The following is a 144,179-nucleotide window of genomic DNA, read 5'->3' on the forward strand; positions in this document are numbered from 1 at the left end:
GGATGTGTTCACATTCATATTTTGATGATAACTGTGGATATGTGTGCATCTCTTGGCTGTGCTATAGGGGTGCATTGTTAAGTCATTCAGTGGAAATATACCTCTTTGCTAATACTTTAATAGTTTAGATCAGATAATGAATCCTCTTAGAAGCACTATTTTCTATACTCTGTTGCTTTATGTCTCATTTTTAATTGAACATTAAAGGAATTTAGTATTTTCATCATAACTCTGCCAGTATCTTTATCTAGAGGGCCTATTGCCATTTTTGTGCTTTTATGAAATTTTTGTTGCCAAGAAAGGCAGTATTACATATTTTTCCTTCCAGATTGAATTGGTGTAGTGTATTCTTGGTTATCAAAATATTCATAATTTGGGGACTTTGAAATGGTAAATACTCATGATGTGTGAAATAGCATGATACATAACTGTGTGATCTGACTTACATGAAAATAGATGCTTAGTTTTGAAAATACACAAATGAGACATAGAAATGAGATATATCAATGGTAAACTGCTTATGATTATGAATGACTGTTTTTTGCCTCTTGTGTTTTTTAGTTTCCTCTTATGCACATGTTAACTTTTAAGAAATAAATGTTATTTTAAAAAGCTTAAAAAAGAAGATGTAGTATGTATACAATATTTCATTCATTTCATGAAGTATTTCCCTTTGCAACAACATGGATAGACCTAGACAATAAACTTAGTGTAGTAAGTCAGATAGAGAAACACAAATGCTACATGATACAATTTATATGTAGAACTTTCTTTCCTGGCAGTTCAGCTGGTAAAGAATCTGCCTGCAATGCAAGAGACCCTGGTTTGATTCCTAGGTTGGGAAGATCTGCTGGAGAAGGGACACCCACTCTAGTATTCTTGGGCTTCCCTGGTGGCTCAACTGGTAAAGAATCTACCTGCAATGAGGGAGACCTGGGTTCAGTTCCTGGGTTGGGAAGTTCCCCTGGAGAAGGGAAAGCCTACCCATTCCAGCATTCTGACCTGGAGAATTCCATGGACTGCACAGTCCAGGGGGTTGCAAAAAGTGGGACACAACTGAGCAACTTTCAGTTTCACTTTTCATAAGTAGAACTTAAAACATAAAACAAATACACACACACAAACATATACATATATAAAACAAACTCACAGACAGAAAACAAACAGATGATTACCAAAAAGGAAAAGTAGGAGGATAAATTAGTGGTATATGATTAAAAGATACAAACTACTATACATACAATAGATAAGTAACATGGATTTATTGTATAGAATAGTAAATTATATTTGATATGTTGTAATGACCTATAATGAAATCCAACCAAGAAAAAAAAATAACTGAATCACTGTGTTATGCACCTGTAATACTATAAATCAGCTATTCTTCAATTAAAAAAAAAAAAAAAACCTCAGATATATGAATTTCAATAGGTAATATCTTGTGAAACCCATATAATCTAAGTTATTTTATACTTTGGACTATTTTTAATTGTAAGCTTGTTTTACAGAACTTCTTAGTGGTTTCAAGTTTTCCTTTACATAGAGTGCAGTGGCTCTGTGCATGGGCTCTTATCCTTTGCTTCCACCTGGTGGTTACTGAAAAAATGAACTGAAGTGAAGTGAAGTGAAGTGAAGTTGCTCAGTTCTCTTTGCGACCCCGTGGACTGTAGCCTACCAGGATCCTCCGTCCGTGGGGTTTTCCAGGCAAGAGTACTGTCCTGGGTTGCCATTTCCTTCTCCAGGGGATCTTCCTGACCAAGGGATCTAACCCCAGGTCTCCCGCATTGTAGGCGGACACTACCATCTGAGCCACCAGGGAAGTCCATAGAAAAAATAATCTAGACAATTTCACTTCCCTAATTTTTTTTAGGTTAACCATCTAAGGGAATTTAGAAAATCAGACTTCTTTTAAAAATTAAATATTAGGTCACAATCTTAAGAAATAATTTTTAGAGCAAATAAAATAATGAGACATACTTTCTTGTGCTAAAAGATGCATACATGCAGATATGTATACATATATATGGTTTTTCCTGTGTTCATGTATGGATGTCAGAGTTGGACTGTGAAGAAGGCTGAGCGCCAAAGAATTGATGCTTTTGAACTGTGGTGTTGGAGAAGACTCTTGAGAGTCCCTTGGACTGCAAGGAAATCCAACCAGTCCATTCTGAAGGAGATCAGCCCTGGGATTTCTTTGAAAGGAATGATGCTAAAGCTGAAACTCCAGTACTTTGGCCACCTCATGTGAAGAGTTGACTCATTGGAAAAGACTCTGATGCTGGGAGGGAATGGGGACAAGAGGAGAAGGGGACGACAGAGGATGAGATGGCTGGATGGCATCACTGACTAAATGGATGTGAGTCTGGGTGAACTCCGGGAGTTGGTGATGAACAGGGAGGCCTGGCGTGCTGCGATTTATGGGGTCGCAAAGAGTCGGACACGACTGAGCGACTGAACTGAACTGAATATGGTGGACACATACACAAATAATATATCTCTGTCTATATATTATATATATATATATATATATAAATATACAACCTATATATATATTATATGATATAGCTTATATGTAGAACTTGCTACATATAATACACAAACTATCCAAAGCTATACATATCTATAATGTACATATAAAATGTATTTTATACATCTATATATTTACTTATAATAGAAATATAGATGTGATATATGGATATATAATACCTTTTTTTATATAGCTGTATGTATATGACTCAGCAGGTAAAGAATCCATCTGCAATGCAGGAGATGCAGGAGACACAGGTTTGATCCCTGGGTCGGGAATATCCCCTGGAGGAGGGCATGGCAATCTGCTCCAGTATTCTTGCAGGAAAAATCCCATGGACAGAGGATCCTGGTGGGCTAGGGTGTATGGGGTCACAAAGAGTTGGACACAACTGTAGCAACTGAGCACACCTAGAGAGAGAGAGACAAAGCTATTTGCGATTCACAATTTGTCGAAATTTTCAATCTCTCTTGGTTTATGAGAAAAAAAATTAGGAGCAGGAAAATGAAGACAGCATTACAGTCTTTACAATGGAAATCATCGATGCTCCTTTTCCCATCCTCCAGAGTGAGCTATGGCTGTAACCCAGGAATTCTCCTTCTAACTCTCTGCTCCCTCTCTTCCTTCTCAGCTGTATTCCTACATATAAGACTCATTAAGAGAGCAAAAAGTTCTTACTATTCTGTATTGTTGTTGTTTAGTGGCTATGTCATGTCTGGCTCTTTTGAGACCCCATGAGCTGCAACCCACCAGGCTCCTCTGTCCATGGGATTTTCCCTGTAAGAATACTGGAATATGTTACCATTTCCTTCTCAAGGGGATCTTTCCAATCCAGGGATCAAACCTGTGTCTCCTGCATTGGCAGGCGAAATCTTTTCCATTGAGCCACCTGGGAAGTCCATTATTCTGTATAACAGTATACAGAATACTGATGAACCATCAATATCAATATTGGTTATTTTAAAAAATATAAACCATTATTTCAAGAGTGTGCTGGCTTTAGCCAACTTATAATCAGAGTGACTATAGAATTTAGAATCTAAATTGGACAGATTTGAGTCTGAAAAGTTGAAGTATAAATAATCACACCAAAACAACCAGTTTACTTCGGGGTGTCCAACTAACTAAAAGTATACCAACATGCTACCTAACAATATGCTAACTTAAATTGTTACATGCAAAGTGGGCCACTTGGGCATGTAATCTGTAGTCTCACGTATCACCATACTCAGAAGGAGCATATGTTTTTTTAATTCTTTTCTGTTGCTGTTTTGAAATTCTTAATAACTTTTGAACATAGGGTCCAAACTTTCATTTTGTACTGCTGCTGCTGCTGCTGCTAAGTCGCTTTAGTCGTGTCTGACTCTGTGCGACTCCATAGATGGCAGCCCACCAGGCTCCGCCATCCCTGGGATTCTCCAGGCAAGAACACTGGAGTGGGTTGCCATTTCCTTCTCCAATACATGAAAGTGAAAAGTGAAAGTGAAGTCGCTAAGTCGTGTCCAACTCTTAGCGACCCCATGGACTGCAGCCTACCAGGCTCCTCCGTCCATGGGATTTTCCAGGCAAGAGTACTGGAGTGGGGTGCCATTGCCTTCTCCGTCATTTTGTACTGCATCTTGCCAATTATGAAGACAATCTTGGATACAGAATTTTAAAATTACCTCACTCTATTTCATAAGAAAATTTGGCTATCTGTATCATATTTCCTCCATCATCAAAAAAGTCACACCATTCAAAAAAACTTCAACACTTTGTTTAATTCATAAACATACATTTAAAAAAAGTTGTGATTTCCTCCACAAGTAAATTACGTAGAGTAAATATTCCCTTTCTTCTTTTATTGTATGTAGTTTTGTTCTATGTACTATGTTTTTTACTCTATGTTTCCCCATTATTAACTTAAAACAAATTTTAAAAATATTCTTTTTTGTTAGGATGTGTACATTTTTAATCCTTGATATATATTACCAGATCAACCTCATCAAAGCTGTGACAGTTTACAGTCCAGTGACAACATAAATCAGTTTCCTATATCCTGACCAATACTAGAATCTGTATTTTTTATATTAGTAAGGCTGAATTTCTCCATTGTTTTTTACTTGGCACTTTACTGTAGTGGCATAATCTTTTTTCCCATTTATTTGTAGTTTTTTTTTTTTTTTTTTTGAATTTAGAAAGATGGCAACGATAACCCTGTATGCGAGACAGCGAAAGAGACACAGATATATAGAACAGTCTTTTGGACTCTGTGGGAAAGGGAGAAGGTGGGATGATTGGGGAGAATGGCATTGAAACATGTATAATATCATATAAGAAACGAATCACCAGTCCAGGGTTGATGCAGGATGCAAGATGATTGGGGCTGGTGCACTGGGATGACCCAGAGGGGTGGTATGGGGAGGCAGGTGGGAGGGGGTTCAGGATGGGGAACATGTGTACACCCGTGGGGGATTCATGTTGATGTATGGCAAAATCAATACAATATTGTAAAGGAAAAAATAATAATAAAATAAAATTAAGGGGAAAAAAAAGAAAAGAAAACCATAGGCTTAAAAAAATAAATAATAAAAATATTCTTTAAGTTTAAAAACTTTTAATATACTAGCACTTCTCATGTTGTACCATTCTGATAAGCACAGATTTTAGTTACTGTGGTTTAGTTAAATAATGCCAGTTCCTCAATAATGCTGTTCAAATTTAACTTACCATGGTCTGTTCACTGTGAAAAGTAACACAGATTCCTATGCAAAAATCAGATATGCCTAGGCAGGATCAAGATGGTGGAAGAGGAAAACCCTTAGCTCATTACCTTTCATAAACACACCAAAACTACACATAGAACAGTTCCCTTTAAGAATGACCTGAAAACTACCAGAGGACTCTTCAACAACCAAAGATATAAAGAAAAAGACACAGCGACAGTAGTAAAAGGGAAGAGACTGATCTAATCAGGACCCACTCATGCCCCATCCTCCTCAGGAAGCAACTCAGAGGAAGGAGGGAGTACTGCAAACTCAGGGATTTTCCCTAAGGAGCAAAGATTCATGCCCCACATTGGGTACCCCAGCACCAGGAAGGTGACTCCATTACCTGGCTTGTAAATCAGTAGAGCTTACAGAAGGGCTGTGGGAAACCAAGACTCTTCTCTTAAAGCATGCCTCCACAGACTTGCTCCCCAGTCCCAGGGTGAAGGCAGCAGACTGTAATGTACCTGCTGTTCTGGCCAGCCTGCCGAGAGACCAGGTCAGTGCACTCTCCAGACTATACCAGGCCATGGCCCCTGCCTTCTGCTAACGTCCTGTCAGCACCCTGGGAGACACTGCAGCTAGAGTCATGCTCTCTTTACCCTTCCTGGGTCCAGTCCACTTCTACCAAGCCAGTGGCCCCACAAACACCCTGCAAGAAATCCTGGCCTGTGCAGGGCTCCAGTTCCTATTCCCACCCACAACCCTGCCTGCCAAGGTAATGGCCCCAGCTCTTTCAGAAACAAAAAAAGCCCCAGCCTGCACTTACTTCAGATCCAACCCTCTCACTGTGCCCCTATATGCAGATAAACAGTTACCATGTAAGGCTATGCCTTCAGGACCAAGATAGACCATTGTTTTGCCTCATTTCATAGAAACAGATAAATATTCAAACATAATAAGATGAGAAATAAGTTCTAAATGAAATAGCAAGTTTAAATTTCAGAAAATAAAAACCTTAATAAAGCAAACATAAACCACTGACTTGAAAAAGAGTTCAAAGCAATGACCATAAAAACATTAAATGAACTTGGGAAAAAGCACAGAGGAACACAGAGCTGTAATAAAGAATTTTAAAATATATAGATATAGATAGAAAAGCAATCAGGGCTGAAAATAGAATACACAAAGTAAAAAATACACTAGAAGGAATCAGCAGAAGTTTAGCTATACAGAAGAAAGAATAAACAACCTTGAAGACAGAAGAGGAAAAGTCACCCTATAAAAACAGCAAAAACAAACAAAAAAGCTAACAGTATAGTTTAAGGGACCTGTGGAACATTAGACATACTAACACTCACATTAGAGTGGTCCTAAATGGAGGAGAGAGAGAGAGAAAGGGCCAGAAAACATATTTGGTGAAAAGAATGGTGGAAAACTCCCCTAACTGCAAGAAGGAAACAGATATCCTGGTCAGGAATCACAGAGTCTCAAACAAGATGACCCCAATGAGACCTGCACCAATACATATCATAATTTAAATGGAAAAAAGTTAAAGATATGGAATTTTAAAGATAGCAAGATGAAAACAAAGAGTCACATACAAGAGAATCCTCATAAGACAGGATTATTAAGCTGATATTTCAGCAGAAGCTTTGCAGGCCCAAAGGGAGTGGCATGATGTATTAACAGCCATGAAAGTAAAAAAAAAAAAAAAAAAAAAAAAAACTGCTACTCAGCAGGGAATAATTCACAATTGAAGGAAAGATAAAGACTTCTTCAGACAAACAGAAACTAAGATTTCATCACCACCGAACTAGCCTACAAAATACATTAAAATGTCTTTAAAGAAATTTTTTAAAGGCCATAAAAATAAGAAAATATGTTAAGGAAAAAATTTCACTGGTAAAGGCAAATACATAGTATGCTGCTGCTGCTAAGTCACTTCATTCGTGTCCAACTCTGTGTGACCCCGTAGATGGCAGCCCGCCAGGCTCCCCTGTCCCTGGGATTCTCCAGGCAAGAACATTGGAGTGGGTAGCCATTTCTTTCTCCAATGCATGAAAGTGAAAACTGAAAGTGAAGCCGCTCGGTCGTGTCCGACTCTTAGCGACCCCATGGACTGTAGCCCACCAGGCTCCTCCGTCCATGGGATTTTCCAGGCAAGAGTACCGGAGTGGGGTGCCATTGCCTTAGGTAGTGGACAAACCACTGCAAAAAGCTAGATCGGTTCAGTTCAGTTCAGTCGCTCAGTCGTGTCCAACTCCTTGTGACCCCATGAATCGCAACAGGCCAGGCCTCCCCATCCATCACCAACTCCCCGGAGTTCACAAAGACTCACGTCCATCGAGTCAGTGATGTCATCCAGCCATCTCGTCCTATGTTGTTCCCTTCTCCTCTTGCCCGCAATCCCTCCCAGCATCAGAGTCTTTTCCAATGAGTCAGCTCTTCATATGAGGTGGCCAAAGTACTAGAGTTTCAGCTTTAGCATCATTCCTTCCAAAGAAATCCCAGGGCTGATCTCCTTTAGAATGGACTGGTTGGATCTCCTTGCAGTCCAAGGGACTCTCAAGAGACTTCTCCAACACTACAGTTCAAAGGCATCAATTCTTTGGCGCTCAGCCTTCTTCACAGTCCAATTCTCACATCTATACATGACCACAGGAAAAACCATAGCCTTGACTAGACGAACCTTTGTTGGCAAAGTAATATCTCTGCTTTTGAATATGCTATCTAGGTTGGTCATAACTTTCCTTCCAAGAAGTAAGCATCTTTAAATTTCATGGCTGCAGTCACCATCTGCAGTGATTTTGGAGCCCAGAAAATTACAGTCTGACACTGTTTCCACTGTTTCCCCATCTATTTCCCATGAAGTGATGGGACCAGATACCATGATCTTTGTATTCTGAATGTTGAGCGTTAAGCCAACTTTTTCACTCTCCTCTTTCACTTTCCTCAAGAAGCTTTTTAGTTCCTCTTCACTTTCTGCCTTAAGGGTGGTATCATCTGAATATCTGAGGTTATTGATATTTCTCCCAGCAATCTTGATTCCAGCTTGTGTTTCTTCCAGTCCAGCCTTTCTCATGACGTACTCTGCATATAAGTTAAAAAAGTAGGGTGACAATATACAGCCTTGACCTACTCCTTTTCCTATTTGGAACCAGTGTGTTGTTCCATGTCCAGTTTTAACTGTTGCTTCCTGACTTGCACATAGATTTCTCAAGAGGCAGATCAGGTGGTCTGGTATTCCCATCTCTTTCAGAATTTTTCAGTTTCTTGTGATCCACATAGTCAAAGGCTTTGGCATAGTCAATAAAGCAGAAATAGATGTTTTTCTGAAACTCTCTTGCTTTTTCCATGATCCAGTGGATATTGGCAATTTGATCTCTGGTTCCTCTGCCTTTTCTAAAACCAGCTTGAACATCAGGAAGTTCATGGTTCACATATTGCTGAAGTCTGGCTTGGAGAATTTTGAGCATCACTTTACTAGCGTGTGAGATGAGTGCAATTGTGTGGTAGTTTGAGCATTCTTTGGCATTGCCTTTCTTTGGGATTAGAATGAAAACTGCCCTTTTCCAGTCCTGTGGCCACTGCTGAGTTTTTCAAATTTGCTGGCATATTGACTGCAGCACTTTCACAACATCATCTTTCAGGATTTGAAATAGCTCAGCTGGAATTCCATCACCTCCACTAGCTTTGTTCATAGTGATGCTTTCTAAGGCCCACTTGACTTCACATTCCAGGATGTCTGGCTCTAGGTCAGTGATCACACCATCGTGATTATCTGGGTCATGAAGATCTTTTTTGTACAGTTCTTCTGTGTATTCTTGCCATCTCTTCTTAATATCTTCTGCTTCTCTTAGGTCCATACCATTTCTGTCCTTTATTGTGCCCACCTTTGCATGAAATGTTCCTTTGGTATCTCTGATTTTCTTGAAGAGATCTCTAGTCTTTCCCATTTTGTTGTTTTCCTCCATTTCTTTGCATTGATCGCTGAAGAGGCTTTCTTATCTCTTCTTGCTATTCTTTGGAACTCTGCATTCAGATGCTTATATCTTTCCTTTCTCCTTTGCTTTTCACTTCTCTTCTTTTCACAGCTATTAGTAAGGCCTCCCCAGACAGCCATTTTGCTTTTTGCATTTCTTTTCCACGGGGATGATCTTGATCCCTGTCTCCTCTACAATGTCATGAACCTCATTCCATAGTTCATCAGGCACTCTATCTATCAGATCTAGGCCCTTAAATCTATTTCTCACTTCCACTGTATAATCATAAGGGATTTGATTTAGGTCATACCTGTATGGTCTAGAGGTTTTCCCTACTTTCTTCAATTTAAGTCTGAATTTGGCAATAAGGAGTTCATGATCTGAGCCACAGTCAGCTTCTGGTCTTGTTTTTGCTGACTGTATAGAGCTTCTCCATCTTTGGCTGCAAAGAATATAATCAATCTGATTTCGGTGTTGACCATCTGGTGATGTCCATGTATAGAGTCTTCTCTTGTGTTGTTGGAAGAGGGTGTTTGTTATGATCAGTGCATTTTCTTGGCAAAACTCTATTAGTCTTTGCCCTGCTTCATTCCGTATACCAAGGCCAAATTTGCCTGTTACTCCAGGTGTTTCTTGACTTCCTACTTTTGCATTCCAGTCCCCTACAATGAAAAGGACATCTTTTTTGGGTGTTAGTTCTAAAAGGTCTTGTAGGTCTTTATAGAACCGTTCAACTTCAGCATCTTCAGCATTACTGGTTGGGGCATAGACTTGGATTACTGTGATATTGAATGGTTTGCCTTGGAAACGAACAGAGATCATTCTGTCGTTTTTGAGATTGCATCCAAGTACTGCATTTTGGACTCTTTTGTTGACCATGATGGCTTCTCCATTTCTTCTGAGGGATTCCTGCCCACACTAGTAGATATAATGGTCATCTGAGTTAAATTCACCCATTCCAGTCCATTTGAGTTTGCTGATTCCTAGAATGTCGACATTCACTCTTGCCATCTCTTGTTTGACCACTTCCAATTTGCCTTGATTCATGGACCTGACATTCCAGGTTCCTATGCAATATTGCTCTTTACAGCATCGTACCTTGCTTCTATCACCAGTCACATCCATTGCTGGGTACTGTTTTTGCTTTGGCTCCATCCCTTCATTCTTTCTGGAGTTATTTCTCCACTGATCTCCAGTAGCATATTGGGCACCTACTGACCTGGGGAGTTCCTCTTTCAGTATCCTATCATTTTGCCTTTTCATACTGTTCATTCCCCACGCCCAAGGTAAGAAAAACCCAAGTAAGACGGTAGGTGTTGCAAGAGGGCATCAGAGGGCAGACACACTGAAACCATAATCACAGAAAACTAGTCAATCTAATCTCACTAGGACCACAGCCTTGTCTAACTCAATGAAACTAAGCCATGCATGGGGCAACCCAAGATGTGCGGGTCATGGTGGAGAAATCTGACAGAATTTGGTCCGCTGGAGAAGGGAATGGCAAACCACTTCAGTATTCTTGCCTTGAGAACCCCATGAACAGTATGAAAAGGCAAAAAGCTAGAACAAAGGATGAAAGATAAAAGTTATAAAAATAAACTATTACCACAATAAGTAGTTAAAGAGTTACAGATAAAGATTCAATATATTACATCAAAAATATAAAATGTGGGGTGGTTTATATTATGATAAACATGTAGAGCTTTTAGAATGTGTTTGAATTTAATTTCAATCACTGTAAGATAAATGTAGTTAAATATTAGATATATCTGTATGGAGCTTCCCGGGTGGCTCAAGTGGTAAAAAATCTGCCTGCAATGCAGAAGACCCAGGTTCCATCCCTAGGTCAGGAAGATCCCATGGAGAAGGAAATGGCAACCCACTCCAGTATTCTTGCCTGGAGAATCCCAGGGACAGAGGAGCCTGGCAGGCTACAGTCCATGGGGATCATAAAGAGTCAGACAGGACTAAGCAACTAACATACACACACACACACACATAAACACTATGGTAACTTAAAAAAAAAAAAATAATGTACTATAGAACAAAAAACAAAAAACATAGGAGCACAAATATAACACTAAAGAAAATCATCAAGCCACAGTGGAAAAGACTAAAAGGAGAAGAAAAAGAATAGAAAACAACTATAGTAACAAGAAGAAAGCAAGTAACAAAATAGCAATAAATGCATAATTATCAATAATCACTTTAAATGTAGATGGACTAAATACTCAAATCAAAAGACTTATAGTGGCTGATTGGATAAAAATCAAGACCCACCCATATGCTGCCTATGAGAGATTCACTTAACTAAAGAAACACACAAGCTGAAAATGAGGGGATACAAAAAGATATTCTATGCAAGTGAAAATAAAGTTGGGGTAGCAATGTTCATATCAGACAAAATGGACTTTAAAGTAAAGTCCATAACAAAAGACAAGAAGGGCATTATATAATGAAAATGGGTTCAATCCGAGAGGACTGGGTTCAATTCAAATGGAATGGAAGGGCAGCACACAGATGGAGGGGAAAGGAAGAAAGAAAAAAGTAGGCGTCCCTTCACACAGCCCTGGGATATGGCTCCCTAGTATAGATGAGATGTAAATAAAATGGTATGGGGACCCAGGGAAATGCAGAGGAGGTGAAAGCTGATCAAGTAGAAGAATAAGCAAGCAAACCTGTTCTCTGTTTCGCCAAAGAACAAAACTTGGACCAGTAGTTAAGAAAGTACAATGAAGCAGACTTTGGGCTCAATACAAAGGGATTTTTTAACAGCTACCATTGTCCCAAAATAGACTAAACCAGCTGTCTGGAAAAAGTAGCAGGGTCTGAATCACAGACCTGTGATTTACTCAGAGGCTGCACAATGGAGATCTGTCAGAGTACATCACAATAAGTGGTATGAAAAATGAAAAACACATGATTTACAAGGTCTCTTCCCTCCCCCAATTTCTGCTTTCTACTTCTAAGTTCTGTGTGCTTGTCCAAATCTGTCTTGTTACTTTATATTCATACTTTATAGATAGCTAAAATTCAGAGTATAGAACCTGCTGATGTTGATCAATTTTGGCTTCTATGTAGAAGTAAATGAGATCAGATCAGATCAGTCGCTCAGTCGTGTCGGACTCTTTGCGACCCCATGAATCGCAGCACGCCAGACCTCCTTGTTCATCACCAACTCCCCGGAGTTCACTCAGACTCATGTCCATCGAGTCAGTGATGCCATCCAGCCATCTCATCCTCTGTCGTCCCCTTCTCCTCTTGCCCCCAATCCCTCCCAGCATCAGAGTCTTTTCCAATGAGTCAAGTCTTCGCATGAGGTGGCCAAAGTACTGGAGTTTCAGCTTCAGCATCATTCCTTCCAAAGAAATCCCAGAACTGATCTCCTTTAGAATGGACTGGTTGGATTTCCTTGCAGTCCAAGGGACTCTCAAGAGTCTTCTCCAACACCACAGTTCAAAAGCATCAATTCTTCGGTGCTCAGCCTTCTTCACAGTCCAACTCTCACATCTATACATGACCACAGGAAAAACCATAGCCTTGACTAGATGAACCTTTGTTGGCAAAATAATGTCTCTGCTTTTCAATATGCTATCTAGGTTGGTCATAACCTTCCTTCCAAGGAGTAAGCGTCTTTTAATTTCATGGCTGCAGTCACCATCTGTAGTGATTTTGGAGCCCCAAAAAATAAAGTCTGACACTGTTTCCACTGTTTCCCCATCTATTTCCCATGAAGTGATGGGACCGGATGCCATGATCTTCATTTTCTGAATGCTGAGCTTTAAGCCAACTTTTTCACTCTCCACTTTTACCTTCCTCAAGAGGCTTTTGAGTTCCTCTTCACTTTCTGCCTTAAGGGTGGTGTCATCTGCATATCTGAGGTTATTGATATTTCTCCCAGCAATCTTGATTCCAGCTTGTGTTTCTTCCAGTCCAGCATTTCTCATGATGTACTCTGCATATAAGTTAAATAAACAGGGTGACAATATACAGCCTTGACGTACTCCTTTTCCTATTTGGAACCAGTGTGTTGTTCCATGTCCAGTTCTAACTGTTGCTTCCTGACCTGCACATAGATTTCTCAAGAGGCAGATCAGGTGGTCTGGTATTCCCATCTCTTTCAGAATTTTCCACAGTTTATTGTGATCCACACAGTCAAAGGCTTTGGTATAGTCAATAAAGCAGAAATAGATGTTTTTCTGGAACTCTCTTGCTTTTTCCATGCAGAGTTCCAAAGAATAGCAAGAAGAGATAAGAAAGCCTTCTTCAGCGATCAATGCAAAGAAATAGAGGAAAACAACAGAAGGGGAAAGACTAGAAATCTCTTCAAGAAAATCAGAGATACCAAAGGAACATTTCATGCAAAGATGGGCTCGATAAAGGACAGAAATGGTATGGACCTAAGAGAAGCAGAAGATATTAAGAAGAGACGGCAAGAATACACAGAAGAAATGTACAAAAAGATCTTCACGACTCAGATAATCACAATGGTGTGATCACTGACCTAGAGCCAGACATCCTGAAATGTGAAGTCAAGTGGGCCTTGGAAAGCATCACTACGAACAAAGCTAGTGGAGGTGATGGAATTCCAGTTGAGCTATTCCAAATCCTAAAGATGATGCTGTGAAAGTGCTGCACTCAGTATGCCAGCAAATTTGGAAAACTCAGCAGTGGTCACAGGACTGGAAAAGGATTGGATTTTCATTCCAATCCCAAAGAAAGGCAATGCCAAAGAATGCTCAAAGTACTGCACAGTTGCACTCATCTCACACGCTAGTAAAGTAATGCTCAAAATTCTCCAAGCCAGACTTCAGCAATATGTGAACCGTGAACTTCCTGATGTTCAAGCTGGTTTTAGAAAAGGCAGAGGAACCAGAGATCAAATTGCCAACATCCGCTGGATCATGGAAGTAAATGAGATGAACATAAAAATGTCTGATAGAGCACTCAACAATTGTTCGTTGAATTTTATAACATTTACTTATTTATTTGGCTGCATCAGGTCTCAGTTTCAGCATGCGGGATCGTTCGTTGCGGCACAGGGACTCTCTTGCTGTGGTGCACAGGCTCAGTAGCTGCCGCACGTGGACTTGGTTGCTCTGAGGCTGATGCATGTGGGATCTTAGTTCCCCAACCAGGGATCAGACCTGTGTCCCGGTATTGCAAGGTGATTCTTAAACACTGGACCCACAGGGAAGTCCCACCAATTGTTAATTGAACTTGAATCAGTAAAAAATAAGCAAGGAAAAAGAAAAGCTTTGATGCCTTTTGGAAAGGCAGGGCATAGCAAATATCCGACCATCCAAATCTCATTCCTGTTTCCAGGCTTAATGGAGGGCTGAGAAATGAACTTAAATTTGTTTGCAAGAGATACTGTTTGAGGTGACTACCACCAAGCTTTCCATACCCTGGGCAGAGAAAATCCATAGTCCACTCAATAAAGTTACAATGTCTCCCTTAAAGAGTGATCACAGGCTCATTCAGAGAAATATGGGTAATTCAAGGAGGCCTGTGGAATGTGAAAGTTAATTTATAGACTTCCCTTGCGTTAGTTAGCAATTTGACCAAGAGGGAAAGAAGATGATTCTGTTATTGACCAATTTAATTTTTGATACTGGCTTTGATTAAAGAATCCACTGGAAATCTAGGTAGAGATATTATTTTAAATGATACTTTTACTTATTACTCAGAAGTTTCATGATCCTTGCCTGCAGTCGCAGCATTATTTATTGGTTAATAAAGACTTTGCTTTATAAAAGAAGTATAAGTGCTAATAAGGAATAAAACTAAGGAATAATAGTTATATTAATTAAGCACCTTCTATGTAATTTACTTATATTGTCTTTAACAAGATAGATTCTAACATTTCCACTACGCAGATTATCACCAAGATTCCATAGTTTGTAAATAACTCAAAACACATTTAAATCCAGGCAAGTTGGTAGGTTCAGAACTGGTCTAGAGATTCTCAGTGAGCTCTGAGGGGAGGTGGCTGGCTCCAACTGCAGGTGGCAACATGGTCTTAGACCATGGGGTACTTACCATCCTTTGTCATCAGTTTTGGGTTTATCTACAATTCTAGGAAGAAAGGAAAAATCTCGTTTGACATAAGATTACACGTTGTCTGACATCCTTCCTTATATGAAAGTTTTAAACTGTCTTAATATGGTTAGCTTCATCAACCTTTTCCTTATGGCTTATCCTTTTAACTTCCCTGTAAGGATGATCCATTGTCCCAGAGTTATTTGTTGAGTAGTCTTTTCTTTCCCACTGATTTGTATTACTGCCTTTCAAGCTGCTTTTGACTGATAAACATTTGTTTTTTCTTTTTATAAGAATATACGTACATTGTCCCCTAAACTTAATTACATACCTGATATGTTGACGCGTCATAGTGAATTGTTCTGGTGAAGTTTCTTTGGAGCAGTGATTGTGTTCAGTGTTGCATGCTCAGTGTCTAGTATGGCACCTGGCACAGAGCTAACTATTTGGTGAATGAATGAATGAGTCCTGGATAAGATCTACCCAGCCATGAGTCTGTCCTGAGGTTCCGACTCCACACAACTCAACACAGTTTTTAATATATTTTATTATGACTGACAATATGGGTTTTTCTTTCTTGATAGCATGGGCTCCCTCTCGACTTACCTGAGGCAGACATTTCGAATTATCCTGCATCTCTCCTTTTTACTTGACCTTGGCATCTAGTGGGTCACTTCAGTTCATAATTTTTACTTTCTTAAAACTGAGGTATATTTTTCACCCTCACTATATCTGCATTTCAATTCAGACTTTTTTACTTCATTATCTTCTTAATGTCATGTATGGCATATGCACAAGAATGTGTGCAACACATGATCAATTATGACGTGATCAATTACACACATACCTAGGAATCCACCACCTCCCACGAGAGAAAACCGAGTCTGTCTGTTGCCTCTGCTTGGCTGCTGCTCCTGAAGCCACACTCTTGCCGCCACCTAAGGGGTAATCCCTATCCTGAAATTTGGGTTTCTTACCCTCTTGCTTTGGTTTTCTTTTCAAATATAGGTTTATTAAATATATGTTGTTTAGTTACTAAGTTGTGTCTGATTCTTTGCACCTGCCAGGCTCCTCTGTCCTTGGAATTCTCCAGGCAAGAACACTGGCGTGGGTTGCCATTTCCTTCTCCAGGGGATTTTCGCAACCCAGGGATCAAACCCTAGTCTCTGGCATTAGCAGGTGGATTCTTTACCTCTTTAACACTGAGCCACCAGGGAAACCCTAATACATATGTATACAGTCCGAAAAATGCACCATGTAGATTTACTTGTTATTGGGTAAGCTTTATGAGAATATAATTTCATATATAGTGAAGTCTGCAACTTCAATTTTTTATTCAACATTTATGCTTCTAAGACTCATCCATACTGTTGTGTGTGGCTCTGGTTCATTACATTCACTAATTAAGTTCATTGGTGAGCACAATGACATTACACTGTGTGATATGCCATGATTCGTCTATTTGGTATTTGTTTGGATTGTTTCCAGGTTTTCTGTGTCTCAGACAAGGTTTCTATAAACCTTGTCTATGTCTGTCTTGGTCCACACATGCAGTTTCTCTAGGCCTTGTACTAAAGAGTGGACTTTCTGGGTGACAGGATATGTAAGTGTTTTGCTTTAAAAGATAATGCCAAATCGATAAGGGATTAAGAGGTACAAACTACTATGTATAAAATAAGCTCAAAGATATATTGTATGGCACAGGGAAAGAGAGCCATTTCTTAATAACCAATTTTAAGTCACTGCATTGTACACCTGAAGCCAGTAGAATATTGTAAATTGACTGTATTTCAGGAAAAAAGAGAATGCCAAATTGCTTTTCAAAATGATCTTATACCCATGCCAGTAAAGTACAAAAGTTCCACTGATTCACATCCTTTCCAACACTGGGCATTGTAAGATCTATTAATTTTCCCCTTTTTAGATATAAAATTATATCACTTTTTGTATTTTTTCCAGTTTCAGGTTGCGAAAATCCCTTGAAGAAGGAAATGGCAACCCACGTCAGTGTTCTTGCCTGGAGATAATCATCATGAAGTGATTATAGTAAGTTCAATGAACATCCATGATCTCATACAGATATAAAATTAAAGAAATAGAAAAAAAATTTTTTTTCTTGGGATAAGAACTCTTCAGATTTACTCCTTTACCAACTTTCATATATAATGTACTGGAGCATTAATCATATTTATTGTGTTGTATATCACATCTGTTGTACTTACTTATCTTATAACTGGAAGTTTGTACCATTTGACTGCCGTCATCCAAGTCTCCTTTCCACCACCCCCCTGTATCTCTTTTAATTGTATTTTGATTTCCCCAAGAAAGCATTTTGAGACTGTTTCCTATGCTTGTTGACCATTCACAATTCCATTTCAGTGACGTGCCTGTTTGTTTTTCTCCCATTTTCCTGTTGGAGTTTTTCTCAATAAAGCTCTTCGAATATCTTGGATCCAAATTCTTTACAGGTTATAAGTATCATCAATATTTTCTCCCAGTGTGTAGCTTGCTTTCTTTCTGGTATCTTTATAAACAGAAGTTTTAATTGTAATGAAGCTGTGTTTATCAATCTTTTCTACTATATTAGAATTTTTAATATTGTTTGAAAAACATCCAGTTATATCAGTTGTATACTGACTTTATATTATTCTGTATTTTCTTTAAATGATTTAAAAGCTCTGTCTTTCATCTTTAAGATGCACATGGGATTCACTCTTGTGTGCTTCTATGAAATAAGGCTCCAATTTAATATTTTCTGTATGGATAAACAATTATCTTATAACAGCAATTATTTAATTTGAAATATATTCAGTATATATTGCTGTGAGAGGAAAACATAATATAACAATATGTGGTATTTAGAAAACATAATGCATACAGTGATTAGTATATATACAAAATTTTATAAAGATGTTGGAAAAGCATACACCTAAATAACAACGATAATTATCCTTGGCTGCTGGAATAATTGATAAGTTTTATTTATTTTTTGTTCTCATTATTCTCCAAATTCTTTCTCTGTATTGAGCATAAGTTCACAGATTTTTTAAACAGTGAGAAATATAGTAGTATCTATAGACAATAAGTTTCTATAGATGACCTAACAGAAGCAGAAGATATTAAGAAGAGGTGGCAAGAATACACAGAAGAACTGTACAAAAAAGATCTTCACGACCAAGATAATCACTATGGTGTGATCACTCACCTAGAGCCAGACATCCTGGAACGTGAAGTCAAGTGGGCCTTAGGAAGCATCACTACAAACAAAGCTACTGGAGGTGATGGAATTCCAGTTGAGCTATTTCACATCCTAAAAGATGATGCTGTGAAAGTGCTGCAGTCAATATGCCAGCAAATTTGGAAAACTCAGCAGTGGCCACAGGACTGGAAAATATCAGTTTTCATTCCAATCCCAAAGAAAGGCAATGCCAAATAATGCTCCAACTATCACACTATTGCACTCATCACACATGCTAACAAAGTAATGCTCAAAATTCTCCAAGCCAGGCTTTAGCAATATGTGAACCGTGAACTTCCAGGTTCACGGAAGGAAAGGAACCAGAGATTAAATTGCCAACATCCGCTGGATCATAGAAAAAGCAAGAGAGTTCCAGAAAAACATCTATTTCTGCTTTATTGACTATGCCAAAGCCTTTGACTGTGTGGATCACAAAAAACTGTGGGAAATTCTGAAAGAGATGGGAATACCAGACCACCTGACCTGCCTCTTGAGAAATCTGTGTGCAGGTCAGGAAGCAAAAGTTAAAACTGGACATGAAACAACAGACTGGTTCCAAATAGGAAAAGGAGTACGTCAAGGCTGTATATTGTCACCTTGCTTATTTAACGTATATGCAGAGTACATCATGAGAAATGCTGGGCTGGAGGAAGCACAAGCTGGAATCAAGATAGCTGGGAGAAATATCAATAACCTCAGATAATATGCAGATGACACCACCCTTATGGCAGAAAGTGAAGAACTAAAGAGCCTCTTGATGAAAGTGAAAGAGGAGAATGAAAAAGTTGGCCTAAACCTCAACATTCAGAAAACTAAGATCATGGCATCTGGTCCCATCACTTCATGGGAAATAGATGGGGAAACAGTGGAAAGAGTGACAGACTATCTTTTTGGGCTCCAAAATCACTGCAGATGGTGACTGCAGCCATGAAATTAAAAGATGCTTACTCCTTGGAAGGAAAGTTATGACCAACCTAGACAGCATATTAAAAAGCAGAGACATTACTTTGCCAACAAAAGTCTGTCTAGTCAAGGCTATGGTTTTTCCAGCAGTCATGCATGTATGTGAGAGTTGTACTATAAAGAAAGCTGAGTGCCAAAGAATTGATGCTTTTGAACTGTGGTGTTGGAGAAGACTCTTGGGAGTCCCTTTGACTGCAAGGAGATCCAACCAGTCCATCCTAAAAGAGATTAGTCCTGAATGTTCATTTAAAGGACTGATGCTGAAGCTGAGACTCCATACTTTGGCCACCTGATGCGAAGAGCTGACTCATTTGAAAAGACCCTGATGCTGGGAAAGATTGAGAGCAGGAGAAGAAGGGGACGACAGAGAATGATTGTTAGATGGCATCACCGACTCAATGGACATGAGTTTGGGTAAACTCCGGGAGTTGGTGATGGACAGGGAGGCCTGGCGTGCTGCAGTCCATGCAGTCGCAAAGAGTCAGACACGACTTAGCAACTGAACTGAACTGAACTGTAAAATGACAACTGCAGGGATTCCCTGTCAGTTCAGTGGGTGGGACTTCTTGCTTGCACTGCAGGGAGCGAGGGTTCCAATCCTTTTTGAGAAACTAAAATCCTGCATGTCTTGTAGCAGAGCCAAAAATCTTTTTTTTACTTGTTTTTAATGAAAGCTACAGCTTTCAACACCAATGAGTTACTATTAGATCTATCTACACTAATAAGAAAGAGCTTAACTAAACTGTTGATGAGCTTTAAAGCCATTACTTGATTAATGCATGGAATCCCAAATCTGAGTCAACACAAAGGTATGTGTTTGTAGCACCGAAATCCAACAATGTGTATTTGGGAACCAGCAAAAAATCCAATCATGGTGATCTATAAACAGTCTCAAAGACAGGACTGTAACTGAGTTTTAGTTTAGAAAGCAGAAACCTTATCAGTTGTGCCATAACCTCCCTGAAAGCAAAAAAATTAAGTGAAGTGGGGAACTGGGCCACCATGACAGCTTCAGAAAAAAGGAGCTGTCTTCTAAATCCTTTTACACGAAAGAGGAAAATGAATTAATGAGAATTAATGAATTAAAGAGAATTTACAGTTTTGGACAAAGTTCTAACTAAAAAAATGTATCATACAACGTAACTGACTCATTTAATAAATATGTTTCCCATATTGATAAACACAACACTTGGTGTGTATGCTTTCCATAACTCAAAAACAAGGAAGAAGGATATGGTAGTAGGGAGGCAAGAGGAAGCTCTCTGGTTTATGGTCCAAATATGATACTAAATGGTGTGAGAATCCATTTCTTCCATGGAAGCCTTGTGATTTCAAAATTGATCAGTTTATTTCCTATTGCCATATGTGAAAGGAAAATCACCTCCATTTTTTTTTCTTTGCCATGAAAAGATGAGAAGAGTCAATAAGTGTTTTGTATGTATTCTTGAATAAGAGTTAGGATTCCTTAAAATAAAAGGTTTTGTCTTTTATATAATAAAAGAACACGGATTATACTTTAAAACATCATAAAGATAGCAGGAAGTATCATAAAAGATATGTTTTGCATGTGATTCTATCACAAAATACTGTTAAAGTACCAATGATTTGAAGAATTATTTCTTAGACTCGAGATAAATTCCTACCCCAAAGGTTACCTTTCAAGGTCAGTGACATCTACATTTCAGTTCTGTGTAGGAGAATCCAGTTTTTAATTGAAATCTACACATTCTCAAAATATTGCCAAGCTAAATTATGAGAATAGTTGTGTTTTAATACCCAGAAGTTTCCTATAGCCTTGTGTGTGTGTAAATCTTGTGTGGTATCACATCCAAGCTTCTTAATTTCACCATTGCTGTTGTTTCCTTCTATTAAATACATCATTGCCTGTGCCACACAAACTGATCTGTTTGTCCCTTGACTCCATAGTCATTACCATTGGCTTCCCTAATAAAAACCTTTCCTCTTTTTCCTTGCTTTTCCTTCCTTCAGCCTTAACCTCAAATATACTGCTTCCATGTGAGTATTTGCCTATTGAATAGGTTGACTCCTTTATAGTAATATTTCCTTGACTAGGATTCCCTTCTAGCCCAGCAATGGGAGATGATCTATATAGGTGTCAACCCTTATGGCTCAGGGAACCAGAGGAACTCCCTGAAGACAGAAAGGAGATACCCTGATTATAGATTACTAGTTAACAGATAAATCTGCCACCTGGGAAGCCCCAGCAGATAAAACACCCTGTGTTAAAAATTGGCTGAGCCAGGACAACACTTTAGTTGATGTTTACTTTTAAAACACAGCTGGACTACTGTTATAGCTTTTTCCAAAGTTAGTGCATTTTTAAAAGCAAAGCATTTCTTAAACATTTTAAATGAAAAAATCCAAAATAACTATGTTGGAGACATTATGAGATGAATGTATTCATGTTGTATGAATTTCATTCTTTTTTTTTTTTCTAAATCCAAAGAGAAAATTACCAATTATATGTTTTTAATACAAACATTACAAGTGAATTAAAAGAAATTGAGCAAGATATCTCCAGCCTTCGTTATGAACTTTTGGAGGACAAGAGCCAGGCAACTGAGGAATTAGCCATTCTAATTCATAAGCTCAGTGGGAAACTGAACCCAGCACGCTGAGATGTGAATGAGTCAGTAACCTGGAATTACGGCTTTGACTAGAGCACAACTGTGGGCAATAATACTTCTAAGTATAAAGTACTTGAAAAACTGGTGTAAACTTTTAGTATTAACTACCTTTATCATGTGAATCTTTAAAAGTTAGGTCTTAATGATTTTATTGTTTTATCACATGCAATGGTCTTCATTTTAATGGCTTGCCTTGACATTACAAATAATGACATGCCATTGCATGTAAAGGCCCAATATTAATTACATTACTGACTTTTTTTGTCCATTTTAGAATAAACACTATGTCTCTGTACTACCTGTTTGCCTACAAGCGACTGTAAGCTCCTTGGGGACAGGAACCATGTCTTATTCATCTTTATGTCTCCAGGATGCCTGGCACACAGTAGGTGCTCAATAAATGTTGTCAAAACCAACCAAACTGCCAACAAAATATAAATAAAAATTCAAAGGCCATCACTATGTAGCATACCTTTGCTTGTGCAAATGCTGAAGACTTTTTTTTTTTTTATAGAAACAAAAAATTTATAAACAGCTATGACTTGGTCAGATTTTCTTAGACTTTTGGCATCACTGATACTTCTAGAACCTTTGAACCCTGAATGAAGAATTTCACAATGAAATGGGTTAACAGAAAATATAATTACATTACATATTTGTTTCATAGAATTGTTCAAAGCAACACATTAAAGGTTTTTCTAAAGTATATGCTGTTTGCTTACTGTCTTAGATTTTCATTTGTTGTTTTTCAGTAATATGAATTTAGTCAGCAGGGTGGTGAATTTTTTTTGAAGCTGGGGGTTATGCAGGGTTGTTAGTTATGACCTCTTAATTTCTGCATCTGATGACTTAATGCTAATAAGTCATCAACAACTGGCTTCATATTTTGGCTGTTAGCTCCATTCTGAGTTTTGGAGGGCACACTATGGGAAGCAATGGAGCAATGGCCGTGTGCCTGCAAAGGCATGGCCAAGCATCACCAGGTATATTTCATTTCCCTTTGAGGCATCTCTTGCCGTTACTGCTCACGCTGAGTAACATCTTTTTTTTTTTAATCAAGGCATTTCAGTTACACGGAATAGATTGTGATATGTCTGTATCTGACTTACCATATAAGTGGGCTGAATAGTGGTAATATTGAGGCTTCTTGACTACTAGGAAAGGGGATACAGGCTGGTAAGCTCCCTCATCTCTTCATAGACAATAAAATATGCAAAGCATTTGTTTTTTGGCCAGCTAGGTTTAAATCTTTCATTATCATCCTGATTCTCTCCCATCTGTTCCTACCAAATCTATACCAGAATACAAATTATGGTCGTAGCTCAAAGATCGTTTTATAGGTTCTAAAAGTCAATTAAATATATAATATTTTAACAGTCACTACATCACACAGGAAGGCTTTCTAGATATGAAGACAAACATGAACATTAAAGGAACTATGTAAAGCCCTTTAAAGATTATTTCTTAATTTCTACTTTGGAGACTTAATTAAATTAAGAAAAGAACTTTATACATTTTTGCTACCATTGTAGGATATTTCATTAATTTTTGTGCTATGCTAGCAGTATTTTGTCTTAAACATTTTTAAAACTTTATGTATTTTATGTTATGCCTCAGAACTGAATAAAATACTGAATTTTTTCATTGCTATATGTTACCATATTTTATATGAAAACAGTAAAGATATGAAGTTTCCATGATAGACAACACTTTGTCTTACATATAGTATTGTTTAGGCTTCCAAGTGTGAATATTTTTTATTACAGTTATGGAGCAGAATATTAAGTAATAGTTTTAACTGGGGGTGGAAAAATGGTGAATGTAAAAGTGTCAAATTCATCTAGTTTAGGATTCTTAGAGTCTTGAGTGAAAATGAAATTCATGTGAGTCTATACATCTTATATTTTAGTCCATACGTTTTGCAATTCTAGAACTCTCAACATAGGTTGTTTTTCCATTATTTATTATGTTTGTGTAAAACTAGCATTTTTTTCAGTGTTTACGAATTAATTTATTCAATCAATATTTATTGCATGTTAATAGGTGTTTAATAATGTTCAAGGGAAAAATCAGTGTAAATAGCAGACAAAAGTCCCCAGTCTCCTGGAGCTTATATTATAGATTAATCACAGTCTAACATGAAAATAATATATAACAAACATTTATGTCACACAGAAGCAAAAGTTTCCGTGCTGTGGTCTTTGAGTCTCTTCTTGGGTCATCTCCCCAGGGGCTCCGATCTCAGCATCGTGTGTAAAATAAGTATGTTATGATACTTCACATTTTTCCTCTCTCTACACTTTCTGGGTGAGCTTCAAGAGAAGGACGTGACACCAAGGCATGGTAGATGCTGCTGCTGCTACTATGGATGCCCCCCACCCGGATCCCTTTTAATGGACCAGTGCATGTGCCTCTGAGATCCCAAATGTCCTGTTCCCCAGGGAATTGCCATCAGATGAAAGAAAGCAGCCTTGTCCCGGTCTGGTAGTCAACAACCAATTTCTGTGAAGACATGAAAAGCTGTTTTCTTGTGTCAAGGTGGGGCCAACTCTTTTGGTCCAAGTCATGCTTCAGAACTCTGGAAAGGATTTAGGCCATGGCTAGATTCTAGCCAGGCTTCCATGGTGGCTCGGATGGTCAAGAATCCACCCACAATGAGGGAGACCTGGGTTTGATCCCTGGATTGGGAAGATCGTCTGGAGGAGAGCATGGCAACCCATTCCAGTTTTCTTGTCTGGAGAATCCCATGGACAGAGGGCCCTTGCAGGCTATAGTCCATGGGGTCTCAAAGAGCACAGCACTCAGCACAGCACAGACTCTAGCTGAGACCAACTCTGTTTAGCTTCTTCCCTGTTATCACTTTCAATGGCTGCATAATGACCCACAAAGTGGATGCACTATTTCCCTATTTAGTGGATAGTTAGGTCTCTGTTTTAAATAATGTCTTGAGTATGGCTTCTAACCTATTTTTTGTGGTTTTCATAGACTAAATACCCAAAATTGGGGTTCTGAGTTAAAAATATAGCCACATAATTTTATTTTTTTAATATAAACTTATTTATTTTAATTGGAGGTTAATTACTTTACAATATTGTATTGGTTTTGCCATACATCAACATGAATCCGCCACAGGTATACACGTGTTCCCCATCCTGAACCCCCCCTCCCTCCTCCCTCATAATTTGTAGATTTGGATACATATTACTAAGTTGCTTTTGAAAATGGTTTTATTAGTAGTTTAAACTATCATGGTTGAGCTCATGTTCTCTCTACAGCATATATAGTGATATCGTTTAAATGTTTTTCTCATTTGAAAGGCAAAAAAAATGTATCTTACTTTAGTATTATTGATTACAAGTGAAGGTAACACATTTTTACGTGGTTGTGCAGAAGCCATCTTCTTTGTGAATTGTCTGTTCATGTTTTTTTAATTGGAATAATTGTATTTCTTTTTAAAATATTTGTAAGAATTATTTATAAGAATACTAACTGCACACATTTATCCCATTTGTTTTTATATTTTAAAATTCTGTGACATATGAAATGTCTAATCTTTTTCATATTGTTTTCTCCTTTGTGGCTTCTTCTATTCCTTTTGTTGTTGTTGTTATAAAAATTTTGTTTTCTTTGACATCCGGTGGTCGCTTTCCAACTGCCAGAGCCCCTGCTTCCCCTCCCAACCCCTTCTCCCACATGTCCCCTGAGAGAGAGCCATTGAACTCCTGCAGACCACCCTCCTTGGGCTTGGGGTCGTTCTATTTCTTTTAAGATGAGACAGATATCTTTCTGTTATAGGCTGAATTATGTCCCCCCTGCTCCCCTCCTCATCTCCAAATTCATCTGTTAAAGTCCTAACCCCTAGTACTTCAGAATGTGACTGTTTTTGGAGAAAGGACCTTTAAAGAGATAATTAAGTTGAAATTAGGTCACTAGGGTGATTCTTTATCCTTCATGACTGGTGTCCTTATTAGAGGAGATTAGAACATGGAAGGACACAGAGGGAAGACCACGTGATGACACAGCAAGAAGACGCCAGCGTGTGCACCAAGGAGAAAAATGCCTTTGAGAACTGGTTTGGCTCCCTGCTAACACCTTGATTTGTACTCCTAGCCTGTGAGGCCTTACAGGAAAATAAGTTTCTGTTCTGTAAGCCACTCAGTTTGTGGTACTTTATTATGGAGGCCCTATTTAATATAACTTCCAACTCCCTACATTCCATAAAATTCTATAACTATTCTATTTCATCTTCTTCATGGCTTTATTTTTCTATTTACTTCTATAATGTATGTGTATTTTTATTGAGTCTAAATTGATATTTTCTCCAAATTGATACACAGCTAAACCATCTTCAAGCATTGTTGTATATTTCCATACAGTTATTTTAGCCTCAGAAAAAAAGTTGTCCATAATACCCTGGGACCGAGGTAGAACCTTCTCAGATCTCTGTGTAGTAAATCATTTTTTTTTTCTTAAGAAACTCTTCTCAAGGGATTAATTCCTGTTTCACAAACATTTCTGAACTCTCCCTTAGTAAGCCACAGAAATCATTTGTGAACCCTCTCCTCATAGACCACAGAGACCACTTATTCGTTTGCAGTATTTCTGCAGGCAGAGTATGATAGGCACAAAGGACAGACTGATGAAAGTCAGTCAAGGAAGGTCAGTGCTCAGATCCTGGGTCACCACTGTAGGCCAGCAGCAGTGTGAGGATCCCTTAGGCCTTTTTGGAGATCTGTAGTTTGAAGGTATTTTCATAATACTAAGATTCTATTTGCCTTTTCCACTGTGTTGACATTTGTACTGACTGTACAAAAACAAGGGTTAATACTGCTGGTACTTAAGCACGGATCAAGGCAAGGGCTTTAAACTGTTGTAGTCATTTTATTCTTCATCCCTTTGTTACCAACAGGAAACAATGTTTCATGTATTAATAAAAATGTCATTTATGAAGCAGTGGAAATAGTTAATTTTAAGTCTCTATGCTGGATTATCTTTTTTAATATTCTGTGGGGTGACATGTGAAGTATGCACAAAGCATTTCTAGTGAATATAGAAGTACATTAGTTGTTTCAAGGGAAAACACTTGTAAGATTATTTGAGTTGCTGGCTGAATTCACTGATTTTTTTCATGGTACATTTTTTTTTTGAAAGCATGACTGACAGGCAAATTATGATTATTTAGACTTGGGTACTTGGCATATACTTCCTTGTTAATTAAAGAAGGGAAACTATCATTTAAAGGAAAATAATTGACATTTGTTGCCAATGCTTAAAATTCAAACTTTTAAGCACAAATTAGAATTTGCAAAAATTTGTGCCCATCATCTGAGGCTGACAACTTTCCAACACTTCAAATTTTTTCTGATGGAATCTTTGATAACATATACAACATCCTCAAAAATCTGTTTGTTAAATGAAGCCACATTCCACATTGCAACTAACTTTTCAAAAACTACCACTTGTTGAGTTTGGGCCTCATTTTCTTCATATAGTTACAGTAACAACAACAACAGAAACTACATATACCAATAGATTGTATGCAGAAGTAGATCCGGGACTTCCTTGCTTATTCTTCAGGTGGGCAGTCAATAGATTTGCAAACAAAGCCAGTCTTTTTACTTTTATTTTGGAAAAGAATGATTTTTCATTAAAATATATACATAATGAGTTCATTATTTTTTCAACATTATTTTTAGAAATTTAGTTCTATTTGGTAAGTATCAACAGATAATTCATATAAACAAAGGTCTTTAGGGTCCTCAACAGTTTATAAGAGTTTTGTAAAGGGGTCCTTTACAAAATAGGAGAAGGAGTACATCAAAGTTGTATATTGTCACCCTACTTATTTAACTTATATGCAGAGTACATCATGGGAAACGCTGGGCTGGAAGAAACAGAAGCTGGAATCAAGATTGCTGGGAAAAATATCAATAACCTCCGATATGCAGATGACACCACCCTTATGGCAGAAAGCCATCGAAGAACTAAAGAGCCTCTTGATGAAAGTGAAAGTGGAGAGTGAAAAAGTTGGCTTAAACCTCAACATTCAGAAAACTAAGATCATGGCATCCAGTCCCATCACTTCTTGGGAAATAGATGGGGAAACAGTGGAAACAGTGTCAGACTTTACTTTTCTGGGCTCCAAAATCACTGCAGATGGTGATTGCAGCCATGAAATCAAAAGACCCTTACTCCTTGGAAGGAAAGTTATGACCAACCTAGACAGCATATTAAAAAGCAGAGACATTACTTTGCCAACAAAGGTCTGTCTAGTCAAGGCTATGGTTTTTCCTGTGGTCATGTATGGATGTGAGAGTTGGACTATAAAGAAGCTGAGCACTGAAGAATCAATGCTTTTGAACTGTGGTGTTGGAGAAGACTCTTGAGAGTCCCTTGGACTGCAAGGAGACCAACCAGTCCATCCTAAAGGAGATCAGTCCCGGGTGTTCATTGGAAGGACTGATGTTGAAGCTGAAACTCCAATACTTCGGCCACCTCATGCGAAGAGCTGACTCATTTGAAAAGACCCTGATGCTGGGAGGGATTGGGGGCAGGAGAAGGGGACGACAGAGGATGAGATGGTTGGATGGCATCACTGACTCGATGGACATGGGTTTGGGTGAACTCCGGGAATTGGTGATGGACAGGGAGGCCTGGCGAGCTGCGGTTCATGGGGTCGCAAAGAGTCGGACACGACTGAGCGACTGAACTGAACTGAACTGAACTGAAAGGCGTCCTAGGGCCAAAAGTTTGAGAACTGCTGCTTGTAAACTGACTCTTACGGCGGTGAAACATATTTCTTTGAGGGAGCCTTTCCAGTGGCGGTGAAAGAGGTCAGTGGCGGTAAAAGAGGTCAGAATCTACCCTGGCTTCAAGTCCGTGCTCCACACACAAAGACAAAGACTTGGGGCTCAGGGTAGTAGTGGCATCGTAGCTCTTCTGCGTCTTGGTCTCCCTGGAAACCACTCCTCTCAGGGCTCCTGAACCCCGCCCTCCTTCCCTCTCCGCCTCTCATTGGAGCGGGTTCAGTCAGTGGGCGGGGCTTCACGCCCTCCAGAGCCCACTCGCAGGAACGTCCTGACGTCACTCAGGACGCCGCTGCCCTGACGCTTCGCCTTTGCATCCCCCACTGAACCCACAGTAGCTGGCGTTACCCCTCAAAGGCGTCGCTAGCAGTTTCCCCTGAGGCCTGGGATACCACACTCTTTGACCCACCTAGCCTGGCCTGGCGCTGTCCGCCGCCTCCGTGCCGCTGTTATGGATCTGAATCTAAACCGAGCGGATTATTTGCAGGTAAACCTGAGGGGTTGGGGCGGACGCTGCGCGAGATGAGCCCCGCTCTAAGAGAGGATTCGATCCTTCCACTGCCGTTTGTTGGGGTCTGTGGGAGCCGAGCGGCGAAGGAGTGGGTGTGAGTGGAGCCCTCCAGACGCCTTCCGCACAGGCTTGCCATCGGGGCTGGTCCGCCGGCATTTGGGAAGAAGGAGAACCGCCCCCCCCCCCCCCCGGAGTGCCGGCGTCCTGAAGATGCTCCGAGTGTCCTGACGCGATCCGGGATTCCTCCCCAAGGCCCTTCTCCTCCCCTCTGGCTGCAGCTACCTGTGGGCTTCAAACTCCTGACTCTCCTTCTCTACTCAGTCTCGTGTCCCTCGGGCCAGACACTTATTTCGTACTGTGAGCTGGACCTGGCTACCAGGATCGTAATAAAAGCAATGGTAGCCGTTTTCGAGGTCTGGTTTATTCTCAGTTTCCCTTTTGTGCATATATTGTATTGTTGTTCGTCGCTCAGTCGTGTCAGATTCTTTGGGACCCCATGGACTGCATGCAACACGCCAGGCTTCCCTGTCCTTCACTGTCTCCTAGAGCTTACTCAAACCCATGTCCAACCATTTCATCCTCAGTCATCCCCTTCTCCTGCCCTCAGTTTTTCCCAGCATTAGGGTCTTTTCCAGTGAGTCAGCTCTTAGCATCAGGTGGCCAAAGTATTGGAACTTCAGATATATTTTCCTTCACAAAAATTCTCAAAGTCGGTACGTGACGATCAAAGGGATTCAAAGAAGGTAGTTTTCATAATAGCCAAACTGATGCAGTTGCTATTTGAAACAAAGTCTCTTAGCACTTAGCAGCAGCAGTAGCAGCTCTTTCTGTTACACCACCCTGCCTCTCAGTATTTCAGCCCTAGACTTTCCCTCTTCTCCATCCCCTTTCCCAGTAATCCTCTTTTGGCTAATGGTACAAATGTTTATCCTGCCACTTTACTTGAGACTTATGCCAGATACTTCCCGTTCAGTTCAGCTCAGTCGTGTCTGACTCTTTGCGACCCCATGAATCGCAGCATGCCAGGCCTCCCTGTCCATCACCAACTCCTGGAGTTCACACAAACTCACGTGCATCCAGTCGGTGATGCCATCCAGCCATCTCATCCTCTGTCGTCCCCTTCTCCTGCTGCCCCCAATCCCTCCCGGCATCAGGGTCTTTTCCAATGAGTCAACTCTTCACATGAGGTGGCCAAAGTATTGGAGTTTCAGCTTCAACATCAGTCCTTCCAATGAACGCCCAGGACTGGTCTCCTTTAGGATGGACTGGTTGGATCTCCTTGCAGTCCAAGGGACTCTCAAGAGTCTTCTCCAACACCACAGTTCAAAAACATCAATTCTTCAGCGCTCAGGTTTCTTCACAGTCCAACTCTCACATCCATACATGACCACAGGAAAAACCATAGCCTTGACTAGATGGACTTTTGTTGGCCAAGTAGTATTTCTGCTTTTTAATATGCTATCTAGGTTGGTCATAACTTTCCTTCCAAGGAGTGTCTTTTAATTTCATGGCTGCAATCACCATCTGCAGTGATTTTGGAGCCCCAAAAATAAAGTCTGACACTGTTTCCACTGTTTCCCCATCTATTTCCCATGAAGTGATGGGACCAGATGCCATGATCTTAGGTTTCTGAATGTTGAGCTTTAAGCCAACTTTTTCGCTCTCATCTTTCACTTTCATCAAGAGGCTTTTTAGTTCCTCTTCACTTTCTGCTGTAAGGGTGGTGTCATCTGCATATCGGAGGTTATTGATATTTCTCCCAGCAATCTTGATTCCAGCTTGTGTGTCTTCCATCCCAGCGTTTCTCATGATCCCACCTTAATATCTTCCATATCCATCTGGTCATCACATTTTGCTGTTTCTGTCTCTGAAGTATCTGTTGAATCTGTCACGTTTTCTCCCTCCATCTCTGTTATCCCCAGTTCAGTCCTCATCTCTTGGATAATAGCCTCCATCCTCCTCTCCCTCCAACCCATACTTCACAACACTGGCTAGACTGATGTTTCAAAAATACAAATCTAAGTAGATTAGTTTAAACTTTAACACTATTCCATAGAATACAGAATAACAGGATAGATCTGTATGTACAATATGTAAATTCTTTCATGGTCTATTGTCTCAATTTCTCTCCCTTTGGTCTCATTCTCTTCCCCCAACCATGCCTAACTACTGACATTTCTCTGCTGGGCAAACCATGCTGTTTTCATCTTCTGTACCTTTTGTAAAAAATCTTCATCATCAGTTAGATTGGATGTCATTGTCATCAGCATGTTGGTGTCTTAGCAAAAATCTTCTCTGTTCCATTTTCAATAATAATCGATTTCTAAAGATTTTTCATTACAAACTCTTCTTTAACAGCCGTATAAAGTTGTAAGAAAAGGCCTCTAGATATAATTTTTTTGTGTAAAGTACCTTGCCAGTAATGTCACATAATTATATTTGACTTGACAACTTTATAGCATGAATTTTACTGTTTTTGATTGTTTCCTATATTCTGACTTTTGTGGCATATTTCATTAGAAAATAAATTCACTGCTGATAACAATTATTTCATATCACTAATTGCAATTACAAAACTAAGGCTTACTATGATTAGAATCTGCTGGTCCTTTTAATCTTTGAGGTATAACTTCAAATTAGTGTATTAGAAAACATTAACTAGGCAGCTGATGTGTTTCCTTAGGTGGGAGTGACCTCTCAGAAGACTATGAAGCTACTTCCTGCCTCAAAACATAGAGCCACACAAAAGGTAATGTAGAGATACTGATGCCTCCATATCTCTAGCTCTTACAGAGGAGAGGTTTATATGCCCTTCTTTATTAATAAGTTTTTTTTTTTTTTTTGGACTTCAGATTTTAATTCAAACTAACCAACTTATAAAGACATTTTTTTTTAAAAATCATAGAAATTTGAACACAGATTTATGATTAGACCATTTAAGAAATTATTACTTGTGATAATATATTGTGATTATGGTTTTCTTCAGGGGTACACATCTGAAATATTTAGAGGTGAAATGATCTGATGTCTGGGATTTGCTTTGGTCTAGTAGCTAAGACTCTGTGCTCCCAACGCAGGGGGCCTGTGTTCGATCCCTAGCTGGGGAACTGGATCGCACATGCTGCAACAAAGAGTCTTATGTCCCAATGAAGATTGAAGATCTTGTGTGCTGCAACTAAGACCTGGAGCAGCCAAATAAATAAATAAGTTTTTAAAATACTCCATGGGATATGACAAATCAAACACTATTGGGAAAACACTTGATAATTGGAAAACTGGGTGATGGGTTTTTATTTTAATTTCAAAGCTAAAGTGGAAATGGATTTCTGTTAATTTGAACAGAGGTTGGAATACCAAGGGACACTTATATACAGTAATTTTCTTGTACATTATAAGTATCATGTACAATCAGTAAATAGTATTAGCAAACTAGTTGAAAACTATGTTCCATTTTTCTGGGAATAATTTTCCCTGAGTGTACTTGTGCATACCATATTGTATATATGAAAAAAGAAATATAAAACACAATATGCTGTAGAGAAAATACTTTTTAAAAACTTTGTCATATTTTAAGAGTAATTTTTATTTTAAACTTTATATTTAACAAACAATATTGATTATTTTTATAGAAATATTAATCCTGCAATTTCTGTAAGACAATATAATTTCTTAGTATACTAATGGGGTTCTTTAATAGCTGCAAAATAAATACAGTATTATCATATAATACATTTTATCAAGATAAATCAACAGATTTTTGATAATCATTTATTGTATTCAGTCTACTAAAGCAACACTTTTCAAACTTTTTGGTCTTAGGACTCATTTATAATATTTTTAAGATCATTTTGTTTATTTTTTATTGAAATATAGTTGGTGTATAATATTATGTAAGTCACAGGTATGCAATATAGTGATTAATAATTTTTAAACATTATATTCCATTTATAGTTATTATAACATATTGGCTCTGTTCTCTGTGTTGTACAGTATATCCTTGTACCTAATTTTATACATACTGGTTTGTATCTCTTAATCCCTACTCCTGTGTTGCCCCTTCTCCTTCCCTCTCCCAACTGGCAACCCCTGGCAATTTGTTTTCTATATTTGTGACTCTGCTACTTTTTGTTATATTCACTAATTTGTTGTGTTTTCTAGATTCCACATACAAATGATATATGGTTTGTTTTTCTCTGTCTGACTTATTTCACTTAACATCATGCCCTCTAAGTCCATCCATGTTATTTGCAAATGGGAAATTTCATTCTTTTTTATGACCGAGTAGTATTCTTTATCCATTCATCTGTTAATGGGCACTTATGTTGTTTCTATATCTTGGCAATTATAAACAGTGCCATGAACATTGGGGTGCATATATCTTTTTGAATTCATGTTTTTGGCTTTTTCAGATATATGCCCAGGAGTGGCATTTCTGGGTCATATAGTAGTTTTATTTTTAGTTTTTTGAGAAACCTCAATATTATTTTCTACAGTGACTGCACCAATTTATATTCCCACCAACAGAGTACAAGAGTTCCTTTTCTCCACATCTTTGTCAGCATTTGTTATTTATGTTATTTTTGATGATTGCCATTCTGACAGGTGTGAGGTGATATCTCATTGTGGTTTTGATTTCTATTTCTCTGATGATTAGGGATGTTAAGCATCTTTTCATGTCCCTGTTGGCTATTTGCATTTCCTCTTTGGAAAAATGTTTATTCAGGTCTTCTGCCCATTTTTCCATCAGGTTGTGTTTCTAATATTAAGCTGTATGAGCTGTTTATATATTAACCCCTTATTGCTCATATTATTTGCAAATACTTTCTCCCATTTGATAGATTTTCTTTTCTATTTTTCTATGATTCCCTTTGCTATGCAAAAGTTTTTGTTTAGGTAAATCAACTATATTCAATAAAAATTAAAAAACAAAGCTTTTAAATATATCAAATAGGTCTGTCACAAACTTACTTTCGTAATGCTTTAAAAATTAATCTTACAACATTCTTATGCCCTGGTGACGGGGAAAAAGTCACCTCCTTGCCATATCCATCTGTATTCTTTTGTTCTCTTTACCTTGTAGGAAACCAGCTACTTTTGTTAACAACTCCCACAGGCTTCTCTTTTTCCCTTTCCTATAATTCTTTAGTGAATATTTTTTTGTAGGGCTGTCTTTACTAGGTTTTCTGATCTCTGTTTTTTAAAATTATAATTTCTATATTGTGGATCTTGTTTCCCCATATAAGTTAATAAGGTGTAATAACAGTAATTTTAGATTCTCTTCAATCTGTTACAGGTGGTTGTTGGAGATCATGATGGCATAGTTATGTGCTTTGGCATGAAGAAGGGAGAAGCAGTGGTATGTGTATGTTTTGAATACTCCCAGGTTAAGCTTTTTCTAAAGCACAATGAAAAATGGGTTAAAGGAAGTAGTGATATGAAGTATGAGACTTCAGGCAGCATAAGAGTCATTTGTTAGCTGTTTGTAAAACATCTTTGACATTCTAAGGTGATATATTAGTTTTTTCTGCTTTGTAACAAATTACCTCAAATTTAGGGGCTAACAATGAAACACATTTATTATCTCGCAGAGGCAGGAATCCAGCTTTGAGGCCTCATGTGGCTGCAACATAGATGTTAGCCAGGCTCAATTTCTTTCTGGAGCTCAGAGTCCTATTCCATGAGGCCAAAACTTGGCTGTTTGAAGAATTCAATTCTTTATTATTATTGAACTGAGATCCCCACTTTATTGCTGTCTATAAGCCCAGGCCTGCTTTCATCATTTGAGGCCCCCACACTTCCTTGCTGTGTGGTCTTCTCACAGGCCCTCTCACAACATGGCAACCTGCTTCTTCAGGCCAATGGAAAAATCTGTCCAGTCTGCTAAGATAGAGTCTTACATAACAGAGTGCAACCTGGAAATGACCATCGCATCACCTTTACCACTTAATATAGCCTATCAAGGAAGTGATTATTATATTATCATATTCATAGACTATAATTTAAAAGTGATAAGTCTGAGATGTGAACTCTTATCTTCATTATACCTTATATGGAATTTGCAAAAAGATGAAGCAGGTAAAAACTATCAGAAACTCAGTGTTTCCATTATTCATATATTCTTCCAGATATTTTGTTCTCTGTGTATAAAGTCATTGAGGGTGAAGGAAGAAACTGATGCCAATAATAAAATAGAAAGTAAGGAAAAAGAAATTAATAATGCAAATACTTCCAATTAAATAAAGAGAGATATGAAGTTATACACTCAGGTTTTCAGTAGATTCTGTAGTCCTTTGTTTATACTACTAAAATTTCTAAAATTGTAAGGGAACCATGAGAAATTACTTTTAAAAAGATGATTAAAATACTGGGGGAGGTAGCCATTGTTTTCTCCAGGGGATCTTCCCAACCCAGGGATCAAACCCAGGTCTCCTGCATTGCAGACAGATTCTTAGCCAGCTGAGTCACAGGGAAGCCCATAAAAAGATGATTAAAGTGTAAAAACATGTCCATTGGAACCAGATGGGGAGTCTTGGTAAAGTGCAGATTCTCATTCAGTAGATCTACAGTTGAGCCTGAGGGTCTGAATTTCTAATAAGGAAAGTGATGCTGTTTTGCTGCTTAGTGAGCCATACTTTGAGTTGCAAGAATTTAGATTTTAATGATGTTATTGAAATATGTGGGGGAATAAACATAAAGTTTGAAGATATTTAGCAAAAAAATCCACAAGACTGTTGAAGTAAGCACATTTGTATCTACAGGTGTTCCTATATAGTAAAACTATAAACTTTTGTAAATTTAAAAGCACCACATTTTGTATGGTAAAGGAATATATTTGTAGTAAGTTTGTGTACTTAATTTTTCCCTTAACAATTTTTGCAGACAGTGTTCAAGACTTTACCTGGGCAGAAGATTGCAAGATTGGAACTAGGAGGGGCTCTTAATACACCCCAGGAGAAAATTTTTATTGCTGCAGGATCTGAAATTAGAGGCTTCACAAAGAGAGGAAAACAGTTCCTCTCTTTTGAAACAAACCTCACTGAAAGCATTAAAGCTATGTATGTTTATTCTCTCTTTTTATTTTTACATGTCCATTTACAATATTTTGGATAGGTAACAAACATCTGATTAAGTATCATATCTTAATAGGTTATCTAGGAAACAACTAAAAATACTTTATGAGTCAGAAATTGAATTTGACCTGGAATCAATATATAATCAATTGGTTATTGAAATCTTTTCAAGACATTTATAGTATTTATATTCAGTTATGATTCATAACCAAAGTATAAAAGAAGTGAAAGAACTCCCCAGATATTTACATTCAAATAAATACCCTCTTTATGATCACAAGTGATGATAGCTATCTAGTGAAAATAATATATTAGTATATAATTTTTGTCAAATATTTTACCTCCCCCAATGAAAACTTGATTCATTCTAAGAATTAGAATATAATTATGATTATTTTCTAAATTTTATTAAATATAATTTTAAATGAACTTATTATTTCTTTTTTCAAGTTAAAATTCTAATGAAATCATTTTTTTCCACTATTTATTATTTAGTTTCAGGTAGATTCAATTTAGATAGCCTTATTCTATGTAGTGTGGTAGTAAGAAAGATATGGAGTAGGAAATGGCAACTCACTCACTCATTCCAGTATTCTTGCCTGGAAAGTTCCATGGACAGAGTAGTCTAGTGGGCTACAGTCCATGGGATTGCAAAGAGTCAGACACAACCGAATGGCTGAGCATGCAAGAAAGGTAACTGGAGAGTTAAAGCTACCTGAGTTGCAATCCAGTCTACTGTCTACTGTGCATTTAGGCAAGTTACTTAACATTTTATTAATATTATTCCCCTTAAAAAGGGATAATTGTATAAACTAAGAATAATTGTTCCTAGTTTATAGAGTTATGAGGATTGAGCTAATATATTTAAGTCACTTAGGACAGTGCTTGGCACATAGTACACATTAAAAAAAAAACCCTACTTTTTGATATATTAATTGTCCAGGTGTAGACAGGTGAATTACCGTTATCCTATCTTTGTTTATAGTTTTTCTGAACTCAATTTTTGAGAAGCCCGAGGCCTTAAGAACCTCATTTTCAGCTTTCAAAATCATGGCTATACCAAAAGGCTAGAATAAGTATGGGAAATGAAAACAAACAGTGTTCTCTGAGTCTATGATAAAATGATAGTAAACTGTAAATAAATAAACTTTTCATCTCTGAAAATAATTCAGGAGTTTCCTATGCTTATTTTTAAAAATGTGGATGTCTTAAATTACTTTTCATACTCTCAGGCACATATCTGGCTCAGACCTTTTTCTCAGTGCAAGTTACATCTATAACCATTATTGTGACTGCAAAGACCAACATTATTACCTTTCTGGGGACAAAATCAATGACGTCATCTGCCTTCCAGTGGAAAGACTACTTCGTGAAGTACCGGTGTTGGCCTGCCAGGACAGAGTACTCCGAGTTTTACAGGTTACTGTTATTTGCATTTTTATAGTTTTTCATAATTTAGGTATGTAAATATTGATGAAGAATGTATAATTGAGATAAATTACTTTAGTGACCACTACCACTTTAAATATCTTAAAATTATATCTGAAAATTTTTTAGTGTTTTACTTGACTAACCTTTTTTTTTTTTTTTTTTTTTAACTTGAGGCAAATGTGTTGAAATCTTTAGCAAGTTTTTAGAGAGGCATATATGGAAAAAAGGACACTTTTCTCCCCTTCACCCCATACATGATATCTGACGTAGTTTAATTAGAATGTAGTACTTTTGCTACATTTACTTCCCCACTTTTATTTTTTTTTTCCTGTCTATCACCCTCAGTTCAGGTCAGTCTCTCAGTCGTCTTTGCGACCCCATGGACTGCAGCACACCAGGCTTCCCTGTCCATCACCAACTCCTGGAGCTTGCTCAAACTCATGTCCATCAAATCAGTGACGTCTTCTGTCATTCCCTTCTCCTCCTGCCTTCAATCTTGCCCAGTGTCAGAGTTTTTTCTAATGAGTCAGTTCTTTGCATCAGGTGGTCAAAGTATTGGAGTTTCAATTTCAGCATCAGTCCTTCTAGTGAATATTTAGGACTGATTTCCTTTAGGATGGACTACCTTGATCTCCTTGCAGTCCAAGGGACTCCCAAGAGTCTTCTCCAACACCACAGTTTGAAAGCATCAATTCTTTGGCACTCACCTTTCTTTATAGTTTGACTCTCACATCCATACATGACTACTAGAAAAACGATAGCTTTGACTATACAGACCTTTGTCGACAAAGTAATGTCTCTGCTTTTCAATATGTTGTCTAGGTTGTTCATAGCTTTTCTTCCAGGGAGCAAGCATCTTTTAATTTCATAGCTGCAGTCACCATCTGCAGTGATTTTGGAGCCCCAAAAAAATAAAGTCAGCCACTGTTTCACCATCTGTTTGCCATGAAGTGATGGGACCGGATGCCATGATCTTAATTTTCTGAATGTTTCTATCACCCTTCCCTCTCCCCAAAAATCAAACTAAAAGAGGAAGTTGGGTTGGGGAGAAGGTGTTAGGCTTTAACAAGGGAGAGTTGAGATCAAGATTGTATCATTTGAGTTTATCCAGCATTTATGACAATATGTTGAACAGAATAAGCACTCAGTAAATATTTGAAAAATTTATTATCTTTATATTTCTATTAAAAACTGTGATTGGCTAAAGCAACTACTTAAGGCCATTGTTATTAATAATACTAGTTACAACTGTCTTCTTGAAGGTGACTTTTTTTTTTGACCCTGCTGTGCAGCTTGTGGGATGTTAGTTCCCCGACCAAGGATTGAACTCAGACCCTTGGCAGTGAAAGTGCAATGTCCTAACCACTGGAGCACCAAAGAATTCCGAAAGTGACTTTCACACTCTCTCTCACACACACATACACACACACCCAGGACCCATAAAATAAAGTTCAAATGTAAATGACAAAAATATAATATAAGTTTAAATGTAAATGGATGAATTATTGTATCAAAATTTAGGATGATGATAGTGCAATTGAACAAAAAGTATAGCTATTTATTCTGTACTACCAGATGGCCATTTCTTAGCATCAGCCCCCCTTTTTTAAAATTAATTTTTATTGATGTTTATTTGCTTTATGATGTTGTGCTAGTTTCTGCTGTACAGCAAAATGAATCAGCTGTATGTTTAGACATCAGTTCTTTTTTTTCCCCTATGGGTGACTAAGGTAATGTTCGAGATTCTCTCTAGGAGCATGAATGATTGATCTCTCCCCTAGCCTGTGCTCCCCAGTATGAGTTGTTTGAGTAAGGCTTTTAATAGGAGCTGACTCACATCCATTTAGAAGTTGACCTGACTGAATTCTAGGACCCTGCTTTGTTTAACCAGTGACACGTGTGCTTACTGTGGAAAGTAAAAACTTGAAGTCTTTCCTCTGACCTGCACACTTCTTACCTACTTCCCCTCTGCTTCTGTATGCAATCCATTACCCCAAAGGTAGCCTTTTTAAAACAGTTTGTGTTTATATAGTTATAGTTTTGTGTTTGTATAGTTAGATACAGATACCTGTGAATACTTAATGTTATTCTAAATAAAGTATAAAGCATATGACTCATATATTCTATATGTATTTAAAATTTTTAAACAAAATGGTATATCAGGTTTACTGTAATTTTGCAAATGTTTCTTCATTGAGAGATTTATCGTATTTTTTCTATGTGAATTTAATACTTCTGTCTCATTCTTTAACAGCTTCACAAATACTATGCACCAAATTAAAGCATTATAAGTGACAAAATTGAAAAAAAGACAGAATTTAACTTGTTTTCTTATCTAAATAGCAGGGAATTCTGCGTCTTACTAGAGTGGGTTTTGGAGATACAGAATTTTCCTTAGGAAGTAGCTTTGAGTCTGTTTGAATGTGCCCCAAGTTAGGACAGAAGAAAAAGCTTGTTCCTAGAAAGTTTTGATAGGGAAATTTACCAGTGTCAAGTTTTCATGCAAAGTACCTAAAATGAAAATTATTCAAAGTGGAGAATATTTGAAATACTTATTTCCTTGCTCTTTTATATATATATATATATATATATATATATATATATATATATATATATATATATTGGAGAAGGCAATGGCACCCCACTCTAGTACTCTTGCCTGGAAAATCCCATGGATGGAGGAACCTGGTAGGCTGCAGTCCATGGGGTCACTAAGTCGGACATGCCTGAGCGACTTCACTTTCACCTTTTGCTTTCATGCATTGGAGAAGAAAATGGCAACCCAGTCCAGTGTTCTTTCCTGGAGAATCCCAGGAATGGGGGAGCCTGGTGGGCTGCCATCTATGGGGTCGCAGAAAGTCGGACATGACTGAAGTGACTTGGCAATATATATATATATATATATATATGTATGTATGTATGTATGTATATATATGTAAAATGAGTCAACGTGCAAGTTTGCTAACAAAAGTTAATATTCACAATCTGTTTTTTTCCCAATAGTTCTATTCTAGAGTTCTTTATATGAATATTGATGTTATCTATGAATCCTTTTATTATCAGTATTTCAATTTGTATTCTGTTTTAGTTTTAAAATACTTGTTATCCTTCAGGGATCTGATGTGACGTATGAAATTGAAGTTCCTGGCCCACCTTCTGTTTTAGCCCTACACAATGGAAATGGCGGTAATGAGGATTTAATTTTTGACAATCAAATAATGTTATGTTATTTAAGTTTAGATGTTTCAGGGTTTTAATCATTTAACTATATATTAAGTGAAAATGGGAAACTGTAAAAAGAACTTGAACTGAAATAGAGAAAGTTGTCTTCTAACTTGCCAGTAGCTAACAGTAATGAGTCACTGAACTTGACTTTTCAGTTTCCTCATCTCAAGATTACTTGATGAGGAAACCATCTCTTATGGTTATAAAATTCTGTGAATGTATAACCATCTTTCTAAAATAAGTAAATTAATTAAAATCTGTCTTTTCATAATATTTTAAATGAGATTTTATATGAAAGCCAATATATAGGAAAGTATTTTAATTTTAAAGGGATAGTGTGAGCTGTGAGATAACTATAATATGTTGACTTTAACTGTAACTAGGTGACTCTGGAGAAGACCTTTTGTTTGGAACGTCAGATGGAAAACTTGGGCTTATTCAGATCACTACATCCAAACCAATACACAAGTGGGAAATTCGAAATGAGAAAAAGAGGGGAGGTATGTTTTTTATGTAACTCAGATTCTGAATTTTAGCGATTATTGAATAAAATAACCTGGGAATTCCGTGGCAGTCCAGTGGTTAGGACTCCATGCTTTCACTTCCAAGAGCATGAATTTGATCCTGGTCGGAGAACTAAGACCCTGCCTGCTGCATGGTGCTTGGCCACAGAGACAGATAGATAAATAGACCAACCTGCATTGTATAGTTCATCCTGTTTCCTTTATCCGTAAGGCAGAGCAGACCTAGCAATTTACAGAGCCACCTCATGTGTATTTACTATTTGTTTATTTAGCAGGTCCATCAGTTTTGCTGTAACTTTTTAAGGTAAGATGTACTAACGGGGCTTCCCAGGTGGCTCAGTGGTAAAGGATCCACCTGTGAATGCAGGAAACATAAGAGATACTGATTCAATCTGTGGATCAGGATGATCCCCTGGAGTAGGATGTGGCAACCCACTCTAGTATTCTTGCCTGGAAAATCCCATGGACAGAAGAGACTGGTGGGCTACAGTCCAAGGGGTCAGAAAGAGTCAGACACGACTACTGAGAACACACAGGATATACTAATAGTAATTTGGGATGGATAGGCTTTTATGGGCTAACGTTTATCTATAACATCAATCTCGGCTCAAATCCAGTTTTCATTGTTTGCTGTAGGGAATTAATTGGAATTTGGGAGTACTTGGTATGAGTCAAAGAAGTACAGTGAGATCAAAGAATATTCCTTTTTTGTAAGAAATTTATACCTTTCTAAGGGGAATTTTTATCTGACTTGGTAAATTTGGATGGCTCTTTATAAGTACAGCATGAAATCTGATTTATGAGAAAATATGTTAACAATGCAAAACATTTAAGGGAAAAAAATGTCTGGGAAGAGGAAAAAATAAAGGCAGAGAACTTGAGGCAGAGGTAAATTCTATTTGTTTGAGGAGCAGAAGGAAGACCAGTGTGGCTAAATATGGCATGAAATGAAGTCAGAGGTAGGCTATGGCCAAGTCATGTAGGTCCTTGGGAGCCTTGGTAAAGGGTTTGAATTTTAGTCTAGGTGCAGTGGGGAGTCATTGGAAAACTGTAAGTGGTAATATGATGTGATCTAATTTACCAAAACTAAAACAAAAACACTCCATAGAGAGTGGATTTGCCAGGAAACAGGTTGAAATTAAGGACAGGCAATTGAATTAGGAAGTTACTGCCATAGTTGTAATTTACTGTTTGTTTTTTTTTTTTTTCTCTACTCTGATATATAGATTTTTTTTCATTCATAGTATATTTGACTGCAATATCAGTATTATTGCTAATTTATCACTTACCTTTTTTTAAAGGTATTTTGTGTGTTGACAGCTTTGACATTGTGGGTGATGGGGTTAAAGATTTACTTGTTGGAAGAGATGATGGAATGGTGGAAGTATATGGTTTTGATAATGCCAATGAGCCTGTTCTACGATTTGATCATGTAAGTTCATTTTTAAGAAGACTATATATGTTTATCATTCATCAGACAATTATAGAAATGGCTGACAGTCTGTGTTTTATTAAATGATTATGTTAAAATCTTGTGTTTGGCTTAAAATATTGCTGCTTTGATATTATCAAAATCTTGTCTAGACTGCTCTTATGTTTGAATAATAGATATTGCCCTCAAGCTGAACAATGAATTACTTTTTCATTTGATTTCTAAATATTCTATATCTAAATTATTAAATATTTTACCTTAGTTTCTATAATGCATAATATATTATAGGAGTAACATTTATATGTTTGGGTAACATAAATGAGATTGTGTTGTTTTAAAGTAATAAGATTTGGAGAATAAACTTCATATTGTTGAGATGATATAAAAAATATCCTTAAACAGAGAGAGCAAAGTAGCAATTTCACTTTTAGTCACCCAAGGTCTACTGTATAAGAAATACTAGATAAGAGTAATTTTTAGCTCACAAATTTTAAGCATAATTAGGCTTCTTTATCCCAAGGTATAGAGTCACATGGAGAAGCATTCTCGCATAAACTGAATCTTTCATTTTCATGAAGTGGTATTCTCCTGTCCAGGGTTTCCCTCTTCTGCCTCATGCATGATGTGTTGAGGCTGTTTAAAAACAACAAAAAGTCACAACTCGGTATCAACTTTTCTTTCGTTGTCTGGTTTCTCTAATTGTGGTAGAAGTTCTCCCAGTACCTACTTTAATTGCATGTCAGTAAATACAGATGTTTTGACGCACAGATAAAGTATAGTATTATATAGATAATATGGGGATAAAAACATTGTACAACATATTTTCTAGATATATTTCATATTCATCTTATATAAAAAGTCACCTTGTTAATGATGCAAATAACAGTTTAGGCTTAAACATACATAATTGTCCTATGTTGGAGATCTCTTAGTTTTTCTCATTAACCCCTGGGAAACTTTCCTATTTAGACCTCAAATCTCCTCTTTGACTTCTTTTCCAAATGCCAGTAATGACATAACATGTGTCCCCTCTGCCAGGTGTGGCACTAAGGATTCCTGTCTTTCAAGTCTTTCTTCTGTTTGTTTGATGACAGAGGTACTGCTTTCACATTATGTTAAAGCTGCAGATTTGTTATCTCGTCTTCATTCCTGATGTCACTCACTTTGTTGTCTTTCTAATCAGGAGAAGTCGTCTTATTTGACACAGTCTGGATTGACAGTTGGTTAATCAAAAAAGTTAAGGAGCAGATCATAAAAAGATAATATACGTATACCTTAAACATTGCATTTAAAAATATTTTTTAGTTAATTTATTTTTGGCTGCACTGGGTCTTCGTCGCCATATGCAGGCTTTCTCCAGTTGCAGCGAGTGGGGGCTACTCTCTAGTTGGGGTGTGTGGGCTTCTCACTGTGGTGGCTTCCCTTGTTGCAGAACGTGGGTCTAAGTGTGCAGGCTTCAGTAGTTGTGGGGTGTGGGCTCAGGGATTGTGGCGCAAGGGCTTAGATGCTCCATAGCATGTGGAGTCCTCCTGGGGCAGGAATCAAACCTGTGTCCCCTGCATTGGCAGGTAGACTCACAACCACTGGACCACCTGGGGAATCCTAAACATCACATTTTAACTTAAATTTATGTATTTACTCACCAACATTTTGAACCATGACCAAGGTCTTTTTTTGTGAATTCCCCTAATTAGTATTCTATGTTGTTACTTACATAAAATATGTCTATACTGTATTGCCTAGGATCTCTTGTTTTATGGTTTGTGACTGGTTTTACAAAATATAAGTTGAATTAACTAATTCTACAACTCTAGGTCTTTTATAAAAAGATACTTGAATTACATAAAGTAAATGAATTTCATTAAAATGTTGTATTGGCAAAAAAATGTAGAAATTACAGTTTTTTTTAATTTTCTAACTGTTCCTGAGTACAGTAGGTTAAATAAGGTACTTCTAAGTGAGGAGAGAGTAAGTTATAATTAATAATCACTTGAGGTGGTTTCCCTGTTGCTCCAGTGGTTAACAATCCGCCTGCTAATGCGGGGGACATGTGTTCGATCCCTGCTCCAGGAAGACCTCATATGCCTCGGAGCAGCTCAGCCCATGAACCGCAACCGCCAAAGCCGGTGTGCCTCCAGCCTGTGTGCCTCCAGCCTGTGCTCCGCAACAAGGGAAGCCCCTCCCCGCAGGGATAGCCCCCGCCCACCAACAAAGGGCAGCCCCCATTCTCCACAATTAGAGGAAGCCCACAAGCAGCAGCAGAGACCCAGCTGCCACCAAAAATAGACAGATAAAAGAAGAGAAGGGAGGGACGGCGGGAAGGTGGAAGGCAGAGAAGAAAGGAAGATGGCTGAAAACAGTAACATAATGAAATAATAAAAATATAATCCTTATAATATCGGTGATAAGAGAATTTCCTAAGCAAGATAAAAAAACTTCAGAAGTCAGAAAGCAAAGACTAAAAGTTAAATAATTTAAATATAGTAATGATGAAAATCTGAAAGTTGAAAAATGTACACAGGAATGGATGCAGTTTTTTTTTTTTTTTCAGAATTAACTTTAGCAGGAACATGAACAAAAAAGTTCAAAGAGTTCTAGTGTATATATTAAGTACACTGGGACACTCATTAAAAATGCACTTAGACTTCCCTGGCAGTCCAGTGGTTAGGACTCTATGCTTCTATTGTGGGGGGCATGGGTTCAATCTCTGGTAAGCGAAGTAAGATCCTACAAGCCATACAGCATGCCCAAAGGAAAAGAAAAATGCACTTATGAACCTAACTGTATGCAGATATTTAATCAAACCTCTGTTACTTGAATCCCTCAGGTAATTAGCTCAGGAACAGCTAAGATAGTCTGATTTGCGGAATAGCTCAGTGATTTGCCTTCTACAGGGAGGGTGAAGACGGCTAGCATTTTTAATGCTAGTGTCCATTCCCTCTACCTTCTCCTTTAGAACAATGGTTTTGGGGTTTGCCTAGTAAGAGTTACCTAGCAGAGCTCCTGGGTTGCCAGCCCATTTTTTTTCTTAATGAAAGAGAATAGATTAGAATATATCAGAGTACAATACTTAAGCCTTTTAAGTTATTCCTGTTGTTGTATATGTTCATATGTGAAGTATACCAGATTGCAGTATAAAACTTATTGATTACTTTTCAAATAGCTTGAAAGCCACTGACCTAGAGTATTTGTTAAAAACAGATTCCTGGTTGACTCATCCAAGTAATTATTGTCAGACAAGTTTGGGAAGTATTTCTTTAAAGAGATATAAACTCCTGAAAAACAGGGTTTCTCTCCATAATAGCAAATTCCCTAGAGGTCCCATGTTAGCTATCATTTTCTTTATTCTTCTAAGAAGCTGCTTGGAGAAAACACATGAGAGGTGGTCTGTGGAATTCAGATAATAAACTAAATGTGTTAAGAGTTTTGCTTATGTAATGTTTTTCTAAAAAGAACTTACTTCTTTATATAAATAAATGATCTTTGCTTATTAATAACTACTGCAGCTGAGTGGTACACACAGATACATGAGTCATTTTCAGTCTCCTTTCCTCATATTGAAAAACACTGGAATTTCTGGCCACTTGTGCAGGATTTTCACCTTTCCAATCTCAGAAGTATTCAATAAAAATATATTGAATGTTGGGAGATAGGAAAATAAGTTTTGTAGCTTATTTAACTTTGTGAAATTTTATTGATGAAGTGCTTGATTTAAATTCATTGTAGACGTTGTCTGAGAGTGTCACATCAATCCAGGGTGGTTGTGTAGGGAAAGATGGCTATGATGAAATCGTGGTATCCACATACTCAGGTAAGGTAAATGAAAATTGTAATAGCTAGTTGAAAGAATCAATCTAAAAAATATAAATTTGATAAATTGCTTTTAAAAATATATAAATTTGATAAAGTGCTTTTGATTTTTTTTTAAGTTTATTAGTAAGTAACCCTTACCTATAGCATTAAAAGCTTTATTGGTTAAAAATAAGAAAGAAAGGAGTGTTATTGATTTATAAAATAATTTCTTTATTAATGCTTTTTAAAAGTGTTTAGTATATCTCTAGTATCTTTGAAAATTAAATGATATCCTTTGACTTAAAAATTATTATTTACTGAAATTTAGTTTGTTTTGTTACTATGTACATTTCTTATAAAACTTACTTTCTTTTGAGTTGGTCATTTTTGTATTTTTGCAATAGTTATATGAGATTTTAACTTTCCATGAAAGTAATTTTTGAAAGACAACTCTTACTCATCAGTTCTTTTTTGCATTTGCTAGACTATGTTGACTTATTTCATCCCTGAAAACTAAAGTTATAAATTAAGAAGTAAAGGATTTCTTTAATTGCAGTATTACAGTATTTCAAGCAAAGCAAAAATGGTATCTGAAGTAATTTCCTTATAGTTTGAATATCTTCCAGCTTGATTTCTTTTGTTTTGTTTTGCTTATGCTTTTTTGAAAAAGAATAAGTCCAAAACTAAATGAGGTTGATGTTGGTGGACAAAGGGGCATGCATTTTGGGTTTAACACTGGCAGCACTTAATGGTGTACGATTTAATTCATCTCTACAGGCTGGATTACAGGTCTGACCACAGAGCCTGTTCATAAGGAAAGTGGACCAGGAGAAGAACTAAAATTTAATCAGGAGATGCAGAATAAAATTTCTTCTTTACGGTAATTTTGGATTTTGGTTTGCCTTTTTTTTTTTTTTTTTCATTTCATGAAGTATGTGATTGTTGTTTTTTTTTCTTACTTACTGGTACCGTATATTTTACTGGAAGAAATTATATAATTAATTAGTTTATCACCTTTTTAAGTGAAAGTTTATCAGTTTGAGAACATTAGCAGTAAGTGCTGATTAATATTTGGAGTTAGAAATATACTTTTTATGTGTTTTTTTCTATGTTGATTTTTTCTTAGATCAAAAATCTAAGAAAAATCTAAGAATATGTTTTTGCATTTGTCTATTATAGTGTTTTTTTTAATAGACATTAGAAAGTAGCCAATATAGATGGCTCTATTCCTCATTAATTCTAATATTCACTGCTATTGTGGACCTTTCTGAATCTATAGCTTTGGCTTATAAGTTTTCTTACTGGAAATGAGTAATGTTAACTCCTTTAGACACAAGGATCACTTTCACGGCCTGTTCAGTTTGACAAGTCCTATGACAAGGGCCTCAAGGAAAATTGCTTCATACAGTGAAGAAGTAGGAGTTGCTGAAACTTTTTTTTTTAACTTTTTTACTTTACAATATTGTATTGGTTTTGCCATACATTGACATGAATCCACCACGGGTGTACATATGTTCCCCATCCTGAACCCCCCTCCCACCTCCCTCCCCATCCCATCCCTCTGGGTCATCCCAGTGCACCAGCCCCGAGCACCCTATATCATCAAACCTGGACTGGTGATTCGTTTCACATGTGATAATTTACATGTTTCAATGCCATTCTCCCGTATCATCCCACCCTCGCCTTCTCCCAGAGTCCAAAAGACTGTTCTATACATCTGTGTCTCTTTTGCTGTCTCGCATACAGGGTTATCATTACCATCTTTCTAAATTCCATATATATGCGTTAGTATACTGTATTGGTGTTTTTCTTTCTGGCTTACTTCACTCTGTATAATAGGCTCCAGTTTCATCCACCTCATTAGAACTGATTCAAATGTATTCTTTTTAATGGCTGAGTAATACTCCATTGTGTATATGTATGACAGCTTTCTTATCCATTCATCTGCTGATGGACATCTAGGTTGCTTCCATGTCCTGGCCATTATAAACAGTGCTGTGATGAACATTGGGGTACACGTGTCTCTTTCAGTTCTGGTTTCCTCAGTGTGTATGCCCAGCAGTGGGATCGCTGGGTCATATAGCAGTTCTATTTCCAGTTTTTTAAGGAATCTCCACACTGTTCTCCATAGTGGCTGTACTAGTTTGCATTCCCACCAACAGTGTAAGAGGGTTCCCTTTTCTCCACACCCTCTCCAGCATTTATTGCTTGTAGACTTTTGGATAGCAGCCATTCTGACTGGTGTGAGATGGTACCTCATCATGGTTTTGATTTGCATTTCTCTGGTAATAAGTGATGTTGAGCATCTTTTTCATGTGTTTGTTAGCCATCTGTATGTCGTCTTTGGAGAAATGTCTGTTTAGTTCTTTGGCCCACTTTTTGATTGGGTCATTTATTTTACTGGAATTGAGCTGCAGGAGTTGCTTGTATATTTTTGAGATTAATTTTTTGTCCGTTGCTTCATTTGCTATTATTTTCTCCTATTCTGAAGGCTGTCTTTTCACCTTGCTTATAGTTTCCTTTGTTGTGCAAGAAGCTTTTAATTTTAATTACGTCCCATTTGTTTATTTTTGCTTTTATTTCCAATATTCTGGGAGGTGGGTCATAGAGGATCCTGCTGTGATTTATGTTGGAGCGTGTTTTACCTGGGTTTTCCTCTAGGAGTTTTATAGTTTCTGGTCTTACCTTTAGATCATTAATCCATTTTGAGTTTATTTTTGTGTATGGTGTTAGAAAGTGATCTAGTTTCATTCTTTTACAAGTAGTTGACCAGTTTTCCCAGCACCGCTTGTTAAAGAGATTGTCTTTTCTCCATTGTATATTCTTGCCTCCTTTGTCAAAGATAAGGTGTCCATAGGTGGTGCAACTTTTAATGATTATTCTCCTTACTTCAGCCCTTGCCAACTTCTTGGGGGAGTGAAAATCAATTTTTTTTGGTGGTAGTTGCTACAGAAGTTTTGAGGCAACAAATTGCCACAAGTACTAGTTCACTAAAGCCACACCACCAGTTCACCACAAACCAGTTCACCAGAGTCACTAGGAGAGAAAGCTCTAATGTTCTTCAGTAAGGATACCAAGTAGAGTTAATGAATTGCTATCTTATGCCCTCAGTACTATACCTTATATTTATAACTAAGTCAACCCCTTCCTGATTTCGCTGGAATGTATGCTTATGAGAAGGTTATGTCTGTTTTGTTCATAGAGTCACTCAGTAAATATTTCTTGAGTGAATGAATCTTTTCCTTGGTTAATTGCACAAATCTCTTTCAAGATTCTTCCCAGACTTTCCCTCTAAACTTGAGGTAGCTAAACCTCATATTGTGCTCTCCCAGTTACTGTTTCCTTCGTTTGCATTTGGCCTTTCCCTTTAACTGGAGCAACTCAAAGCAGTGCCTGCACAGTTCAGTCTCCAGCACTTGGTGGAACTCAGCTGGCTTATGATTATCGTTGATACTCTGCAGTCTTTGTTGTCTGTCTACTCTAATGTTTTTCTGAAAGGTACATGTTTATTGATTTCACACATTTTGTTCCTTCTCATTAAATCTAAGTTATTCTACCCCAGAACAATCAGTTTGTCTTCTGATTAGTACTACATGTAACTGAAGCCAGACTCATGTGTATTTGCAGCTTGCCTTGATTCTTACAACTCTTTATTAATATTGCTGGTATGGGGCTGAGAAGATATTTTAGTTTTTAGATTATAGATAGATAATATGGAACCAGTTGGTCAGTGATAGAAGCAAAAATTTTGTTTCTATTTCTGTTACAGTTCAAATGCAACCAATTAAAAAATCCATTTTGCAGAAGTAAATGTCTGTCAAATTTTTGTAAACATTCTGAGGACCTCAAATGGTTATAGGTGACGAAGTTCTATATTTTCCTCTAGGAGTGAATTGGAACAGCTGCAGTATAAAGTGCTACAGGAGAGAGAGAAATATCAACAGTCTTCTCAGTCAAGCAAAGCAAAATCAGCAGTACCTTCATTTAGTGTAAATGACAAGTTTACATTAAATAAAGATGATGCAAGCTACAGCCTTATCTTAGAGGTGCAGACAGCGATAGATAATGTCTTAATACAGGTAAGTAAAATGCATAATTTCTTTGTTTTATGACTGGATCTATTTTAGTGTCCACTATTTATTTTGGACACTTTTAGTTTTAGACAGTGATTTTAAACATTTATCTTAATCTTCCATTAGATAATCAGTTTGCTTATAGATTATTTAAATTATATCTTTACTTTCACCCTATACATATTAAACAAAAGGCTGGTGAACTTACGTTTCAGAAAGATTGAGGAAGGACATTTAGGATTTTGTTCTTTGGATAGCCTTTAGGAAAATTTTAACAGAGATGTGATTTGTAAAACTTCAGTATTTAATATCCTGAATAGGATCTTTAAGTTCCAAATACTAAAGTAAGAGTTTACAGTACATGTAAACTGTACAGTAAACTGTACTGTACTGTACAGTTTACAGTAACTGACTGCTCATTAGCCATCAGTTTCTAGATAGGTCAATAGGCAAAGCAGATGATTCCGAAGGGTAAAACCTAGAGATAATAATGTATAGCACCCTTTTTCAATTTATTTAATTATTTTTTTCTTATACTAGAAGATAGAGAGTGGAAAAAGATGATAGAAAGATGAATGGAAAATAAGAGTAAAGAGGAAGAAGAAGACAAAGTTTGAAAAGATATGGGGGAGGGGGAGGATTATTAATTAAAACTGAAGGGCAGAAATTTCTCTTAGGTAGTGTTAGCTCAGGGACTGCTGCACTGAACAACTCTAGGTGCATCATTTATGTAGAGCACAGTGCAAACTCATTGTTCTAGAAGCTACTTCTCCAGAGTAGATTAAGAATTACCCTCTTTCTGTGTTACAGGTGGAATAAAAAATTATAAAAATGAACTGATATAAATAAACATGGGCTTCCCAGATGGCACTAGTGGTAAAGAACCTGACTGCCAGTACAAGAGATATAAGATACCCAGGTTCGATCCCTGGCTCGAAAAATCCTCTGAAGAAGGGCATGGCAACCCACTCCAGTATTCTTGCCTGGAGAATCCCAGGGACAGAGGAGCCTGGCAGGATATAGTCCATGGGGTCACAAAGATAAACATGACCATATGTAGCCCATGGTAGCATTTTTAGTACTGACAGAAAAGTCTAAGAAGACTATATTTTAAAAAGAGCAGTGAGAGATTAAAATCTGTAATCTCTGATTAATCCAAATTAGAAAATAAGTCATAATATGACATTTATTCATATTATATTTATTTTCTAGAAGTAGGTATTATCAAATATAAGTTAAGAGAGTTCATACTCTCATATTTAGAAATTAACATAAACTAGAACCAAAGAAAACCCTAAGAGAAAATATGTGTTGGAAAATTTCTAGTTTTCTACCTGAACCTTTCTTTTCCTTTTAATATTGATTGTAGAGTGATGTTCCAATAGATTTACTTGATGTGGATAAAAATTCTGCTGTTGTCAGCTTTAGCAGCTGTGATTCTGAGGTGAGTAAAAAATATAAAGAATTCTTTAGGTGCTTCCATTTTCATTATGCCATTTTGTATGAAACCTGTAAATGCTATTAGGGTCAATGTTCCTTCAATATTTCCTTCCATAACCTTTCCTTCAAAATCTGTTTGTATTCTCTTTCTCTGTATTCAGATAATCTAGAAACTGGAGTGTTGTCTTAAATTCTTTCCTTTTTTCTTATTTGTTTAATCCAATTATAGTGGATCCCTCCCTCTTATCTGCTGGAGATACTGTGCATTCTAAAAGCCCCAGTGGATGCCTAAAATTATAAATACTACGGAACCCTTGAATAATACTGTGTTTTTTTTCAGTATCATTACTTTTGCACTTTGGAGCTATCATTAAGTAAAACATGGGTTACCTGAACACAACATGTCATCTGATAACAGAGATGGTTACTAAGTGACTAACGGGCAGGTAGCATATATGACATGAATATGCAGGATAAAGGACTGATTCACGTCCCAGATGAGATGGAGTGGGATGTTACAAGTTCTCATCACACTACTCAGAATGGTGTGTGATTCTGTAAGCAAAACATGAGTTGCTTATTTCTGGCATTTTCTATTTAATATCTTCAGACCACAGTTGAGCATGGGTAACTGAAACCCCAAAAAGCAAAACCACAGATAAAGGGGAAACTACTGTAGTCACTGATTTCTGTCAGTTCTCGCTCCCTTGCTCTTAGCTGTCTACTTTGCTTCATTTCCACTTCTGTTAACCTTCCAGCTCTCACCATGCTTGCTTCAGCTACTCATTCACCAGTTTCTCTGCCTTCAGTATTGCCTGTCAATCACAGGAGATGCTGTGCACTTCCATCCAAGAGACCTTCCTAAAGTACAAACATCACTGTGTCATTTCTCTTCTCACAACCTTTTAAAACCTTTCCTGAGCTGCATGTAAGTCTAGACCTCTCACTGTAGCATAAAAGCTTTCCATAATTCAGCTCTGATTACAACTCCAACTTAATCTCTCACCAGCTGCTACCTTCCCTCCCAGGCACATGATTTCTGCCAAACTGAAGTTCTTAAAATTTCTTCAAAATGCTATATAGTTTCACACATTCCTACAGTTAAACACGATCTGTTCCATCTGCCTGCCTTTCCGCACTTTTTCTTGCTGACTCTTGCTTACCCTCATTCAGTAGACATTTATCGAACACCTACTCTGTGCAGAGTACCCAGGATGAGCCCATATCTGAGCTTTCGGATGCATTTGCCGTTCACTTCCCTCTACGTGGTACTAGCCGGCTAGAAGTCTTGGTGCTAGGTGCAGCTCCTGAGGAGAAGTTAGGGTACAGAAAAGGTCTAGGGAAGGCAAGCCAGAGAAGAAAGTCTGACTGGAACTGGCATTAAAAAGAGAAGGATAAAAAGAATAGATAAAGAACAAAGTTGATAGTTATATTAGGGAATAATTTTCAAAATAATTTCAGAGTAAAACTTTTTTTTGATAAGAGATTTATCAAAAAGCAGTTGTATTGTTATCATATATGCCTTGCCATCTCTGTTTGAGAATAAGATACAAATGATTAAGACCTACGTTTTTATGATCATTAAAAAAAATCAAGTTAGTATGAACTTCAGATCTTTAATTCCTAAGTTACAGTGAAAAATTAGCCTGTTTATATCAATGCAGGATTCGAGTATTTTATACTAATTTAAAACCTGTTTTCTAGAATGATGACTTAAAAAATCTTATAGAGATTTCAAACATACACGAAAGGAGAAAGAATAGCACAACCTCCATGAACTCCTCACTAACTTTAACATATGGTCAGTCTTGTTTTCTGCTCTTTACCCTCTTCTCCCCATCCCAAACCTAACTCCAGACATTTTATCTCTTTTAATTAGTCATTTTATCTATAAGCACTGAGATGCATAACATTTGTTTTTAATTACACAAAAGCATATTTATTTTTAAGTTGACTTATCCTCTGTGCTTGCTGAGTTTAAAACATTTGAATTTTCTTTTAATAGTAGCGTTCCTTTTATTTCTTCAGGTATTTATTAAAAATAGGGAAATATCAGTACATGAAAATTGCATATCAAATAGTTCATGTTGTTTTGTCTGATTTTGCAATTCATGCACCCAGAAATACTTTTTTTTTGTTTTTAGTAGTTTATTATTCTATTTCAAGAAGTTATATTATATGAAGTAACCTCTGCAATTTTATTCAACAAACATTTATTGAATGCCTATGGTCTACTTGACACTGTGCTATTTGCTGGAAATACATAGATGAGATATTTCTAAGTTGTCTGTATGTATGTGTGAAAATCAAATACGTTCAACACTGAACATTTATGTTTTTTGCCTTTATAATATAAACATAAGGGATTTGCACTATCAGTTAAATTTTTGGAAGGACAATTAATATTTTTAAATGTTATGGGAGAGATTCAAGATGGAAAGAGCACTGAGCTATAGATATGAATTTGAATTCCAGTGTTATTACTTACTGGCTTTTAGGAAAGTTACCTAACTCTTCATGACCCCTTTTCTTCATCTGTTAAAGCTTCCCACATAGGGTTGTTTATAGGAATAAGCATAAAGCTCATAGCACAGTGCCACCCAAATGATAGGTGCTCAGTAAAATGATAACAGTTATTATTATTGATGCTGTTGTTATTCTTAAAGACATGGATTCATTCTTCTCCTCAACTTCTGAATTATTCCTAGTCAAATGACAATTTTCTCCTCGCCACTTACCGGTGCCAGGCAAATACCACAAGACTAGAGCTCAAGGTAAAAATGTTTGAAATTACCTTTACTTGAAAGTTCGAACTTTCTTTTTCCTTGGTAAATCTTGCAACATGTGATATCATTTATTTGCATTAAATTTCTCCCTGAAACAAGCATTTTGAATAATGTCTTTTGAATGACCTGTTTTTGAGAATCTGAGGTTTCTGTGCTGTGCTGTGCTTAGTTGCTCAGATGTATCCAACTCCTTGCAACCCCATGAACCGTAGTCTGCCAGGCTCTCTGACCATGGAATTCTCCGGGCAAGAATCTTGGAGTCTGTTGCCATTCCCTTCTCCAGGGGCATCTTTCCAACCCAGGGATTGAATCCAGGTCTCCTGCATTGCACGTGGATTCTTTACCTATTTGATTTTAATTCAGCCCAAACCACTGTCTCTTCTATTAACACTCAACTAATTACATTCACTAAAATTTTTACCAATCCTAAATTTCCTCTAGCTGGAAATATTTTTTTCTAATTTTCTATTATGGAAAGTTTCAAACATACATAAGAGTAATGATTCCTGCTTAAGCAATGATCAGTTCATAACAATCTTATTTATGCTGTCACTCTCTGTTCCAAATTATTTTGAAGCAGATACAGGATGTAATTTTTTTTGTAAGTATTTCAGGATATATGTTTAAAAGATAAGAACTCTTTTTAACCCTAATCACAATACTGTTATCAAACCAAATAAAAATTAATAATTCCTTAGTATCATCAAATGTTTAGTGTAGTGGTTTTTGCTTTTAATTTAACATTTGATTCAGCCATAGTCCAAATAAGGTAATTTGGTTACTGAAGTATCTGAGCATTTGCCCTGTATTTTCCTATTATTTGGATTTTTCTGACTGCATTCAGTGATGGCATTACTATCTATCTATTCCAGGGAAAATCTTTGAAGTTTCCTTTTGCAATGTACTAGGATAATCATTTTTATAATTAAATACTCTTTTTAGCACACATATATTTTAGTTTTTAGTGTGAGATTTAAAAAAAAAAAATTGGTACATTTATAATCCCAAAATTAAGGACTATATAACTTTTTACTGGTGTTGCTGATGTTCTGAGACTCAAAGTAAGATTTTTTTTCAAGAGAGATGCTATTACACAATAACTCTTTCACATCTGGTTAAGGAACTTCCAGTTTATGCTTGTCTAACAAATTGGCAAAAATTTAGAGAAAGCATCATCATTAGTGACAGGATGAGGAAAAGGACACTGTCAATCATAGCTGACGTAAATAATTGTTAAAGCCACTTTGGTAAAATAGGCTATAGTCCTACTTGTTGGAATCTATTTCATAGCAATAAAGTCATAGTAGTGTACCCACAGATATATGTATAATTAACTGCAGCATTGTTTGTAGAAGCAGAAAGGTGGAATCAAAGTGAACACTCAGTATTTAATGTTTGAATAAGTAGCTGTTTATCCATTTCATAGAATATTGCACAGCTGCAATAAAGAATGAGCTGATCTATTCCTTTTTTTTTTTTTTTTAAATTCGGCCGCCAACGTCTGCTGCTGCCGCCGCGGCCGCTGAGCGCAAGGAGCCGACCAGACTGAGTCACCTATTCCTTTTAATGTAGAGCAATTCCATGAAAAACGCAAAATGCAGATAAAAGTTCTATATATGTATATACATATTATCTATAATATGAAGAAATATGTAAAAAGAATCATAGCTGTCTGATATGATAGGTCATACAATAGGGGGAAGGTTTGGGTGGGATGTGAAGGGGAGGGAGATGATAGTATTAGGAGAGGCAGAGATAAGGGAAGACATTAGAAATAAAAACAAAGCTGTCTATGATATAAATAGAATTTATTTATGTAAAATTATGCATTTATTTTTGTACATCTGCATAGAGAGATGTATGAAAGGTTGACTATCAAAATAGCAATAATGATCATCTCTAGGTGGTAGAATTTCAGATGACTCATATGTTAATCCTAATTTTTCTTCATTGTTTGGATTTTTAAAATAATGAATATGAAGTATATAATGAGAAAACATTATGACTTTTTAAAAACGTGAACAATTGTGTTCTTTTTTAAAAATTATACTGTTTATAGTTATTATAAAATATTGGCTATATTCCCTGTGTTATACTAATTACAACATTCAGAAAACAGATCATGGCATCTGGTCCCATCACTTCATGGCAAATAGATGGAGAAACAGTGGAAACATGGCTGACTTTATTTTTCTGGGCTCCAAAATCACTGCAGATGGTGACTGCAGCCATGAAATTAAAAGACGCTTACTCTTTGGAAGGGAAGTTATGACCAACCTAGACAGCATATTAAAAAGCAGAGACATTACTTTGTCAACAAGGGTCCATCTAGTCAAGGCTATGGTTTTTCCAGTGGTCATGTATGGATGTGAGTTGGACTATAAAGAAAGATGAGCACCAAAGAATTGATGCTTTTGAACTGTGGTGTTGGAGAAGACTATTGAGAGTCCCTTGGACTGCAAGGAGATCCAACCAGTCCATTCTAAAGGAGGTCATCCCTGAATATTCATTGGAAGGACTGATGCTGAAGCTGAAACTCCAATACTTTGGCCACCTCATGTGAAGAGCTGACTCATTTGAAAAGACTCTGATACTGGGAAAGATTGAGGGCAGGAGGAGAAGGGGACGACAGAGGATGAGATGGTTGGATGGCACCACTGACTCAATGAACATGAGTTTGGGTAAACTCCGGGAGTTGGTGATGGACAGGGAGGCCTGGTGTGCTGCAGTTCATGGGGTCACAAAGAGTCGGACAAAACTGAGTGACTGAACTGAACTGATGCTAATTATGAATTTATGTGGAAAAATTTATGTACCAGTTTAAGCTTACCCCTTAAAAAGAAGCCCTAAAGATATAGCTTTATCAGATGGATTTTTTATTTTCCTTCTGTATTTTTATTCTTTATCCTTTCCTTATGTTTTCTGTCTTTGCATTCAGAGAAATATTTTTAGTGTAACATTTGCAAAAAATTCTTGCTTTAAATTTTTATTTATGTTTCCCATTTAGGTAAAACATTGATTTGTTTTCCCCTCCTCACATGCCAGGGAAAGTATGAGTTGATATGTCAGTTAGATTAGAGAAGCTGCCTTTGTAATATAAGAGGTTCTGCAGTCCATTTCATGAACTAGAGCAGGGAGGAGTTGAAAGGGGTGGCAGGAGAGAGAAGTTGGCTGCTGCTGCTGCTAAGTCACTTCAGTCGTGTCCAACTCTGTGCAACCCCATAGATGGCAGCCCACAAGACTCCGCCATCCCTGGGATTCTCCAGGCAAGAACACTGGAGTGGGTTGCCATTTCCTTCCCCAATGCATGAAGCTGGACTGCTTTCTAATTCCTCTAAAATTATGTCTTCACAGTTATATGAATTAGAGTTTTCTATAAGTGTTTTAAATTCTCAGGATATCCAACTAAAAAGGTACAAAGAATTTCCTAATCCACATATGTCATAATTAGATTATGAGTATGCTTTTCTGTTTTCATAGAAAGTTAAGAATTAAGTTATTGGAAACATTTTTTTTTTCTGGCAATAGATTTTTTAAAAAATTTTTGGCTGCACAAGCTCCTCATTGCAGCATGAAGGTTTCTCTAGCTGCAGAGCGAGGGTTTCACTTGTTATGGCACACAGGCTCTAGAGAGCTTGGACTCAGTAGCTGCAGCTCACAGGCTTAGTCCCTTTGTGGCATATGATATCTTAGTTCCCTGACTAGGATCAAACCCGTATCTCCTTCATTGGAAGGCAGACTCTTAACCACTGGACCGTCAGGGAAGGTCCCTTGCAATAGATTTTTATAATAGCCATATGCTGTAATGCCCCCATTTCTGAGAGAATGAAGTGTTTAGTTATTGACTCACTTATCCTTTCAACAAAAATGTCTAAATTTTTACCATTTTTTAATGTGACTCTTATACAGTGTATTATACACCTATGTTTTTAGATGTGATAAGGTGGTGTATGAGAATGTTGATCTTTTGGAATGACAAATCTATAAATTCTGTGGTAGGGATGACTTCAGCTCAGTTCAGTCACTCAGTCGGGTCCAACTCTTTGTGACCCCATGGACTGCAGCACACCAGCCTTCCCTGTCCATCACCAACTCCCAGAGTTTACTCAAACTCATGTCCATCGAGTCAGTAACACCATCCAACCATCTCATCTTCTGTCGTCCCCTTCTCCTCCTGCCTTCAGTCTTTCCCAGCATCAAGGTCTTTCCCAGTCAGTTCTTCACATCAGGTGGCCAAAGTATTGGAGTTTCAGCTTCAGCATCAGTCCTTCCACTGAATGTTCAGGACTGATTTTCTTTAGGATGGACTGGTTTGATCTCCTTGTAGTCCAAGGGACTCTCAAGTGTCTTCTCCAACACCAGTTTGAAAGCATCAATTCTTCGGCGCTCAGCTTTCTTTATAGTCCAACTCTCACATCCATACATGACCACTGAAAAAACAACAGCCTTGACTATATGGACCTTTGTTCACAAAGTAATGTCTCTGCTTTTTAATATGCTGTCTAGGTTGGTCATAGCTTTTCTTCCAAGGAGCAAGCATACCTCCTTGGAGTGTTTGAGTGTCTCCTGTGGAGGTCCAGGTCAGAGGGATGACTTACAGATGGATTAATTTTGCTTTTGATTGCTGAAATCTTTTAAAATCTTCTTTGACTATAGTGGTAAAAAGTTCCTGTTGAATAGAATGTCATTATTTCCATCAGTGTGTTACAGAAGAAATTAAAGCCTAAGTACTTGATTACTTGTGTTGAACATTTTAAAGATGGCATTATGTTGCTAGATTATTCTTATTTTCTTTCCTCTTTTGTGTTGAATCAGATTCGCTCAATTGAAGGCCAGTATGGCACACTTCAAGCATATGTGACTCCAAGAATTCAACCCAAAACATGTCAGGTCCGCCAGTACCATATCAAACCCCTTTCACTCCATCAAAGAACTCACTTTATTGATCATGACAGGTAGGACAAAGGGAGAGTTTATTTTCAGGATATTACATGATGCATATAAACTTGTTATTTTATTCTGGTAGCAAATTTGTACTTAAAAAAAATATTAAATGCTATGTATAGATTTCCCCCGCTATCTGAAAGTAGGGCATTTTAATGAAACCTTTCATATGCCAAAATAGCATAAAGCAGAGAAGCAGTTACCTTAGGACACATCTTGCTAATGGATGCTTAGACTCAATTGCGATAAAGCACAGATGCTCACAGAGTTCAGAGCTCTGCCGCCTGGTGCTCAGAGCTGAGTGTAGCTCCTGGAGGAGGAGCTTGGTGGGCCTTTCTCGGTGCTGCTGGGGTGCGGGCTACTTCTCTAACAGCTCGCTGCAGAACAGATGCTGAGGCTATTTTTGCTTTGTACCTTTTTTTGTAAAAGCAAAAATCCTCTTTGGATTTTTTTTTGGCTACTGAAAATAGGTACTCATGTAGGCCTTACATAAAATCAAAGTGGCATAAAGTGAGCTTTCAAAAAGCGGGGGATAGCTGTGTTAATATTTCTAATAGAGATGAGTCTTTGTCTTCTTTTAGAGGCTGATTTGAGCTGGGCTGTCCTTGGATTATAGTCTTATATATGTTCCTACATGACATTATGGAAATAATTTAACTCTGTGGGTTTTGGTTGTTTTTTTTTTAATCTGAAAATAAGGTTGGTGTGGAGATCTCAAAAGTTTCTTCTATTCTGTATTCTCTTAAAATTCTTTCTGTACCTTTAATTCGATAAACTTGTATTTTCTTAACTATCCATTTGATTCATTTTACATTTAATTTTCTTTACAACCTTTTATGTATATGTGTGATTTGCAGGATAGAAATTTAATTCCATATCCTTGCAAAATAGAAGGTATCATTCCTTAACTTTCCTAGTGGCATGCAGCTAGTGTTTCAAACCTACATCTATCTGTCTTTAAAAAGCCCAGTTCTTTGCTGTCACATTATGCTGATTTTTTTCCTTACCTTGTGTAAGTATGTTTTGTAGTTTGTATAGTAAAAATACTAGATGAACTTATTAAAAATGGAATTGACCTAAATAAACTGAATTTTTATTTGTAAAGGCATGTTATAATGAAAACAAGCTATTTATGCCATTTAACTGTTAAAGTACAGGTATAGCAAAATGTTTATCTGATGGGTAAGATTAACCTGAGAAATTAATTTTTCAATTAAATGGCTGCTTTTATGTTTGTAACTACTATTGCAAAATCCTATTTTTTAATGTATTAAGTACATATAATACCTCTATGTATTCCCACACAAATATGTGCACTTCTATTAAATTGCAGACCCATGAATACATTGACTTTGACAGGCCAGTTCAGTTTTTCTGAACTTCACTCCTGGGTGGTTTTTTGCATGCCTGAAGTTCCTGAAAAACCTCCAGCAGGAGAATGTGTGACATTTTATTTTCAGAACACCTTCCTGGATACACAACTTGAAAGTACCTACAGGTAAATAAAACTTATTTGTGTTTCACACGTGTTTTTACATAAATGGAACTTCTAAATTTTCATATGTTTTAAGACAGTAATTTGCAAATAATATAATTTGAAAACTATACTGTTCAAGAGAATCTACTGAAAAGCAAGTGGGATTAAGAGAATAAAATGGCAACTCACTCCAGTGTTCTTGCCTGGAGAATCCCAGGGACGGGGAGCCTGGTGTGCTGCTGTCTATGGGGTCGCACAGAGTCAGACACGACTGAAGCGACTTAGCAGCAGCAGCAGCAGCAATAAATATGAAAGATCAATATGTTTCCCATTCTCAACCCTAACCAGTTAGAAAATAAATTATTTTTTAAAAATGTTTCAAAGAAACAATAACAAAATATTCATAAAAATATGTGGGAATGCTTTTTTTAGAAATACATAGAACTTCATGAAGAAAACTTTAACATTTTATTGACATCAAAGATTTGATTAATGTGAAGACATTGTAAACATGCAAGTCCTTCCCAAACTGAAATGAACATTTATCCTAATTCCATTTTGAATTACAAGAAGAATGATCATTGAGTTTCTTTATGCAAAAATAAGAAATGGCTCAGAATTTGAAATCTTAGAACATGCAGGCTTTTGAAGCTACCACATTATGAAGTGAAGGTCATCATTCTCTAACACTCTTCCTCCAGCTCACAGTTGCCCTCCTGCCCTGTTCACTGTCACTCCCTCCCATAGGCCTCCCTACTTTCTGTTTCTGAATATAGTGGAGGCCAGAATTTTCTTCTCCTCTGTTCTTTTTCAGAATGTGTTGGATAAGGCTGATTTCTCTGTAATCTGCTTTGACTTTGTACCCTTATAATTTTTCTCATTCTCTCACAGCTATAGGTTGGTATTGTCTGTTTGATCTTTTGTTTTTATTTTAATTTTGTTGTTTGGAGGGGAGAGGGCTTCTTATCTTCCCTCTGTTTCTGTCTCTTGATTGTTTCCCTGAGCAGTTTACTGAGGTTTTCTACTTCCTGCTTTCTAGCTGAGACTTTACCACACTAAGTTCAGCAAACAGCAGTGAACACATAATTTTACCTTTGAATATAGCCTTTGGGACCAAGAACTCTACAGAAATCTAATTGGTTTTATTTTTTATATATATTTATTTCCCCAAATCTTGCTTATATAATTGGTTTTAGCATCAGTTCTGAGGGACCATTTCACTGTACCCTCCAGGGGATCTTATCTGTGTCTAAGCCTAGAATCATGACTTCTGTTTTGGAGTATGACAGCGAACCTCACACTTTAATCATAGTAGACAATTTGAGAGGCCCCTTGCATGTTATATATTTTTACAGTAGCACATCTTTGCTTTTTATCATTCTGTATCCTTAAATATTCTTTTCTTAACAGTCAAAACTCTGCTTATCTTTGAAGGTCCAACTCAGTAGCTACAGTTTTGAAGTTTTCCTAGATGCTCTTTGTTCCTGTAGCATTTTATTCTTACCTGTCTTAGATTTTTATTGTTACTTGTTTGAAGTATGTAATAATTTTTATGCAAGCTAGCCTCTAAACCAGATTGTAAGCTTCTGGGCAGAGTTTATTTCTTTATTATTTTTGTTTGTATCCTCATGTGTCTAACACATGGCTTTGAGCAGAGTGTTGTTTAGTCGCTAAGTCATGTTCAACTCCTTTGCGACCCCATGGACTGCACTTGGCCAGCCTCCTCTGTCCATGGGGATTCTCCAGGCAAGAATACTGGAGTGGGCAGCCATGTCCTCCAGGGAATCATCCCAACCCAAGGATCTAACCCAGGTCTCCTGCATTGCAGGCGGATTCTTTACCACTGAGCCAGCTGGGAAGCCCCTTGGACATAGTGGTACACTCAATAAATGTTTTTTGGGTACCTGATTAAGAAATATATATTGAAGAAGTATAGAAGTATATACTTTGGAGACAGACATACTTAGGTTTGAATCTGAGTCTGTGACTCGCCAGCTATTCGACCTTAGCTATATTACTTTGTGAGTTTCAGTTTCTTTTCTGAGGAATGGAAATAATAGCACTTACTTCACTGAATTGTAATGCTTAAAGGAAGATAAACTGTGTAAGTCATTCTACAGTGCCAGGTACCGTATATGTATTTAATGTGAAATTTCATTAAAGTTGAAGACTAGTGGGGAAAAAAATCTCATGATTTCTAAAATATAATTGGGATCAAAATAAGTGTGTATTATTAATCTTTCTAGAAAAAAAGAATTCGCATTTGTCTACAGTTAGTCAATATGAAACCAAATAAAAAGGCCACATTGAATACGTAAAGATAGTATATATTAGGAAAATTTTGGTCATCATAAAAAGGAACCAAATGTAAGCAGGATTAACCAAATAAAAGGAATTTATCAGCTTGCATAACTAAGTAGTCTGCTTCAGACACAACTGGATCAGAAGCTTAACTGATCCCTTTAACCCTCTCCATTCTAAGACTTCATCACTTTTCATTGCTCAACTCTGATTCTGTCTGCTCTTGGTTTTCCTGTGTGGTGCCATGGGGGCCAACAACACCTCCATCCAGCCTTATGTCTTTTCAGCTACCATAGCCTTGCTTTGCCACTAGTTCCAATAAAAGTCCCACGATTGATTATCATGGTTAAAACATGAACCACTGTGGTCATGAAGCACACTGGTAAAAGCTTCTTCCTGAAGTCCCAGAAATAGGGTTGAGGCCAATGAAACTATGAGGAGGGGAGAGAGAAAAAGAGAGAGAGAGGACAAAGGGGTTCCCTAAAGAAAAAGAAGGGTCCTGTGATTATAGATGTTACTCTTAGGTTTGATATTTAAGGATGAAGCATGGAGTCATGCTGTTAATCTAGGTGTTACATAAGAACTTACATGAAAGTAAGCAGTTCTAAATGTATTTTATATATATAAGGTATTAGCTATTAGAAATTTTATTAGTGAAAATGAATAAAAAAGTTTTAAGTGAAGGACTTAAATTGTCATATCTTTAGGAGGCATATGTCTAACATCTTGTACTCAGTTTTACAAGTATGTTTAGAACTTGAATTACTACAACAGTAGTAGTTTATATGTTTAAATATGCTTTACATTAATAGTGAGATGTGTATATAAAGAAATTTAAAATTAAATGAAGTCTAAACACAAGGTTCTAGTCACAAAATATGTGTTTACGGGACATATTTATTGGATGTACTTCCTTCTAAAACTGTTTCTTTAAAAATATTAATTTTACAGAAAAGGCGAAGGAGTTTTTAAGTCTGACAACATTTCTACTATATCCATCCTAAAAGATGTGCTCTCTAAAGAAGCTACAAAAAGGAAAATTAACCTCAACATATCTTATGGTAAAAGAAAAGCATAAAAAGAATCATTCTTTCTGTTTTGGGGGGGTTGTTGTTACAATAAGAATGTTCCTGATCAAAGTGACTTATCTAATTGTCCCTGCCTCAACTTCTTCTAGAGATAAATGAAGTATCAGTCAAACACACATTAAAGCTAATCCACCCAAAGCTGGAGTACCAGTTGCTTTTGGCTAAGAAAGTGCAGTTAATTGATGCTTTAAAAGTAAGTATGTCTGCCATGGATTCATGATTATTATTTTATTGTGATCAGATTTCTAAAATGGTAAAGAACTTAAATTTTTATACTTTAAGTCCACTTTACACTGGACTGAATTTTGAAATTAAGGTACTTTTATTTTTTATTTTAAATAAGGAATTGCAGGTTCATGAGGGAAACACAAACTTTCTGATACCAGAATATCGCTGTATTCTAGAAGAGGCAGATCACCTACAGGAAGAATACAAAAAGCAACCTGCACATCTTGAAAGACTCTATGGTTAGTGCACTATTCTACCATACCTTGTCATATTCTTTTCTATTGGCTGTTTGCAAAGGATCACATGAGGGAAGCTAGGCGGAAGGAGATAGGCAAAGATTACAGCAGTCATGACTGAAACAGTAACAGCCAGTGTACTGCACAGTGTATTTTGTCGAGTTGGTTTTAATGTTTAATATTTTTACTTGATAATATACAAGTAAACATTAACAAATGAAGTAAATGTAATGCAATTAATTTATATATATGAAGAAACCTGGTATGATACCTTATGAAACATTATAATTTAGGCTATATTACATACACATAATTTTCAGTTTTCATTGCTATTTTGAAATATCAAAATACAGCATTTAATATTTTTATGCAAAATTGAATAAGGGTTATATATGTGTTGTGTCAATTTATAGTCTAAAATTCATTTTGCTTTGGTGGCAAGAAGTTGAGTGTTTCACAGTATATTGAAAAAGCAAGAGCAAGAGGGAGATGTGAGGAGGCAGAGAGAGAGGAAGGAAAGAACAGCTTAAGGAAATTTTTTTTTCAATCTTTACAGAAGACCTGATATGCATAGTATACCTATTTATTTATACATCTTTATAATCAGGTGGGATATTTAATCCTTACAACAGTGCTGTGAGATAGATGGTGCTGTCTCTGTTTTTCACATTTTTTAAAACTGAAATCTGAACTTAAGAATTTGCCACATAAGTAGCTAGTAGCAAAGCCTTCATTAGGACCTCCTTGCCCCAAGATGCATGCTTTTTGCACTGTGCCAAGTCTTCTATGGAGTCAATTGGTTTTATTTTATGCCCAAAGACTTGCTCACAAGCTATAACAATAATATCCGATATCTTAATATTTACCATGTGGCAAGCACATGATCTTTTATCCTCATAATAACCTAGAAGAAGGGTGGTACAGAACTGCCATCTCTTATCACCAATTTTGCAGTCCAGAAAGCTTCGAAATCAAAAGCATTTTTTGATAAATCATTTGGCAATAAATCTAACTTGATCTGAATTAATAACAGAACCTCACATAAACTGCTATGAGGTTTTTTTAAATTCCACCTAGTGTGAATATTCATACATTTTGTTGCAGAAATGTTGTTTTGTTGTCAGATGCTGCCACTTACTTTCCATGAGTATTATGCCATACATATGGTATATTCCTTTTATTATCTTACTAAAATATGAAAAACTATGAAACACAACTTAGAGGCTTTAGATAAAGGCTTTGACAGCTTGAATTATTTCTACTGTACATATGTCCATATCTTTGAATCTAGAAATATTTGTCTTCAAGTCAAATCCTAAGAATTTTACTTCAAATAAAGCTGTAAGGAACAAAATCTGTCTACACTATGTCAAAATGGTCAAACTGGTGGGGAAAAAAAGAAAACCACTTGTAATTTTATATATACTGATAGGAATTCAAAACTGGCCAGCAGTTGATTGTCTGAACTAATAGCTTGTAACCAGTTGTTAAGAGAGTTATTAGCCAAATGATTTATATTTTGAAATTTGCTGTAAAATCCCCCCCAAATAAATGTTTTTTAATGCACCAATCCTTTTAGTTGTGTATGTTAAACAATAGAAATTACAGGTGCTAAGAAATTCTCAAGCAATCACTTTCATTAAATAATGTGTGGTTAATAGAATTAATCAATGACAGAAAATTATCCTTTTTTCTTTGTAGGCATGATCACCGATCTTTTCATAGATAAGTTCAAGTTTAAAGGCACCAATGTAAAAACCAAAGTGCCTCTTTTACTGGAAATTCTGGACAGTTATGACCAAAATGCACTGATTGCTTTCTTTGATGCTGCATGAAATATAAACAAGGTAAAGTTCCATAGAAGTTGTCCATTTAAATAAAAATTGTTAAAATAGAATTACAAGCTAACTGTACATACTTTTATTTCAAGTGCTTTTTAATACTGTCTAAATATAAATGAAGTATGACTTGTTTTTTGTAGCGTTTTTTTTTTTTGACAAATGTAATTTTTTTAAAGTAAAGAGAATTTTTATTTTTTTAAAAAATGGAATATTATAACAGATTTTAATGAATTTTTTTTTTTCAAGAGGCTGTTTTAACTTTCAAATCAAAAAATATTGTTTGGAAAATAGACACATTTAAATTTTTAACAAGCTAACACATATGTATAAACTGCTTTACAGTTTTCAAAATGTATGTACATATGTGACCTCAAGTGATCTTCACAGTATGTTGATTATTTTGTCAAATCATAGAAGAAAACTGATTCTCAGTGAGATTGTGTTTAAGAGGACATGCTGTTATTCCGTGAATGTGGGACCCAAGTTCTGGTGCCTCAATTACGTTTTGGTTACTGTGTGTGTTGTCAACTAGGTGATATAACCTATAAAATTTTTTTCTAGGAATTGAGATTGATTTACAACTGATTTTGCTGTTGCTTGGTAATGTTTTGTGGCTCGTACTCAGTTTGTTAAATACTTGGGTTGGCTCAGTGCTTTAAATTGTGGCCAGGGAAATCAGACCTTGCACAGACTGGGGGGATTTTGTACTACATATGAATAGTACAGAAATAGTGATGGCTTCTTAGATTTTCCTGCACTAATAAATACTAATTTCCTTTTTTATCATATATGGAGGGAAATATAACTTTAAGACTATGGAAGTCATCAATCTTAATTCATATTTATTCTTATTCAGGTGAATATTGTACTTAAGATTGTGCTATTTAAAGTGGCATAAGGATTATAATAGAAAATAAACTATTCTCTGTGTTTTCAAGAAGGGCACACTTATTAATTTGTTGGAAAACAACAATGCTCCTCAATTATATACCATTATATTTATTAGTTATGTGCAAGCCTTGTTGTATATTAAATGTGAAAATTTGTTAAAGGCACGTATTTCTGTTTTATTTTAATAAGGTCATATTGTTTTTACTATATTTAAACAACCTTCATTTCTACATGGAACACAATTATATCTGCTGCTGCTGCTGCTAAGTCGCTTCAGTCGTGTCCGACTCTGTGCGACCCCATAGACGGCAGCCCACCAGGCTCCCCTGTCCCTGGGATTCTCCAGGCAAGAATACTGGAGTGGGTTGCCATTTCCTTCCCCAATGCATGAAAGTGAAAAGTCAAAGTGAAGTCGCTCAGTTGTGTTCAACTCTTAGCGACCTCATGGACTGCAGCCTACCAGGCTCCTCCGTCCATGGGATTTTCCAGGCAAGAGTACTGGAGTGGGGTGCCATTGCCTTCGCAATTATATCTAGGTCACTGGAATTTCACTACGTGCTTTTTGTTGGCTGCCATACCTTGGGGGAAAAAAAAGAGATAAAAGTTAATGGCTGTCTAGTTGAATTTCTTGTATATTAGTTTGTTACGTATATCAACAGTAATTCAAGGTGGCAGTTTAATTGCATCTTCATGAAGAAAAAAAGGATAAGACTGAAGAAGCGCGAAAATGGTAAGCGGACACTATAAGTCATCCACTTGAGTATCAATTACATAAGCAGAGTGTGAAATGATTAATGCACGTTAATACTACTGAGAACTTATGACGTGTAGATATTATCACCCCAGTTAACCGATAGGAAAACTGAGAATCAGAACATTGAGTAACTTGAACAAGACCACCAGGCCAATATGGCCGGATCCGATTTTAGACCTTGAGAAACTTCAGTCAAGCTAACTGGAGGTCCTAAGGCTAAAGGCCGGGTGGTGATGGTGTGATCTTTAAGTGATGTTTGACTCTGGGACCCCATGGACTAACCCCATGGTCAGGCTCTATGTACGGCCCACTAATAATTGCTAAAGTGTAATTCACTTTGTACTAGCGGCCGCCCCTACCCTAAGACAGGAACCGCTTAGCGGCGGTATTTAAAGCCACCATAAGCCTAGGCCCCGCCTCCCCGCCCGGCGCAGGCGTCCTTCCTTCTGCCGCCGTTCGCTGTTTCTTCGTCCCGCTCCGCCCCTGTTCGGGTGCCTTCGCAGCCGCCTTCATTCGCCTGCGACCGCGGCGCCCCGAGTGACGTCACAAGGACTGGCCCCTTTCATTGGTTCATTTCAATAGTCGCGGGATACTTGAACTGCGGGAACAGCCGCAGCTCCGGCGGGCTGCTCGCTTCATTTCGGGGGCGTCCTTGTCCCTCCACGCCCGGCAGTTCCTGCCTCCGCCTTTCTCAGTCTTCTCGGTCCTACAAGGTCCCGAGCGGACGGGCAGGCTGGCTCGGGCTGCGGCGGGCGGGTACGGCTGGAGTGTTCCTCGGCTGGTCGGCGGGACGCAGTGCACGCTGCTTGGCGCCGGGCTGATCCCGCCGCGCCCCCGGGAGCAGTGATGTTGGGCAGCTCCGCGCACGGGCCTGCGGCCCGCGAGGCGGGTTCGGCGGTAACATTGCAGCAGACGGCGTTCCAGGAGGACCAGGAGAACGTCAATCCCGAGAAGGCGGCGCCCGCCCAGCAGCCCCGGACCCGGGCTGGACTGGCGGTACTGAGGGCCGGAAACTCGCGGGGTCCAGCTCCCCAGAGGCCTAAGACGCGACGGGTAAAGCAATGAACGATATCCTCAGGAGGGAGGGCCGAGCCGGGGTTTTGCACGGGTTTAGCCGGCAGAGGAGAGTGGCGAGAAAGCATTCCCTGGGCTTTTCGCGGGAGGCTAGGATCTGGAGTCCCTTGATCCCTGGGTTTCTAGAGTGTAGGACGCCACATTACTCCCATTAGTTACTCTCCCATACTGTCCCTGACAGCGCTATGCGTTCATGCTGCCTCTCAGCTTTCCATTGGGAGTATTTTTCCATTGATAATGGGATCAAACCAAGCCCCACAACGTTGAGTATGATCTTTGCCCGCCTCCGCGCCTTTCTGCTTTAAACCCCAGGCGCTATTCCGACCTTATTTGTCTTCCCCATATGGGTAAAGAAACTACCTCTACTTTGGGCAAAGGTATAAAAAATACTTTGCTTTTGGTCAATTCCGCCATCTTACTGAATTTGCTCTGTTGCTCCACCCTGGGGTGAAAAAGGAAAACCACTTTTGTTTTTTGCCATCTCTGTTAAATTTGGCATCTTTCGGCCTGCCACTCCAGCCATCTCTGGCCTAGTTTTGCATAATTCCATTTGGTGTGACTCTGAAATCTTTGGTGTCACAGGAATGCCTATGACAAATTGAAGCATCTCTTTTTTCTCCAGCTACTCAAATTTCCTTGCCTGAACTTTGCCCCCAAAAGTTTTAATTTTCCTGATAGAGGATTTGGGACTATACTCAGCAGTATAAGGGGATGAAAGTAAAATTCCACTTAATAGGCTCAAAGCAGTTAATTATTTCATTGTAGGTTGCACCTCTTAAGGATCTTCCTATAAATGATGAGTATGTCCCTGTTCCTCCCTGGAAAGCAAACAATAAACAGCCTGCATTTACCATACATGTGGATGAAGCAGAAGAAGAAATTCAAAAGAGGCCAACTGAATCTAAAAAATCAGAAAGTGAAGATGTCTTGGCCTTTAATTCAGCTGTTACTTTACCAGGACCAAGAAAGCCACTGGCACCTCTTGATTACCCAATGGATGGTAGTTTTGGTAAGTTTTAAAGAAAACTTGAACAAATATAATTATTAAATAGGTTGGATTAATATTTTCCTTCTAAGACATTTTACCTGAGCCTTACTACATTATGAGTTAGGCATAATATAACAAGTTTAGAAAGGGTGTGACTTATCTCAGGACTCACAGCTAATCCGTGACCTGGTGACCTCCAAAAAGATTCTAATCCCATGCTCCTTCTGGTACACTGCTAGTCACATCAATTTCATTAGATCCCAAAGACTTAATTCAGAGAAGGCAATGGCACCCCACTCCAGTACTCTTGCCTGGAAAATCCCATGGATGGAGGAGTCTGGTAGGCTGCAGTCCATGGGGTCGAGAAGAGTCGGACACAACTGAGCGACTTCACTTTAACTTTTCACTTTCATGCATTGGAGAAGGAAATGGCAACCCACTCCAGTGTTCTTGCCTGGAGAATCCCAGGGATGGGGAGCCTGGTAGGCTGCCATCTATGGGGTCTCACAGAGTCAAACACGACTGAAGCGACTTAGCAAAAAAAAAAAAAAAAAAGACTTAATTGACCCTTGAAATATTTGCTTGGTTGGGAGAATATATTTCAGTTAAGACTAACTTTGTTCATACCATTTCAGAGAATGCCATCTGAGGATGCAGCTTTAAATATTGAGATAGCCAACATCCCTTCCAGCTCTAAAATTTGTTTCTGTAAAACCTGAGTGATTGTCTGATATCAGAAAGACAATTGTCTTCCTGTGAGTCAGAGTAACTGCTATGGACAGCTCTGTCTGCAGTTTGTGCTGCTTTACCATCAGGCTATGGGTTCACTGGACAGCTCACTGAATTCAATATCAGTTTTAGTTGTATAAATGAGAGGTATAGCAGAGAAGTACTTTGGATATACAGTAATTTGTGTATTATTTAAAATTTACAGCAAATTTTAACCTCAAAGTAAACTTTGAGCTGAAATAATAATGGATGACATTCATTGCCTCCAAAGATGAATTTACCAATCACCCATTGATTGTACCGTTAATATGTTTGAACTGCCCATGACAAATCTGATTTCCTCTTTAGCACACTTGTTAGCCCTGCTTCTAATTGTTGCCTGGATTATGCTTTGCAAATGTTAGACTTTGGGGTCTGCAAACTCTCTTGTGACAAATCCTAGATATTATCTCAAGAGTTTGGATTTTAACCTTGTTCTAACAGAACCAGTCTTCTATCATGCGAGGTGAATGATGGTTTAACTTAATAACCTGCTCCTCAAATTCATTTTCCTGTTAATGGTCTAATGATATTTTAATTAAAATCATTCCAAAACTAAGTAGACAGAGGTACTAAAATGAGAGTTAAATCTTCTATGTATTTTGTTATAAAAAGCTCTTTTAGTCGGATGAAATAAGCTCATTGGTAGTATGGGACTCCTTACAAGGACAATCATTTTTAGCTCTTAAGTCAAAACCTAAGTGAACTTAACTGTACTTTTGATTTGTCACAGAGTCTCCACATACTATGGAAATGTCAGTTGTATTGGAAGATGAAAAGCCAGTGAGTGTTAATGAAGTACCAGACTACCATGAGGACATTCACACATACCTTAGGGAAATGGAGGTAACTGCTCCCTGAATCTACTCTTTACACTGCTGTTTATTTACTGTGGGGAAATGAAATTAAGATGATGTTTTTAAATTCTTTAACTGCCAGTTAATTACTGTAATTATAAGTTTCTAGCATGTAGCTAGTATCTGTTAATGATAGAATTTCTAACTGCAATTTTAACACTCAACAGGTTAAATGTAAGCCTAAAGTGGGTTACATGAAGAAACAGCCAGACATTACTAACAGTATGAGGGCTATCCTCGTGGACTGGTTAGTTGAAGTAGGAGAAGAATATAAACTGCAGAACGAGACCCTGCATTTGGCTGTGAACTACATTGATAGGTTTCTTTCATCCATGTCTGTGTTAAGAGGAAAACTTCAACTTGTGGGCACTGCTGCTATGCTTTTAGCCTCGTAAGTCCAACTTGGTTCACTGGGTTAAAAGTGATTAGTATTTTTCTGTGTAGGGAAGAAATTGTGATTTAAAATACATATATTTGGCAAGTGTGATGTTTTAACATATAACACAAACCAGGACTCACAACTACTTGAGGGGTGATAGTGTAGATGAAACTATAAATTTAGGACATTAATTTGCCTAAATCGGTCTTTCAGGGCACTTGAACCTACAGACTGGCAAGATTTTAATACACTAGGACTAGGTTACAAAGTATGGTTCCTTCCACAGAAAAGTACCTTCTGTTAAATAAGCAAAAGCTTACCTTTTCCCCATTAAGATATGAAAACTAAAATATAAACCATTTTTAAAGAAATTTCCTACATTTTCAATTATTTGATGACCTTGCTCCCATCTTGGGAAGTCAGTCTCTCATTTCCTTGGACTTCAGTGGAAGACATATATATATGGGGCTTTTAATTAGCATTTATCCAATTTCAGCTAAAAATGGTCACGTATCAGTGGAAACAAGCAACTGGTTTCAGATTCATTCCATTGATTCTGCTTAAGGGATTTCAAGTTGGGATAAACAAGCTTGCTTTTCTTTTAGAAGGACTAATTACTTCTTTCATTGTAGAAAGTTTGAAGAGATATACCCGCCAGAAGTAGCAGAGTTTGTATACATTACAGATGACACTTATACCAAGAAACAAGTTCTAAGGATGGAGCACCTAGTCTTGAAAGTCCTGGCTTTTGACTTAGCTGCACCAACAATAAATCAGTTTCTTACCCAGTACTTTCTGCATCAGCAGCCTGCAAACTGCAAAGTTGAAAGTTTAGCAATGGTAAGTTCTTTTCATTCTGTTGAATGAAGATTCTGAGGTCACAAATGGGGCAAGCTCTAGTTTCATTATACAGTCTTGGCCAAGGAATATAGTATTCTAGGACAGATGAGTGCTGCAGCACATGAGAGCAAGCCCATCACTCGCAAAGGATAATGTAAACTGGGAAAGCACTGGGGACATGAGAATGGAAAATAAGTGGTAGCCAGAAGGGTTGTTCTAAAGGCTAGAGGAAAAATACAGGATGAGAATGAAGCAAAACAATGCAGTAGTGGATGTATTTAAAGATGTGACTGTGAAAATTTTTATATGGTTGCTATACAGCAGTCTTAAAAGACAGGAAAAAATTAGGTCAGAAAGGGAGGATTTGAGGTTTGAATTCCAGAGCTCTTATGATCATAAAGTTATTTACTTTTTCATTCCAGTTTTTGGGAGAGTTAAGTTTGATAGATGCTGACCCATATCTAAAGTATTTGCCGTCAGTTATCGCTGCAGCAGCCTTTCATTTAGCACTCTACACAGTCACAGGACAAAGCTGGGTATGTATTACAACATCTTCACACGTCTACTTTGTGATTTTAAATGCCTGTGCCAGATAAGTAACTGTCCTAGACAATTGATAGTTGTCTAAATGTACTGAACTGGAAGAGTTGTTCAACCATCTACTCTGTTTAAAGTGTCTTGTCTTAGAAAGCTTAGTTAATACTTGGATTTGAAAGATGTGCTTAAAGAATTTGGGCGACAAGGCCTGCCACTGGCAGGGAAAATCGTAAAAATTGAAGTCAGCAAAAAGGAGCTTAAGAAAACTGGAAAATGTTCAGTTTAGTTGCTTAGTCGTGTCTGACTCCTTGTGACCCTGTGGCCTGCAGCATGCTAGGCTTCCCTGTTCACCATTGGAGGTGTTAGCTAGGCTTCCCTGTTCACCATTGGAGGTGTTAAATACTGAAGTTTAACAAAACTCAAGCTTAATGCCAACTACTAACTTGTGTTTAGTGTCTGTTACAAAAACAAAGTCCAGTGGTTTTCTCCTCCCTCCTGCAGCCTGAATCATTAGTACAGAAGACTGGATATACTCTGGAAACTCTAAAGCCTTGTCTCCTGGACCTTCACCAAACCTACCTCAGAGCACCACAGCACGCACAACAGTCAATAAGAGAGAAGTACAAAAATTCAAAGTAAGAATTAACAGCAGTAGATATTACACAAGTTTGCTTTTCCAGGCTGTCCCTACAGTTCAGAGTTCCTTAATATTTTAACTTTTATTATTTAAGCAACTGCTCTCTTAGCAGCCATGTGTTTTGAGCTTTCTGTCCTACATTTGAGGGAGAAGAGGGGAGAGGAACAGGGCATGCATGCATGTTTGGGGGACCAGACTGGCTTTGTAAATATTAAATCAAGTAGGCAGAAATTTGTGAGTTCCTGGTATGTGTATAATTCCATGATCTGCTTCACCCAATGAATGTTGACTAAAAATGGATTTTTTTTTTCCTACTTACAGGTATCATGGTGTTTCTCTCCTCAACCCACCAGAGACACTAAATGTGTAACAGTGAAAAGACTGCCTTTGTTTTCTAAGATGTAAATCACTCAAAGTATATGGTGTACAGATTTTATCTTAGGTTTTAATTTTACAATCATTTCTGAATACAGAAGCTTATGGTCCAGTACAAATTATGGTATCTATTACTTTTTAAATGGTTTTAATTTGTATATCTTTTGTAAATGTAACTATCTTAGATATTTGGCTAATTTTAAGTGGTTTCTGTTAAAGTATTAATGATGTCAGCTGTCAGGATAATAATTAATAAATTGATTTGGAAAATTTGGTTTGTAAGTCAAATTTAATTTGAAGTAAAAATTTGACTTCAGGATTTCACTCAGAAAAATTCATCAGGACTGGGAAGGCTTCTCCTTCCGACACATAGGTGCTGACATTCACTTCCTTAAGGAACTGGGCCAGCTGTGACTTGGGAATAATCTGAGACTCTGTCAGGCCTGTGTACACACTATGAAAATACTTCTTCATTCGTCAGCTTTTAGTACACTTGACCTACCAAAATGACAGCTATTTAAAACCGGTAGAGTTCTCCAAACATTTAAAGCGTAATGTAAAAAACTGTATAAAGTAGATTTTATGATGGATTTGTGAATAAAATACTCAAGATTGTTAGCACTGAATAAATACCTTTTTAATAGTTATATACACAAATATACAACTATGTGAACTTTAATTGGCCGCTCTCTTCTTTTTTCTTTTCTTCACTGGCTTTTTACTTGGTGCTTTTACTTGTGTTGCACTGATGGTCTGTGTTCTGTGAACAAAGTAAATTAATGTTTCAAAAGTATTAGTACTATGAGCTGATTCCACAAATGGTTTTTACCAACCTTACTTCCTACACTGCCCCCTACTTTGGTGATCCAAACTTTACTTTTTCCAGTAGGTTGGATATTTACCAACTATGGCAAAAGAATACTGTAACCTTGAAAGGCACCCATGCAGATGTATAGAGAAACCATAGAAAGAACATCTGGATTGCTAATGAAAAAGGTGTCTGTTTAGAGGGTAAGATGACAATAAACCAGAGAGCAAGCCTCTAAAGAGTCTTGAGTACACATTTGAAATAAATCAGAAATTTGTTACCTTATTTTCTTTGGATTCTTATCTGGTTCTAAAATGATCATTTCTTCTTCTTCACTGTCTGAGAGCACTATAGGGGCATCTTTAAGAAAATGTTAGAGGAATTAGATTTCAGATAAAAGAGGCCCAGGTGGCATTTTGGCTGGAGGCTTACAGATCTGTTTGGTTCTTCCCTTCCCTGAGTTTATTCGTTGGAGTGCTGAAAAACCATGTGTGCTGCTTTCACAGAAAAGTTAGGGGGTAAGTCTATCTATTTTACAGATACAGTGCATCTTTTATAGAACTAATCTGGAAACAAGTCAATATGCCAAATGAATTCCTTGTGCTTTTTAAAAGATTTTTGCCAAACTCCTCCAGAAACTGTCAATTTAAATTCCAAAAAACAGTATATGAAGAATCCATTTCCTACAAATCCATTTCTGATCCACGTAAGAGTTTTCCATTTCTTCCTTTGTTCGTATGTGTGTGCTAAGTTGTGTCAATTGTGACCCTACGGACTTGTAGGCTCCTCTGCCCCTGGGATTCTCCAAGCAAGAAAACTGGAGTGGGTTGCCACTTCCTCCTCCAGTGGATCTTCCCCACCCAGGGATCGAACCCAGGTCTCTTAGGTCTCCTGCATTGGCAGGCGGGCCACCTATATATATAAAGGCATATATAGTTAAAAAAAAAAGTATCAAGCTGAGTAAGGATCCCAATCAATGGGTAATTTTTTTTTTTTTTTTTTTTTGGCCTTCCAAAATACCCAGTAGGTTCTCAGTAATATTTACAGGCAATAATCTTCCTCAAAGGCAGACAGGTATGTGCAACTATTTTCTCAGCCAGATTTAGTAACTGTCCTTTAGGTCTACCAACCTACTTTATGTCTACATAAATAATTCATGATAGAATTTGATTTTCCTTAAAATATCCACAGGTGAGAACCATTTCTATAGTTCTGTTGCTTTCAGGATGCCAGGAACATCTAGGAATACCACTGTTCATGCACATTTAGAATGTTGTGGGTTCTCATACAGCTCTATTATGGTAGCCCCATGTGGCTACTTAACTATATTAATAAAATTCAGTATTTGGTTACACAAGCCACATTTCACTGCTCAACAGCACTGGCCTAGGGGCTACCATGCTGGACAGTGTAGACAACATTTCTAACACTGCAGAAAATTGCATGGACAGCACTATTCTAATACATGTTATGATACTTCCTTTTTATATTTGAGGCTTCCCAACTGACTCAGTGGTAAAGAATCCACCTGCCAATGCAGGAGACGGGGGTTTGATCCCTGGGATGGGAAGACTGCCTGGAAGAGGAAATGGCAACCCACTCCAGTATTCATACCTGGGAAATCCCACAGACAGAGTCTGGCAGGCTATAGTCAATGGGGTCTTTAAGAGTCAGAAGCAACTTGGCGACTGAGCATGCACTAAAAACTATACAAAGAAAAAACAGCGTGCACAAATGGGGTTTAAGAAACTTATCCTTTTACAACTGGCCTGGATATATAATCAAAAAAAAATTTTGTGCCACTCTCCTCACATATCAAAGAATACCACCATTCTACAAAGAAAAGTATATTCTTAGAAAAGAACTGGGAGTTAACATTGCAGTTAGCCTCAACAGTTGAAATTTAAATTAACATTTAGTCCCTCTAAATAAGTAAATGCTAATATAAAAATAAGATTCCTAAGATATATATGTGTGTATATATATATATATATATATACACATTACATATAGCCATAAAGTGTCACATACCTTGGCTTCCAATATTAGAGACTTCTACTCCTGTGTCCATTTTCATACCATCAAGAATGATAGCTTCATCACTGCCACCTTCATCCTCGTCTTCCTTCTCAGAGTCTTCAAGATGACCCCAGGAGTTTTCTATTCCCTCTCCAATTTGGGCGGTCCCAGGAGTCCACAGCACAGGTTTAGAAACACTTAGCAAGTTAAGAAAACTAAATAACAAATACACTGCTATTTGATGCAGTGCTGAAAACAATTAGAATGAAAGTTCTCTTCTGTTAAGTCTGAAGTTCACCTCAAATTCTTAGAAAAATTAATGGCTATACTATGGATGGCTGAAGAATGAAGAAAAAAATGTGTAACTCAGGTTAAGATTTTATGGACAGAATGGGTAAAAAATATCAAGACACACCCTGGCTTGGAACATTTCAGTTGTAGTAATAAATTTGGTAAATGAATTAACTTTAAGAACAATGTAATGATGTATATATAGTGTTTGACTATGTCACTGAGATTCAAGAATTTTTCCAAAAGGAAAATAAAACACTGAAAGTTGTTAGAATATAAAATTTTCTGATTTCTGAGGATAGTTGAAGAGAAGGTAGATGTTACACCATCAATTTACCTCAACACTATCTTGTCTTGTAAATGCTTTTTTCTAACAGTGTTTTCAGAAAAAAATTTCAGTATGCACGCACTTCACACAGCCCTAATCATGCCACAAGTATTATAAATCTTGTTTTTACTGAGAAAAAAAATCACCCAGTAAAGATACACTTCTGAAGGAGGTTCAGCTTCAGAAATGATTTCTTCTGCTTTCTCTTCCACATCAGAGGTATCAATAGGGGCCTTTTCCATTTTAAATGCTGTAATCCTTTGATTTGCCATAGATTCTGCAAAGCCAAACTTTCCACCTTCTTTCCTATGTGGATTTTTTTAGGGAGTGGGGAGGGAAAGGGAGATTGAGATGGAAGAGAAGACAGGAAGGAAAAAAAAGTTAACTATTTTATCCTTTTGATAGATGAGACATTGGATGAGAAATTATTTGACTAACTTAATCTCACCCATTTATTTGGCCTATCAAGTGAGATAATAGAAAGCTACTATAATTAACCATTTTTTAAACCACGTGCCAAGCATGTGCTATGTGCTTGAAGTATATTATTCTCCAAACCTCAAACCAGCCCCACCAGGTAGGCAGTAACCTCCCAGACCACAGAAGACACTGAAGTGCCAAGACACAGCTATCGCTTAATGTCACAAAGTAAGAAGAGATGGGCATCAACCCCAGCTTGTGTTCTGTTAGTATAAGTTACCAGATTCTCTTTTTCCTAAGAAATGTTATTATTATTTTTTTTTTTTAAAGAAAAGCATTGTGTGGCCTTTCAGTACAGATTATGCTTGAATGGAATGCAATACAATAAACAGTTTGATCAACTTTCAAAAACATTAAGTACTATATTCAACTGAGACTATTAGATAAGGAAAGATTTGAGTGTAAAAATTGTATGGTTACGCTTGTGCAAGGAAAGTTGTTAACAGAAAAATTTATAACAAGACCATTCAATTCTAAAAAAAATTAAACTTACCTAACTTTCTGGTCGTTCTCCAAAGCTTTTTGTATTAGCTCTGTAATTTCCACTACTTTCACACCAGCTATTTTACTACATCTCAAAACCTATTTATAAAAGTGAATGCTATTATTTAAAGACAACAAATCAAAGAGTTTTCTTTAGCAAAACTAAAAACATAAGATTAGTTTTTCTACCATTGCAATTTAAGCCTTACTTTTTTTTCAAATTAGAAAATAATACAATATAAAAACACAAATTAAGGCAAGATGTAAGAGACTTTTAATTAAGGGAACTGACCAGAAACTTTTCTATGACAATGTAAGATACCACTAAAAAGGCCACATGTACACTCACTTCCTTTCTGTGAGTGATCCCTATCTCTGCTCAAGACAGAGCTGCAAAGTGTCCCCTCAGAAGCTTTCATAAAGCAGACTCCCAGGCCTCAGGGACCAGTGGTTCAGAATCTCTGGAAATAACATTTACATTTAATTTATACTACACAGTCCAAAGTATCCATATTGATCCTTACATTCTAACAAGAAGGTGCTGACATTAAGACTACTTCCTATTTTACAGATAAAGAGACTAAAGAACAAAAAGATGAAATAATCTGCCAAAGGTCAGTTAGTGTAAGGCAGAGCTGGAACTCCAACCAAGTAGCCTTTGTGCTCCTAACCAGCTGCACCATGTGCTACGCAGCAATCTATTTTCTAAAAGCCTCCACATGAACCTTATATGCAGCTGGATTTGAGAATTTCTGCCCACTGTACCCAAATCTCGAAAGTAAAATTTATACCTAAATCTACTTTATGACACTTAAAAAAAAATAGGGATATAAATCCCTCTCCTCACTGGGAAGAAGAGTATTCTTCTATGTAGAGGGGTTAGACTGTGGAGCACCACACACCGGGGAGGAAGGCAGGAAGGACCCCTTGTAGCATAAGGACAACAGAGCATAAGGATAGTCATGAAACCAGAGTCTAACAGAGCCTAGGATCAATCACGGAAAATACCTGTTGGATTTTACGCAAAAATCGAGAAAAAGCTTCTAAAACTAAGAGACCTATTCTTAATGGAACATCAATCAAAATACTGACTTGATCTTTTAGCAGCATTATCCCACCACTGGACTGGATGGTACAAATCTCTCGATGCTTATTCATGGCAATCACCAGCAAGCCATCCATTACACGTTCTTCTCGTTCACTAGGATCCACCAATAAGTATGTTCTGAAATGAAAGTTAAATGTACCTGAACAAATGTGATACTGAGTGCTTGTCAATTTTTTTAAATTGGATAATTATTTACTGTGTTGGTTTCCACCATTTACCAACCATGTATCAGCCATAGGTATGCCTATGTCCCCTCCCTCCCACCTCCCAGCCCATCCCACCCCTCTAGATTGTCAGGGCACCAGATTTGAGCTCCCTGTGCCACACAGCAAGTGTCCACTGGCTGTCTAATTTTACGTATGGTTAAGTCTATGTTTCAAAGCCACTCTCAGTTTGTTACCTCCCTCCTTCCCTGTGTCCACAAGTCTGTTGTCTGTGTCTGCATCTCCATCACTGCCCTGCAGATAGGTTCATCAGTACCATCTTTCTGGATTCCATATGTATGTGTTAATATATGATATTTGCCTTTCTCTTTCTGACTTAGTTCACCCTGTATAATAGGCTCTAGGTTCATCCACCTCATTAGAATTGTTAAATGTTTTTCCTTTTTATGACTGAGTAATATTCCATTGTGTATATGTACCACAGCCTCTTTATCCATTCATCTGTCAATAATCATCCAGGTTGCTTCCATGTCCCGGCTATTGGAAATAGTGCTTTGATGACACTGGAGTACATAATGTCTTTTTCAATTATAGTTTTCTCAGGGTATACATACATATATATATATATATATATATATATATATATGCCCAGTAATGGGATTGCTGAGTTATGCGGTGGTTTTATTCCTCATTTTTTAAGGAAATTCCATACTACAGTAGTTGTATCAATTTGCATTCCCACCACCAATGCAAAAGGGTTCCCTCTTCTCCATACCTTTTCCAGCATTTATTGTCTTTAGATTTTTTCATGATGGCCATTCTGACTGGTGTGAGGTGATACCTCATTGTAGTTTTGATTTGCATTTCTCTGGTAATGAGCAATGTTGAGCATCTTTTCATGGGTTTATACGCTATGTGTATAGTAATGAGCAATGTTGAACATCTTTTTTTATGTGTTTATAAACCATGTGTATATCTTCTTTGGAGAAACATCTGTTCAGATTTTCTGCCAATGTTTTGATTGGGTTGTTTGTTTTTTTGGTATTGAGCTGAATGCTGCTGCTGCTGCTAAGTTGCTTCAGTCATGTCTGACTCTGCACAACCCCATAGACGGCAGCCCACTAGGCTCCTGTGTCCCTGGGATTCTCCAGGCAAGAACACTAGAGTGGGTTGTCATTTCCTTCTCCAATGCATGAAAGTGAAAAGTGAAAGTGAAGTTGCTTAGTCGTGTCCGACTCTTGGCAACCCCATGGACTGCAGCCCACCAGGCTCCTCCATCCATGGGATTTTCCAGGCAAGAGTACTGGAGTGAGGTGCCATTGCCTTCTCCATTGAGCTGAATGAGCCGCTTGTATAGTCTGGAAATTAATCATTTGTCAGGTTTGCTACTATTTCTCCCATTCTGTGTCAGTTTTAAGACAATGGATATTTTTAAAAGATTTGTTATTGTTCAGCCAAGTCATGTCTGACATGAGCTGTAGCCCACCCAGCTCCTCTGTTCATGGGATTTCCCAGACAAGAATACTAGAGTGGGTTGCCATTTCCTACTCCAGGGGAATCTTCTCAACCCAGGGACTGAACCCACATCTCCTGCACTGCAGGCACCTTCTTTACCACTGATCCACTCCGCCTGCCAATGCAGGAGGCATGGGTTCAATCCCTGGGTCAGGAAGAATCAGGAAGATCCCCTGGAGAAGGAAACGACAACTCACTTCAGTATTTGTGCCTGGAAAATCCCATGGACAGAGAAGTATCAATCTAATCACACCATTTTTAAAAGCCAGCACTATAATAACATCAAGAGAGTGTATGCAGGTCTGAGCCTATGAATTTGAGTCACTTCAATGTGAAGAGACAACAGAATTATTAAAACATTAATTTGGTTAATTTTAAAGCTTCCCTAATATTCTGTACTTTGAAATTCTTTCAGATTCTGCTTATTGCTCATTAAAAAAATGCAAAATATCTCAGGAATAATTTTTAAGATACTGATCACATATTAAAATAATATTTTAGATACACTAAGTAAAATAAACTATATCAAAATTAATTTTACCTGTTTCTTTTTATTTTTAATGTGCTACTAAACCTACATATATGGCTTATGTAGTAACTCTACTGGACAGTGCTATTTCCCTTTAATAAAATTCAGTGACTGAAAGATGAAAGCTTTTCTCCAATTCTCAGTTATAAAATTGCTAAAATATTTATACCTTTGTTTCTAAAGGTATATTAAACTTAAGGCTCAAGTTTTCATTTAAAGGCACCTAAACACCATTTAAAGGACCTAAGATTTCAGGTTTTCTGTTGTAGGAGGAATTAGCAGTGAGTTGTGAAGAAACTGCTGGAGAGCTAAAGGAACCTAGATTTTTACCCATCTGTGAACCATTCCCCCTTGTGACCTGCTCTTATCCTATAACTATTCCATCTATTATGTTCCTCAAATATACTCCAAAGTCTTCTTCCATTAATCCATAGTAAGTCTCACCCACGCTCCAATTAGAACCTAATATCTATATCTAGGAAATCTACACTAACATGCTGTGGTAAACTCATAAATTTCTAAGTAATCCATGAAAAGAAAAACGTCAAGTCTCTTCGTTTAGAGGAGAGTTTATCACTTCTGTTGAGGAAACTCTCAGTACTGAGCGTTTGTCAACTAATGCTCTTACAAAGAAAGAGAAGAATTATAAAGTACTTTAATATTAAAGGAAGGATTTGTTCATTTGCCTATGGCATATTTGAATGGAACAAAAAATTTCTAGCTTCATTAATAATTTTGGCCATGATGAGGATGAGACTTACCCTTGCTGGAAGAAGGCGAAACTGACACAAATGGGCATGTGATGGATGCTCAATGGTACAGGATCACGTTCTTCAAGTGTATACTGTTTGAAAATAAGTTTCAATAATTACAGTCCCTAAGTTATAAACATACAAAAAAATCATCTTGTACATCAAGTATTAAGGTAAAAGATGAAATCCCTTTAATCCTGAGTACCTAAATAACTTCTTTTGCAATTACCTGTTTGACTTTGCCATTCACCTTTCTTATAACTTTATGTATTTGTCAAAAAGGTTTATTGAGGTATAATTCACATACCATAAAGTCCACTAATTGTTAGTAAATAATCCACTTTCTAGTAAATATACCAGTTCAGTTCAATTCAGTTGCTCAGTTGTGTCCGACTCTTTGACCCCATGGACTGCAGCACGCCAGGCCTCCCTGTCCATCACCAACTCGCGGAGTTTACCCAAACTCATGTCCACTGAGTCAGTGATGCCATCCAACCATCTCATCCTCTGTCATTCCCTTCTCCTCCCGCTTTCAATCTTTCTCAGCATCAGAGTCTTTTCCAATGAGTCAGTTCTACGCATCAGGTAGCCAAAGTACTGAAGCTTCAACTTCAACATCATAGTTGTGTAATTATTACCAAAATCCAGTTTTTTTTCAAACATTCTCATTACTCACCTCAAATCCTTTTAGCATGTCTGAAGTTGATCACCCTCACTCCCAGGTCAAAGCAACCACTGATTTACTTTGTCTCTAGAAATCTGCCTTTTCTGGGCATTGCATGTAAGTGGAATCAATTTTCCATCTCCTGCATCTGCCTCCTTTCAACTGAGCCTGTTTCATCCACCTTGAAGTACACATGACATCAGCAGCTTGGTCCTTTTTGCTGTGAAATAATATTCCACTGTGTAGATATACCATACTTTGCTTTTCCATTCACTAGTTGGTGAACATTTGGACAGTTTCCAGTTTTTGGCTATAGCAAACAGTGTTGCTATGAACAGTCACATAGAAGTCTTTGAGTGAATGTATACTTTCATTCTCTTTGAGTACACTCTTAGGGACAGAATTGGTGGGCTGTATTAAGTTTACACTTAACTTTTTAAGAAACTGCCAAACTCTTCCAACATGGCTGTACCACTTTACCACCATCAATATCTGTTGAGTATCTTTTTTAATAAATAATTAATTTACTTAGTTTGGGCTGTGCTGGGTCTTTGTTGCTGCGTGGGCTTTTCGGGGGTTACTCTCTGGTTGTGTGGGCTTCTTGCTGTGGTGGCTTCTCGTGTTGCAGAGCACAGGCTCTAGGCGAGCAAGCATCAGTAGCTGCAGCGTGTGGGCTCAGCAGCTGCAGCTTATTGGCCCCAGAGCGCTGGCTCAGTGTCTGTGGCTCGGGGGCTGAGGTGCTCCGTGGCCTGTGAGATCTTCCTGGATCAGGGATCGAACCTGTGTCTCCTGCACTGGCAGGCAGATTCTTCACCACCCAGCCACCAGGGAAGTCATTTTTTAATAAGTGTCTTTTTTGCCTACTAATCATACTATACTCTCTTACTTCCTTATACCAACTCCTTTCTCTAAAGCAACATCTCCATTGTTAACAAAACTTTGTCTAACATCTCTGTCTTTCAAGAGTCTGCTCCAACTTAATTCCTAAAAATAGCATCATAAATGACAGCTTAGAGAATCTGGGCATCTGATGTTTCCTTTTGTAAATTCAAAAATCAAACTATCACCACAGTGCACTTTCACTGTCCTAGCACATAATTTATATAAATTGAAATTGAGATACTCTGTACACACAAAAAAGGACAATGGAAATAGTCTAAGTCCATGATTTTTGAAATGTGATCCTTATACCACTACTATCAGTATCACCTGGGAACACTGTTAGAAGTACAAAGTACATCCTATCCCATCCTACTCTGAGGGTGGACACTAGCAATATGTTTTAACAATCATTCCAGGTGCTTCTGATGGCTTTTGCCACAGAATAAGAAAAAGCATCTCCCTGTGAAAATACTGAGAACTGTATATTTCTCACACACCCCCTAAGCATAAGCCAGCCACTTTATCTAATGCTCAATCCAGTCTAGTTCTATTTTAGAACACCAAGACAGCCTGTACTTCCATCGACAAAACTTCTGTATAGGAGATTTAAGAGATTTCAAGGGCAATTATGAGCACATGTAGTTTTTGCCTTGTGAACAAATTTTAGAACATATCTAATTGCCATTTACAACAAAACTCCATTAAAAACAAGTTGTCCTGCACATCATTCATTCTTAAGAAGGAGCCTGGCTCACATCATGGGAGCTTACCAATGTTACTTCATCTCCTTGGACAGAGACATCAGGCCTTCGGAAGTGACATAAGGCTACAATTGCAGCAATGCTGGCAGCATCGATAATATTTCCATCATGATTTAATAAATGTAGGTCCACACGTATTTGCCAAACCTAAATGTGAATTTAAAACAAAAATAAATCCTAAATGGTCACAAGCACAGATTATTTATAAGGAAAGATAACACTGTGTGCAAATTTTTCTCTTGCTGTTAAAACATGCCTTTATTCCTTCCAATGTACCAGTAAAAACATATTTAGAAAAGTATTAATCCAGACCAACACCTGAAATACCAATAGTTCACCTTTCTATGAGTCATTTGATGACAGTAAAATATATACTCCAACTGAACAGAACCACCCTTATGTTTAGTACTAAGATTTCCCTAACTCCCAAGACTAACATATTTTTATTGTCTCCTAACTTAAAAAACTCAAACACTTAGGTTCCTGGACAATATTTATGACAACCTTACAAGTACAGGAAGTATAATATTCAAGTATGCAACGTGGAAAGATTAAAGTGACTTCTCTGAAGCCAAAAAGATGGTTAAAATACCCTAATCAAGAATGAAGTTTTAATATTATTAAGCAGCACACTACGTTGACAGTAATATTTCCAATGTCAGACTACCAGTGACTCACTATGAGGCCTGTGTGGGTCAATGAACTCATCCAAATCAAGGATTTAATCAGATCTTTAGTTTTTCATCCATAAAAAAGGAGAGTATTACCTGCTTCCATCAACTCACTTATAACATAAGAAAGAGACATGAGAATATGTAAAAACCACAAGTTCTTTGAATAAAGAATTTGTATACAAATCTAAGCTGCTGTTTTCACCAATGTTTTTTGTCCCTCCAAAGAGAGATTCTATAGAAAGTTCTATAGACAGCACTCCGTAACATCTGAAGTGAACCAGAAAACTGAATTAACTGAAGCTCTGACAATGAAAGTACAGGTAGAGAGATCCACAAATCAACAGCACTTATCCCAAGATTAAGAATTTTGGGTATATTGCCCACCTTTTCACCAGCAACAACACAGAGAGATTCAGTATCTATACACTTCGAATTTCTTAGACATCTTTCCAAGAGGCGATTCAACTTCACCAAGAGATCTGACTGCCTGTGAAAACAGGAATGGGCTAATGTCATGAAATGTAATACCAGGCGTTAAAACAATAGCTCATCCCTGTTAGGCTTTCCTCTGGTTAAAGTAGTTTTTTTAAAAAAGATTTAAATACCTGCCAGGTTCAAAAGCTGGAGCAGCCATCTGAGAGAGTTCAAGGTTAAAAAAAAGAATACCTTCTGTTGCCCTATTGAGTTTTGGAGAAACAAGTTCACAGGAAACCTGTCCAAGAACTCTGCAAATACAAAGTGCAAATCTGTTAACTAAATATTCAGTATGATATATCCCTATGGTTGAAGTTACAAAGTACAGTAGTAGAATACATACAGAAATTAAACATATACAGGCATACCCCGAAACATCTATTACAATATTTAGTATTCCACAGATTTTTAAGCGTCAATGACCATTACTCCTCTTTTCACAAATATTTAGTGATACAATCGGACATGCAACCTTGAGACACCTTAAGTTTTCATACGGCATAGTTCACCAACATTATCTGACCAATACCTCCACAATTTCCAAATGAACATTAAAAATCAAATTCTCATGTCACTCGGGAAAAGAAGCAAAGCAGGCCCTTCTCAATGACAACAAATGTAAGGAACAAATTCAGTGCAATCACTGCTGGCTGCATATATGATTCACAGAGATCAGAAACAACCACGTGTGGCTCGTGTTGACAGAAAATATATTCATGATTAAAAATGTAAAGTGTAGTTATAAAACTAAAGTCCTACATTTAGGAAAATATACTAATTTGGGGCAGCTAAACAACATACTGTTCAGACTTCTTATCTGCTTTGTAAACTGAGCCAATAAAGTTCTTTTAAATTTCTCCCTATTGGGCTTATACCTAATTTGAATTGTTACCTTGTTTTCCCAAGCTCCACAATGCAGCACCCATAATCTGTTCCAAATGAAATCTTGATGTTCCTATAATCATAGGTTTGTCTGCCATCCAGCCGCTGTAAGCAGAACATTCATTCGTTTATTCCTAATACAAATATCTATTACTCTTTGCTAGGCAGGCCCCGGGCTAAGGACTTAGAGGTAAGTGTGATACTAACTACTCCACATAGGAGAATGGAAACTAAATGCCCGGGTACTGACAGTCGCTGGCATGACCCGAGCCTTGAAAAGACCCCACCTGAGCCATATAAATACTGGGGGCTTGGGGAAGCACCGGCGGCTCCTCCTGGGGCTCCCCGGGCCTACGAGAGCTAAGTCTAAGCATCCAGGCCGGAAGGCTGCGAGCCGCCTGCAACCCAACCGCTGACGCAGCGCTAAATTCCCAGTTTACCTTCTTCTCTTCAATGGCGCGGAGTAGAAAGCGGCGCTCGCAGTTTGACAGTGGCGTCTCCTTCATGCTGTCGAATCAGGAGACCAACAAGTCCTGGAATCTGCAAGGAAAACAGAACTCGAACCTCTTCACGCGCGCCCAGCTCGCACCGCGGCGCAGAGAATTGACGTCATCAAAGCGCGGTGGCTGAAGCTGGGAAAGCAGAGGCTAACGGGGCGTCGCTAATGCGCAGGCTCAAAGCAAAGTTATGCCATCCTGACTGAACTCTTCCTGCTGACTGGAGAAGCAAAAGGAGGCGGAATTCAGAGAAAACCGGAAAGATTTGTTTCTTTTAATACAAAGTAAGCGAGAAAAGGACCCCGACAAAACCACCAATGATAGAAATTAATATCAGTAGAGCACTCTCACACTTCTATCTTCAGTTCTAGCGGAGTAGACTAGAAGGTATTATTGCTACTTTACAGATGAGGAGGTTGAGATGTGGCTACTAAAAAGCTGCAGAGGCAGAGTTTGCTGCACATTCATTGGAGAAACACTGGAATTGGAGAAACGCCGTTAAGTAAAAAGTAGGGGAAGGAAGAAAGTTGAAATGGTGAATTAGGGTATTACCGGCTGACGGTGTAACCTCGTAAGCCTTGAAAAGCTGACAAGAATTGAGAATATTCGCAGTTTGTAACTAATCGTGTTATACTTACCATTGACTGAAACAAAATTTTCTGTTTATTTCTTACAGTCTCCCCAGTTATTTTAAGGTATTAACCTCCTTTTATAGCAGGCGTAGAGGACTTTTGTGTGTTCGTCTGCCAACCACTTGGCTTTTGGGGAGAGACAGAATCAAGAAGTACAGATCTTCCTCCACTTAGGGTAGAGTTATGTGCAGATAAAGCCATGTTAAGTCGAAAATACATTAATACACCTAACCTAAGAATGTCATGGCTTAGCCCAGCCTGCCTTAAACTTTGCTCAGAACACCTACATTAGCCTGCAGTTGTGCAAAGTCATCCAACACAAAGACTACTTTATAATAAAGTGTTAAATATTACGTATAATTTACTGAATATTGTCCTGAATGTGAAAAGCAGAATAGATGTATGGGTACAGAACGGTTGTATCAATTGTTTGGTGGTTTAGTCACTTAGTCGTGCCCAACTCTTGTGACCCCATGGACAGTAGCCAGCCAAACTCATCTGTCTGTGGGATTTCCCAGGCAAGAAAACTGGAGTGGATTGCCATTTCTTTTTCCAGGGGTTTTCCTGACCCAGGAATCAAACCCAGGTTTTCCTGCATTTCAGGTGGACTCCTGGATGGCCAAGGGAGCTGTGGTTGCCACCAGTATTCGACATGACCATGGAGTATCGGACTACATATCCATTGCCTGGGGAAAAGATCAAAACTCATAAGTATGGTTTCTACATATTGCTTTCAAGCCATGGAAAAACTGAAAGTGGAACCATTGTAGTCCAGGACCATCTGTAGTTAAAAGCAGGATTCTGACTGAGCCCAGATTCTGATTCTGCCCTTTAATTGTTCTGTGACCTTCACCAATGTAGCCTATATATTTCACTTTTACTCATCTGCAAAATAGCAATGATAAACTTACTGATTATGAGAAAAACAGTTTAGCACATGTCAAATGCTTGGAACAGGGCCTGGCTTGGAATTGGGCACTAGTATTCACGTATTACTGTTGTTTTATTTGCTTTAGTAATAGGCAATGTAACTCCTACACAGGCTCCATTCCACTTCTGTCTCCTCTCAAGTGTGTTTCCCTAACAGTGATAGTCTCAATTTATACCACTTGTAATAGGTGTACTCAATTAATTACTTGTATTACTTGTGAGAGCTTCTTGTGTCCTAAGAATAATTCAAGAGCTGGGATAAACAGGGTGGACAATCTCCTGACCCTTAAAAAAATGTATATTCTCTTTGGAGGAGATAAACAATTAAAACACACACAAATAAAACAGTTCCACATACTAAATGTTATCTGAGGAGTCTGTTTTAATAGGGCTAGGTGCTGGAAGAGGTCACTATGTAGAGGTGACATCTGAGTTAAGTAAATCATTCATGATGAGAAAGATCAGCCAGAATATCATCTGCAGGAGAGAAAAAGTCTTTCAAGAAGAAGGACCCATGTGAAGCAAGACTGAGGTAAGGAAGAGCTTGACATTGTTTGGAGACAGAAATTGTGAAGAAGGGAATTGAACAGATCTTATATCTACACATTCAGATAGCTGACTGAGTTTTTAAAAGGGGCAAGACAATTGCAGGATATAGGTCCTTTAAGTTCTTTAACAACACAGTTCATGTTTATAGCTTTGCAACAGAACTCTTAGCTACTAAATATATCATTTAAATCTTTGGGTCATTTTAGTGGGCATTTGGTAATTTCTCTTTCTTGTCAGAAAGGATATAGGCCTTTACTGAAATAGTCTGTCCTTTCCTGGAAAACAACTTGGTGGTAGAAAAAGAATGGACTTTGACTTCAGATAATCTTCAGATCAAATGGACTCTAGGTGAATTAATAATCCTTCTGAGCTTCAGCTTCTGTGTCTTTAGGTTGGAAACAATTGCTTTGTGTTAAGTGGTCTGAATGAAAGCCTCTGACATGTTTTTGACATAATAGCTATTCAAATTGTTAGTTTCCTTCCTTTTTTGATTTGGCAAGGCTTTGCATGAAACTACCCCAATACGCCATATCTGATCGCTATTCTGAGATTGCTGCTTCAATACTTTGCCTATGCTTACCTACCTTTCCCCTGTGCACCTTCCACTTTTGTGTCATTTCCATCATTCCTTCCTTCTTTACTATTACAGGATTGTAATTTTAGCACTTGAGCATTTGCCTTTTATTGGAGTCAATCCAAAGGTGTATAAGCCATTTCCACCCCCATCCACATACCATAATAAAATATATTTACTTCATAACCTTGTTTTTAGTAAGAAATTTTTGAAATGCCCAAGGAATATATTTGTTTGCTTTCAGGGGGGAAATTCCTTTGTAATTTGAGAAGAGATTCAGATAATGTTGTACATTCTGCTCCTTAAAAAGAATCAGTTTGAGTCAGTATTTTGACCTAGATGATCCATCTAAATATAACCTGGTTTTCAACAAAATCTTTCAGTATAGATCTTCTCTCCTCTTTATTGGACATCTGTTGCTTTGTCTGATCAGCATTCTTCTGTTTCTTGGTAAAGTGCCTTTTCCTGACCCTACGTGATTCTGGTGTTATTGTTAAAAGCAGGCATGGGTGTGATCAGGCCCTGCTAATTGTGGAACCCCATCCGCTCTCTCCTCATTGACTGTACACCCAGGCCGGGCCAAAAAAGTTCCTCTATCAGTCTTGAACATGTGAACTCTGAGAGACAGTAGGTCTTTCCTTCTCTAGGATTATAAATACTAAGGTTCATGAAAGTCTAGAACTATGAAGGGCCATCTTGCCACCACAGGGAGAGAACCTGTTTGAAGATATTCTCTAGAAGAGAGAGAAAAGTAGATCCTTTATGTAGAAGTAGCTTGTACCAATTTTTGGACTTACCAGTTGTGAGTCAATACATTTGACTTGGTCTTTTGTTAAATGTGTCCAAAAGAATACTGACCACATATACTTCTATTAGAAGTGTATAAAGATAGCCATGTTGTATTAACCTTTATAGCACCCACTGAGACTGGTGGAGTACCTCGTGAAGAAGTGGACGAAAGGCCTATTTCATAGCACATCTGGTGAAAGAAACCAATGGGCAGATCTCAGAATAAACAAATGGAAACTTACACTTTATTTACTGTATAATATAATACATCTGCTATGCAATCTGCCTATATAAAAATTGGTTTTCTATAAATTATCATGGAAAGAAATAATGCAAAGTGTTAAGATGATTATTTCTACATAATGGGATTTGGGGAAAATTTTTTTTTCCTTTTGAATTTTTTTCTTTATGAATTTCCCAAATCTTCTGTAAGGCATGTGAGTAGCTTTTATGATCAGAAAGAGTTAAAAGCAATATATTTTCTTGTTCTGACACATTTTACTATTTCTTTATTTAAAGGAATTTTGGCTTTCAAACATTTTATCAGAGATATTTGTTTTGCTGTTTTTCAAGATTCAAATAGGAAGCTACATGATCAACATCTTAAAAGATGTTATGCCTTGACAACTACTATAGTGTGAATGTTTGTGTCTTGCCAGATTTATATGTTGAAATCCTAATCCCCAAAGTTGATAGTGGTTGAAGGTGGGGCCTTTGGGAGATGAGGTGAGGGTGGCACCCTCCTGAATGAAATTAGTGTCCTTATTACAGAGGTCCCACAAAGCTCCCTGGTTCCTTCAACCATGTGAGGATACTACAAGAACTCTGCAACTTGAAGGAGATGGTGGCACAACCATCAGGGTGGCATGGTGGCCATGGTGGCACAATGATCTCAGGCTTCCAGTCTCCTGAACTATGAAAAATAAATTTCTGTTGTTTATAAGCCACCCAGTCTGCAGTATTTTGGTTATAGCAGCTTGAATGGATTAAGACAACAACAGTTGAACACTAATAAGTCACATGTAGTATATGCTTTCCTTCCATATTTTTTTACTTCATGTAATAAAAACCTTGAGCTTATCAAGTTTTGTTCTCGTTTCTGTTGAATAATTGAAAGAGTTTCTGCTTCCATTATTATTGTTCACTATGCCAGGAATCTATCTCTTTTGTTATTATTAAGCTCTTCTATATGTTCAGAGGAATTAAGTCTTGAGCTTGTCATAAATACAACAAAATGAGGGGGAAGAGATGCAGGGGACCTGTTGATTTTCAGTACACTCAGACTACTGTAATACATGGGTAATCCTAGGCCAAAGAAAATTATGCATATGGCTCTGTCTCAGGCATGTGACTGAAGTCCTCTGACTCATTCTCTTCTACAAAAATAAGATTCATAGTCGTTGATAAAAATCTGTAGGAAAATGCTTCTGGCTTTAAAGATTGAGGAGTGTGTGCAAACCAAGGAATGTGGGCAAGCCACTAGAAGCTGGAATAGGCAAGAAAATGGATTTTCCTCTAGAGCCTCCTTTCCAAAATGAAAGTGGCCTTGGGGACATACTTTAGATTTCTTACCTCCAAAACAACTTACAAAACTGTAAGATAATAAATTTTATGTTGCTTTGAGCCATTAAGTTTGTAATAATTTGTTAACAGCAGCAATAGGAAACTAACATAGATTGCCAGATAAAATACAGAATACTAAGTTACAATTGAATTTCAAATACACAATAGTTTTTTGGGTTTTTGTTTGTTTATTATGAAAAGGGAAAAGTGAAAGTCATGTCTGACTCTTTGCAACCCCATGGACTGTATAGCCTGCCAGGCTCCTCTCTCCATGGAATTCTCCAGGCAAGAATAATGGAGTGGGTAGCCATTCCATTTTCCAGGGAATCATTTCGACTCAAGGATCGAACCTGGATTTTTCACATTGCAGGCAGATTTTTTTTACCATCTGAACCACCAGGGAAGTGAAGTGAAGTCACTCAGTCGTGTCCGACTCTTTGTGACCCCATGGACTGTAGCCTACCAGGCTTCTCCGTCCATGGGATTCTCTGGGCAAGAATACTGGAGTGGGTTACCATTTCCTTCTCCAGGGGATCTTCCCGACCCAGGGATCGAACCTGGGTCTCCTGCATTGGGGGCAGATGCTTTAACCTCTGAGCCACCAGGGAAGCCCATGTCCAATTTGTTTTCCAAATATTTGTATAGGGCATACTTATACTGAAAAAAAAATTCTTTATTGTGTATCTGAAATCCAAATGTAACTGGGAATCCTATATTTTTAAACAAAATCTGGCTACCCTAAACTATTATAGTTTGCCTTATTTATTCACATATGTATTAATTTCTATCTCTAGTTTTATATGCCAAGTTTTCTTAAAGGAAGATACTTACGTTCATCATAAGCTATATTGTTATGGGGAGTCATAGTATTCACAAAGCAATTTTTACCTGAATATTTTTCATTGCTGTGTGAAGATACATAGTTGCTGTTGTTGTTCAGTCTCCAAGTCCTGTCCAACTCTTTGCAATCCTATGGACTGCAGCACCCCAGGCTCCTCTGTCCTCTTCCTGGAGTTTTCTCAACTTCATGTTCATTGAGTCAATGACGCTATCTAATGATCTCATTCAAGCACATAGCTAAAAGTATTGGTTTAGAGCTAGAACAAATAATTTCACAATTTGTATGGAAAAACAAAAAAACCTCGAATAGCCAAAGTGATCTTGAGAAAGAAGAATGGAACTGGAGGAATCAACCTACCTGACTTCAGGCTCTACTACAAAGCCACAGTTATCAAGACAGTATGGTACTGGCACAAAGACAGAAATATAGATCAATGGAATAAAATAGAAGCCCAGAGATAAATCCACGCACATATGGACACCTTATCTTTGACAAAGGAGGCAAGAATATACAATGGATTAAAGACAATCTCTTTAACAAGTGGTGCTGGGAAATCTGGTCAACCACTTGTAAAAGAATGAAACTAGACCACTTTCTAACACCATACACAAAAATAAACTCAAAATGGATTAAAGATCAAACGTAAGACCAGAAACTATAAAACTCCTAGAGGAGAACATAGGCAAAACACTCTCTGACATACATCACAGCAGGATCCTCTATGACCCACCTCCCAGAATATTGGAAATAAAAGCAAAAATAAACAAATTGGACCTGATTAACCTTAAAAGCTTCTGCACATCAAAGAAATCTATTAGCAAGGTGAAAAGACAGCCGTCAGAATGGGAGAAAATAATAGCAAATGAAGCAACTGACAAACAACTAATCTCAAAAATATACAAGCAACCCCTCCAGCTCAACTCCAGAAAAATAAATGACCCAATCAAAAAATGGGCCAAAGAACTAAATAGACATTTCTCCAAAGAAGATATACAGATGGCTAACAAACACATGAAAAGATGCTCAACATCACTCATTATCAGAGAAATGCAAATCAAAACCACTATGAGGTACCATTTCACACCAATCAGAATGGCTGTGATCCAAAAGTCTACAAATAATAAATGCTGGAGAGGGTGTGGAGAAAAGGGAACCCTCTTACACTGTTGGTGGGAATGCAAACTAGTACAGCCACTATGGAGAACAGTGTGGAGATTCCTTAAAAAACTGGAAATAGAACTGCCTTATGACCCAGCGATCCCACTGCTGGGCATGCACACTGAGGAAACCAGAAGGGAAAGAGACACATGTACCCCAATGTTCATCGCAGCACTGTTTATAATAGCCAGGACATGGAAGCAACCTAGATGCCCATCAGCAGATGAATGGATAAGAAAGCTGTGGTACATATACACAATGGAGTATTACTCAGCCATTAAAAAGAATACATTTGAATCAGTTCTAATGAGGTGGATGAAACTGGAGCCTATTATACAGAGTGAAGTAAGCCAGAAGGAAAAACATAAATACAGTATACTAATGCATATATATGGAATTTAGAAAGATGGTAACAATAACCCGGTGTACGAGACAGCAAAAGAGACACTGATGTATAGAACAGTCTTATGGACTCTGTGGGAGAGGGAGAGGGTGGGAAGATTTGGGAGAATGACATTGAAACATGTAAAATATGTAAGAAACGAGTTGCCAGTCCAGGTTCGATGCACGATACTGGATGCTTGGGGCTAGTGCACTGGGACGACCCAGAGGGATGGTATGGGGAGGGAGGAGGGAGGAGGGTTCAGGATGGGGAACACATGTATAACTGTGGTGGATTCATTTTGATATTTGGCAAAACTAATACAATTATGTAAAGTTTAAAAATAAAATAAAATTAAAAAAAATAAGTAAAAGTATTGGTTAGCAAAGGCTCTTTTTTGTCTGTTTGTAGGAAGGAAAGTTATGACCAACCTAGATAGCATATTAAAAAGCAGAGACATTACTTTGCCAACAAAGGTCCATCTAGTCAAGGCTCTTGTTTTACCAGTGGTCATGTATGGATGTGAGAGTTGGACTGTGAAGAAAGCTGAGTGCTGAAGAATTGATGCTTTTGAACTGTGGTGTTGGAGAAGACTCTTGCAAGTCCCTTGGACTGCAAGGAGATCTAACCAGTCCTTTCTAAAGGAGATCGGTCCTGGGTGTTCATTGGAAGGACTGATGCTGAAAGCACTTTGGCCACCTCATGCAAAGAGTTGACTCGTTGGAAAAGACCCCAATGCTGGGAGGGATTGGGGGCAAGAGGAGAAGGGGACGACAGAGGATGAGGTGGCTGGATGGCATCACCGACTCTATGGACATGACTTTGAGTAAACTCTGGGAGTTGGTGATGGACAGGGAGGCCTGGCATGCTGTGATTCATGGGGTCGCAAAGAGTCGGACACACTGAGTGACTGAACTGAACTCAACTGAGAAACTTCTTCTCTGGGTACGATAGGAAAGCCTACAGATAGTATCTCATAATTTTAAAACTATAATGGGTCTGATAGATCATTAAGTATAGGACTTGGAAAGTCAAATGATTTGCAGGTTATAAGTGAGTGAAGCTGGTCAGTTTGGGACTTAGGAAGTGATGGGGACTATGGTGACCTACACGGGACATGCCCTATCTAAATGTATCAAAAAATCATTAAAACTTTCTGAGAGCAAAACAAAACATGGGCTCTTAGTTTGCTTAGTCTCCCTCTCATAGTCTCCATCACCCTAGTCCATCCAAATAAGCTCTTATTCTAAGTAAATATAGTATATTTGCCAAGTAGATGCAGCCTTCTGAGCAGTTCTTTATTCCCTTTCAGCCAGATTGCTGGTCCCAAGCTCCACCTATATAAATTCCAGAACATCTACTGAGAAGATTTCATCTTTAAAAACCATCAAAATTCTTGTAACTTCTAAATGTGATCCACGGACTGGAGCATCAGTATCACCAGGGGCAGTTGACAATCCAAATTCTCAGGCCCCACTGCAGACTTACTGAATCAGAATCTTTGCAGAAGAGGCCCTGCAGTCTGTTTTAACAACTTCTCTAAGTGATTCCTACACGCACTAAAGTCAGAGAAGCCTTGATCTAAATGTCCTAGGGAAAAAAGGTACATCTGATTCTGGCACATAGCCCTGGGATTCCCAGTCTGTTTTGTGCAAAATGTGCCTGCAGGCGTCATCCACTCCCCTCTCCCCAGGGGACACTGCTAATGGAGGGCTTACAGATTTCTGGAGTGAGGTAGAGACAGAGAAGGTTTTATGGACCTCGTACTATTGGTGCCAGCAAAGTTGTGATTTCCTTAGGATGATTTCCAACTTGCTCTTTACTCAGGAGAACTTTAAGCCACAATCTAAACCTGAGCTGTTTTAACAGCATGAATTTTTAAAAACTTAATAGACACTGTTAAGAACACAGCAAGACTGAGTGGAAAATACAGAGTTCCTATATATCTCCCCTCTGAGTATACATACAACTTCCCCCACCGTCAACATCCCCTATCAGTGTGCTATATTTATTACAGATGAGGAATCTACATCAGTATCACCAAAAGTTCATAATTTATTTTATGGTTCACTTTTAACGTGCATTTTGTGGGTTTTCACAAATGTATAATGATATGTATGGGCTTCCCTGGTAGCTCAGCTGTCAAAGAGTCCGCCTGCAACGCAGGAGACCCCAGTTCGATTCCTGGGTCAGGAAGATCCTCTGGAGAAGGGATAGGCTACCCACTCCAGTATTCTTGGGCTTCCCTGGTGGCTCAGCTGGTAAACAATCCACCTGCAATCCAGGAGACCTGGATTCGATCCCTGGGTTAGGAAGATGCCCCGGAGAAGGGAACAGCTACTCACTCCAGTATTCTGGCCTGGAGGATTCCATGGGATATACACCATAGGGTCACAGAGTGTCAGATAAGGACATGTATCCACTATTACCATATCATACAAAATAATTTTACTGCCCTAAAAGTTATTTGTGATCTGCCTAGTCATCTAGTCATCCTTCCTTCTCCCCTAATCCCTGGAAACAACTGATCTTTTTACTGACTCTTTTTTGCCTTTTCCAGAATGTCATATGATTAGAATCATACAGAATTTAGCCTTTCCAGGTTGGCTTCTTTAACTTTGCAATATGCATTTAAGGTTCTTCCATGTCTTTTTGTGGCTTGATAGTTCATTTCTTTTCATTACTAAATAATCCATTGTAAGGATGTTCCACATCTTGTCTATCCATCCACCTATTGAAGGATTTCTGCATTGGTTATACTTCCTTATTATTGAGTTCTTTGCATATTTTGGATAATAGAACCTTGGCAGATTTGTCTTTTGCATTATTTTCTCTCAGTCTGTGGCTTGTCTTCTCATTGGCAGTGTCTTTCACAGAGAAATTTTTAATTCTAACAAAATTCAGTTTATCAGAATTTATTTTGTGGATTGTTTCTATAGTGTTGTAGCTAAAAATTCACCTCCAATCCCAAGATTATCTAGATTGTCTCCTGTGTTCTGTGAGTTGTGTGCTTTTTCTACTCGAGCCCTAGAGTATAAATGATAGTTATTTTAAATTCCTAGATTGATCATTCCAATATCCTTGCTATAACTGAGACCAGTTCTGATGTTTACTCTGTCTCTTCAAACTGTACTTTTTGTCTTTCAGTATGCCTTGTAATTTTTTTGTTGAAAGTTAGACATCATGGTTAGGATAAAAGGAACTGAGGTATATAAGTTCTCTGTGATGTGTTGGTAAGGTGTGTGGGAGAGGAGCATTCTATAATCTTACATTTTGGTCTCAGATTTTTAGCGAGCCAGCGTGACCTTTACAAGTGGTCCTTAGGTGATACCATAAAGCTGGGAGGGATGAAGTTGGGTCCTTCTCTTTCCCCAGATTAGTGAAGCTAGGTAAAATCCCAATCTATTGGGCTCTGCTTGCATGCTTGCTCCGTTGTATCAGTCGTATCTGACTCTGTGACCCTATGGACTGTAGCCCACCAGACTCCTCTGTCCGTGGGATTCTCCAGGCAAGAACACTGGAGTGGGTTGGCATTTCCTTCTGCAGGTGATCTACCCAACTCAGGAATCGAACCCATGTCTCCTGTAGTTTCTATTAATATAAGTTTCTAATAATAGAGTTTCTGCTCTAGTAAATTGTGATTTTCTGTATCTGCCTGGCTGCCTGGCCAAATTCTGTGGCAGTGGCTTATCCTGTGACCTCACTTCTATGATAAATTCTAAGAAAAGTTATTGACTTAGTTTGTTCAGCTTTCTTCTCATTGTGTGAACAGGGATGACATTTCTAAGCTGACTTTGTGTTGGACCAGAAACTGAGAGCTGTATAACATAAAAACTTAAATAAATTTTTTAAATTTGAGAAACATGAATATAACATTTACTATATCCCAGGCCCTGATTTAATGTGTTATAAATATTAATTCTAATAATTAACCTATATTGTTGTTCAGTCACGTCCAACTCTTTGTGACCCCATGGACTGCAGCACACCAGGCTTCCCTGTTCCTCACCATCTCCCAGAGCTTGTTCAAACTCATGTCCATTGAGTTGATGATGCCATCCAACCATCTCTTCCTCTGTCATCCCCTTCTCCTCCTGCCTTCAGTCTTTCCCAGCATCAGAGTCTTTTCTAATGAGTCAGCTCTTCACATCAGGGGGCCAAAGTATTGGAGTTTCAGCTTCAGCATCAGTCCCTCCAATGAATATTCAGGATTGATTTCCTTTAGGATGGACTGGTTGGGTCTCCTTGCAGTCCAAGGGACTCTCAAGAGTTTCTCCAACACCACAGTTCAAAAGCATCAATTCTTCAGCGCTCAGCTTTCTTTACAGTCCAACTCTCACATCCATACATGACTACTGGAAAAACAAGTGATTTGACTATATAGATCTTTGTTGGCAAAGTAATGTCTCTGCTTTTTAATATGATATATAGGTTTGTCACAGCTTTTCTTCCAAGGACTAAGTGTCTTTTAATTTCATGGTTGCAGTCACCATCTGAAGTGATTTTGGAGCTCAAGAAAATAGAGTCTTTCAGTGTTTCCATTGTTTCCCCATCTATTTGTCATGAAGTAATGGGATTGGATGCCGTGATCTTGGTTTTTTGAATGTTGAGTTTTAAGCCAGCTTTTTCACTCTTTCCTCATTCACCTTCAACTAAAGATGTTCTTTCATCTTTCAACTAAAGATGCTCTTTAGTTCCTCTTGGCTTTCTGCCATAAGAGTGGTGGTATCTGCATATCTGAGGTTATTAATACTTCTCCTGGCAATCTTGATTCCAGCTTGTGCTTCATCCAGCCTGGCATTTCACATGATATAGTCTGCATATAAGTTAAATAAGCAGGGTGACAATATATAGCCTTGACATACTTCTTCCTCAATTTTAACCAGTTAATTGTTCCATGTCTGATTCTAACTGTTGCTTCTTGACCTGCATAAATGTTTCTCAGGAGGCAGGTAGTGTGGTCTGGTATTCTCACGTCTTTATGAATTTTCCACAGTTTGTTGTGATCCACACAGTCAAAGGCTTTAATGTAGTCAATGAAGCAGAAGTAGGTCTTTTTCTGGAATTCTGTTGCTTTTTCTATGATCCAACACATGTTGGCAATTTGATCTCTGATCCCTCTGCCTTTTCTAAAACCAACTTGAACATCTGGAAGTTCTCAGTTCACATACTGTTGAAGCCTAGCTTGAAGCGTTTTAAGCATTACTTTACTAGCATGTGAAATGAATGCAATTGTGTGGTAGTTTGAACATTCTTTGGCAGTGCCTTTCTTTGGGACTGGAATGAAAACTGACCTTTTCCAGTCCTGTGGCCACTGCTGAGTTTTCCAAATCTGCTGGCATATTGAGTGCAGCACTTTAACATAAGGTAGGTAAAATTATCTGTTTTACAGATGGGGAAACCCAGGGCACAAGAGAAACTGAGTGATTTTTTTCCCTTAAGGTCACACAGCTAGTAAATCATACAACCAGCATTCATACCCAGTCTGTCTCAGAAGACTGTGTTCATAGCTGCTATACCATTGTGCTTCTTGTAAATGGGAATCCACATCTATGCTAAGTGTGTGAACCTCACCTTAACACCGAACCTACTTATTTTTTCTCTCTGTGAGGATCTTAACTTTCCGCACTTGATTACTTTGCCTTTGACATCTGTATAGATAAGAAAGGTACTACCATGGGCAGAGGAGCCTGGTGGGCTACAGTCCATGAGGTCTCAGAAGAATCCAGTGCAAATTAGGGACTGAACAGCAACAAAATTATTAGATTATCAAATTCAATTTTTTATGCTTAGATTTGACACATAGTTAGAAGTACAACCAAGAGTTATGGCTCATTAATGCAAAGAGACGTGAGCTCCAGCTGTAATCCCAAAGCTTGCATACAGGCAAGAATGATTAACAAGCCGTAGAAGAAGCTGCCGGAGAAGGCAGTGGCACCCCACTCAAGTACTCTTGCCTGGAAAATCCCATGGATGGAGGAGCCTGGTGGGCTGCAGTCCATGAGGTCGCGAAGAGTCGGACACGACTGAGCAACTTCACTTTCACTTTTCACTTTCATGCATTGGAGAAGGAAATGGCAACCCACTCCAGTGTTCTTGCCTGGAGAATCCCAGGGACGGGGAAGCCTGGTGGGCCGCCGTCTATGGGGTCACACAGAGTCGGACACGACTGAAGTGACTTAGCAGCAGCAGCAGAAGAAGCTGCATGTGCTGAAGTAGTGTCCGTTCTTGACCGAGAGCCTCTTATAGACTATATCATTTGTACGACATTCCCCTCTCTCCTTTAGCCCAAAGTTCAAGGATGCTGCACCTACATCATGACCAATTCTTCATTCAAATTTATGACTTCAGGGAAAAGTTTCTACCTTTTCTTGTTTTCACCCTGTTTTCCTCACCCTGTTTTCAATGCCTAGGGAGAAATGCTTAGGTTGTTTCATAAGCAGCAGTGTCAGCAGAAGTGGGAATACACCAGATGATGCCGACTCTCCAGTGAGGTAGTAGTGGACAACCAAGGCCAAAAGGTGGTATCAGGTGGCCTCGTGTCTTTCACAAGAAATATGGTTTTATCTTGAGATAGTACTTCAGTGGCAGACAGCTTTTAAGATGACCCCCAGTGATCCCCACCTGCTTGCATTCAGGGCCTGTGTAATCCTCTCCCTTTGAGTGACTTGCATCTGGCCAACAGAAAATCTCAGCACCAAGGGGATGACACTTCTGTGATTAGATGGACTGCAGTTTCCATTCTTCCAGCAGGTTCTCTCCAGTGTTGGTTTTGATGATGCAGATTTCTATGATGATGCAAAGTTCCATGTGGCAAGGAACTAAAGGTGTCCTCCAGCCAAGAGCCTAGTAGATACTGAGACCCATAATCCACAGCACAAGTAGAATTGAATACTTCTACTGAAAACCACATACGTGATTGTGGAAACAGATGCATCTCAGATTAAGCTTTCAGATGAGATCCCAGCCCTGGCCGACTCTTTTTTTTTTTTTTTTTTGCTGCACTGAGTCTTCATTGCTGCACTCAGGCTTTCTCTGGTTGCAACAGGTGGGACCTGCTCTCTAGCTGTGGTGCACAGGCTTCTTTTCGGTGGCTTCTCTTATCGGCAGGGTGTGGGCTTCACTGCCTTTGGCACACAGCTTAGCTGTGAGATCTTACCAGACCAGGGATTGAACTGATGGCCTCTGCACTGCAAGGTTGATTATTAACCACTGGACCACCAGGAAATTGCTCTGGCTGATATCTTGACTGCAGCCTTTAGAGAGAATTGTTAGCAGACCCAGCTGAGCTCTGTCTGTATTCCTGACTTCACAGAAACTGTGAGATAATAAATGTGTGTTGTTTAAGCTGCTAAGAAAGAATAGACAGCTGGTGTCATTTCTACCACAAATTCTTCTCAGTAAGCATTACTTTTGGATTTCAAATTCCATTGGCCTAGTCTCATCTTTGCCAACAAAGGTCCATCTAGTCAAGGCTATGGTTTTTCCAGTGGTCATGTATGGATGTGAGAGTTGGACTGTGAAGAAAGCTGAGTGCCAAAGAATTGATGTTTTTGAACTGTGGTGTTGGAGAAGACTCTTGAGAGTCCCTTGGACTGCAAGGAGATCCAACCAGTCCATATTAAAGGAGATCAGTCCTAGGTGTTCATTGGAAGGACTGATGCTGAAGCTGAAACTCCAATACTTTGGCCACCTCATGCGAAGGGTTGACTCATTGGAAAAGACCCTGATGCCGGGAGGGATTGGGGGCAGGAGGAGAAGGGGATGATAGAGGATGAGATGGCTGGATGGCATCACCAATTCGATGGACATGAGTTTGAGTGAACTCCAGGAGTTGGACAGGGAGGCCTGGCGTGCTGCAATTCATGGGGTCGCAAAGAGTCGGACACGACTGAGCAACTGACCTGAACTGAGTCTCATCTTTTGGAAAGAAAGAAATGCAAAGAAAACTCTTTGATATTTTTTGCAACCTTCGAATCCATCAAAATGTTGCTAGAATATTTTATGAAGAAGTTTGTAAAACATAAAATGTCAGATCTATATCATTGACATGTGCTTTCTTTAGTGATTAGGAAAATTTTTAATGATCTTTAAGAGGTGGCATGAAAGGAAAACTTAGTTTGCATTTCAGAAATCTTGTTTTAGCTAAATACTACTGGATTAGAACTATAATTTCTACCTCTGAAAATATAAAAGGCAGGGAAATGTGACTTCTAATGTGCAAATGGAAAATCTTTGACCAACTTTGCTTTTACTTAAGAAAACAAAAGTAAAACAAAACTGAGCCTGAAAGGGTAACTTATTGAAGGTCCCTGACAAACAATTCATTCAGACTTGAATTTTTTATTTGATCTGATAATGTTATCTGAAAAAATAAAATCATATTGGAAACTCTGTTATGAGAGTGTGCAAGTGTTTGTGTGTGTGCACACTCAGCTGTGCCTGACTCTTTGCGACCCCATGAACAGTAGCCCACCAGGCTCCTGTGTCCATGGGATTTCCAAGGCAAGGATACTGGAGTAGGTTGTGAAAGAAATAGTATCTGCTTATAAATAGGGTCTGGAAGGAAAGACTGAAATTTGTAGAAATTATATATTATATCTGATCATGGTAGTTTTATTCAGTCTTTGTTTCTGATACTACTAAGTTAGATTGTATAACAAACATATTTAAGAATTCAGTTATTTATAGAGATATTTTTTGTGAGCATATGACGCACCAGGGTTTATTCTAAATACTGGGATAATGTAGTAAAACAAAATACACAAATCCCTTGGAGCATTTATTATAGGGACTGGTGGACACTAAAGGAATCAACAAATAAGCAAATGAAAAATGCCTGGCAGGGGTGAGTGATAGAAAGAAAAGTATAGCCAAGCCAGGCATGGGTAAGGGAGAGTGGCTAGGAGGTTACTGTGAGGTCCGCGTCATCAGGAAGATGGCCTCCCCAGTGATGAGGTGTTTGAGGAAACCTGGAATGGGGGCAATGAATGATTAAGTTAGTGGACTTTAGCAATCAAAATAACCAAAGAGGCTATGAAGAGGCTTGCTGGAAACAAACAGGGTGACTTCTTTGAGGTTCTTTTGCAAGTATTTAGTACCCTTGGATGTGGTTTCTTGAGATGGAGTTTAATAGATAAAGAGCTCCAATTACCTGGTTTGAATTCCAGATCTTCAACTTGCTTGCTAGGTGGTCCTGAGCAGGTTGTAAACCGCTCTGAAAACAAAAATGGGGCTCATAATACCCTAGTAAAGTGGTCATGAGGACTGAACAATATGTGAAAAGCATTTAGGACAGGCCTCAGTTCATATTTAACAGTAATAAACACTGCCTACGGCTCTTACTAAACTTCCTCTGTTACAATATTCTTTTTTTTTTTATTTTATTGAAGTGTTGTTGATTTACAATGTTGTGTTAATTTCTGCTGTACAGTAGAGTTAATGAATTGTATATATTCTTTTTCATTTTCACAGGATATTGAATACAGTTCCCTGAGCTATAGAGTAAAAGCTTGTTTTTTATCAACCTTATGTATAATAGTTTACATCTACTGACTCCAAACTCCCAGTCCTTCTTTCCCCCACCCCTCCTTTGCAACCACAAGTATGTTCTCTATGTTCATGAGTCTGTTTCTGTTACATAGATATTTTCATTTGTGTCATATTTTAGATTCCACATATAAATGATATCATATGCTATTTGTCTCTTTCTGAATTGCTTCTCTTAGTATGATAATCTCTAGTTCCATCTATGAGAATGGCATTCTTTTATTCTTTTTAATGTCCAAGTAATATTCCATACTGGAATAGGAAATGGCAACCCACTCCAGTATTCTTGCCTGGAGAATTCCATGGACAGAGGAGCCTGGAAGGCTAAAATCATGAGGTTGCAAAGAGTTGGACATGACTGAGCACACACACACTTTTCCATACAGTGTTTATTTTTTATTAAATTAGGTCAACACATGTGACTCCAGACATATAACCATATGCCTTTGATATATGAGGGCTGTAGCCTTCAAATTTGCAAACCCAATTTCCTCAATAGCTTTTCTGGCATCTGGGAAAGTTTCAGCACAAGATCCCAGAAATAGCTCCCCAAACAACTTAGATATAAAGTACATTGTTAGAACAAAGGTATAAAGAAGTGTATGGATATCAAGGATTCTTCAAAATCATTTAAGAATCCCACACATTTTAAAAAATATAAATTTTATGGTGGTTCAGGGCATGGGCTTTGATCTCAGTGTTGGATTTAGATCCTGGCTAGAGGAACTGTAGCATTTTGGATATGTCATCTTACTTCTCCAAAGTGGAGTTGTTACAGCTGACATTCATAGAATTTATTATGCACCAGATACTTTTTTAAGATGTGTACATACATTAGCTCATTTAATCTTCACAGCCCCTTTTGAAGGGAGTTACTATTATTATCATCATGTTACAGATGATCAACACAAGGCAGAGATCAAGTGACTTTTCAAGGTCACACAGCCATTTAAGTGATAGAGTCAGGATTTGAAAGGATGCTATCTGGCTTCGAGTCTGTTCACTTAAGCCATACACTCCACTGCCTCTTGGTAACAACAGTTTCTACCTCATAGGTTCAGTTCAGTTCAGTCCCTCAGTCATGTCTGACTCTTTGTGACACCATTGACTACAGCACACCAGGCTTCCCTGTCCATCACCAACTCCAGAGCTTCCTCAAACTCATGTCCATTGAGTTGGTGATGCCATTCAACCATCTCATCCTCTGTCATCTCCTTCTCCTCCTGCCTTCAATCTTTCGTAGCCTCAGGGTCTTTTCCAGTGAGTCAGTTCTTTGCATCAAGTGGCCAAAGGATTGGAGTTTCAGCTTCAGCATCAGGTGAGTGAGTGAGTGAGTGAGTGAAGTCGTTCAGTCGTGTCTGACTCTTTGAGACCCCATGGACTGTAGCCTACCATGCTCCTCTGTCCATGGGATTTTCCCAGCAAGAGTACTGGAGTGGGTTGCCGTTTCCTTCTCCAGAGGATCTTGCTGACCCAGGGATTGAATTGTGTTAAAACAAGTGGTGTATAAGCACTTAGCATGGTGCAAGACACAGAGTAAGTGCTCAGTAAATATTTGTCACAAGTCATAGTAAATTATATCATAGTGAGAAGAATACCTGCATGCGCTGTTACAGGTGGCTTCCCAGGTGGCTCTAGTGGTAAAGAACCCACCTGCCAATGTAGGAGATGTAAGAGACATGAGTTTGATCCCTGGATTGGGAAAATCCCCTGGAGAGGGAATGGCAACCCACTGCAGTATGTTTGCCTGGAGAATCCCATGGACAGAGGAGGCTGGCAGGCTACAGTCCATAGGGTTGCAAAAAGTTGGACACGACTGAAGTGACTTAGCAAGCACATATGCTCTACTATGGCTGAATAGTTAAATTATTTTTACTTTTTAAGATTCCTTTGTGTGTGTTCCATCAGCTTTGCAAATCCATTAGTCTAGTAACCCTATTTTGTTAGAACATTGACTTAGCTAGTGAAATTTGTTTGTACTGAGCCCATGGTGGTTCCTGATGATCACCTCTTATATTTCTAAATGTTCACAGACCATCTGTTTGAGACTCTATTTTAGAATTTTGCTTGCAATCAGTGTCAAGCTCATAATTTACATATTTGCCTTTTTGCATTCTTTTGGAATTTGGGGGACCTCTAGCTCTCTTCAGGGTGAAAATCTAGTTTATGTTACTGGTATACTTCATTAGTGATGAAAACTGTTAGAAATTTTCTACATAATTTCAATTTTTTGTTAAAGTAATGAGATATCTATGTTGTTCTCAAAGAGCATTTGAATCATACAACTAGCAACTCTCCTATTTCAATCCCATGGCTGTATCAAACTGTGGGGCTGATCCAGCATAAAATAAGATTACTCATCTGTTAGAGGAAATTTTCCAGCAGGAACAGAAAAATTTAGGTAGGATATGAGTCATATGATCTGACATTCATCTGCTATCTAAATAAATCCTATTTCTTTTAACTAAACCATATGCTTTAAAGGAGTAAAAAAAAACAAAGAAAATGTAAAATTTTTATACATTGAATCCTTTGACCAATTAGAACTTTTAGACATTTGAATTTCTAAGTTATAGTTGGACTTCAAAAATGTGTCATTTGTCTTCTTTGTAGTAAACCTTTTCAACTGCGTGTTTTCCTTAATTTCTGATCATCTAAATATGGCAAAGGAATTAGGTATGTGTGTTTGTGTCTCTAAATGGTATTGTTTAGATCAAAAGCTAGCAGTAAAAGTTCTTAAATGTTAAAATGTATAGTCCAGGGTCTCCCTTCTTAAATTTTCCAAAGGTCAATTGAGTTATTAGAGGCAAAAATGAAAAGTCCTAACTTCAGTTGGTCAGGTCAGCATTTTATTAACACAATGTACTTTTGAAATGATAAGTGGCATCTGTTTCCATATCATAGCTGGAATCCAGGTACCACTGAAATGGATTATGCCTTGGTCACCAAACTTTAAGTTGCTCACCACCCCTGTTTTATCTTTTGGTCTGATAAAGGCTATAGGTAAGTTGCAGTGGAACTACAAAGGATAGTTGTGGGAAGAGAAGAAAAACAAGACAGACCAGAGATGGTGGATCTTAGAAGAACCCTAACCTATTATTTGAGGATTTAAAGTCTGTGTGAGTATATGTATATACATGTAAGTGTGTGTGTGTGTGTGTGTGTGTGTGTGTGTGTGTGTGTGAAATTTAGATTGACTTACACCTCCTTGCTGTTAAAACCAATGAAATCTGAATTTTCTTACTTGGTTTTTCAATAACATTTGATGTCATTTGTCTTCTTGAGATACTTCTTTCCCATGACTTTTGTGACCTTCTTGAAATACTTTTTTCTCTTTGTTGTTGTTGTTTGAGTTGCCCAGTCATGTCCTACTCTGTGACCCCATGGTCTACAGCACGCCAGGCCTCCCTGTCCCTCACCATCTGCCGAAGTTTGCCCAAGTTCATGTCCATTGCATTGGTGATGCCATCCAGCCATCTCATCCTCTGATGCCCTCTTCTCCTTCTGCCCTCATTATTTCCCAGCATCAGGGACTTTTCCAGTGAGTCAGATGTTGCCATCAGATGACCAAAATACTGGAGTTTCAGCTTCAGCATCAGTCCTTCCAATGAGTATTCAGGGTTGATTTCCCTAAAGATTGACTGGTTGGATCTCCTTGCAGCCCAACGGGCTCTCAGGAGTCTTCTCCAACACGACAGTTCAAAGGCATCAATTCCTTGGTGCTCCGCCTGCTTTACAGTCCAGCTGTACACAACCATAGTGACTTCTAATTCATCTGATTTTTCTACCTGTTTGGCCATTCCTTTTCAATTCCTTGTGGGGATTCCTCTTCCTCAGTTCATTTGTTAAGTGTCTATGTGTCATGGGATTCTGTCCCAGAGAATGTCTCCATTTGTATACTCTGTTTTCCCACTTCCATGGTTTCATTGACCAGCTATCTGCTGATTACTCCCAAATATACTGTGCCACCTCTGACCTCTTCTGGACTCTGAAGGTCTCTAAATGTTCTATGGACATTTGAAATTTATTTTGTCCACAAATGAACTCATTATCTTTCTTCCCAACCTTTTTCTTCCTTATAGTCTCTCTAGCAAATGCCAACACCCCGGTTGCTGGTAAACTAGAGTGGCATTCTCATATCCTTTCCCGCTACACCCACCTCTCTCATAGATCACTAATTCCAGTTGTTGACATCTGCTTGAACACCTAATCCATTTGTTTTTTTCTGATGCTATCATCATGACCAAAATTCAGGTTGCTGTTTTCTTTTGCATAAATTATTGTACCAGCCACAAACATGGCCTCCTGGTCTCCAGTATTTCTTCTTCAAGTTCATTTTCTACATTATGATGCTTCCCAAACACAAAGCTAACCATGCTGTTTTACATAACAACCAATGACTTCCCATTGGTTTTAAGATAAATTCCAAACTCTACACCATGGTTTCCAGTGCCTTTTATAATTTTTGTTTGTTTGTTTGTTCAGTCGCTCAGTCACGTCTGACTCTTTGCAACCCCATGGACTGAAGCATGCCAGGCTTCCCTGTCCCTCACCATCTCCTGGAGCTTGCTCAAACTCATGTCCATTGGGTCAGTGATGCCATCCAACCATCTCATCCTCTGTCATCCCCTTCTCCTCCTGCCTTCAACCTCCCCAGCATCAGGGTCTTTTCCAGTGAGTTGACTCTTTGCATCATGTAGCCAAGGTATTGGAGCTTCAGCCTCAGCATCAGTGCCTCCAGTGAATATTCAGGATTGATTTCCTTTAGGATTGACTGTTTTGATCTCCTTGCGGTCCAGGGGATGCTCAAGAGTCTTTTCCAACACCACAGTTCAAAAGCATCAATTCTTCAACCCTCAGCCTTCTTTATGGTCCAACTCTCACATCCATACATGACTACTGGAAAAACCATAGCTTTGAGTATACAGACCTTTGTCAACAAAGTAATGTCTCTGCTTTTTAATATGCTGTCTGGGTTGGTCATAGCTTTTCTTCCAAGGAGCAAGTGTCTTTTAATTTCATGGCTGCAGTCACCATCTGCAGTGATTTTGGAGCCCCACAAGATAACGTCTGTCACTGTTTTGTTTCCTCATCTATTTGCCATGAAGTGATGGGACCAAATGCCAAGATCTTGGTTTTTTGAATGTTGAGTTTTAAGCCAGCTTTTTCACTCTCCTCTTTCACCTTTATCAAGAGGCTCTTCAGTTCCTCTTAGCTTTCTGTCATAAGGGTGGTGTCATCTGCATATCTGAGGTTATTGATATTTCTCCCCACAGTCTTGATTCCAACTTGTGCTTCATCCAGCCTGTCATTTTGTATGATGTGCTATGCATATAAGTTAAATAAGCAGGATGACAATATACAGCTGTTTATAATTTAGTTCCTATTTATTGCCCCAGTCTCTTCTGTGAACTCTTCTGTCTTTATCTAGTCCTCAGCTATATTGAATTATTTTCAGTTACTCAAAGGCACCAAATTCTCTCTCACCTCCAAGCAGTTGCATTGAAGTTCCCTCTGCATGAGTACTTTACCTCACTTTTTTTGTTTTCTGGCCAACTTCGAACCATTCTTCACTTCTCAGCTCAGAGAAAGGAAAAAGTATTTCATGATAACCCAGACTGGATGAGCCCCTTCTTTGTGTTCCTAGAGCATTCAAGGCATACATTTTAAGTGGTCTGTTTGTCTGGCTGTGTCTCTCACTTATCACCCTCTGGAGGGCCTGTTTCATTCACTTTTCTTTCGTTAGCACCTGAGCCCGAGACATGGTAGGTACTTAGTAAATGCTGAGTAAGTGAGAGAAGAGCAAGAATAGGATGGAGATGGGAACGTATTTACTGGGATCCACGAGGCCTGCACTGCGCTACCAGCAAAAGCAATCTTCAGTTACTTTTGCCTTACTACTGTGGTCCAGGCACTGTTCAGAGCAACTGCCTTATATTTAATTTTCCCAACAACCCTGAGTAGAAGAGGATTTTAATGCTTAGATAAATAAGGTAACTTACACAAAGTCAGACATCTTTAATTTGAGGCTTTCTCCTCTTTGGTAGAGGAGCTGTGTGTTCACCAAGTCTAACAAGGCAGATTACTAACAGTATTTTGCATGAAAGTACCACCAACAGGATTATGATAGACTTAATAAACACATATTCTTCAAATTAGAAAACATAATTTCATTTTAAATAGCCATACATCCTTGTTATGAGAAAACTGTTGACTATTTTTAAGAACCTTTACCAACACTGTATAAATTAAGTAAAATTTCAATGAAACTACCCTCTTTCAAAATAGTTTTAAAACCTTCTCAAGAAGAATGGATGGTGTTTTCGTCATAAACAATAGTATGGACTATACCAAAGCCAGTGAGGTGAGCCAAAGCACCACATACCTTTCAACCAGGCTATCGATTTAAGATGTATAAATAAATTGGTTCAGTAGTGAGAAACTTTACAGAATTAAAAAAAAAAAACACCACATATTTAGCCACCTAAAATGTGTTTCACCAGCTGCTTAGTACATTCTATTTTTCTGTAAGAGATTAGTCAATATTTTGGTAATCAGGACTTGGAAGGCAGTTTGAAATTCTGCTTTTCACAGAGAAAGTGATCAGTATATATTTTCCTGAAGTGATTTTAAATGGCAATACTCTCAATTTTATCATGAAGGAACTACAAGCTAGTTGATTAACTTTGTGTGAAAATAAATCCATAGCAATAAGCACTGGAAAGAGTTATAGAAGACTTAAACTAGTGAATGTGTTAGAGTGCTGGAATGTTTTCTCCCATAATTTGACAGATGCTGTGTTTGCCATCAATAAGAGTCAGAGACAAGTACAAGTTCTGCCAGCAGTGTATGCCTGGGCAGCCTCTTGTATCTGGCTTACATCTACCTAAGCTCTTATTAAGCAGCCCTGTGGACTGGAAGTAGGTGGCTTCAACCTGTAATCACTCTGCTCAGGCTATGATGTCTATTTTGGCTCAAGACTCATGACACCAAGTAACAAGATTCATTCTGTTCCAAAGTGCAAAGCAAATTGTACTGATTAGCCCAAACTCTGCGCCCTATGCTCAGTAACTCACGGTTGTGTCAGGTACTTAAGAGCTTTCAGTGGACCCAAGGATAGAAACAGGGATGCTGGCGGTTGATTTCTCCCCTATTCCTTACTGTAGGCGTCACATGGGTGGCTGGGGAAAAAATAGGGGAACAGCTGGAGCGAAGCAGGGCCCTTGGCAGCAGAGCAGGGTGTCAGAACCCAATTTGGCTAAGCAGAGTGCCGCTGGTAGTTGCATCAGAAGTGCCAGATCCTTTCAGGCTGCCAAGAGAGAGCAACTGTTGGTGGGTGGGTAGAACAAAGAGGCAAAGGGAAGAACGCAAGCCTGTTTCCAAGGAAGGGTGGGAAATAAGCAATGGAGAAGATGCCTTCAGAGATGCAACATGTTAGAGGCTATTTTCTGTGTGTATGTGAGGAGGTCAGGGGTCATAATCTATATTAAGGGAATTACATATAAGGTAAGGTCGGTGTGTGTAAGGAGATGATACGCAGTGAAGAACTTCCAGTGAAGCCAAGATGGGCTTTGTTCATGGGCTCACTTTGACTCTACATAAGAGGTTTAGAGACCAGTACAGGGCTCTGAGCATCTCTATGACAGAGTGTGCTTGGCACAAGAATTAACCCATTAGAACTGTGAGGCTCTCGTGTGACTCCTGGTCCAGAAGAGGGCTTCTTGGGTTTCAAGGAGACCTGATATTAGAACCCCAGGAATCTGCCAGGCTTGCCAAAGCAGAGTAAGTAGTCCAGTTTACCAGGTATGATCCCTTGAAAATAATGTGTCTAACATATGAATGAGTGACCTCTGGGTAGGATTAATGAAATATTAATATTTGGCCTATTGATTGCTTATCTGTAGTTCATTTAATACAGATTTTGACCTTCTACAAAGAAACACCTCCCATCTCTGCAGGCATCTCCCCCATTGCTAATTACCCACCACTCCTTGGTAATTTGACCTATCTGCCTTTTTGTTCTGCACCCTCCCCCTCTCCCTCCCCCACCCTTCAGACCTTCTTTCTTAGCAGCTCAATAAATAAGCAATGGGTCCAAAGGAAATCAACTAGAAAATCTTAAAATAAATGTTTATGTCAGTTTTATCTTACTATTTCCACCTCAGTCTGCTTGTTTATATCACTTTGATATACACTATATTAAATTATAATGCTCTTTTCCATATTCTGCCCTGTAATTGTTTTCTACTTTTTAAAATTTCTAAATGTAGTTTCTTCTTATGCAGAAAATAACAATTGCTGAAAGTTGAGTATGCATTTTTGTTGTTTGGTGTTCTATCTAATGCATAAGGATTGAAGTGTTGATGATGCAGATATAACATTAATACCAAGTGTTTTTAATTCTTTACTTAGTACCTGAAACAGTAGATGTGCAATTAGACCTTTAAAACCCTTTTGTCAATTAACTCGATGGCTCTTAAATGTGTTTTTAAGAGTGAATCTCTCTTGGATAAACTGTTTGACATCTTACAGCATAGTTTTATTAATATGCTTCCCAGATCTAGATTTTTATGATATAATAATAAAGCCAACCCACTCCAAATCACTACTTTATTATGTTTTTTTCTAAAATATTCTGAAATATAACAACAAAGTATATTTGGCTGAAGAATATTGACATTATTAAATTTTAAGATGATTATAAATGACTCTCTGGACTTAAAGTATATTCATCTTTGAAAATAAGTCAGGAAACTCTACTCATCTCTTCACATTGTTGGAATTGAATTTGTGCACTTTGCAAGAAAGTACTTTGTTCTAAATTGGAGAAGGTAGTTGGGATCAAATTAGATAATGTATATGAAAGTGCCCTGTTAATTCCTCTGTAGATAATGTCATTAGTATCATTAATGATGATGATAGTTGTGGAACAGCTGAGAATACATTTAGGCACATTTGGAACTAGAACCTCACTGGGTGGGGCTGTCACCCATGAGATTCAAAAATCTGGAGTCTAGCCTGGGTGTCTTCATTTCCAAAAAGCTTCCAGGTGATGCCAACACTGCTGATCCAAAGAAAAGACCTCAATCAGCAAGGTTGTAACCCTTCATAAAAGTTTGCTTAATAGAAAAAGAAAATATTTGGCAGAATGAAGCCAAGCCTATGTTCTCTGGAGTGCGGACCACATGTAATCCATTCTCACAGCAAATTTATGAAAACAGGCAGAGAAAGAATCTTTATATCCTATTTTGCCTTTGTTTTAAATTGTAAATATTTTATTTTCAATTCAATTGATCTCAAAAATATTTACTGAGCAACTCTTGGGATAGTGGGCTCAAATTACATAACTTTTGTACCTGACACCCTTAAACACAAACACACAAACACACACACCCTCGAAGTACCTGAATAATTCCAGCTGAGTATGAGAATGGAGGAGGTGGTGGTGGTAGTGTTAAAAAATTGCATTCTAGGATTCTTTATTTTTCTTTTTTGGTCATACCACAGGCCAAAAAAGAAAAGAGGAAACATGTGAGATCTCAGTTCCCTGACCAGGGGTTGAACCTATGTTCCCTGTAGTAAAAGCATGGGTTCCTGACCACTGGACCACCAGGGAAGTCCCTCATGGTCCTAAGATTCTTTTTAGAATATTTTTGATTACCGTCCCTCTAAAAGCTACTTGAAAAACTCTCTTTCCTGAAAACATTTAAAAAGGACATCTAAAAAATTTCATTATAAGTGTATAGTACTAAAGTATGTTGTTTAATACACATTGCAAATATCTATTTTTTTAAAGCAAACTATCACTCTTCAGTGGAAATAAAAGTACCACAGTGATTTGAACTTGACACCATCCATTTAAAACACTAAAACAAGCTCCTCTCAGTCAGAAATTTCATATTGCCTCTTTTTCTCCTTCAGCTTCCATTTCTATTACATTTCTCCCATAGATTTTAAACCAAGGCTTTTACATGCCATGTAGGGCCACCCAAGATGGACGGATCATGGCGGAGAGTTCTGACAAAATGTAGTCCACTGAAGAAGGGAATGGCAAGCCACTTCAGTGTTTTTGTCCTGAGAACCCCATGAACAGTATGAAAAGGCAAAAAGATATGACAGTGAAACAAACTCCCCAGGTTGGTAGGTTTCCAGTATGCCAGTGGAGAAAAATGGAGAAATAACTCCAGAAAGAATGAAGAGATGGAGCCAAAGCTAAAGCAATGCCCAGTTGTGAATGTGACTGGTGATGGAAGTAAAGTCCAATGCTGTAAAGAGCAATATTGCATAGGAACCTAGAATGTTATGTCCATAAATCAAGGTAAATTAGAAGTAGTCAAACAGGAGATGGGAAGAGTGAACATCAACATTTTAAGAATCAGTGAACTAAAATGGACTGGAATGGGTGAATTTAATTCAGATAACCATTATATCTACTACTGTGGGCAAGAATCCCTTAGAAGAAATGGAGTAGCCCTCGTAGTTAACAAAAAGAGTCTAAAATGCAGTACTTGGGTGCAATCTCAAAAATGACAGAATGATCTCTATTTGTTGCCAAGGCAAAACATTCAATATCACAGTAATCCAAGTCTATGCCCCAACCAGTAATGCTGAAGAAGCCAAAGTTGAGCAATTCTGTGAAGACCTACAAGACCTTCTAGAACTAACACACAAAAAAGATGTCATTTTCATCACAGGGGACTGGGATACAAAAGTAGGAAGCCAAGTAATACCTGAAGTAACAGGCAAATTTGACCATGGAGTACAGAATGAAACAGGGCAAAAGCTAACAGTTTTGCCAAGAGAATGCACTGGTCATACCAAATACCCTCTTTCAATAACACAAGAGAAGGCTCTACATATGGACATCACTAGATGGTCAATACTGGAATCAGATTGATTATATTCTTTGCAGCCGAAGATGGAGAAACTCTATACAATCAGCAAAAAAACGAGACCAGGAGATGACTGTGGCTCGGATAGTGAACTCCTTATTGTCAAATTCAAACTTAAATTGAAGAAAGTAGGGAAAACCACTAGACCATTCAGGTATGATCTAAATCAAATCCCTTACACTTATACAATGGAAGTGATAAATAGGTTCAAGGGATTAGATTTGATAGAGTGCCTGAAGAACTATGGATGGAGGTTCGTGACACTGTACAGGAGGCAATGATCAGGACCATTCTCAAGAAAAAGAAATGCAAAAAGGCAAAATGGTTGCCTGAGGAGGCCCTAGAAATATATGAGAAAAAAAGAGAAGCTGAAGGCAAAGGAGAAAAGGAAACATATACCCATTTGACTGCAGAGTTCCAAAGAATAGCAAGGAGAGATAAGAAAGCCTTCCTCAGAGATCAGTACAAAGAAATAGAGGAAAACAATAGAATGAGAAAGAGTAGAGATCTCTTCAAGAAAATTAGAGAAACCAAGGGAACAGTTCATGCAAAGATGGGCACAATAGAGGACGGAAATAGAGGACGGAAATAAGGAAATGGCATGGACCTAACAGAAGCAGAAGATATATAAGAGGTGTCAAGAATACACAGAAGAACTGTACAAAAAAGATCTTCATGACACAGATAACCACGATGGTGTGATCACTCACCTAGAGCCAGACATACTGGAATGTGAAGTCAAGTGGGCCTTAGGAAGCATCACTGCGAACAAAGCTAGTGGAGGTGATAGAATTCCAGTTGAGCTATTTCAAATCCCAAAAGATGATGCTGTGAAAGTGCTGCACTTAATATGCCAGTAAATTTGGAAAATTTAGCAGTGGCCACAGGACTGGAAAAGGTCAATTTTCATTCCAATCCCAAAGAAAGGCAATCCCAAAGAATGTTCAAACTACCACACAATTGCACTCATCTCTGACGCTAGCAAAGTAATTCTCAAAATTCTCCAAGCAAGGCTTCAACAGTACATGAACCATGAACTTCCAGATGTTCAATCTGGATTTAGAAAAGGCAGAGGAACCAGAGATCAAATTGCCAACATCTGTTGCATCATTGAAAAAGCAAGAGAATTCCAGAAAAACATCTACTTCTGCTTTGTTAACTATGCCAAAGCCTTTGACTGTGTAGATCACAACAAACTGTGGAAAATTCTTCAAGAGATGAGAATACCAGACTACCTTACATGCCTCTTGAGAAATCTGTATGCAGGTCAAGAAGCAACAATTAGTACTGGACACGGAACAACAGACTGGTTCCAAATTGGGAAAGAGTATGTCAAGGCTGTATATTGTCACCCTGCTTATTTAACTTATATGCAGAGTACATCATGAGAAACGCTGGGCTGGATGAAGCACAAGCTGGGATCAAGATTGCCAGGAGAAATATCAGTAACCTCAGATATGCAGATGACACCACCCTTATGGCAGAAACTGAGGAGGAACTCAAGAACCTCTTGATGAAAGTGAAAGTGGAGAATGAAAAAGTTGGCTTAAAACTCAACATTCAGAAAACTAAGATCATAGCATCTGGTCCCATCACTTAATGGGAAAGAGATGGGGAAACAATGGAAACAGTGAGAGACTTTATTTTCTTAGGCTCTAAAATCACCGCAGATGGTGACTGCAGCCATGAAATTAAAAGACACTTGCTCCTTAGAAGAAAAGCTATGACCGACCTAGACAGCATAATAAAAAGCAGAGACAGAAGCAGGTGCCACCTTCACCCTGAATCCTCACTGGGGCAGGGCTGCCACAGGCAAAAAAAAAAAAAAAAAAATCTTGCTTCTATGCACTCAGGGTCACTTCTGTTGTCTCCAATTCTTTGTGACCCTCTGGACTGGCTTGCCAGTCCTCTCTGTCAGGGGGGTTCTCCAGGCAAGAATACTGGAGGGTATTGACCAATGGGTTGCCATACCCTTCTAGAGCACTATATTTCCTACTGTCCTAGCTGCCAACTCCCCTGAGTATCTGGTGGCTGCCAGAACCCCTGTGACCCAAGCAGCCACACCAGCTCCATACCTCGCCCTCACTTGGGAAGACTGAAGCCCTCCAGGGAGCCTCAGGAGCAAACCCAAGTATGTGGGATGACCCACGAGGTGGAAATAAAACCACAATTGAAAGCCAGGGGCAGTGTGGCTAAGGAAGACCCAAAACCTTCCCACCAGTTGCACAAGCTGCAGATTATATCCACATGATCAACTAGGCAGGCTCTATGTCTATGGAATATATGAAAGGACATTGACAGCTCCCACAAAAGAAAATGTACTAGTTCTGATAGCTGTGGACACTGGAAGCAAGAACACACAGGAGCAGGACCAGTTTAGAATTGAGCTCACCCCACAGCAGTTTCAGAGACCAGCACAGTGTTGGAGGGCATCCTAGGGAGAGATCAATTCCTGAGCCTTTGAAGTGGGACCACTAACTCCAAGACCCTAGACTACCAGAGAACTAACCCTAGGAAGTTTCAGATAGTGAGGACTCACACAAAGAAAACCACCTGAATACAAGACCTGGCATCACCCAACCATCAGTAGCAGCCTGTGCAGGACGCCTTATCTAAATAACAAACAAAACAAAAATACAAACCCAATCATCAACAGACAGGATTACCACATCACTTAGCCTTGCCCATCAGAGGAAAAACAACAACAACAAAAACTCAGCACAAATCTCACCGTATAAGTAGTTTACACAAACCACTGGACCAACCTTCAGAGGACAGAAATCAAAAGAAGAAAGAATTCAACCTTGAAGCCTGGGAAAAGGAGACCTCAAACACAATAAGTTAAAAAAAATAATGAAAAGGCAGATAAACACTACACAGATGAAGGAACAAACTAGAAGCACAGAAGTCCAAGTAAATGAAGAGGAAATAGGGAAACTACCTGCAAAAGAATTCAGAATAGTGATAGTAAGGATGATCAAAAACCTTGAAAACAGAATGGAGAAAATGCAAGAATAATTTAATAAAGACCTACAAGAATTAAAGAATAAAGCATATACAGACAAACAGCACAATTACTGAAATTAAAAATACTCTAGAAGGACTCAATAGCAGAATATCTGAAGCAGAAGAATGATTCAGTGCTCTGGAAAATAAAATGGTGGAAATAACGTCTGAAGAACAGAAAAAGGAAATAGAATGAAAAGAACTGAGGATAGTCTCAGAGACCTCTGGGACAATATCAAATGCACCAACATTCAAACTGTAGGGGTCCCAGAAGAAGAGAAAAAGAAAGGATACAAGAAAGGTTTTGAAGAGATGATAGTTGAAAATTTCCCCAACATGGAAAAGAAAATAGTCAATCAAATCCAAGAGGTATAAAGAGTCCCATACAGGATAAACCCAAGGAGAAACACACACAGACAAACACACCAAGACATACTAGTCAAACTAACAAAGATTAGACACAAAGAATATTACAAGCAGCAAGGGAGAAGCAATAAGTAACATACAAGGGAAACCCCATACGTTTAACAGCTGATCTTTCAGCCAGAAACCCTGCAGGCCAGAAGGAGATGACAGGATATATTTAAAGTATTGAAAGTGAAAAATAAACAACCAAGATTACTGTACCCAGCAAGGGTCTCATTCAAAATTAATGGAGAAACCAAAAGCTTTTCAGACAAGCAAAAGTTAAGAGAATTCAGTACCACCACCATTCAGTTCCACCAGCTTTACAACAAATGTTAAAGGGACTTACATAGTCAAGAAATATAAGAGTAGAAAAAGATCTTCAAAATCAAACCCCAAGCAGTTAATAAAATGGCAATAGGAACATATATATCAATAATTACTTTAAATGTAAATGGATTAAAGGCTCCAACCAAAAGACACAAACTGGCTGAATGGATATAAAAACAAGAAATGCACTTCAGACCTAAAGACACATATAGACTGAAAGTGAGAGGATGGAAAAATATATTCCATGCAAATGGGAAGCAAAAGAAAGCTGGAGTAGCAATCCTCATATCAGACAAAATGACCTTAAAATATAGAATATTACAAGACATAAGAAAGGACACTACATAATGATCAAGGGATCAGTCCAAGAGGAAGACATAACAATTATAAGTATCTATGCACCCAAATATGAGCACCTCAGTACATAAGACAAACACTAACAGACAGAAAAGGAGAAACTGACAGTACCACAATAATAGGAGGAGACTTTAACACCCCACTCACACCAATGGACAGATCATCAGAACAGACAATAAGGAAACACAGGTCTTAAATAATACATTAAATGAGATGGATCTCATTGATATCTTCAGGACATTCCATCCAAATGAAGAAGAATACACCTTCTTATCAAGTGCACATGAAACATTCTCCAGGATAGAATACATCTTGGGTCACAAATCAAATCAGTAAATTTAAGAAAATTGAAATTGTATCAAGCATCTTCTCTGACCACAACACTATGAAAGTAGATATCAATTACAAGAAAAAAAAGCTTTAAGAAACACAAGCACATGGAGATTAAGCAATACATTTCCAAATAACCAACAGGTTACTGAAGAAATCAAAAGGTAAATTAAAAAATTTCTAGAAACAAATAACAATGAAAACATGACAACTCAATGCCTATGGGATGCGGGAAAAGCAGTTCTAAGAGGGAAGTTTATAGCAATACAATCCTGCATCAAAAAACAAGAAAAACATCGATTTGACAAGCTAACTTTACACTTAAAACAACTGGAAAAAGAAGAATAAAACACCCCAAAATTAGTAGAAGGAAAGAAATCATAAAGATCTGAGCAGAAATAACTGTAAAAGAAATGATAGAAACAATAGTAAAGATTAATAAAACTAAAAGCTGATTTTTGGAGAAGATAAACAAAATGGACAAACCTTTAGCCAAACTCATCAAGAAAAAGAGAGAAGAATCAAACCAACAAAATTAAAATGAAAAAGGAGAGGTTACAACAGACAATGCAGAAATACAAAGGACTATGAGACTATTATGAACAACTATATGGCAATAAAGTGGATAACCTGGAATAAATGGACAGATTCTTAGAAAAGTTCAATCTTTCAAGACTGAACCAGGAAGTAATAGAAATTTGAACAACCACTTACAAAGCACTGAAATTGATGCTGTGATCAAAAATTTCCCCAAAAAACAAAAGGCCAGGGCCATATGGCTTCACAGGAGAATTCTGTCAAACATTTAGAGAAGAGCTAATGCCTATCCTTCTAAAACTCTTTCAAAAAAATTGCAGAGGAAGGAACACTTCAAAACTCATTCTACAAGGCTGCCATCACCCTGATACCAAAACCAGACAAAGACAACACACAAAAAAGAAAACTACAGGCCAGTATCACTGATGAAGATACATGCAAAAATCCTCAAAAAATTTTTAGCAAACAGAATTCAGCAACACATCAAAAAGCTCGTACACCATAATCAAGTTGGGTTTATTCCAGGAATTCAAGGATTCTTCAATATATGTGAATCAATTAATGTGATACACCATATTAACAAATTGAAAAATAATAACCATATAGTCATCTCAATAGATGCAGAAAAAGCCTTTGACAAAATTCAGCACCCATTTATGATTAAAGCTCTTCAAAAAATGGGCATAGAAGGAACCTACCTCAATGTAGTAAAGGCCATATATGATAAGCCTACAGCAAACATTATTCTCAATAGTGAAAAACTGAAAGCATCAAAGATGGTAACAATGACCCTATATGCGAGACAGAAAAAGAGACACAGATGTATAGAACAGTCTTTTGGACTCTATGGGAGAAGGCAAGGGTGGGATGATCTGAGAGAGTAGCATTGAAACATGTATATTGTCGTATGTGAAACAGATCACCAGTGCAGGTTTGACGCATGAGAAAGGGTGCTCAGGGCTAGTGCACTGGGATGACCCAAAGGGATGGGATGGGGAGAGAGGTGGGAAGGGGGTTAAGGATGGGGAACACATGTAAACCCATGGCTGATTTGTATCAATGTATGGCAAAAACCACTACAATATTGTAAAGTAATTAGCCTCCAACTAAAATAAATAAATTTTAAAAAGAAAGAAAGAAAACTGAGTATTAAAAAAAAAAAAAAACTGAAAGCATCGCCCCTAAGATTAGGAACAAGCCAAGGGTGTCCACTCTCACCACTATTATTCAACTTAGTTCTGGAAGTCCTAGCTATAGCAATCAGAGAAGAAAAAGAAATAAAAGGAATCTATATTGGAAAATAAGAAGTAAAGCTCTCACTGTTTGCAGATGACATGATACTGTACATAGAAAACCCTAAAGATAGTATCAGAACATTACTAGAGCTAATCAGTGAATTTAACAAAGTCACAGGATACAAAATCAATACACAGAAATCACTTGTATTTATATGTACTAACAATGAAAAAGCAGAAAGAAAAATTAAGGAATCAATCCCATTCACCATTGCAACAAAAAGAATAAAATATCTAGGAATAAACTTACCTAAGGAGACAAAAGAACTGTACACAGAAAATTATGACACTGGTGAAAAAAATCAAAGATGACATAAACAGATGGAGAGATATTCCATGTTCCTGGATAGCAAGAAACAATATTATGAAAATGACTGTACTACCAAATGCAATCTACAGATTCAGTGTGGTCCATATCAAATTATCAGTGTCATTTTTCACAGAACTAGAACAAAAAATGTCACAGTTCATATGGAAACACAAAAGACCCTGAATAGCCAAAGCAATCTTGAGAAAGAAGAATGGAGCTGGAGGAATCAAACATCCTGACTTCAGATTATACTGCAATGCTACAGTCATCAAGTCAGTGTGGTACTGGCACAAAAACAGAAATATATACCAATGGAACAAGACAGAAAGCCCAGAAATAAACCCATGCACCTGTGGGTACCTTATTTTTGACAAAGGAGGCAAGAATGTACAATGGGGCAAAGACAGCCTCTTCAATAAATGGTGCTGGGAAAACTGAACAGCTACATGTAAAAGAATGAAATTAGAACACTTCCTAACACCGTACATAAAGATAAACTCAAAATGGATTAAAGACCTAAATGTAAGATCAGAAACTATAAAACTCTTAGAGGAAAATATAGGCAGAACACTCAATGACATAAATCAAAACAAGATCCTCTATGACCTACCTCCTAGAGTAATGGAAATAAAAACAAAAGTAAACAGGTGGGATCTGATTAAGCTTAACCTAAGGAAGCTTAAGTTTCCTTCTCACAGCAAAGGAAACTATAAGCAAGGTGAAAAGACAACCCTCAGAATGGGAGAAAATAATAGCAAATGAAGCAACTGACAAAGGATTAATTTCCAAAATATATAAGCAGCTCATACAACTCAATATCAGAAAAACAACCCAATCAAAAAGTGGGGAAAAGACCTAAACAGGCATTTCTCCAAAGAAGACATACAGATGGTTAACAAGCACATGAAAAGATGCTCAACATTGCTTATTATTAGAGAAATACAAATCAAAACTACAATGAGATATCACCTCACACCAGTCAGAATTGCCACCATCAAAAACATCTACAAACAATAAATGCTGGAGAGAGTTTGGAGAAAAGGGAACACTCTTGCACTGTTGGTGGGAATGTAAATATACATTTACAGCCACTATGGAAGATGGTATGGAGATTCCTTAAAAAACTAGGAATAAAACCACATCATATGACCCAGCAATCCCATTCCTAAGCGTATACCCTGAGGAAACCAAAATGGAAAAAGACACATGTATCCCATTGTTCATTTCCACACTATTTACAATAGCTAGAACATGGAAACAACCTAGATGTCCATCAACAGATGAATGGATAAAGAAATTGTGGTACATATACACAATGGAATATTACTCAGCCATAAAAAGGAATACATTTGAGTTAGTTCTAATGAGGTGGATGAACCTAGAGCCTATTATACAGAGTGAAGTAAGTCAGAAAGAGAAAGAGAAATATCATATTCTAATGTATATATATATATATATATGGAATCTAGAAAAATGGTACTGAAGAACTTATTTGCAGGGCAGCAATGGAGAAACAGGCATAGAGAATAGACTTATGGACATGGGGAGAGGGGAGGAGAGGGTGAGATGTGTGGAGAGAGTGACATAGAAACTTACATTACCATGTGTAATATAGATAGCCAACAGGAATTTGCTGTCTGTCTCAGAAGACTCAAACAGGGGCTCTGTATCAACCTAGAGGGGTGGAGTGGGGTGGTAGATGGGAGGGAGGTTCAAAAGGTGAGGGATATATGTATACCTATGGCTGATTCATGTTGGTGTTGGACAGAAAACAACAAAATTCTGTAAAGCAAAGTATTACTTTGCCAACAAAGGTCTGTCTCGTCAAAGCTATGGTTTTTCCAGTAGTCATGTATGGGTGTGAGAGTTGGACTATAAAGAAAGCGGAGCACCAAAGAATTGATGCTTTTGAACTGTGGAGTTGGAGAAGACTCTTGAGAGCCCCTTGGTCTGAAAGGAGATCAAAGCAGCCAATGCTAAAGGTAATCAGTCCTGAGTATTTATTGGAAGGACTGATGCTGAAGATGAAACTCCAATACTTTGGCCACCTGATACAAAGAACTGAGTCACTGGAAAAGACCCTGATGCTGGGCAAAATTAAAGGCAGGAGGAGAAGGGGACGACAGAGGATGAGATGGTTGGATGGCATCACTGACTTGACAAAGATGAGTTTGAGCAGGCTCTGGGAGTTGTTGATGGACAGGGAAGCCTGGTGTGCTGTGGTCCATGGGGTCGCAAAGAGTTGGACACAACTGAGTGCCTGAACTGAACTGAATAGGCTTTTCTATTGAATTTGCTTTATTGGCATTCATACCATGCTGCTTTCACCTCATATATGTATTCTATGATAAACATAGTAATACACATTTGATTAGAACATCATAAATTATGAATTCTGATAAACAATTATTTGATGACTTTTAGTTGGCACTAATATCCCCAAACAACACACACAGGAGGTATGCAGCAAGGCTTAATGGCAAGTCTTACATATAAGTCACAGCAGAAGAGCACACAGGATTTCTCCATCTCTCATCTTGCCATTAGAGGCATTTAGACCTAGGACCCCACGTATGTAAAATTATGGCACTGAGAATGGACAGAAAGCATTTGTTTAACTATGTAACACAGGGGCTTCCTAGAGGTGAGATGACTTTCTTAGAAAAGAGAAGTAGTTGGAGCTTAGTTATGCTGACCTCAGCTAGAAGCTACCTCCCAATATTTTTAGCTGAATCATTGCTAGGCTGTCTAATGGGGCGGGGAGATAGAGCCACTGAAGCCTTTCAGCAAACAAAGGGTATGTTCCTTGTCACCTAAATAGTAAAATTTACTGGAAATGTATTTCTTAATGAGATGTACAGGGGAGAATGTGTTATCGTGTCTTCATTAAAGGAGTTGTTTCAAGGATTATTCATTTGGCAAAGTACAGTATTAAGATTAGGACTAGGTAGGATATATGACTTTCTTGTTGAAATAGGAAGAAATTTGGAAAGAGGAGTATGAGAAAAGACTCTTGACATTGACAGGTGAAAGAAAGCGATCTTAAAAAGCTACATGCTGTTTGTTTCCAACTATGACATTCTGGAGAACACAAAACTGTAAAGACTAAAAAGATTAGTAATTGCCAGGGAAAAGGTGGGAGAGAGAGGAATAAACAGGCAGAACACATAGGATTTTTAGGGCAGTGAAACTATTCTGTATGATAGTATCATGGTGAATACATGTCATTATTTTTGTCAAAATCCACTGAATGACCTGTATGCAGGTTAGGAAGCAACAGTTAGAACTGGACAAGGAACAACAGACTGGTTCCAAATAGGAAAAGGAGTACGTCAAGGCTGTATATTGTCACCCTGCTTATTTAACTTATATGCAGAGTACATCATGAGAAACGCTGCACTGGAAGAAGCACAAGCTGGAATCAAGATTGCCGGGAGAAATATCAATAACCTCAGATATGCAGATGACACCACCCTTATGGCAGAAAGTGAAGAAGAACTAAAGAGCCTCTTGATGAAAGTGAAAGAGGAGAGTGAAAAAGTTGGCTTAAAGCTCAGCATTCAGAAAACTAAGATTATGGCATCTGGTCCCATTACTTCATGGCAAATAGATGGGGAAACAGTGGAAACAGTGTCAGACTTTATTTTTTCAGGGCTCCAAAATCACTGCAGATGGTGACTGCAGCCATGAAATTAAAAGACACTTAATCCTTGGAAGGAAAGTTATGACCAACCTAGACAGCATATTAAAAAGCAGAGACATTACTTTGTCAACAAAGGTCGATCAAGTCAAGACTATGGTTTTTCCAGTAGTCATGTATGAATGTGAGAGTTGAACTAAGAAGAAAGCTGAGTGCCGAAGAATTGATGCTTTTGAACTGTGGTGTTGGAGAAGACTCTTGAGAGTCCCTTGGACTGCAAGGAGATCCAACCAGTCCATTCTAAAGGAGATCAGTCCTGGGTGTTCATTGGAAGGACTTATGTTGAAGCTGAAACTCCAATATTTTGGCTACCTGATGTGAAGAGCTGACTCATTTGAAAAGACACTGATGTTGGTAAAGATTGAAGGCAGGAGGAGAAGGGGATGACAGAGGATGAGATGGTTGGATGGCATCACTGACTCAGTGGACATGAGTTTGGGTAAATTCTGGGAGTTAATGATGGACAGGGGTCCACCCATAGAGGGTACTGATGGTGGGGCATGCTGTGCATGTGTTGTGGCCAAGGGTGCATGGGACTCTACTTTCTAGTCAGTTTTACTTTGTATTCGAAACTGCTCTTAAAAACAGTCTACTTCTTAAAAGAGAGAAAGAGAAAGATCCTTGGTGACTGGCATCTTCCCAGGCAAATGATTTTGGGAAAGTGTAAGTGGAAGTTGAAGATCTGTATATGACCACCAAAACCATCCATGCTTATGTGCCATTGAGTATCCTCAAGCGTAACTGAAACCTAGTTTGAAGATTTGGTTTAAGATTATGGGAGATGAATAGACACAGAAAAGTAGTATGAAAAAAAAATGAGGTATTCATTGAACAAATGGTTTTGGGAAAACAATGTAGTCATATGGAAAAAATATGGGTGGATCTCTACCTTGCACTTCACCAAAAATTAAATTCTGGATGTATTAACAGTTTATAAACATCAGGAGAAAAAGCTATAAATGTAATAGCAGAAACATGACCTGGAGACACTGCCAGATGTGATTAGTGAGGTAGACAGTGAATCACATAGCAGTTTATGTCTTCACAGATCAGCACTGTCGCTGCTGTATTACCATCCTGATATGTGAAATAGTAATGAGAATAATAGTTAATTTTTATGGGCACTTACCAATTTTGGGGCAGTGTTCTAAGCTCTTAATGAATCTTGCCTGGTGGCTCAGATGGTAAAGCGTCTGTCTACAGTGTGGGAGACCTGGGTTTAATCCCTAGGTTGGGAAGATTCCCTGGAGAAGGAAATGGCAACCCCCTCCAGTACTCTTGCCTGGAAAATCCCATGGACGGAGGAGCCTGGTGTCCATGGGGTCGCAAACAGTTGAACACGACTGAGCGACTTCACTTTAAGCTCTTAATACGTATTAGTCCATTTAATCTTCACCACAACCCAAAGATGAGAGTATCATTTCCTCCTCCATTTTACAGACGAGGCAACTAAGTCACAGAGTTGAAGTCACATGCTGGTCAGGGAAGCCAAGACTTATTAATTCAAACAGCCTGGCTCTAGAACCCAGGCGTTTAATCACCATACTCGATTATGAAGCAATGCTTAATTCTATGTGCTTTTAAAACACGCTAGATACATAGATTAGTATTAAATTTTGACAAAGTTGTATCCACAGCAGTAAGTTTAAACAATTTGTACATTTACTTTCCTTTAGGAAAGCTTTGGAAAAAGAGTGTTTTACATTAAAAAGAGAGTTATTTTATCCCTTATGTATTTCAGTAACTGGCAAGTATAATTTTGACATCTTTGCAAGGTTTATTTCACAATTTAATTTCATGGTATTTATTTTTAAAAAATCACAGTATGTAAACTTGTTTTAGAAACACACTGCCATTAAGCATGAACTGTTTAACAAACATGATTATCAATAGTTTGATGAGCAAACTATTGTCCTTTAATTTAATATTCTGCTTGTGTTGAAGTGAAGTGCAAATGTTGTCCCATTATTTCCTTGGTAGGGTGAACCTCACTGGAAAAGCATGAATACCAAATAGCACCCCAAATACACTAGCTTTATAATACTGTCATTAAATGATTATTGTAATGTTAAAGACAATGTATTAATATAATAATGGACTGTCAACTGCTTAATAACAAAAACACTCAATACTCTTTAGTATTGAATAATCTTTAAGATGAGATCTATTTTGGTTCAAAATTAGATAAAAATTAATAAAGCCTTTTTCTTTAGGGTGCTGGGTATTTAGAAAGCTTCATTTTTAAGCCTGTACAATGGAATTTTACTCATTCTAATCTGAAAGAGAAGAGACACAGTGCCTGCAATTGCATTGACGTGAAGTCCTATCCTCAGCATCTTACCTGGGAGGTCGTCTTAATATAATAATCTTTCTCACACATACTTTCTTATTTGGAAATTATTTGGGCTTGATCAGAGAGAAGAGTTACATGTAATACTCTTGGGGAAAAAAATATCTTCTTGGCAGCTGATTGGAGAATTCCTGTGGGCAGGAACTTTATTTAAAAGAGAATTTGATGGACATCTAGGTTGCTTCCATGTCCTGGCTATTATAAACAGTGCTGCGATGAACATTGGGGTACATGTGTCTCTTTCCCTTCTGGTTTCCTCAGTGTGTATGCCCAGCAGTGGGATTGCTGGATCATAAGGCAGTTCTATTTCCAGTTTTTTAAGGAATCTCCACACTGTTCTCCATAGTGGCTGTACTAGTTTGCATTCCCACCAACAGTGTAAGAGGGTTCCCTTTTCTCCACACCCTCTCCAGCATTTATTATTTGTAGACTTTTGGATCGCAGCCATTCTGACTGGTGTGAAATGGTACCTCATAGTGGTTTTGATTTGCATTTCTCTGATAATGAGTGATGTTGAGCATCTTTTCATGTGTTTGTTAGCCATCTGTATGTATGTCCATCAGCAGATGAATGGATAAGAAAGCTGTGGTACATATACACAATGGAGTATTACTCAGCCATTAAAAAGAATACATTTGAATCAGTTCTAATGAGGTGAATGAAACTGGAGCCTATTATACCGAGTGAAGTAAGCCAGAAGGAAAAACATAAATACAGAATACTAACGCATATATATGGAATTTAGAAAGATGGTAACAATAACCTGGTGTACGAGACAGCAAAAGAGACACTGATGTATAGAACAGTCTTATGGACTCTGTGGGAGAGGGAGAGGGTGGGAAGATTTGGGAGAATGGCATTGAAACATGTAAAATATCATGTAAGAAACGAGTTGCCAGTCCAGGTTCGATGCACGATACTGGATGCTTGGGGCTAGTGCACTGGGACGACCCAGAGGGATGGTATGGGGAGGGAGGAGGGAGGAGGGTTCAGGATGGGGAACACATGTATACCTGTGGCAGATTCATTTTGATATTTGGCAAAACTAATACAATTATGTAAAGTTTAAAAATAAAATAAAATTAGAAAAAATAAAATAAAATTAAAAAAAAAAGAGAATTTGATAAACTTACAGTTAGAAGCTAGCTCAGATTGGTGCTCAGGTTTCCTGCTTAACAAATAAATCAAGTAGGGAAAATAATGACTCTGGGGAAGACAAGGGTTGAAAGGTGCACTCCTGAGTTGTCCAGCAGTCCACCAGGACCTCTGGGAGCAACAGAAATGTCCAGTGCATGTCTGTTGGCTCCGCAGTCTAAATTCTTCCTTCAGTAGGTTTCTGTTGTTCAGTGATGCTTTGTAGCATGATTTCCCTTTAGAGGGAACCCCTGCTGTGCTGAGTCCTGCACATAGTGAAAAAAGTGACTGCTTTGGGGAGCCACTGAACTGTTGGTTACATGTGAAAAGCTCTGCTTCCTTAAAGTTAAAAGGAAAAATGTCATGGTGGGAGTTGAGCAATGAGTAGTGGTTCACTAACGTCTCCTGTTAATGTGTCAGAGGCCCTTCCCAGAGCAAATTGCTTTCCTGACGGAAGGCACTCTGGGTTCCAAGCCTACCCCATCATCATGGCAACTGGGAGCAATTCACTTTGATAATTTCACTCTTTCACCACCCCTGGTTTGGGCAGTAAAAATGATAAGTCATTTCAATTTTGGAACCAGAAGGGACATGGCTATCGTTATGTTCAAGTCCCCTAATTTAGGAAGCAGAAGCATAGAGAAGTTAAAGACATGCCCAGTGTTACATGGCTCTGCAAGCATGAGATAGTTAGCCAGGTCTTTTGTTTCCCATCAGTGTTCTTTCCACAACAACAGAAAAGTTGAAGAAATGTGGAAAAGGAGGAGGAAAATCATACTGGCAAGTATAGCTAAGGCATCAGCAAAAATGACAAAGCTGATAAATGGCTGTTTTCTTCTAGGACCAGACTTTTTCATCTGAAGAAATATACAAAATAGAAGAAAACATGAAGAACCAAAAAATATATTGGTAGCAGGTGCTGAGTTTTGTATAATGAGTTGTGTGTTCTTCGCTTCTCATAGGTGAGAAGAGGGTGGGTGGGGAGGCGCAATTCTTGGTGGTGTCAAGTGACAGTCAGAGCCCGCCTGCTCAGCCATACACCACATGAAGAGACCATGATTAGGAAGGCCACACGGAAGAACCAGGTGTGCAACAGCCAACAAGGAGTATATATTTTTTCCAGATGTCACAGAGCTTCGTTTTCATTATTGAGTAATCACGGTAATCACATCACTTAGTTCAAGCAACAGTATCCGCAGCAGCAAAAGAAAACCTCATGATGGTATCAGTAGTCTAGTGCCACCAGTTTCACACACATCCTGAGCTTTCTCTTTTTACAGTGTCTCACAGGTCATAGGAAACGATGGGATGATCTCTATATTGCTGAAGTTATCATCTATAACATTTACATTCTTGAAAATGTGCCTTAAAGGTTGCTGTCTCCAGGATGCTCATCCTCTTGGTGTTTAGGCACTCAGTTCCTTAAGTTAAAAGAAAGTGAATGAAGTGATACAGAGGCTTTTCCTGTCCCAAGCCAGCAGTGTCCTGTCTGAAGTAACAATTTCTATGGGTGGGTGGCAGAGGAGGTTAGCCACCCAATCCTCGGACTGATTCACAGATGATGCAAAAGCCAGAGGGAAGCTTGGGTAAGCAGTCATTTGTTGCCTGGTTTATGATGATGATTACAAAAGGAATATCCAGGTATATTTCCTAGTGAAGGCCTTAGTCTCTCACCAAGAGTTTCTGTTGTAGATTCCAACCAGCATTTATGATAGCAGGCCTTCTAATACGACATATCACAGAGGCAATAATACGAGGCTATACCTTAGCCACTGTGGAATTGGCCTCTCTAAATACAGAAAACCCCGAGGAGAATTATTTTTCACATATACTAAATAGCAGTGTGATTTTCTGCATTAAGAATATTCAACTCCTCAGGAAACAGTTCTTTAGGAAGGATATTTACATGCCTTCCTATAACCTGCAATCAAAGTAGATTATTTAAATACTTTAGATCATGTGGTAAAGCTGTTGTTTTACTCAGAATAAAGCATATTTATATGGGTGGTAAACACATAGAATGATATATGTATTAGTCAAAGATCTCCAGAGAAACAGCAGAAAATAGGATACCTAGTGAGATAGAGACAGATAGATATGGTTTATTATAATGAATTGGCTCATGTCATTATGGAGGCTGAGAAGGTCCACAGTCAGTGAGCTAGAGACCCAGAAGAGCTGAAGGTGTAGTTCCACTTTGAAAAACAGCAGGATTCTTTTGATAAGAAAGAGATATGAGGTGCTTGGTAGGCAACCAGGGATGTCCAAGGTCACCCAGTTAGCAAGAAACGAAGCCAGGCTACGTGTCCAAGCCCATCAGGCTGGAAACACTGCACAGTGTGTAGTACAGGGACGAGCATACTGGACTTGGACCCAAGTCTGTCACTGCCAGTCTGCACACCTGTGTCTGTGTGCCTGGAGGACAGCTTGGATCCCCAGGCCTGGGAATGTAGGCCCTACTTATTGGGTCGTCAGAGCTCACAAGGTGGCATTTCACTAAGGGAGTATGCATGACAACAAATTCTACTTTTTCCTAATTCTTTTTTCCCTTGGGGCAATCCAGTTTTAGCCTCATGTATGTACATTATTCTGCAAGCCCACAGCTATGATCATTATCAGCTCACATAGAAGCTTGCAGACTTTCCATTAGTGGTGACAGTTTCACCACTGTCATTATTAAAGTTGTGCTTAACAAAGGACATGTTGCTTTCTCTAATGTTCAGGTGTTTCATTTTGCCACATGGCATGGTAATGATCAAGTCTAGGGTCAGCCACAGTTACATCAACTTTCTCCAATGTTCCTGTTAACTTGCTGGAAAGAGTCTAAATTAAAGAAATAGCATTTGGATGTTATCACATCTGTCACTTAATATTTTTCTTTTTTAATATTGGACAGACTTGGGTATCTTCCTTTGTGTTTTAAGACATTTGAAGCAAAGGACGGGATCTAGAGTTGCTGTTGTCATTGTTTCCATAGAATTATTCTTAGTGGTGAATCCTGGATTCATGGTCTACCACATAGATGATCTCCTACATCCCCCTCAAATAAATTTCTCCCATAGATTTCCTTCCTTCCCTTCTACCCTTCCTTCCTCCCCTCCTTCCGACTCACTGAAATTTCTGAATGTTTATATCAGATTTAAGCAGCCTGTCATGCACATTTTATTTATTTCCTTATAGCTCATTTTGTCAGCATTGCATAACAGCCCAGCTCATTCTTTTTGGGGTGGAATGGGGGAAGAGGTGAGGGTGTTGGAATGTTACAGCAACTGTTGATTAACTTTAGATGACTCGCCATGATAGAACAACTCACTTTTCTCTCCTACAGTAGTGAACATTCTCATAGATTTTCTAATTCTGATTCTGAGGGTTTTAGGGATGATAAAGTATGTAAAAGGCAATTTCAGGGAGGCCCAAATGAATATGGTATTATATCTGTACATGAGGCAGGAGTAAGGGAGACGAGGCATCAAAGGAACATGGATAGTTTGGAGCCATTCAGAGTTGCCAGGATCACTAGGATGGATTCAGGCCCTGACTAGCTAGGACAGAGCTGCTTAGGGCCTGGAAACTTCCCTAGAGCATGGACCTCATTCCCAGCACACACACGGGCACTTTAAAAGACATTCCATCTAAGCAGAAACCAATGACCCAATTTGTATGGTCCACAGTATCTGTTACTTGACCCAGTGTTACTAATCATGATCAATAATACATTTTGAGGCCATGGTACAAAATCTTTTTTTCATTTCCTTTGGATTTATTTCAGGCCAAATTGAGTCAGCCTTGTGAAGCTACCTGCAAATCTCTTTTTCTCCAGTCTCCTACTCTTATCCTGCCTTTGTATTACGGAAGTTGCTTCTATCTAGCAGATACCCCCAGTAGGTAGGTCCCGTCCTGGGATCTTGACAGATTTTTACAGCCCTTTCTGAGTGTCTTCTTAGGGCTCCAGGCTCTTTAGAGACACACAGTTACAAGGCAACCTCTTCTGTTACTGTTAATCACTTCTCATAAACACCTTTGGTGCTCCTTATGATAAAAGACCCCCCTTGCTTTTGGAGGTAGGGTAAGGAAGAACAAAGGAGGCAAAGGGATGGAGAGCCCCATCCTGCTACACACCAAGGATGTCCACAGGCAGGGACTTGGAGCAGTTGTTTTGAGACTCATGAAGAGGGGATGGAGGAGTTGGAAGTGTGCCTCTGAGTGGTGGATGAGGCTTGCTGTGTTATTAAAGTATATGCAGGGTCCCCTCTGTGGGCAGTGCTATTCCACCTTACCAGTGTGTGCACCAGGGCTTTCTCTTTAAATGATGGAACTGGCCAGGCTCTTGCTACAGCGAGTGTCCTTTCTGGCTTTTAAAATTCATGGATTTGCTTTGTAAGGATTTCTACTGAATGCATATTTAGGCGGAGAAAGATGGTGTCTTATTCCTATGGAGTCATTTGTAATAATGTGAACTGAAATTCAGACCTTATGAGATATATAAATATGACCAGAGGCTAAAAAACATTGGAAGCATCTAATAAATGTAATATGTTATTTTTGTGGCAGCAATATTATTTTAAATACAAATTTTATTGAGAGTGAATATGAGGATTTATTAGTCAATATTTATAAATTCATTTAAGCTTCTGAGATAAATGGATAATCTAAATAGTTATGGTTAGGAAGGCTGAAGTGGATTGGAGTTTGGTGACATAAAATCCTCATTTCTTGGCCTCTTTCCTCGGCATTCTGTAGGGAAACACTGGTTCATTTGAAACTTCAGCCTTCAAGATTTCAAAGGAAGGAGCCAAGATGTATGTAAGCAGAAGGTATGTGTCTTTTTATTTCTTTCAAGTTTGACACTCAAAAAGAAAAAAACAGTCATTGATTTAACAGTCAAAGACAAGAAAAGAGCACATGAAATAATATAAGGGTTGAGAATGCAGGTCACTTAACCTCTGTGTGCCTCAATGTTCATCCTTTAACAAAGCTTGGCTACCCAGATGGCAATGTGCCAAGTGGCATATGCCTTTTCTACCAAATACCTTGTTGATTATGAGTGCTTAACATATGCAAAGTGTGTAAGTCACACCTCCTTTTTCAGTCAGTATTCTCACCTGCAAGCTGTCATTAACCACTAATGGTTTTCTGCAATAAATAGATTTACTGGAAAGCCAGTGGGGGTTCACAGAATAGGAAAGAGGCAGTTTAGAAAAAGGGCAGGAGGAATCAAGGATGCCACAGAAGCAGCAGCAAGAGCCACGCCTGTCACTCCGGGAACTGGTCTGGCCTAGGAGCCCCTCTGCCACTTAATGCATCTGACCTCCAAACATTTTGTCCTGTTCCATCTGCTCCCAAACTTCAGACTCCTGGAAACAGGGATACATGGGTGAGTTTCTGGCATGGCTCTTCCTGCCCTCCCTGCACTGTATCAAGAGTGGGTAGAAGATGTATCTGACCCCCTCGGTTTCCACAGTGGGAGGTGGCAATGGAGAGCAGTCACTGGGATCTGTCCTTTTGCCAACAGTACATAAAATAGAGAATTCTACCGGGAGGAATATGTGGTGCCTAGAGCAGAGGTGTGTGGATTCTGGGTAGTCAAAGCAAAACAAAACAAAAATGACAACTATCTGCTTTACTCATGTAAGGCTTCAGATTTTCCTCAGTAGCTCTATGAGCAGTGATATGCTGCTAAGTGTTTAACAACTGGTTCTCTGGCCTTGATTTGTAGCAATTGTACATTTCCACAGGGCAAATGCTCCTGCTGCTCCTTCTGCTGCTAAGTCGCTTCAGTCGTGTCTGACTCTGTGCGACCCCATAGACGGCAGCCCACCAGGCTCCCCTGTCCCTGGGATTCTCCAGGCAAGAAGACTGGAATGGGGTGCCATTGCCTTCTCCAATTCATGTGGCCAATTTCAAGCTACCCCCATGACATCAGGGCAGATGGAGATACACAGTAGTGTACTGCTGTGTAACATTTCAGCTATATAGCCCGGCCAGATGCGAATCACCTCCAGGGCATGGATGACAGTAAAGTGTGGCGAAATAATTAGGGAGTGATGAGTTTTGAGTATTTGTTACCTTTGTTAACATAATTTATTTAATTGTAAGTTTATACAATAAGGAAATGACCAGGTGGCTCAATTGGTAAAGAATCTGCCTGCCAGTGCAGGAGACACGGGTTTGATCCCTGGGTTGGGAAAATCCCCTGGAGGAGGAAATGGCAATCCTCTCCAGTATTCTTGCCTGGACAATCCCATGGACAGAGGAGCCTGGCGGGCTACACTCCATGGGATCACAAAGAGTAGGACATGATTGACCACTCATGCATGCACTTAAACAATTTCATTTTTAATGATAGCTGTATTTTAGCACATGGTTTGCAAAATTTTTCAGAAAATCTTTGAGCCAGTTCCAGCATTCTATTGCCCATGAAGTGGGTCAGTAATACTATTGAGAGAAACAGATCGAGAGATTTGAGAGATTCCTTACACAGTAAGATGCTTGGTGGAGAGGCCTAGGGCCTGGGGATTTTGCACAGCAGTCTATAACAATGGGGACTATCAGCAACAGAATAATAATCAGTTCAGTTCAGTCGCTCAGTCATGTCCAACTCTTTGCGACTCCATGAATCACAGCACGCCAGGCCTCCCTGTTCATCACAAACTCCCGGAGTTCACTCAGACTCAAGTCCATTGAGTCAGTGATGCCACCCAGCCATCTCATCCTCTGTCACCCCCTTCTCCTCCTGCCCTCAATACCTCCCAGAATCAGAGTCTTTTCCAATGAGTCAGCTCTTCACATGAGGTGGCCAAAGTACTGGAGTTTCAGCTTCAGCATCATTCCCTCCAAAGAAATCCCAGGGCTGATCTCCATCAGAATGGACTGGTTGGATCTCCTTGCAGTCCAAGGGACTCTCAAGAGTCTTCTCCAACACCACAGTTCAAAAGCATCAATTCTTCGGCATTCAGCCTTCTTCACAGTCCAACTCTCACATCCATACATGACCACAGGAAAAACCATAGCCTTGACTAGATGGACCTCTGTTGGCAAAGTAATGTCTCTGCTTTTGAATATGCTGTCTAGGTTGGTCATAACTTTCCTTCCAAGGAGTAAGTGTCTTTTAATTTCATGGCTGCAATCACCATCTGCAGTGATTTTGGAGCCCCCAAAAATAAAGTCTGACACCGTTTCCACTGTTTCCCCATCTATTTGCCATGAAGTGGTGGGACCAGATGCCATGATCTTCGTTTTCTGAATGTTGAGCTTTAAGCCAACTTTTTCACTCTCCACTTTCACTTTCATCAAGAGGCTTTTTAGTTCCTCTTCACTTTCTGCCATAAGGGTGGTGTCATCTGCATATCTGAGGTTATTGATATTTCTCCCGGCAGTCTTGATTCCAGCTTGTGTTTTTTCCAGTCCAGCATTTCTCATGATGTACTCTGCATATAAGTTAAATAAGCAGGGTGACAATATATACAGCCTTGACGTACTCCTTTTCCTATTTGGAACCAGTCTGTTGTTCCATGTCCAGTTCTAACTGTTGCTTCCTGACCTGCATACAAATTTCTCAAGAGGCAGATCAGGTGGTCTGGTATTCCCATCTCTTTCAGAATTTTCTACAGTTTATTGTGATCCACGCAGTCAAAGGCTTTGGCATAGTCAATAAAGCAGAAATAGATGTTTTTCTGGAACTCTCTTGCTTTTTCCATGATCCAGCTGATGTTGGCAATTTGATCTCTGGTTCCTCTGCCTTTTCTAAAACCAGCTTGAACATCAGGAAGTTCACGATTAATAATAGTGTCTGTCATTTACTTAGTAAACCACATTCTTACTCAACATTCCACTCATTTTTGATCTTCACAACAAACTCAAGAAAAAGGGAAGCAAGCTATGTAACAGGTAAGGGGATGGAGAGTCAGAGAGCTGAAGTGACCCCTGACATGTGGAGCTGACACTAGAATTGGGACTTTGAGATTTCCAGTTCACAGCTTGTCCCATGCCATCCTATTTCTTTGAACCCCCTGCCTTCACTGGGAGAGCCACTTACATAGTCTGGGATGTTCTACATCAGCCCTTATTCCCCAAATTCGTTTCAGGGGCCTCTCTTGTGTCTTCACAAATAATGAAATAAAGTTGGAGGCTCATAGAGTGGGCAATGATGACCCATTGTGTTAGCAGCTTTGATAGCTGCACCCAACGTTGGCCACCAATGATCCTTACCCCCTGGTATTCATGTCCTCGGACCCCTACATAGAAGTGGCCTGACCTGTGCGACCGAGTCAGTACTGCAGGAGTGACCGCGTATGCCCTCTGAAGCCAACTGTTAATGGCGCTGCAGCTTCTGCCTCCTTTCGAATCCCTGGGGGAAGTGCCCTCAGCTCTTATGCTTTGCAGGTTGCCAGCAGAGGGCTGTGCAAACACCCAAGCAGCCCTGTGGGGAAGCCCACACTTAAGGAACTGACAGCCCCGACAGCCGGCACCACTTGCTAGCGTGAAAGTGAGCCACCTTGGAAGTGGACTCTCCAGCCCCCACCAAGCCTTCAGAGGACTGCCTCTTGGGCTAACATCTGACGATAGGCTCATGAGAAACCCCAAGTCAGAATCACCCAGCAAAGTGCTCCCAAATTATTGACCCACAGAAACTGTGAGCTATGACCAATGTTTATGTTTGTTACACAGTGGTAGATAAACTGGATTTTTTTTTCAGAGCTGTACCATATATGGGCTGTGGGTAATCTTAACTACAGAGAGATGTTAGGGGCTTAAGGAAGCATTTTAAGTAAATTGTTTTTTGTGTTGTTTTTGTTTTCCACCAAAGAAATCGGATTCTCAGTTCGACCTTAGAGGGTTTTGTACAGTTTAACTAGAAATGCATTTTCTCTTTAATGCTTTTCTAAATGAGTGCCGCTCTATACTGAGAACATTTGCAAGTCTGAAGAGCAAGGCTCGTGAACTGGCACTCACTCACGCACCCTTAAGTCATCTCACAGCCCTTTGGACCCCCGCCTTCACTGTCGCTTTTGGGTCTCTGGGCCATGGCTTTGCCTGCCCTTTGGAAAAGCCTGAACAAGGGGAAATAACGAAACAAATCTACTAGGAAGGGGAAAGGATAGAGACCCCACTAGATGTTGGAAGTGGAAATCTTAAAATCATTTGCAAAACATCAGCCCCAACACCCGCTGGGAGGCTGAGCCGTCACCTCTTCTCCCTGTGTCTCCACCCACTGAAGTTCGCTCCTAGAAAAATCTGCTCATGTCCCCAAGAGCTCTGGAGAGGATCTTGGCGTAGAGAGGCTGTTGTGCCTACTGGGAGGGTGGGAGCCAGGGTTATACCGGCTCCTTGGCGCGTTTTCTCTGAGCTGGACGAGGCTGCGTGTGGACCTCCGAACGGTGGCCCGAGACGAGGCACCCTTGCGCTGGCGGGAGGAGCCTGGAGGTGGGACCCTGAAGGCGCGCCTCGCCGGCAAAGGCAACCCGCGCGGAGCGCGCACGGCCACTGAGCGCCGGCGCCTCCAGCATGGAGTGGGAGCTCAACTTTCTGCTCTACCTGGCGCTCTTCTTCTTTCTGCTCTTCTTACTTTTCCTCCTGCTCTTCGTGGTCATCAAACAGCTGAAGAACTCGGTGGCCAATACGGCCGGGGCGCTCCAGCCTGGGCGCCTCTCCCTGCACCGGGAGCCTTGGGGCTTCTCCCGCGAGCAAGCGGTGTGACGGCCGCCGCGCGGACACTGGCGGGAGGGCATGGAACTGTGCGGGCACCGGGCTGGGGCTCGGCCTCGATTCTCTGGCCGCACGGCAGCCCGGGTTCTAGGGCCAGGCTCGGCTGCCTCGCTGGCAGGTCCGTTTGGGCATGGGAGCTGTTGGCAAATGGGCGAGTTTCTCTGCTCCTCCGGGAAGCTAGGGGCTCACGGCGCGCTGGGATGTCAGGGATGACGGATGCCTGGGGTCTGGGCTGGTGGTGTGCTTTTAGGGAGGGACCCTAAGCTTTTCCGGGGCGGGGAGAAATACAGAAAAGAGAGAAGGTTAGCTTTTGAAGCCAGAATGGCTCTGAGCACCTGCAAGCTCTTCTTTCCAGTCCAACAGCATTTTTATCTTGTACCCCAGGGATCCAAAAGTAAATCATTCAGATGATTCAGTCCAGGCACTTTCAAACAAAATCGAATGTCAACCTAACCTTTGGGATAAGAGACAGGAGAAAACAAGGCACACGGAGTATTCCACATACTGCTTTGAATGTCTGTGCTGTGGTAGACCTATGTGGGATTCAAGTGGCAGTGCGCGGGAGAGAGGACTGAGTGCCCCATTTGTTATGAGGTTTCTCCCCTTCCTCCCGATCCCTGCTCCTATTCTAGACTCCGACCCTGGAGGTGCCTGCGGATTGCAGTGGCGGGTAGGTTTAGAATCAGCAGGAGGGTGAGCGTTAGAGTGGGAGTCACTGGGAGATTTCTTGGGGTTGCCATGGAGGGCTGAAGAAATGAGGCCATTTACGCGTGGTAGGGCAACAGGGATGGATAACAGGGGAAGATAGAGGCTGACATTTCTGCCAGGCTGTCCTAGGTAATTAGAATGATTAGATTGATGGGCTGAAGTAACTTCTCACCCGTGTGCCCTAAGTACCCTCCGGGCAATGTTAGTTCGGGAAATAACTTCATCTTCCAGGTGCTCTTTCCTCAGTCTTTGCCATCTCAGGTTCTGGAGCGGAGCTGCTGCCCTGGGCTGGTGTGTGGAGGACGGTGGAGTTACGGGCCGGTAACCAGGCGGGAGTAACCAGAGACAGACGACTTCTGCGATGGTAAGCAGGGACCACCCTTGGTTTTGCTTTGTCCCTGGGTAAACATCTAAAGACCCAGGCCCTTACAAAAGTGAGGGTTCAAGATGAAGGAAATGGGTGCAGTGACATAAAGGCCTTCTCTCCTACTCAGAGCCAGTGAGCTTTTACAGGAACCAAGGAGCCAAACCAATTCCCAACCTAGTACAGCATCTAGGTAGAGGATCATAAAAATTAGAATGGGATGTGAGAAATGATTGCGATTGATAAATATGCCTTATTGGAAAATAGAACAGGGGTTCTTGAAGTTGAAATATGTAATGCAGATATAGTTTGTCTTTTCAGTAAGGGAAGATTTGGGTTCAGCCATGTTTGGGGTAAAATAAGCCATCCATATCATGACTGTAACACTGAAAACACTTATTAATTTTAGGCACAAAGACAGACCATGTAGAAAGGCTAAAAACAACAAAATGCTAAGTATTAACCTAAATTGAGAATATGAAAGTGAAGTGGAAGACAATTATTTTAATAATTCAGTAGAAGGAAAAATAGTCTCAGTACTTATGGGGAAAGTTTTGGTCTGAGACATTCAAATAACTTCCTACATTCAAATAACTTCCTATTTCACTTTACTGTAATGGTGCTATTGTGAATAAAGTAAGCAGTTTATTTTAAATATAAGGTCATAAATAAATTTATATATATATACATTCACATATATATCGGAGAAGGCAATGGCACCCCACTCCAGTACTCTTGCCTGGAAAATCCATGGAAGGAGGAGCCTGGTGGGCTGCAGTCCATAGGGTCTCTAAGAGTAGGGAACGACTGAATGACTTCACTTTCACTTTTCACTTTCATGCATTGGAGAAGGAAATGGCAACCCACTCCAGTGTTCTTGCCTGGAGAATCCCAGGGACGGGGAAGCCTGATGGGCTGCCGTCTCTGGGGTCGCATAGAGTCAGACACGACTGAAGCGACTTAGCAGCAGCAGCATATACATATATATGAATTCATATATATATGTATGAATTTAAAATATGTCATAAGTAAATTCATACACATATATATATATATGAATTCATATATATGTATGTATACACACACACACACATACCTCTCTTTATGGGAGGTGTAATAAGACTTTATTTGAATTCCCAGTTTGAATCCCAGAATCAACTACAGTGATTCTAAATTGCACTTTGAACAGTAGTTCTCTAATTGGTTGACACCCCTACAGTGACATTTAGTTATACAGTTGTATGAGTGTGGGAGTAGTTAATAAGTAGTAATAGTTTAGAAGGATGAAAACAATCACTTCCTACTTTATAAATAATCAGAATGCAAATTATTTTAACCACATGTTTGACTTGATTTTATAATCCTTTATTCTTCCTAGTAATGCCACTGGTGTCCAAAGGTTTAAACCACCCCTGACTCTTCTAGACAGGAGACTAGAGAACTCAGGGTGAGTAGTTTGCTGCTATCCCAGTTTTAAGTCAATCTCTTTGCTGGTTCTATTAACTCAACTTCCTACGAAAGGAGTGGTTGTCTTTCTCTTTTGTAGCCAGTGCCATTTTTACGACCTCCTCAGAATCTAATTCATGAGTTACTAAGTTCCCATTTCTACAGGCAAAAATGAATACTTACTCCTATTGTCCAATCTCTGCCTTGAGCCTGCCCTAAACCCTGGGAATTAAAGATTTTCATACTGCCTTGTTCTATTCATTTATTCAGTCGTTTTTCAAAACCCAACATAGACATCTCTCACATTAGAACTACTTTTGAACTCAAATTTTTTCCTACCTGTATACATTCTTTTTTTAAAAAAAAAAAAATTTATTTACTTGGTTGTGCCCTTATTGTCATGTGAGTTGCAGCATATCTTAATTGTGGCATGCAGTGTATAGTTCCCTGACCAGGGATTGAACCCAAGCCCCCTGCATTGGGAGCTCAGAGTCTTAGTCGCTGGACCACCAGGGAAGTCCTAACCTGTATACATTCTTGATCTAGTGCTCCAGCATCCACAATGGTTTAGGTCATAGGCTTGTAGATATTGATTGTTCCATCCACTGACCACACCCTGGTCCTGACAGTTACTACACTAAGTCTGTTTTTGAAGACCGTGTACATATGAGCTAGACATTAAAACATTTGAAAAGTCAGGGACATTTAAAATAACTGCTCATTATATAACTTGATTATTAAAAATCGCTATATTTTATTTTCAGTAAGAGGTTTTTAGTGATTCTTCAGCAATGTTAGAAGCTGAGTTGACTTTCTTACATCATAAGGAAATTGGCCATAATTCAGTTGTTATATTAATATTGTTTCAACTGTTCTTATTTCATTGTTGTTTCTAAATTTCAGCTATTTTAAATGACTCAAATTTTATTAGGATGATCTTGATTGTTTCACTGATTTCCAAACTTGAAAATGCAATGAACCTGCAGTTCTACTTGAAAAGATAAACATTATAAGTTGGCTAAGAATGACATCACAGTCACACCTGAAATCTAAAATGTCTAATAAAGTCGATTCCTGTGTCTGAACTTCAGTTTTAAGCACAGCTGTAGACGCAGGACTGATGCCATCTGGTATGATTCCACAAAATAAGAGAAAGTTTTCCCAGAGTGTGCCATGCACTGGCTTTTCTGGGAATGACAAGGTGCCAGGATTTGTTTTTGGTTCACTTGCAGGGGTGGAAACTTGGAACTAGGTGAGTAAAAAAAAAAAAAATGCAATATCCCATTTTTAGCTTGACATTTCATGTTTCCAATTTTGCCTATAGTTTCAAAATAAGTGCAATAGAGTCAAACATTTTTAATGGCCAAAATTCTGAACATTGTCAATGGTAAAACCATTTAGGATAGTGGTAAATGCTTTTTTTCCCCTAATCCATACCTACTAATATAGGGACTTGCAGAATACTAAGGGTATACTGATGTAATATGAAGAAAGTACTTCCAGAATACTGTACTCTGTTTTTAATGTTTATAACTCCTCTAAGGTACCTGTGCTTATTTAAGCTAAATCCACAATTAATTAAAACTCTGAAACCATTAGGAAATTGCTGTCAGATGTCTATGTTACATACAAGGGA

The 144,179-nt window shown here is 38.6% G+C and overlaps 4 protein-coding genes, 1 long non-coding RNA gene and 1 other non-coding gene across 9 annotated transcripts in view; 4 read left to right on the forward strand and 2 right to left on the reverse strand.

The window, feature by feature from the left end:
• Positions 1 to 29,123: 29,123 nt before the first annotated feature.
• BBS7 (Bardet-Biedl syndrome 7) lies at positions 29,124 to 68,347 on the forward strand. Its single transcript, XM_061419263.1, has 19 exons — positions 29,124 to 29,384; positions 32,092 to 32,157; positions 34,702 to 34,764; positions 36,288 to 36,463; positions 37,711 to 37,897; positions 41,023 to 41,095; positions 41,518 to 41,634; positions 42,960 to 43,090; positions 46,817 to 46,901; positions 47,660 to 47,762; positions 50,769 to 50,961; positions 52,325 to 52,399; positions 55,104 to 55,169; positions 59,997 to 60,136; positions 61,459 to 61,623; positions 64,855 to 64,964; positions 65,081 to 65,184; positions 65,335 to 65,458; positions 67,157 to 68,347. The coding sequence occupies exons 1-19, from the start codon at positions 29,349 to 29,351 to the stop codon at positions 67,288 to 67,290; spliced, it is 2,148 nt and encodes a 715-aa protein (XP_061275247.1). The 5' UTR covers positions 29,124 to 29,348; the 3' UTR covers positions 67,291 to 68,347.
• Positions 68,348 to 68,427: 80 nt separating this feature from the next.
• CCNA2 (cyclin A2) lies at positions 68,428 to 75,666 on the forward strand. The gene is made up of 8 exons (XM_061419266.1): positions 68,428 to 69,994; positions 70,781 to 71,024; positions 72,505 to 72,617; positions 72,796 to 73,019; positions 73,640 to 73,847; positions 74,270 to 74,383; positions 74,886 to 75,019; positions 75,343 to 75,666. Exons 1-8 carry the CDS (start codon positions 69,788 to 69,790, stop codon positions 75,389 to 75,391), a joined length of 1,293 nt encoding a protein of 430 aa, XP_061275250.1. The 5' UTR covers positions 68,428 to 69,787; the 3' UTR covers positions 75,392 to 75,666.
• Positions 75,667 to 76,008: 342 nt separating this feature from the next.
• On the reverse strand, positions 76,009 to 88,823 carry EXOSC9 (exosome component 9). Of its 2 annotated transcripts, XM_061419264.1 has the most exons (12): positions 88,651 to 88,823; positions 88,221 to 88,315; positions 87,460 to 87,579; positions 87,239 to 87,341; positions 86,190 to 86,327; positions 83,883 to 83,965; positions 80,898 to 81,030; positions 79,816 to 79,904; positions 79,002 to 79,148; positions 78,236 to 78,420; positions 76,486 to 76,564; positions 76,009 to 76,156 (listed from the first exon to the last, which is right to left on the reverse strand). In XM_061419264.1, exons 1-12 carry the CDS (start codon positions 88,714 to 88,716, stop codon positions 76,072 to 76,074), a joined length of 1,323 nt encoding a protein of 440 aa, XP_061275248.1. In that variant the 5' UTR covers positions 88,717 to 88,823; the 3' UTR covers positions 76,009 to 76,071. The 2 variants fall into 2 exon arrangements, with proteins under 2 accessions (XP_061275248.1, XP_061275249.1); XM_061419265.1 differs by lacking the exon at positions 76,486 to 76,564 and having other exon boundaries at positions 88,651 to 88,819.
• A 21-nt stretch (positions 88,824 to 88,844) lies between these two features.
• Positions 88,845 to 90,631, forward strand: LOC133249205 (uncharacterized). Its single transcript, XR_009736869.1, has 2 exons — positions 88,845 to 88,991; positions 89,943 to 90,631. It is a non-coding gene; the product is annotated as an uncharacterized LOC133249205 (long non-coding RNA).
• Positions 90,632 to 94,280: 3,649 nt separating this feature from the next.
• TRNAW-CCA (transfer RNA tryptophan (anticodon CCA)) lies at positions 94,281 to 94,352 on the reverse strand. Its single transcript has one exon. It is a non-coding gene; the product is annotated as a tRNA-Trp (tRNA).
• A 44,664-nt stretch (positions 94,353 to 139,016) lies between these two features.
• Positions 139,017 to 144,179, forward strand: part of LOC133249206 (uncharacterized) — an 8,740-nt gene continuing 3,577 nt past the window's right edge. Inside the window, exons 1-3 of one of the 3 annotated variants that reach the window (XR_009736870.1) lie at positions 139,017 to 140,143; positions 140,995 to 141,097; positions 142,476 to 142,544. Coding sequence is in view for 1 of the 3 variants with exons in the window: in XM_061419267.1 (XP_061275251.1) it covers positions 140,047 to 140,143; positions 140,995 to 141,097; positions 142,476 to 142,544 (269 nt within the window). In the remaining 2 variants the exon portion in view is untranslated. The remainder of the gene's footprint in view (positions 140,144 to 140,994; positions 141,098 to 142,475; positions 142,545 to 144,179) is intronic. The other 2 variants (XM_061419267.1, XR_009736871.1) reach the window with 2 other exon arrangements.

This window comes from Bos javanicus, chromosome 6 (genome assembly GCF_032452875.1).
Source record: "Bos javanicus breed banteng chromosome 6, ARS-OSU_banteng_1.0, whole genome shotgun sequence".
In the NCBI taxonomy this organism is placed as follows: domain Eukaryota; kingdom Metazoa; phylum Chordata; class Mammalia; order Artiodactyla; family Bovidae; genus Bos; species Bos javanicus.

Bases quoted from the DNA above. Each gene is read 5' to 3' on its own strand.
- BBS7 (XM_061419263.1), top strand. From the start codon at position 29,349: ATGGATCTGAATCTAAACCGAGCGGATTATTTGCAG. The intron at 65,185-65,334 runs GTAAGTATGTCT...ATTTTAAATAAG, and splicing joins AGTTAATTGATGCTTTAAAA to GAATTGCAGGTTCATGAGGG. The intron at 65,459-67,156 runs GTTAGTGCACTA...TTTTCTTTGTAG, and splicing joins ACATCTTGAAAGACTCTATG to GCATGATCACCGATCTTTTC.
- CCNA2 (XM_061419266.1), top strand. From the start codon at position 69,788: ATGTTGGGCAGCTCCGCGCACGGGCCTGCGGCCCGCGAGGCGGGTTCG. The intron at 69,995-70,780 runs GTAAAGCAATGA...ATTTCATTGTAG, and splicing joins AGAGGCCTAAGACGCGACGG to GTTGCACCTCTTAAGGATCT. The intron at 73,848-74,269 runs GTAAGTTCTTTT...TTTTCATTCCAG, and splicing joins AAGTTGAAAGTTTAGCAATG to TTTTTGGGAGAGTTAAGTTT.
- EXOSC9 (XM_061419264.1), bottom strand. From the start codon at position 88,716: ATGAAGGAGACGCCACTGTCAAACTGCGAGCGCCGCTTTCTACTCCGC. The intron at 87,342-87,459 runs GTATTTAAATCT...CTGTTTTCACAG, and splicing joins CCAGCTTTTGAACCTGGCAG to GCAGTCAGATCTCTTGGTGA. The intron at 81,031-83,882 runs GTAAGTCTCATC...CTTTCATTTCAG, and splicing joins TTCGCCTTCTTCCAGCAAGG to AACATACTTATTGGTGGATC.